The 144,179-nt window shown below is 40.4% G+C and overlaps 1 protein-coding gene across 1 annotated transcript; it reads right to left on the reverse strand.

Moving 5' to 3' along the window:
* Positions 1-41,110: 41,110 nt before the first annotated feature.
* Positions 41,111-99,118, reverse strand: LOC124789869 (mucin-5AC-like). The gene is made up of 5 exons (XM_047257381.1): positions 98,913-99,118; positions 94,895-95,581; positions 74,719-74,855; positions 48,858-48,973; positions 41,111-41,594 (listed from the first exon to the last, which is right to left on the reverse strand). Exons 1-5 carry the CDS (start codon positions 98,915-98,917, stop codon positions 41,508-41,510), a joined length of 1,032 nt encoding a protein of 343 aa, XP_047113337.1. The 5' UTR covers positions 98,918-99,118; the 3' UTR covers positions 41,111-41,507.
* Between the last annotated feature and the right edge of the window lie 45,061 nt (positions 99,119-144,179).

The raw sequence follows: 144,179 nt of genomic DNA on the forward strand, positions 1-144,179 counted from the left end.
TTAAGGATCAGTTGCCACTCCTTGCACCAAGTGCCTATTCGCTGCAGATCTTCCTGAATTTCTCTGCAATTTTCTAATGCTGCAAATTCTCTGTATACTACAGCATCATCCGCAAAAAGCCGCATGGAACTTCCGACACTATCTACTAGGTCATTTATATATATTGTGAAAAGCAATGGTCCCATAACACTCCCCAGTGGCACGCCATAGGTTACTTTAACATCTGTAGATGTGTCTCCATTGAGAACAACATGCTGTGTTCTGTTTGCTAGAAGCTCTTCAGTCTAGCCACACAGCTGGTATGATATTCCGTAGGCTCTTACTTTGTTTATCAGGCGACAGTGCGGAACTGTATCGAACACATTCCGGAAGTCGAGGAAAATGGCATCTACCTGGGAGCCTGTATATAATATTTTCTGGGTCTCATGAACAAATAAAGTGAGTTGGGTCTCACACGATCGCTGTTTCCGGAATCCATGTTGATTCCTACAGAGTAGATTCTGGGTTTCCAGAAATTACATGATACACGAGCAAAAAACATGTTCTAAAATTCTACAACAGATCAATGTCAGAGACTGTTTTCTGCATCTGCTCGAAAACCCTTCTTGAAAACTGGGACTACCTGTGCTCTTTTCCAATCATTTGGAACCTTCCGTTCCTCTAGAGACTTGCGGCACATGGCTGTTAGAAGGGGGGGGGGGGGGGGCAAGTTCTTTCGCGTACTCTGTGTGGAATTGAATTGGTATCCCATCAGGTCCAGTGGACTTTCCTCTGTTGAGTGATTTCAGTTGCTTTTCTATTCCTTGGACACTTATTTCAATGTCAGCCATTTTTTCGTTCATGTGAGGATTTAGAGGAGGAAATGCAGTGCGGTCTTCCTCTGTGAAACAGCTTTGGAAGAAGGTGTTTAGTATTTCAGCTTTACACATGTCATCCTCTGCCATCACCATCCCAGAGCGTCTGGATATGTTGTTTTGATCCACTCACTGATTTAACGTAAGACCAGAACTTCCTAGGATTTTCTGTCAAGTCGGTACATAGAATTTTACTTTCGAATTCACTGAATGGTTCACGCATAGCCCTCCTTATGCTAACTTTGACATCATTAGCTTCTGTTTGTCTGAGAGGTTTGGCTGCATTTAAATTTGCAGTGAAGCTCTCTTTGCTTTCGCAGTAGTTTCCCAACTTTGTTGTTGAACCACAGTAGGTTTTTCCCGTCCCTCACAGTTTTACTCAGCACATACCTGTCTAAAACACATTTTACGATTGCCTTGAACTTTTTCCATAAAGTCATGTCATGCCTCAGTAAGGAAACAAGCTTTCAAACATGTTTATCCTTTTCATCATAAGGACTGAGATTATCTGAGGGCAGGATTTAGTTAGAGAAGCAAGGCTTCCATTATTTACATAATAATGATAAATTGTTACACAACATAGGCAATTGCAGGTCCAGCTGTAGAGGAAACTGACTCTCTCACCCAACTAGTGATAGCCAGATTCCAGTTAAAAGTAGGGCATGTCATTTCCTTGCAATGCAAACACAGAGAATAATCGTGGAAAATGCCATTGCAGGCAGCTGTGATGTCTTACTGTGAATGTAATTAAATTTATTTAGGATGCGAATGAGTAGCAGCTCTGAAAGAAAAAATAGTGGAATGTGCCAACAATATTATAAGTTAAATTAAGTTGATGATCTGCAAATTGTGGACTGAGAGACACTGTGTAGAGCACAGGGGATTTGAATGTCTACAACACAGAAGAAGAAGCAAAGTGCACACGAATAAATGCCTCTTGGTGATATGGAAAAATGCATTACCAGCCAACAAGTTCTTCAATAACAAGAATAACTTTGAAAGTAGACTGGGGGAGAGCAGTGAGAATTTGGATCGAGAAGTGGGGCATGCCAGGGTAATCCGTGCAGTTGTGTGAGTCACTTTGCATGGTGGCTTAGTGGCTAAAACACCTGCCTAGTAAGCAGGAGACCCAGATTTGATTCTCGGCCTTAGTACAAATTTCAATTTGCTGCTTCACTCATTATACATGAAAGGATATTGCAGAGACATGGCTTAGCCACAGGCTGGGGAATGTTTCCGGAATGAAATTTGCACTTTTCAGTGGAGTGTGCACTGGTATGAAACTTCCTGGTGGATTAAAACTTTGTGCAAGACGGTGACTCAAACTCAGGCCAGAGTTTGTGTCTCAGTCCAGCACACAGTTTTAATCTGTGAGGATGTTTACAATAGCTTTCAAGCTCTTGATCTTTCTTTTTTTTTCTTTTAGTAAATGTACATGTAGGCACCCAAACAGACACCCCTCCAGCTTCAGCAAGATTCACTGAAGCGATGGCTCTGTTGGTGGGTTTCTGTGTTGTTGTATGTGTGAATATGTGTACATTTACTAAAGAAAGATCAAGAGCTCTAAAGCTAGTGTAAATACTGTTTTCCATCGCATTTTCTGTGTGCCATACATCAGTCAGCTATAAGTGAGTAGTTGCCTTTTCTTTATCTTGTATATTATTCCATCCAAGAACTTCCACTGTTGTGCTAAAATATATCAACCATACAATAATCATCAGGCACTCTATGATTTGGAAACCATTTGTGCTTGCTTGATATTTGGAATAGCATTGTGCATTGTTCGCTGCAACAGGCAGGAGATGTTCTTGTTGGTGCCACACATTTTAGCGATTTTCACCATGTAAACTCATGCTACAGTATTCTTCTTCAGCATGCCAGTGAATAATTGTGCACAGAATCAGCTAAGTGAAAGATCTGTGCCATGCATTTGTTTATTTATATATAAAAGCTGGTTTTGGGGTTTTGCTTTGTTTGAGACTGCCGGAATTTTCTTTTGTGTGAGACTGTGTTTACAGGAACCATGTGCTGATTTGAAATTTGAGATTCTTTTATTTTACTGACCGCATTGCTTCTGCCTAATCTTTCATTGATCATATCAAGACCCATTTGTATTGTGATATATTGTGAAATTTTGAACATTTGCAAGTGCAGCAATAAACTGTTACTGTTATCATCAATTGTAGGGTTGAATGTAATTGTTCCCTTTTAAGATTTTTGAGAACAGTAGGCCTATCCTTATTCAGAACAATCATTCTCTAATTTCGTTATACAATAATGTGAATTTTCGGATACTTATAAAAATATATTTTCTTAAGTTACCAGTATGAGTGTTTTGGATATGTAATTTATATCATAGCAGATCAGCGATTGTAGTTCATAGCTCTGCTAAGAATATATAGAAGTATCATTGCACATCAATGCAATAAATGTGAGTTTTTGAGAATTTTCGAAACACGAATTATATAGTGTTGAATGTAATAAAACATTTTTAAGTGCAGAGGATGATAAAATATTTACATTAAAAACTGGGAAAGGATACTTTGCCATGGGGACATTGTAAAATAAAAGAATTAAATCTAAACAAAAAATGTAAAAAAAATGATAATTGAGAATTATTATAAATTTTCTCATTTTTGTTATATTCTAGAACACATTTTTTACACTTATTAGAATATTTATCCTTAGATGTCCAATACTTATAAAAATAATTTAAATCTTTAATTTCTTGACAATTTGTACTATTTTAAATTTGTGTTTTCATCATCATTTTTTGTATGTTCATCTTTTTCATTGACAATACTGCATTCAAATCTTCATTACTTGGAATTCATTTTATATGTTCTCAATAATAAAATTTAGAAGTATTTTTTCCGTATACACAAAGAATATGATTTTTATTACATACATTTTGATGACAGAAGTTTAAACCAGGTCTGCACATTGTTCTATAGCCATCTTTTGTAAATTTCTGTGAAGTTAAATAATCAATTCATTTCTCAAATTTTAACTTCCATTTATATATAAAAAATTATTACAAAAAATAAAAAATGGGAAAATAAAAATTTATTAGACTTAAAAATGGAAAATACAAAAAATATGTTACTTTTTTTTTTTAGTTTAAATTTTTTTTAGATTGATTCGCTGTGTGAATTCCAGGTTCTGAACTCATTATTTTTATATTTTTCATTCCTTTATATTTTAATTTAATATTTTTTCTCCAAAATAATTAAAATCATATCTATTAATTAATTTATTATATTTGTTTGGTAAAAAATTTTAAACTCATTATTGAGTTCCAAACAAATTTTTCCATCATATCTAGTATTAAAATATTCACAGCTAGTAATATTATACAGCAAACTTAATTCAAACACATTAATTTTTTGAACAAATTAGTATTAATAGCATTGTTGAGTTTCTTAATAAATGATTTGATTTCAATAGTAAAAAACTTGTTTTATCCCTTTAATCTCAAATCTTAAAACTTTTTCCATGTGCAAGACGTTTTAATTTTTTTATAATTGATTAAAACTATTTAATTCTTTACAGTTTCTTTTCTAATAATGAGATTCAATTAAAGAATTTATTGAATAAAAAGTGGTACTTGATACTGTGGTATTGATAGCAAGGATGCCACGGCATAGCTGCCAGTTAAGTTGGCACCATGCCAGACAACGATGACAGCGCCCTCTAGCAGGTGCTGCCCATTTGATCAAGAGCAGACAGCCAGGACACTTAGCTTCAGCTTGAGACTGTACTCATTTGTACAAGTTATGTATTACTCTTGTTGCTAAAGTAAAGGTGATTTTAATTCACTCTGCAGTACCAAGAGATTTTCACCTTTTCCTGCTCCTACCCACGTGCCGCCTTCCAGGCAGAATACAAAAGATACATATTTGTGGTGGCTGATAGATTTACTTATTTTGTTTGGTTACTTTTGAGTTAAATTATGACATCTGGGATTACCGTTGAGCACCTGGCCAAAATACTTTCAGTGTTCGGGGCACATAAGGGTACTTTTTATCATCCATCCTTGCTGTTGGCACCTCAAATCCTGCTGCTGACACATCACATCTCGCTGTCGGCTGGTAGCGTTGTTGGATTTATGCTACATAAGGGTATGTTTATGCCACATCCTTGCTGTTGGCACCACACAGCTCACGGCTGACACATCACACCTCACTGTTAGCTGATAGTGTTGTTGCATTTACACTGCAGCCTGGGTGCTCACTGCCTCCAAGTAGTAATTACTTTGCAGCTGTTCAAATATTGAGCACAGTCCTGCTGCAGTGACCCTGAAGCGGCCAATCATGACTCAGATTTCAGGCATACAGCAATGGTCACCGCATGGAACACAAACCAGATCAATATCATCACCTTGTGAGGATCGTAGCAAGCAGGGGATGAGCAGCAATGGTGCAGTTTACACAGACTGGTAAGATGCTTTGGGTGCGATTCATCACTGCTGGACCATGCCAGTGAGCAACATTTTAGTGAGCAGTAATGCGCAAGCCCTTTTGTCCTGGGAATTCAGGAGGTTTTGTTTTAATAGTGTGATTTCTCACATGGTGACCACCCACTATTACAGCCCCTGAGTGCCCCCCAGCACTTCATACCATGAGCTGCCACCTGCAGTTCCACATTATCCTTTCTCAGGGTAGTAGAAAGTTCCATACTGAATGACTCGATTGACTGCACCAAAAATCTGTCCTATTAGCAGAAGCCACCGGCTTTGATTTATTATCAGGGAATGTGTTAGCTGCAAAGGGTTGTGATCTCTGTTCATGAATACTGTGTCTTACGTCACCAAAACGGATATTTTCTATACTTTTCACTCAATGAAAGACTAAGGTGTGTTAGTGAAGAGTGTATATTATCAATCTTCTGGATGCATACCTTCTAGAATGTTGTTTACTGACTACAGTTCAGTAACCCTAAGGCAGGGAGCTGGATAGGCTACTCTAACATCCTCAATGTACCAGACAAATGTCTCGCTACTATTCTGCACAATATAAAAACGTTGGCTGGCAACCTTATTCTAAATTCTACCTGACAAATTTTCCTGTAGCAAGTTTCTACAGAAGTTGGCAGATGACTTGCCCTTACCAGAGATGAGTAGTTCTTATTCACCACAGAGGCCAAGTTTAACACAAACAATTAAAAACCATCAAGTTCATGGAAATGCCACAATAAAGTTAGCAAAAATTTAAATTACAGTATCTATGAGAGTACAGAGACTTCCCATTTTTCTTTTATTTAAGTCCAAACAGACTCATTGCACTCTGTAACATTAGAAAATCTTGCCAGAGGCACTTACTGGGTCTAATAATAGTCTTGGCTACTTGGAAATCGATATTACAAAGACCACAATGTGGATACATTTTGATAATTAAACAGAAGTTTTAGGATAACGGAATAGGCAACTTCTACACAGGTTTTAATATAAGTAAGTGAGCATTAGTACATCAATGATCATATGGCCAATATGGCAGGCAGTGCAAAAGTATGTCATGCATCTCCTCGGAAAAATGTAAATATTGCCAGTAAAAAGAAATCGTGTCCAAATTGTAAGGACGAAATATCGGAACTACACGAACAAGTATCTAGTCTACAGTTTATTATTAGTACACTAAAAATGGAAGTTACTAAACTTCAAACACCAAAATGTAAACCACTGATAAAGAAAAGTGCGCTGAAAATTCTGCCAGAAACAACGCCCTTTCCTGACGAGTGGTCTCAAGTGATCAAGAATGAAGTTAAAAAAGTGTTGCAAGAAGAAAACAGTGTTATGAAGATTAAAATCGAGGATTCAGAAGCAGAAATACCTCATAATGAGCAAAATGCAGTGAAAAACTGTAACCATGTTTTGTGTGAAAACTCGTGACCTGTTGGGCATCAAACAACTGCTACAAAAAGGAAATAAAGTTCTTGTTTTAAGTGGCAGTCATGGCAGAAACTGTGGGAGTATACTACAAGACGAATTAGGCAAAAAATTCAGTTTGAAAATTATTATAAAACCTGGGATGCCAATTAAGGAAGCTGTGAAAAACACAGACAAATTAACTGGTAACTTCTCCATCAACGATACTTTAATCATTATTGGTGGCACAAATGACACTGATAAACCTCTGGAAGAATTGCAGAGGAACATGAAAGATTCTTTGGAATACATACTAAAACTCACGCAAAAAACAAATGTAATAATTCATTCAATACCGCTTAGACATGACGCACAAGGTCTAAATGTAAAAATTAAAGCTGCAAACCACATTATGTCAGAAAAAATCAACACTGTCACAGGTGAGTGTAGTAAGAGATTACCGGATCTGTGAATTTTGAAATCGAATGAACACCCGAAAAGAAATGAATGTACAACTCATGGTTTACATCTAAACAAACAAGGAAAGGTTTGGATTTGTAATAGGCTTGCTTCTTTCATACACATGGTGAAAACTGAAAAACCAAGTATCAGTACAGGAAAAGAGCATACGCAAACAGACAGTCAGACAGAAATTGCCAGTCTTGAATTGAAAGTGCCATCCATGAAAAAACAGACAGTTATGGACCATTTTATAATAAAAAATAAGCACAATGAAAGTCATAACAACACACTTACTAGGTCGAATTTCAAGCCATCAAATGCAGCAACAAGGCTGTCGTTAATGGACAGATGGGTGAAAATGGACAGAAAAAAGGTGAAAATTGGGAACATTTCGACAGAAGAAATGCAGGAACCCACAAACAGTGAACCAGCAAGCCACACAGCAAACACCATGAATATCATCCATCGAAAACATGAGGATTTTTTACCACTAAGTAAACTAGCTCAAGCAGCGAGGTAAGTGGTCAAGCAAGAAATGATTCCCTCCCTGTTCCTAATTTTAAATTACTCCATCAAAATGTTCATTCGCTCCCCTAATAAACTAAATGAAATAGAAATAATATTAAATGGTCTAGGCTAAATGATATCTCTGTACTATGCTTTACGGAACACTGGATCAAACAAGATATGTTAGAGCAAACATACCTATCTCAGTTCACACTTGCAAGCATGTTTTGTGGAAAATATCGAGTCATGGGGGTATCTGTATATATGTTAAAGAAAATATTGAATTCAATAGTGTAACTAAATACCATAAACTGTCCTGTGAAAAAGGTAAAGAACTCTCTATTGCTGGACTACCAAGGCAAAATACAGTTGTGTATGCAGGTCACCAGATGGAGACAAAAAAGTGTTTTACAGTCACATGGAGTAACTCTTGGAAGATATTCACTCTCCCATGAAAAATATAATTATATGTTGTGACTTTAATATTGATTTCTTGAAATCCAATAAATTCGAGGTGACATTATTAATTTACTATAATCGTTCAACATCAGTCCAACGGTAACTGAACCAACTCGAGAAACACCTACCTCTACATCTATTATTGGTTAGATCTTGATAAATACATACAAATATACCTATAAACACAAGTTTTAAACATGGGTTTTAGCTATCACTATGCTCAAATTCTTGCAATGAATGTTTCAGGACACCAAATTCCCAGTCAAATACAACACACTGTATGGAATTTCAGTATAAAAAATGTGGAATATTTTTGTTCTCTCCTAGAGGGTGAAAGTTGGAAAGATGTATATGACTGTAATGAGACCAATGAGAAATGTAAGTTTATGGCTACTTTCAAACATTTTTTTGAAATGGCTTTTCCCAAGAAAACAACTACGTTGACCTTTACTCAAAAAACAAACAGGTGGATTACAAAAGGGATAAGGATATCATGTCAAAATAAAAGGAGATAGTATGAGTACTCCAAGAATAATACCAGTCCTGACTTTACTGCATATTTCAAAAGATATAACAGAATACTAACATGAGTTATTTCAAAAGCTAAAAAACTAGAAAATGAAAAAATATTGTGTGATGCCAAGAATAAAACTAAAGCAATCTGGCAAATTTTAAGGAAAGAAATGGGTACCAGGCCAGTTAATCACAGTAATATAGAGCTGATTATTAATAAAAATAAACTAACTGTCCCAAACATGTTGCTAGTGCTTTCAACAATTATTTCTCAAATATAGCACAGTAGTTAATAAATACACACCATGACAAACAAACAACCAGTCACTCAGATCAAATAATTCATTCAAACACATTATTTCTGTATCCAGCAACACCAGAGGAACTGTCAAGAATCCTAAAAGAATTACCTAATAAATATTCAGTGGGTGTTGATGAGATACCAGATGCTATTATCAAAGCTAGTGCAACATTTATTGTGGAACCACTAACAGACATAGTAAATTCACCTTTTGAGAGCTATTTCCAAATAATCTAAAGACTGCCAAAGTAACATCTTTGTATACAAAGGATGCAAAAAGTAATATTGCTAATTACAGACCAGTTTCAGTTTTGTCAGGCTTCAGTAAAATTATGGAAAAAATGTTCCTTAGAAGATTAACAGTTTTCTTAAACAAAGAGAGGCTGATAAGTGACTCCCACCATGGGTTCAGAGTTGGAAAGTCAACTCAGTCAGCAATTTTTGCCTTCTTAAATGAAGTATTAAAAGCAGTGGATGATAAACGAGAAATCAGCAATTTTTTCTTTCTTAAATGAAGTATTAAAAGTAGTGGATGATAAATGACATGTATCTGGGATATTTCTGGATCTAAGTAAAGCCTTTGAGGTAATTGATCATGGCATTTTCTTGTGTAAATTAAGTAATTATCGAATTAGAGGCCAGTCTGAAAAGTGGATCCAGTCGTACCTCAGTAATCATCAGCAGATTACAGAAATAAAACACAAAGATAGTGAAACATAAAAAATTTCTAGTTTTTTCAGTGATCAGCAGAAAAACAAATATGGAGTCCCACAAGGGTCAGTTCTAGGACCTGTCCTATTTCAGCTGTATGTAAATGACTTGGCTAGTAAAATATATGATGGAACCACTGTACTGTTTGCAGATGACATTAATATTCTAATTAAATCACAGAATGAGAAAAATCTGCAGGAAGCTGCAGTATCAGTTATGCGTACCTTAATACACTGGTTCAAGACCAATAGGCTCATCATAAATTCTAAAAAAACTGTGGCAGTTACCTTTCATACCACACAAAAGCTCCATCCTGCAAACCCTGTTTTCACTATCGAAGGAAAAAATGTGTTGAAGGTCAGTCATACAAAAATTTTCGGTGTACATGTTCAGGCAGATCTGAAGTGGGAGGTACACCTAAACAATTTAAATAAGAGACTGAATTCACTAGCATATGCTGTTAGGATCCTCACTCAAAATACAAGCTGCTCATCAGTGCTGACAATGTATCATTGCAATATACAGTCGCTACTTATGTATGGGATAATTTTTTGGGGGAATTCCACAAATACTACAAAAACATTTAAAATACAGAAAAAAATTATCAGGGTGATAAAAAAGGTAAATGTAAGGATTTCTGTAGACCCTTTTTTTAAAAATCTGAAAATATTGCCACTGCCTTGCTTGTATATATAAGAAATACTAATTTTCACAAAAGGGAACATCTTAAAAAAGAAAATCCCTTCAAACACAACTATGAAATACACACATATGAAACTAGACAGAACATGAATCTACACAGGAACACAGTAAATACAAACTTATGTGAAAAAGGAGTGTATCATTCTGGATCTACATTATATAACCATATGCCTTCTTACCTAAAATGCATACCAACATTAAACACATCTATAATAAAGTTAAAACAGTTCTTGCTTGACCACTGCTTCTATTCTTTGTCTGAGTTTATGGAACATCATAATAAGTAAACCTCATTTACCAAATTTCACTAATTTTCAATTCATAATATAGTTTACAATGTTCTTATCACGTCACCTCACTTAATAACTGCTATTATCACATGTAGAAGCAATGTAGTACACCACCCTACATTGTTATGCATTTTTATTTTGTCAACAATGTAGTCAAAATGACTTCTGTATTGTCAACTAACTAGGTTTACCACTGTCCTATATCACATGCACAAACAATGTACAAAACTGATTCTTGGACCAATAAATAAAGTAATTATTCGCAAGACCAACCAAGGACAAATCCTTATAGTTAACAGACAATAGAAAGAAAATTTAAAGACACCTAAACATACAAATCACATGAACCAGTAGTGCAGGTAAACCAAAGTCTTTCTTGAACACGTATTCACAAACAGAACAAGATAAAATGGAAGTCTCCTTATAATTGAATAAATGTTTAACATGGGCATGTCCTTATTACTGGGATGCCAATCCGCAGTAAGGAGTTCGGCAAAAACCAACATCCAACAGTATTAGAGCAAAAACATAAAATGAAAAACAGTAGCAACAGTACATTGGTTTTCATAAACTTTGGTGGAGACTTTACCACACACAGGAAATAATATTCACCATTATTCCAGCATTTAAGAATGGCACATATGGCCGCATCTACCAACCAAGGCAGTAGGAAACAGGCCTAACTGAAGTCCAGCTGGCTTGCTACCACAAAGGCAAAGGGAAGTGGTGACTCTCCAGTTGGTGCAGGCATACCCTTCCAAATGTGGCAAGCAGACCTCCATGGCCAGCAAGATCAGGGTAAAACCCAGAGACATTGTCCCAACAAACAGAAATTTCACATGAGCTATGAACACACTTAAATGCCACTTGAGGCAAGTAAGGAAGCCACTACCAAGATGCCAAAGAAACTTCAACTAGGTAACAAAACCAAAAGTGTTCAACAAGCAAAGGTATCAATGTGAGCATGCACAAAGCTCAAACTATAGCATATGATGGAAAGGATAGTGCAGGTGGAGAAGAATCAGGTTAAATGTGGGACAGAACAAAGTGATTATAATCTGTGAACATGAAGCTTCTGTCAAAATATCACTGGAAAGAAAGACTGCATAAAAAGTAAAATCCTTCAGGTAGTCTGGTGACAATAAATGAAGACAGCTTCCAATAACAAGTAGACTACCTATGTGTAAAAGAACTCTCTTTTGTCAGGAGTGTAAAATTAACTGGAATGTCATTCATTCATTAATTGTACTCCATAATTTAAAGAAGTGGGTAATAATGTATATTTTAAAATTCTCATTGAACTAGCAATGTTTCTCAATATCTCACTTTATTTTACTTGTGAACTTGTTGACTACAATAAAGCACATAAAGTCATTCTGAACCCTAGACAAGGATGCAGAGGCTACATAAAAATCATTTCTTGTCTCATATTATGTTTATATAATCACAGTTCACTAGATAACTAGTTTTTACTGTCACTAACAAAAACCATTAAAGAGTAACTGTGTTCAGATGTGAATTTAAGAAATCCAAGATTTATAAGGACATCTTTGCAAGATGCACAATTTTATATTATGCAAAATATTCTTACTGTCCACTTCTGCTGAATAAATACTTTATGTATTTCAGTCATACTGCTCCAGAAGATAACTCAGCACAACAAGAAGTGAAAATATATAAAGGTATTCATGACCATTTTTAGTTCAGCTTGGACTACTACTAAGAGAAAAAAAACCTGAACTGTGCTTTTTTGATTAGTTCATCTATTTGCTGTCTGCAATTGATGTTGTTATTGAGTGGGACTTGAAGCAATTTTTTGTGCTACATTTCATTTGGTGTGTGACTATTAATCTAGTGGTGTTTTTTAGTTGTTTGAAATTGCATACTTTGTGTCCTTGCGACATTAAGGCAAACTGTTTGCTGTAAACCAGATGTATGCTTGTTTAACTATCATCCAAGATGTGTCTGTTAGAGTTGAGTTTAGACAGTCATACACAGAGAGCTTTTGAATTGTGCTTCAAAGCTTTTATAAGATTATTTATGTAGCTTACAAACATGAGTGAACCTGGTTCTCATCCTTGTGTATACTCATGTTTACCCATTCTGAAGTTAATTTTTATGTGTGTGACTGTCAGTGAGGCCCATCTGCTTTCTGATATGTAGGTAAGGGTCCACTAACACAAGAGAAATCTCATTAATGCCATAAGATTTTAGCTTGTTACAGGGAATTTACAATCACAGGCTTTGGCAAGCCAACAAAATAATCCAGCAGGATAATTTTTCTTGTCCGACTACCAGAACTTCATTTGTGAGGTCTAGCATGGGCTTATATGGAGAGAATCTTTTGCAATAGTTAAACTGAGAGGCTGTTAACAAGTTCTGCTTGGAAAAATGGTTCAGTATTCTATCTTAGGCAGCTTTGTCAAACACTTTTGGAATAACTGGAAGGAATGAGCTAATTGCAAACATTCCAAAAGAAACAGGCCAAAATGTGGTTGTGGAGAAAAATGCAAAGATTTAAAAGTACTTCACAAAACAGGTGACAAAAGAAAACTGAATATGAAATTTTTTTGTTGGAACAGATATTGCACAGAGACTGCCTGCAACAAAGAGTCATAGAAGGAAAGACAGCAGGGAAGCAAGGGCTGGTTAGTTAGTTACTTGTTCAATCATATTCACAATAAATGTTATGATGTGGAACATCTCGAAAGAGCAAACACAGAACTCAAACATATATATGGGAGAGGAAGAAAAAGGCTTGGATTGCTGGGATGACAAAAATTGGTGAAGTTACCAGCAAATTAAGAAAGGACAGAAAAACATACAGCACATTTAGTTAATATCTGTCGTAAAACAGATATACTGAAGAAAAAGTATAAACAGTGTGTCCAATGCGTTGGGCAACAACAATTTTGCGATGATCAAATGTGCTGATACTGTGCTTGTTGCCCATCCTGTGCTTGATTGTAATGAAAATGACCAGTACATAATCTGATGACATCTCATGGACACAATATGCTGAATTATTCCACTCAGCATGATAAAGAAACTTTCTCTCCAACACAATGTCTGCCTCTAATGCAACTGGACACAAGTACAAATGTTGTTGTTGTTGTGGTCTTCAGTCCTGAGACTGGTTTGATGCAGCTCTCCATGCTACTCTATCCTGTGCAAGCTTCTTCATCTCCCAATATGTACTGCAGCCTACATCCTTCTGAATCTGTTTAGTGTATTCATCTCTTGGTCTCCCTCTGGAATTTTTACCCTCCACGCTGCCCTCCAATACTAAGTTGGTGATCCCTTGATGCCTCAGAACATGTCCTACCAACCGATCCCTTCTTCTTGTCAAGTTGTGCCACAAACTCCTCTTCTCTCCAATCCTATTCAATACTTCCTCATTAGTTACATGATCAACCCATCTACTGGAAACCCATTCAAGTCAGATGAAAGAATGATGACATCAAGGTCAGTTGTTTAGCTGCAAAAATATAGCGATCAAACTGATTGAAGTTCTCATGGAATGCGCTGAGAAAACTGGACTACAAATTTCATTTGAGAAGACCAAGTTCATTTGCACTAAATTTGACATTCAGGAACTGAACACAAAATACGGGCAGATCAAATTAGTTCCACACTTCAGAGATCATAGAACCAACAGGGTTGAAAAAGGAAGCACAGAAAGTTTGGTTACAAAAGCTCAAACGAGCATATGGGAGAATGTGTGAAATCTACAACAAGAAATGTATGGCCATTCATACAAAGACCAAACATTATAATACAATGATTAAACCTGAAGTGCTGTATGTGAGCAAAACCTTGGTACTTAATAGAAAAGGTGATCTGGAGAGCATCTTGAAGGAGGAAAGAAAGGTCATGAGGAAAATGCTGGGACCAGATAAAACAGAAGAGGGGTATAGACTCAAATCGTGCAAAGCAACAGAAGAACTGTCCAACCTTGCTGCATATATCGGCAAACAAAGGCTGAAATTCTATGGACACATTCATAGACTCCCATCTTCAAGGCTAACCCACAAGATTTTGACATACACCGCAAAACTGAAGTACATTCCATGGACAGAAGAAGTCACATACGACTTGGAAAAGTCACAGATAGAAACATTGGACATACTAGACATGAAACTTTACTGTCAGAAGATTAATAGATGGGTAGTAAAGCCAGAGAATGAAGTCCCTAAAAGATCAGGGTTCAAGTGGTCAGAAGAAAGGAAGAAAGCACACAGCAAAAGAATGAAAGCTATATGGGCTATTAGAAAGGTGAATCATAAATGTAAGGCATGATCCAACAGGGTCCATACACACATAATAATAATAATAATAATAATAATAATAATGACACAACTAATTGAAATATCCATACCCAATACAACAAATATACAGAAGAAAACAGGAGAAAAAATTGAAAAATACATCCAACTGGCTGAGGAAGTCAAGGACATGTGGCATCAGGATAAAGTTGACATTATACCGATTATACTATCAACTACAGGAGTCATACCACACAATATCCACCAGTACATCAACGCAATACAGCTACATCCAAACTTATATATACAACTACAGAAATCTGTAATTATTTATACTTGTTCAGTTACCCAAAAGTTCCTAAATGCAATGTAACATATACCGTACAGTTAAAAGGAAGTCACACTTGATCAAGATCCGCATCACTTTCCATTTTTAACCAGACATAACATCTGAGAAAGAAAAGAAAAAATAATAATAATGTCCCATCATGGACTGGTGGCAAGTGGCTTATAAATTCATGAGTGTTACAAAGTCATTTCTGAAATTATTTCACATGATCTTCAGTGAACCATGTGAGAAGGGCAACAAGCAGATTCCATAGTCCTACATTTGCAGAAAGCATTTGACATGGTGTCCCACTGCAAGCTGTTAATGAAGGTACAAGGATGCTGAATAGTTTCTTAAGTAATAGAATCCAGTATCTAGTCCTCAGTGGTTCATCAGACACAAGGGTATTGTCAGAAGGAGTGTCCCAGGGAAGTGTGATAGTAAAGCTCTTATTATCTATATACTTAGATGATCTGACAGACTGGATGAGCAGCAACCCGTGGCCATTTTCAGATGTTGCTGTGATGTATCGGAAGGTATCATTATAGAGTGGTTTGTGAATCGTGGTTTATTTGTCTCATAACGTACGTAAACTAAATCACTTGATTCAGATACAGGAGACACGAAAAATTGTGGTAAAATTTCACCATAAACAAAGACATTTGATGTTAACAAATGCATCACAGTCAGAATACAGTTTTGTTATATACATAGAATAAAATCTAACACTTAATTACCCCTTGCTCAGATTATCATTTCATCCTCTATGAATTCTTCTATCGAATAGAAGCATTTCTCCCACAGAATATGCTGTAGCCTCATTTTTAAAGTTTCCAGCTTCATATTAAATGTGTTTTTGCCTGTTAACTTGTTATATATTGTCACTCCCATACTGTGGAGTCCATGCATATAATTTCAACTGGTGTGTGGGCAGCATAAAATTATTTTTATTTCTTGTCTTATATGTATGGTTAAAATGAGTCTCCTCAAATAATTTTTGTCTGTTGTGTAGGAAGATTATAATTTTATAAATGCATATGGAGGGAACAGTTAGGATTTGTAGTTTCTGAAATAATGGGTGGCAGGACTGTTTGTTGTGCAGTATACACGTATCGGATAATTTTTTTTGCAGTTTCAGTATTCGAGATACACTACTTGAACTTCCTCAGAAAATTATTCCACATCTAATAACAGATTCAAATTAACTAACATAAGCAATTTTCCATTTACTCAAGTCAGTGAAATTTGCTAGTTCTTGTATTGCATATGCAAAACTGCTTAGCTTATTTGATAGGAAGTCAATATGCGTATTCCAGCTAAAGTTCTTGTCCACATTTAGTCCCAAGAATTTTACCATGTCAAGTTCTTTCAAAGGTTGATTGTTATGTTATATTTTAAGTTACACACATTTTGAATGCTTGGTTTAGAAATGTACCATATGGGTTTTTGCGATGTTGAGTTTCAACCCATTAAATGGATCCAGTCTTCTAAGTTATCCAGTGTGCTTACAATGGAGCTCAGAATTTTTTCTACATAATCATCTTCAATTGAAACAGAAGTATCATCTGCAAACAGAATGGTGGGGAATGTATATTTATGGGTAAGTCATGTACATAGAATGGGCACAGGATTGGCCCCAAAATGGAACCATGAGGCACATATTTTTGATACTGTATTCCATGTAGAATAATAATTCACTGCATCTGAGGTGATAGTTACCATTTGTTTTCTGTTGTTTAAGTATGATGTTAGCCCATTTAGAGCACTGTCCTTAATTTCATACTTGTCAAATTCGTAGATAAGCAAGTCATGGTTCACAGACTCAAACAGTTTTGTGAGATCACTGAAGATACCTGCAACTTTATTGCTCTGATCCAATGATTTGCCTATCATTTCTAAAAGTTATTCACAGCATCCAGACTGGTTTTTTTCCTGGTTGAATGAAATTCAAATTGGTTTCTTACAATAATATCATGTTTTTGCAATAAAGTTTTTGATCTGGTTTGCAGCTACTTTCTCTAACACTTTTGACAGGACTGGAAGAATAGAAATAGGCCGACAGTTTCCCATATCTTACCTTGACTCTTTCTTGATCAGAGGTCTGACTTTGGCATACTTCAAAACATCAATCAGGAAAGCATCTCTTTTCGAAAGTTGGTTGACTATTTTAGTTAGAGGAAGTGCTATTATGCCATACACTGTTTTCACCAATTTAGTGGGTATCCCATCACAATTTTAATTTTTTAATGATGAGATAACATTTTCTACATCCTTTTCTGTGACTTTTTTAAAAATCCGTAAGATACTCAGATCACGTAACTAATGCTGAGGTACTGAATAGAATTGAGAAGAAGAGGAATTTGTGACACAACTTGATTAGAAGAAGGGATCAGTTGGTAGGACATGTTCTGAGACATCAAGAGATCACCAAGTTAGTATTGGAGGGCAGCGTGTAGGGTAAAAATCATAGAGGAAGACCAAGAGATGAATACACTAAGCAGATTCAGAAGGATGTAGGGTGCAGTAGTTACTTGGAGATGAAGAAGCTTGCACAGGATAGTGTAGCATGGAGAGCTGCATCAAACCAGACTGGACTGCAGACCATAACAACAAGATACTCAGCTTCTTGGTGGATTCCAAAGGGATTTACTTTACTCTGATACTCTGCTACATCAACATTTTATTTTGCCACATTTATGAAGATTTCATTTAAACACTCTGATATTTGAGCTGGGTTTACAATAAAGCTATCATCTACTTTAAACTAGATATTTCATTACTACTAACCCTAACATCTAACTCTGATTTCACAACAGATCACACTGCTCTTGTTTCATTTTTATGTTGTACAATGAATTTCTTGTTTGCCATTTGTTTGGCTGCCTTCACAGCTTTTTTAAATATAGCTTTACAATGACAAACATACCTAGCACAACATCTGTTTTTATTATATTTCAGTCCACTGTGGAGTTTCCTCTTCCTGGCACTAGAAATTTTTATACCCTGGGTTATACATTTAAGTTTATTGGTCATTTTGTTGCATGTGGTTCTAAGTGGAAAAGTTTCATTAAATATTTCAAGGACACTACTTAAAAATTTGTTAAACTTATTATGACTCAGCCATTCAACCTATCTTTACTTTTTTCCAAATGTAACTGATTTTTTTTAAATTGAAATTCCTTTTCATATGGCTTTTGTTACATGAAGTTTTCTTTCTTAATTTTTGGTAGTTTAATGAGTAGCGCACAGTGGTCAGAGATTCCTAAATCTATGCAAATTTATACACAACTACAAATACATGATTTGTTAGAATATTATCAACACAGGTAGCTCACTATGCATTTGCTCTAGCGGATTGCATGGAGTTTATTTTGAAGCCAAAATTTTTTTTTATTAAGTCAGTGAATTTGGACACGTCTTTGCTTTCAACTACCCGCCAGGTTAGCCGAGAGCACTAATGTGCTGTTTCCTGGATTTGGGTAGGCGCGCCGACCCCGGATCAAATCCACCCGGCAGATTAATGATGTGAGCCGGTGTGCCAGCCAGCCTGGATGTAGTTTTTAGGAAGTTTTCCACATCCCACTAGGTGAATACTGGGCTGGTCCCCACATCCCACCTCAGTTACATGACTCACAGACATTTGAAATACGTTCACACTATTCCATGGTTTACACTAGGCGCAAACAACTGGAGTACACTGATTCCTTCCCGGGAGTATAGGGTGGCAGCAGGAAGGGCATCCGGCCACCCCTTTAACTTAAACATCCCAAATGTGTTGTAACATGCTGACCCTGTGAAATCTGCAGGAAAAAGGCACAAGCAAAAGAAGAAAAGAAGATTGCTTTCAAATATGATATTAATATTGAAGTCAGCAGCTATGATTATCTTTTTTCCTTTTTTCTTTACTGAGTTTTTCAAGCAGGCAATGAGATGACTACAAGAGGATACAAGATGACTTAGACAAAATTTCTAGTTGATATGATGAATGGCAGCTTGCACTAAATGGAGAAAAATGTCAGTTAATACAAATGAGTACTAAGAACAAGCCCATAATGTTCAAATACAGCATTAGTAGTGTACTGCTTGACACAGACATGTCAATTAAATGTCAATGTGTAATGTTGCAAAATGATATGAAATGGAATGAGCACACAAGGGCGGTAGTAAGCAAGGTGTATGGTCAACTTCGGTTAACTGGAAGAATTTTAGCAAAGTGTAGTTCATCTGTAACAGAGACCACTTATACAACACTACTGCAAACAATTATTGAGAACTGCCTGAGTGTTTGGGATCCCCACCAGAACAGGTTAAAGGAAGACACTGAACCAGTTCAGAGGCAAGCTCCTAGATTTGTTACCAGGATGTTTGATCAACATGCAACTATTACAGAGATGCTTTGTGAACTCTACATCTACGTCTACATCTACATCTACATACATACTCCGCAATCCACCATACGGTGCATGGCGGAGGGTACCTCATACCACAACTAGCATCTTGTCTCCTTGTTCCACTCCCAAACAGAACGAGGGAAAAATGACTGCCTATATGCCTCTGTACGAGCCCTAATCTCTCTAATCTTATCTTTATGGTCTTTCCGTGAAATATAAGTTGGCGGCAGTAAAATTGTACTGCAGTCAGCCTCAAATGCTGGTTCTCTACATTTCCTCAGTAGTAATTCACGAAAAGAATGCCTCATTTCCTCTAGAGACTCCCACCCGAGTTCCTGAAACATTTCTGTAACACTCGCGTGATGATCTAACCTACCAGTAACAAATCTAGCAGCCCGCCTCTGAATTGCTTCTATGTCCTCCCTCAATCTGATCTGATAGGGATCCCAAAAGCTCAAGCAGTACTCAAGAATAGATCGTATTAGTGTTTTATAAGTGGTCTCCTTCACAGATGAGCCACATCTTCCCAAAATTCTACCAACGAGCCGAAGATGACTATCCGCCTTCCCCACAACTGCCATTACATGCTTGTCCCACTTCATATCGCTCTGCAATGTTATGCCCAAATATTTAATCGATTGACTGTGTCAAGCGCTACACTACTAATGGAGTATTCAAACATTACGGGATTGTTTTTCCTATTCATCCGCATTAATTTACATTTATCTATATTTAGAGTTAGCTGCCATTCTTTACACCAATCACAAATACTATCCAAGTCATCTCGTATCCTCCTACAGTCACTCAACGATGACACCTTCTCATACACCATAGCATCATCAACAAACAGCCGCACATTGCTATCCACCCTGTCCAAAAGATCATTTATTTAGATAGAAAACAACAGCAGACCCACCACACTTCCCTGGGGCACTCCAGATGATACCCTCACCTCCGATGAACACTCACCATCGAGGACAACATACTGGGTTCTATTACTTAAGAAGTCTTTGAGCAACTCACATATTTGGGAACCAATCCCATATACTCGTACCTTAGTTAGGAGTCTGCAATGGGGCACCGAGTCAAACGCTTTCCGGAAGTCAAGGAATATGGTATCTGTCTGATACCCTTCATCTATGGTTCGCAAGATATGATGTGAAAAAAGGGCGAGTTGCTTTTCACAGGAGCGATGCTTTCTAAAGCTGTGCTGATGCATGGACAGCAACTTCTCTGTCTCAAGGAACTTCATTATATTCGAACTGAGAATATGTTCAAGAATCCTGCAACAAACCGATGTTAAGGATATTGGTCTGTAATTTTGAGGTTCCATCCTTCTACCCTTCTTATATACAGGTGTCAACTGTGCTTTTCTCCAGTCACTCGGGACTTTACCTTGGGCAAGAGATTCACGATAAATGCAAGCTAAGTAAGGAGCCAATGCAGTAGAGTACTCCCTGTAAAACCAAATTGGAATCCCATCAGGACCTGGTGATTTATTTGTTTTCAACCCATTCAGTTGCTTCACAGCCCCAGGGATGTCTATCACTATGTCCTCCATACGGGAATCTGAATGAGATTCAAACGGCGGTATGTTTGTACGATCCTCCTGCACGAAAGATTTCTCAAATGCTACATTTAAAATTTCAGCTTTCGTTTTGCTGTCTTCCATTGCCAGGCCAGACTGATCAGCATCCCTGAATATGGAAGTAAATAGGAATATAAAAAAAGGGAGGAAGGTTTATCTGTTTAGCAAAAGTAATAGGAGGCAGATTTCAGACTACCTAACAGATCAAATCAAAAATTTCTGTTCCGACACTGACAATGTTGAGTGTTTATGGAAAAAGATCAAGGCAATCATAAAATGCGTTTTAAACAGGTACATGCCGAGTAAAACTGTGAGGGACGGGAAAAACCCACCGTGGTTCAACAACAAAGTTAGGAAACTACTGCGAAAGCAAAGAGAGCTTCACTGCAAGGTTAAATGCAGCCAAAACCTCTCAGACAAACAGAAGCTAAACGATGTCAAAGTTAGTGTAAGGAGGGCTATGTGTGAAGCGTTCAGTGAATTCGAAAGTAAAATTCTATGTACCGACTTGACAGAAAATCCTTGGAAGTTCTGGTCTTACGTTAAATCAATAAGTGGATCGAAACAGCATATCCAGACACTCCGGAATGATGATGGCATTGAAACAGAGGATGACACACGTAAAGCTGAAATACTAAACACCTCTTTCCAAAGCTGTTTCACAGAGGAAGACCGCACTGAAGTTCCTTCTCTAAATCCTCACACAAACGAAAAAATGGCAGACATCAAAATAAGTGTCCAAGGAATAGAAAAACAACTGAAATCACTCAACAGAGGAAAGTCCACTGGACCTGACGGGATACCAATTCAATTCTACACAGAGTACATGAAAGAACTTGCCCCCCCCCCCCCCCCCATCTAACAGCGGTGTACCGCAAGTCTCTAAAGAAACAGAAGTTTCCAAATGATTGGAAAAGAGCACAGGTAGTCCCAGTTTTCAAGAAGGGTTGTCGAGCAGATGCGCAAAACTATAGGGCTATGTCTCTGATATCGATCTGTTGTATAATTTTAGAACATGTTTATTGCTCACGTATCATGTCATTTCTGGAAACCCAGAATCTACTCTGTAAGAATCAACATGGATTCTAGAAACAGGAATCGTGTGAGACCCAACTCGCTTTATTTGTTCAAGACCCAGAAAATATTAGATACAGGCTTCCAGGTAGATGCCATTTTCCTCAACTTCCGGAAGGTGTTTGATACAGTTCTGCACTGTCTCCTGATAAACAAAGTAAGAGCCTACGGAATATCAGACCAGCTGTGTGGCTGGATTGAAGAGTTTTTAGCAAACAGAACATAGCACATTGTTCTCAATGGAGAGACATCTACAGATGTTAAAGTAACCTCTGGTGTACCACAGGGGAGCATTAGGGGACCATTGCTTTGCACAATATATATAAATGGCCTATCAGATAGTGTCGGAAGTTTCATGCGGCTTTTCGCTGATAATGCTGTAGTATACAGAGAAGTTGCAGCATTAGAAAATTGCAGCAAAATGCAGGAAGATCTGCAGCAGATAGGCACTTGGTGCAGGGAGTGGCAACTGATCCTTAACATAGACAAATGTAATGTATTGCGAATACATAGAAAGAAGGATCCTTTATTGTATGATTATATGATAGCGGAACAAACACTGGAAGCAATTACTTCTGTAAAATATCTGGGAACATGCATACGGAGCGATCTGAAGTGGAATGATAATATAAAATTAATTGTTGGTAAGGCGGTTGCCAGGTTGAGATTCATTGGGAGAGTTCTTAGAAAATATAGTCCATCGACAAAGGAGCTGGCTTACAAAACACTCGTTCAACTTATATTTGAGTATTGCTCAGCAGTGTTGGATCCGTACCAGGTCAGGTTGACAGAGGAGATGTATAGCAAACTCAAGTGGCAGACTTTTCAAGAGAGGCGCTCTGCATCGCGGTGTAGCTTGCTGTCCAGGTTTTGAAAGGATGCATTTCTGGATGAGGTATCGAATATATTGCTTCCCCCTACTTATACCTCCCAAGGAGATCATGAATGTAAAATTATAGAGATTCGAGTGCGCATGAGGCTTTCCGGCAGTCGTACTTCCCGTGAACCATACACGAGTGGAACAGGAAAGGGAGGTAATGACAGTGGCACGTAAAGTGCCCTCTGCCACACACATTTGGGTGGCTTGCGGAGTATAAATGTAGATGTAGATGTAGATCAGTGAGTGACTGGATGGAAGCCTTCGACCCGCTTACTGGTTTTACGTAAGACCAGAATTTCCTTGGGTTTTCAGCAAGATCTTTTGCTAAGGTATGATGGTGGTAGTGGTTGTATGCTTCACGCATTGCTCTTTTTACAGCAGTATGAATCTCTACTAACTTTTTCCTGTCCTCATTCTCCCAATCTTTCTTGTACCGCGAGTGCCACTGTCTTTGCTTCCTGAGCATTCTCCGTATTGCGCTGTTAAACTACAGTGGGTCTTTTCCATCCATAACCCACTTTTTCAGCACATACTTCTCCAATGCGTGGTTTATAATGTGTTTAAAATTTGTCTGTAATTTTTCCACATCCATTGTACCGGAAGTAAATGAAGTCGATTCATTTACTAAGTGGGATGCTAATAACTGCTTATCTGCTCTTTCTAGTACGAATACTCTCCTAGCCTTCTTGACCGACTTTTTAACTTTTGTAATCATAGTCGTAATGACAACATCATGATCACTAATCCCTGTCTCAACATTGACACCGTCAATGAGGTCTGGTCTGTTCGTGGCTACCAGATCTAAAATATTTCCATTATGAGTTGGCTATCAATTTAGCTGCTCAAGACAGTTTTCGGATAAAGTGTTCAGAAGTAATTCACACAACAGCTTGTCTGTACCACCTGTAAGGAATCCATGGACATCCCAGTCTATACTAGGTAGCTTGAAGTCGCCTCTGACTAATATAGCGTGATCCAGGTACTTCTGTGATACAGAGTGTAGACTCCCTTTGAATGATTCTAGAACTGTCACGGTGGAACCTGGTGGCCAGTAATAACACCCAACAACTAACTTTATTTCTCCTAGCCCTGTTAAACGTGTTCAGATAACTTCACAATCACACTCTGCTTCGACCTCAGTAGACACAATATTTTTGTCAACTGCAATGAAGATACCACCTCCTACGGTGTCTAATCTGTCTTTCCGATACACATTCCAACCCTCACTAAATATTTCAGAACTTCCTATCTCAGGGTTCAGCCAGGTCTCAGTCCTGAGAATAACTTGCATGCCACACGCTTCCTGGAGGGCAGTAAATTCAGGAACTTTATTCCGTACACTCTGAAAATTTACTGCTAATATCTTGATAGCTGAAGTGCCTTTACACTTAGCGCATCCTGATTTCCCTGCCTGCATGTCGACTAGTGAGAGTTCATCAGGACACCTCGCACTACTGCCTAGCCAAAAAGACCCCCATGTGCACGCCACAAGTACTCTGCTACCCGACTAGACGCTTCCTTTGTGTAGTGCACCCCTGACCTATCTAGGGGCATCCTGCAATTCCCCACTCAATAACGCAAGTCTAGAAATCTGCAGTCAAGACCGTCACAGAGTTGTCGAAGCCTCTGGTTGAGACCCTCCACTCAGCTCCAAACCAAAGGACCCCAATCCACTCTGGGAACGATGTTGCAAATAGAGAGCTCTGCTTGCACCCTGCGTGCGAGGCAGCGGTCTTCACCAAATCCGCCAGCTGCCTGTACGAACTGAGGATCGCTGCAGAACCCAAGCGACAGGCATCATTGGTGCCGACGTGAGCAACTACTTGCAGACGACTGCACCCCGTACGCTCGATAGCCACAGGCAAGGCCGCCTCCACATCTTGGATGAGGCCCCCTGGCAGACAAACCAAGTGCATGTTGGAATTCTTTCCAGCCCTGTACACTATTTCCTTAAGGGGCTCCATCACCTGCCTAATGTTGGAGCTCCCAATAGCCAGCAAGCCTTTGCCCTAGGGATGGGCTATGACCGCACTCGAGAAATGCGCGACGCGAAGGCAATTTCTCGAGAATGTCTCGGGTACGCTCGAGAAGTTGACAGTGCTGCGCTCTCTGAGAAATTGCGCAAACCTTCAGTACACAAAGCACTGAGCCACAGCGGTCGTACTCGTTGTACGTACGTGCACGGAAAACTTTGAAATTCTATGATTGATATCAACTGTACTACCGTTATTAATGTGTACTGAAGTATTAGTATATAAAACAAAGATAATAGAATTGTTGTTTAAAATAAAGCACAGAATTCGGATGAAACAGAAGCTTTATTCTTACAAAATAAATTACATTGTACATTCTGCATGTATGCATGCATGCTTAAACGTAAAAGAGAAGTGCTATAGCCTTTTATATACAGAAACTGTGTACATGCAAACAAAAGTTGTTCAGCAGAAGGCATTTTTACATCCCATTGCTGCACTGCCATCGATTTTTGTTTAGAAATATGATTTTATTAACCAATTGGGCATTTAGTCTGCTTCTTTGTTTGTTTATAAGTAGTGTCTATACTGATTTGAATAACAACTTTACTCAAATGAAATCTGAGACATACTAGTTACGAGCAGAGTGAGCAGCGAGCATGTTTGTCTAGTGGCGGCATTCAATTCATAAAACAACAGCGGCGTGGCGTATGTTGTCACAGACAACTGGTGTGCAGCAGCACATGCTGCTGAGCTGTTCTCGTGAGCTTCTTGAGAATTGCTTGAGAAGTAGAGGCTAGAGGAATTCTCGGTGCGCTCGAGTCGCCGCGCCTCACCATCCCATCACTGCTTTGCCCCCGTGTGCCAGCTCAGGCCCTGCTCAAGCAGCGGCCACCTGCCCACTGACAGGATGAACATGCGAGGCCAGCCTCCACATTGACCCTCCACCTCGAGCAACACGAATGCGTTGCAGTCCGCCACTCACCCTGAGGTGAGGGCGGCCCCAACACACCAGGTACACTAGAAGGTGCCTCAGTGGCTGAGTCAAGGGACGCAGCAAGCAACACCTGGGGTGTCTCAAGCGACGCGCCAGACCCTCCGCTGTCGCTGCACCTCGAGGCAGCAGCCTGAAGGCGGCTGACCATGGCCAACAGCACACTCAGCTGCTCGCAAACCGCGGCCAGTTCCTCCTGTGTCTGCACACAGCACGCACATACCCTGTCCACCCTACTGCTAATATCTGGCCATACAGAGTTGTGACCAATAAAACAGCAATATGTGACTGCACAGTTGCGTCCCAGCGCCAGATTGAGCTGTGATATATCAACAATTACTTACGAACCAAGCAACTCAAGTGGGAAGCCCTGGAGAGAAGACAACATTTTTTTTTGCAAAGCACCATTGATAAATTTTTGAGATCAGCTTTTGAAGCTGACTGCAGAACAGTACCACTGTCGCCAACAAACATTTTGTGCAAGGACCAAAAAGATAAGAGAAATTAGGGCTCATGTGGAGGCACACAGAAAGTTGTTTTTCCCTCACCTTATAGATGAGTGGAACAGGAAAGAAAATAACTAGTAGTGGCAGAAGATACCCTGTGCCAAATGCTGTATGGTGACTTCCAGTATGTGTATGTAGGTGTAGATTTGTCTGGAGTATACCCTTATATGGAAACAAGGACGAAAATTAGCACAAAGAGAAGAGAAGCTTTCGAAGTGTGTTGTTACAGAATAATCCTGCAGAAATGTAGGTATAACAGCCAACTTATGAAGAAACACATAACAGCATTGGGGATAAAGGGCTTTACAGCACAATATGACAAAAGAGAGAGACTTAGGTTCATAGGTCACATCCTTGGGCATCAACGAATTGACAGTTTAGTAAGTTAAGTGTAGGAGCCAAACTTTGTAGAGACAGAACAAGGCTTGAACACAGAAAGCAGGTTCAAGTGGAAGTAAGTTGCAGTGGTCAGCACATCTCAAACACACACACACAAGACCATATCGTTTGGCTTCTGAGGCCAGACTGCAAACAGCAGCAAATGAAGAGAGAGGCAACTGGGTGGTGGGGATAAGGAGGAGACTGGGGTGGGGAGCAGGAGGGAAAGCAGAGTAGGGGTGAGTAGCAGTAAAGTGCTGCTTATGGGAGCATACAGGGATGAGGTGGAGAGAGGGTAGGGCAGCTAGGTGCAGTCGGGTGGTTGGATGGAGGGCAAGGATTGAAATTGGAACAGGGAAAGGCCAAGATGGATGACATTGAAGCCAGCAGATTATGGGAATGTAGGATGTATTACAGGGAGCATTCCCACCTGTGCATTTCGGAAAAGATTGTTTTGGTGGGAAGGATCCAGATGGCACAGGCTGTGAAGCAATCACTGAAATCAAGAGCATCATGTTGGGCAGTGTGCTCAGCAATGGGGTGGTCCAGGTGTTCCTTAGCCACATTTTCCAGTGGCCATTCAAGTGGACAGACAGCTTGTTGGTTGTCACGCCCCTGCAGAATGCATCAAAGTGGTTGCAGCTTACTTGTAGATTAAGACTGATTTCACAGGGAGCCATGCCTTAGATGGAATAGCTGATGCTTGTGACTGGACTGGAGTAGGTGGTGGTGGTGGTAGTGGTGGTGAGAGGATGCATCTAGGACTATTACAAGGATATGAGCTATGAGGTAAGGGGTTAGAAGCAGAGGATGTGTAGGGATGGATGCGGATATTGTGTGTTCAGTGGCTGGCGGAATACCACCGTAGGAGGAGTGGGAAGGATAGTGGGTAGGATATTACTCATTACAGGGCACAACGAGAAGTAGTTGAAACACTGGCGGAGAATGTGATTCAGTTGCTCAAGTCCTGGATGTTACTGAGTCTATGACCAGAAGGTGGGACTTTGAGAGGTGGTGGGTGGCTGGAGACATAAGGCATGGGAGATCTGATTTCATATAAGGTTGGGATGGTAATTATGCTCTGTGAAGGCCTCAGTGAGACTCTCAATACGTTTCGAGGGGGACCGCTCATCACTGCAGATGCGCGATAGCCACAGGTGGCTACGCTGTACTGAAGGGACTTCTTGGTGTGGAATGGGTAGCAGCTGTCGAAGTGGAGGTATTGCTGCTGGTTGTTAGGTCTGATATGCACTGAGATACTGATGTACCCATCTCTGAGGTGGAAGTCAAGATCGAGGAAGGTGGCTTGTTGGGTTGAGTAGCACCAGGAGAAGTGAAGTGGGAGAAAGTGTTGAGGTTCTGGAGGAATGTGGATAGGGTGTCCTCACACTTGATTCAGATCTGGGTGTTTAGGAAGGATTCCTCTAGATGGCCCATATTATGTTGGCATAGGACAGTGCCATGCAGGTGTCCATAGCTGTACCCCAGATTTGTTTGTGGGTAATGCCTTCAAAGGAGAAATAATTGTGGGTGAGGATATCATTGGACAAAGTGACTAGGAAGAAGGTTGTAGGTTTGGAATCTGTCAGGGATCCAGAAAGGTAGTGTTCAATAGTAGTAAGGTCATGGTCATCAGGGATGTTAGTACAACAACAGTGACAAGCACTGCAAAATGTGGTACAGGAACAAGAACAGTGGAGAGTTGGTGAAGGAAGTGGTTGGTATCTTTTATATAGGAGTGTAGGTTGTGGGTAAGGCACTGGTCTATGAAAGCAGAGATTCTCTCAGTGGGGCCACAGTAACTGGCCACAATGGGGTGTCCTGGGTGGTTGGGTTTAAGGACTTTAGGAAGAATGTAGGAGGTAGGGAGTGGTAGTGGTGTTGAGATATATGGACTCCGGACCTAGCTGCCCTACTCTCTCTCCATCTTGTTCCTGTCCCTCCCACAAGCAACACTTTACCATCCTCCACCCCTACCCTGCTATCCCTCCTCCCTGCCCCAGCCTTTTCACTCCTGCCACTTAGCTGCCTCTCTTGTGCTGCACAGTCTGGCCTCAGCAGCCAGAAGAGACTGTGGTCGCACATGCTTAGAGAGAGAGAGAGAGAGAGAGAGAGAGAGAGAGAGAGAGAGAGACCCTATTTGTTGTGCCTATCTATGATATCTCTTTTCATAATATTGTTATGTTCCATCCTGGATTTTCCAGTGTTTGAAAATAATAATCTTTACAAATTTATATGTTCCTTCACCATATAGGAAACGGATTCAAATTCTTTATTTGCCATAAACCACATACAGTGGGGCAGGCTTTACAATGATGACATGATAGAATAACAATCACTATATTAATTAATGTTCATATTACATGTAAAAATTATTGATCTTTCATTAACCTGTTATACAGAATAACAATCATAGTCTTAAAATTCAATTTCCATGCTACAAGCATTCAAGAAGTCTCTTAAACTGTAGAATGGGTTGCCTGTTAACCAGTTAATCAACTTGCTTTTTAAATTACTGACACGTGTATTGAGTGCAGAATGTGGCAGTCCATTAAATAATTTCAAGTAGTTCACTTTGTGAGAGCTGCCTGTTTTTGTCAGCCTATGTCTATGAATGCCAATACTCTTTTTGTTCCTGGTGTCATGACGTGTATATTCTTTCTGGTTTTAAAATTCTCATGCTGTTTTTAGCATAGATCAATGATGCATGGATATAAATATTTATCACTGTCAGTATTATGATCTTAGTGAATAAACAACGGCAGTGTTCCCTTGGACCAACCTTGCACATTATTCGTAACACCTTTTTGTGAATCGGTAGTGCAACGCTAATATGACACGAGTTACCCAATAGCAACAGCCCCTAAGATATGAGAGATTTATTACTCACTAGATCAGCCAATTTACATATAAGAAGGATGGGTGAGGAAGGTTGGGAAAAAAGGGGTCGGGAGGGGGGTGGGGGGTTGGAATGGCAGGGAAGCATCTGTTACAAGGGCCAGGGTTTGTGCTCTTATATTTAAATGTATAGAATATTTTAATTTATCTTTGTATAGTTAAGATATTCCTTTGCTAAACAGAAGACCAGGGAAAGTTGATACCTCAAAAGCATTTCCTCTGAAAATACACAATTCATCAATGGAATGGCATATTGGAATATAAAGCACAGAATAATTAAGAAATTTTACAATGCAAATATGTGAGAGAGTGGGTACAGTCAAATGGACATGACGAAGATGCAATCAATAATATGTTTAAGAAAATATATCTAGCGTAGGAAGCTCATATAGCACATTTACAGGAAGTTGTAATCCATCAGAACAAAGCTTGGGTATTACAGAATATGGCAAGGTCAGAGCAGCACACACATAAAAATATCAGTCACAACAAGAAACAATCAATGAGGAGACACAAAGGACAGAGGAAAATACTAACACAAATACTGGGCACAAAGAAAGCAACATTTGAAAGAACAGCTTACACACAGACCAAAGACCTACCACATGAAAAAAGAAAAAGACATCTGATGTTTGCTAGAAGTATTTACATGATGATCAACAACAAACTGACTGGAAAAATCTGGGCTTACACTAAGATATGCGTAACTACCACATTGATCCGGATGAAAGAAATTACGAAATATTTGAAGGAATCAAGACTAACCATGGAAGTCATGATGAACAAAATCATATATAAAAGAAAATTATAAGAGAGTAACAGAAGATCATAAAAAAATTCCAAGAAACAGTAGAGGATCAAAACAGATAAACAGAGGGAGCCCAAAAGTCAGAACACAGAGAAGTTTTGGGAATGGAAAAAGACATGACACATACAAAAGGACCTCTTAATAATAAATGTAAAAAATAATTATTGTTATACACTAAAATGGCTGAAGCAATAAATTAGATATACATGGCAGGTTGACTGAGCTATCCTGATAAATGTTAAAATCTTTTTCCCCATAATTTGGGTCATAAGTAGGCAACACAAAAAACTTTAAAATCTTTTTCACACTAAAATGGAATGTAGAACAACAGAAAATATCTCTAGTCAGACTATAAACATATAATAAAATATGTTGCACAAATAATGGCACATCTAAACGTACACACACTATGGGGCTTTTTAGAAGAGAAAGCCACATCACTGATCAGTGTCATGCACAAAGCCTAATTTCTTCCACATAAAAAGCCATAAAAAGATTTCCAGTGGCTGAGCAATATTTGTTGCCTTTACTCGCCTTAGTTTATAATTCTTTATTTCCAGCCAGTGATTTTTCACTCACAAACAATCTTTATCATTGAATATTATTAAACTTTACAAGCCACAAAGCTGCTTCTCTGCAGAATGGATGACATTGAGCCAATTTACTCTCACCTCAAACATAATTTTCCAGTCACTATTGTCTTAATTTATGTCAAGGAAAAATGCATGTAGGCCCATAAATTTGGCCACTATTCTAGTATGCATGCTACCATTTGCTAGTACATTTTACTCCATTCCAGTATGCCACAGTATCCAAGAAAAAGTTCCTTTTCTTAGCTCTACAAATTGGTCCACAGAGTGCTATAGTATGTCTGTAAACTCAAGAGCGAGCAGCACTTTTGGTGGGGGAAGTGGCCTTTCCCGAAAGAACGCTGCCACAGGCTTACAGGGGCACCCAAAATCAGTTTCCCGTTACCTGTCTAGTGGTATAGACCGGCGTGTAGTGATACATCGTTTCTGTTCATGGGGTCTTAGTTGCCAGTGTCAATCAGTTAACCTTGTATACTCACTGATAAACTTCGGTATCCGGAAGTGATTGATGTTCACACTGCATTGCAAGAAAATGTGCAGAATACAAAGAAGAGGAGGTATTTGTGGAGTAACGAGCATTCGATCGTCTCTAATGTTATTATAGCGTGTGTTAAGAGGCGTCACAAAAAGAACTGTTGGCGCAATATCACCAGTCCCAATCAAAGGGCTGCAGTTTATGCAAACATCAGCCTCACCACAATAGGACGCATAAGGAAGTAAAAACAAAATTAAGCCGTGTGCTTTACTGGAATCGTCACGAAAGAAAACTAATAATTTTGGGAGGAAACCCATTGTTATAGACAGTTGCACAGTCGCGTAAAAACTTTGATGCTTATGAAACAGCAGCGTTTGAATGTATTCTGTCACTAAATATCTATTTCAGTTACTATTCATCTGGTTCTAATACATATTGCTTAAAACATGTGAGCAATAGCTATTCTAAACACTGCTGAAATTTCCTTCGAAATATGTAAATCGATATTGGACTTCTAAGTAAAAAGCTTGACATATGAGGTGCGTTCACATATTAATTTTTATTTTTGCTAATAACTTCATTTGTTAATCTACAGCTATGTTATCTTCAAAATATACCCCATTACATATTATACACTTATGCCAGAGCTTTATCCTATTTCTGAAACACTTTAGGAACTGTTTCCTCAGGATAGTTTATAGGTCTCTTAACTGTGCACTTTTAAACTCATCTGTGCTTGTAAAACCGTTGTCCTTTAGGACCTGCTTTGAAATGTTTATAACAGTTGTATGTCCTTGGTTTATTCATAACAGATACACCAAAAGCAACATTTAACATTCCGAAAAACTTCATACACTTTATTCAATTCTTATAACAAAATTTAATACAGATTTTCTAATCTGTTTTTATACAAAATAAATAATCGTTGGTGCTACCAAAACACATGTAACATTTTTGACAGCTGACAACAGAGTAAATACCCAACATGCATAACATTTTTCACATACTTTTCAGACATGTTTATGAAGACAGTGAGAAAAAAAGTAATGAAAATTTGACTAGTACAACACACAAAATTATAAATTTTTAGTTACTTTCTAAACACTCTTCGTGTTGCAAGAATTGTTAAGTTTCAATGCAGCCTTTCAAAGAAAACTATCTTTTAGTAGAATCACAAAGTAAGAACAAGTCTTAAATTCCACAGACTGATTGCGTTAAGTGGAGTTCTTTTTACGAATAACAATAGAGGAACATACATTCACATGAACAGGCATTCAGTTCTATGTTTGTAGTAGAATCTTGGAAATTGGGAATTTGTGGCAAGTTCCTATTGGACCAAACTGCTAAGGTCATCGGTCCCTAGGCTTACACACTACTTAATCTAAATTAAACTAACTTACACTAAGGACAACACACACACCCATGCCCGAGGGAGGACTCGAACCTCCGATGGGGGGAGCTGCGCACACCGTGGCAAGGCGCCACAGACCACGAGGCTACCCCGTGCGGCAGTAGAATCCTGACTTCTGCTCTTATGTTAATATTATTTACTCTATAATGTTGTGTTTTGTAAGAAGCTGTCGTCTTTGTATCCCTTTGGTCTTAACGCATTTGTCTAAAAATAAAAGCAGCAGCTGGGACGTATCTGTACACGGCGTCGCCACACGTTTAAAGTGCGCGCCACGGCAGGGCCGGCACTACGTTGTGAAACAGCCTGTAGAAGCGTCTTGTGACATAACTGGGTAGGCAGAGTGGGGACTCACTCGCTCGCTCTTCAGTATACCGACAGACTATAACAAAACTGATGTGGGTGAGGAACTCTGAACAAGAAAATTGAGGTTTTGTTACATGATGATCAGTTTAGCTTTCAGAAAGGTAAAGGCACAAGAGACACAGGTCTGATATGAGTGATATTGGAACATGAATTCAGAAACATCAACAAAATGCCATAGGATCTGTCAACCTAGAAAAAGTGTTTGACAATGTAAAATGGTGCACAATGTTTGAAATTATAAGGTAAATAAATGCAAGCTATAAGGAAAGATGGTAATATACAATATGTAACAGAACATGTAAGATAGTGTTGGAGCTTTTTTCCCTTACTGTTTGATATGTATGTTAAAAAGCAAGGATGGATATGATAGAAGAGCTCAAGATTGGGATTAAAATTCACCACGAAAGGGTATCAGTGATAAGATTTGCTGATGACACTGTTATCCCCAGTGAATATGAAGAATTACAGGTCCTATTGAATGGAATAAACAGTTTAATGAACACAGGATGTGAATTGAGTGTAAACCAAAGAAGGGCAGAATTGACGAGGAGTAGCAGAAATGAGATCAGGGGTAAACTTAACACCAAAATTGCTGATTATACAATAGAGGAAGTTAAGGACTTCTGCTGCCTCCGAAGCAAAATAACAGATGATTGACAAAGCAAGAGAACATTAACAGCAGACTAGCAAGAACAAAGAAGGCATTCTGGACCAAACAAAATCTCCTAATATCAAACATAAACTTAATTCAAGGATGAAATTTCTGAGAATGTACATCTGGAGCACAGAATTGTAAGGTAGTGATTCGTAGAGAAGATTAAGGGGGGAGGGTGGGGGGGTTGAGTGCCAAATTGTAAGTCACTCTAGATTGCGGTTTATTGGTAGAATCCTGAAGTGATGTAGTCCTTCAACAAAGGAAATAGCTTACAATACGTTAGTTCATCCAGTCTTAGAGTATTGTTGGTCTGTATGGGACCCTTACCACTTCGGTCTCATTAAAGAGATTGAGAAGGTCCAAAGAAGAGCGACAAGATTCATGACTGGTACATTTAGCCACCGCGAGGGCATTACAGATCTCATAGAAAGTTTGAAGTGGGACAAACTTGCAGATAGACGACGCATTAAACAGAAGGGGCTGCTCACTAAATTCCGAAATCCAATCTTCGCCGAGGATGTAGCACATATATTATAACCATCAACTTTCAAATCACGCAATTATCATCATTCAAAGATAAGGGAAATCAGAGCTCATACTGAGGCGTTCAGACAGTCGTTTTTCCCTCGCGTGATCCGCAAGTGGAACAGAGGGGGAAATATGACTTTGGCGCGAATTGTGCCCTCCGCCACACACTGCTTGGTGGCTAGCAGAGTATAGATGTAGATGTAGGAACATGTTCTCAAGCTGGCCTTGTGTTTCCCATTGCTTTTCCAAAGAAGTGAAGCTACTGGGAAACTTCCCCATGCACAGGAATGGGTTGAGTTTGGATACATTCAAGAGTAATATGATGCGGTCTAAGCATTCAAAAGATTTTACCCTCAGTGACAATGGCAACAAAAGTAAGCAGACATGTAATTTTTAAGTTTTTTCTAACCCTAGTAACTGTCACTGAACACTAAGAGGTAGATCACCAGCTTCAGCATATATGCTGGGTGAGGGCTTAGTTCTGTAAGCAATTCCAGACACCCCAATTCTCTCATGATGGACAGCATCAAATAATTTCCAATTCTTTTCTGTGCCATAGATGATGAACTTGGTGTCAAACTGGGTTTGAATAAATGCCTGGCAGACAGTTGAGTCACAGCAAGTTTCCCAGGCCATATCTGCTTAGGCTCTTGCAAATATTCAATGCTTCAACAGATTTTATTCAAAGATCTAGAACTGGTAGCTTGTTCAATTTGGTGTTAAAGAATATGTACTATTTTTAAAATCACATCTCGTTTTCATCAGATGGGTACAATAAAATGATTCCAAGGACAACTGAAATCAGGACAAGATAACTTACATATTCATTTTTCTGGCCTATTGATTGTCACATGTTGACAGGTAACCACAGACACACATTACAACTGGCAATACCATACACCATATCACTGAAGAACCGCAGTATGACAGCAACCACAGAGGGCGTGTAAACAGTTGTTTATTTACTGATGAAACATTCACGAGAATGGGGCTAAATTGCCATAACTATGTTACTTTTGTGGTTCTGACATAATGGTCAATGCCTGTGTCATGTTTGGCTATACTTTTTCTTACAGCAGATGCCACCATCTTCCTCATAAAATGTTACGTCTTCCATTAAAAATGTACCTCTGCCAGTCTAGTAACGTATGTCTGTGTAAATAAGTCACTACAGTTTGTCATGCACAAGCATTATTATCTCTGTATGCTGCTACAATCTACATTCACCTGAACTGCTTACCATATTCAAATGTTGGTTCCATCTTAAACTTTTACAGCACACTTTTCTTTCAATTATCAAATTAATTATTACCTTATATTTTCATTGTCATATCCCTCATTTTTCCATAGATTTCTATCTTCTCTAATCTGATCCAGCATTTCATCATCAGTTATCCAACGCAGCCATCTAATCCTCAGCATTCTTCTGCAACACATTGATCTGGATTGAGGGTGAGGACACCCTATCAGAACAACACCTTCTCCCCCCATTTGCTTCACCTGGTCCTACTCAATCCAACAAACAACCTTTCTAGATGTTAACCTCCACCTCAAAGATGGCTAAATCAGTACCTCTGCCCATATCAAACCTACTAACCATATGCAATACCTCCACTTCAACAGCTGCCACCCATTCCGTACCAAGAAGTCCCTTCCATACACCCCTGGTTGTCACATCTGCAGTGATGCACAGTCCCTCTCTAAATATACCGAGGGTCTCACTGAGGCCTTCACAGACTGTAATTATCCTCCCTACCTTGTACAAACTCCAATCTCCTGTGCCTTATCTTTCCAGTCTCCCACAACCTCCCAAAGTCTGTGTCCGGCCACAGAGGAACATTCCCCTTGTAACTCAGTACCACCCAGACTGGAGCAACTGAATTACATTCTCCAGCAGGATTTCAATTACCTCTTGTCTTGCCCTGAAATGAGAAATGTCCTGCCCACTATCCTTCCCACAGTTGTATTCTGCCGTCCACTGAACCTACACAATATGCTCGCCCATCCCTACATAACCCCCTGTTCTCAATCCCTTACCTCATGGCTCAAACACCTTTAATAGACCTAGATGCAAGACATGTCCCGTACATCCTCCCATCACCATCTGCTCCAGTGCGGTTACAAACGTCACTTATCCCATCACCTGTGAAACCAGTCGTGCAACCACTGTCACTGAGTTGCTGCTTTGCCTGACCGTGACCAGTGCTAGCAGCGTGCATCGATATATCCCCTCTAATAAATATCTTTGCTCTACTGCTATTACTTCCCAGTCGTCGTCTTTCGTAGGCAGTTTGGGTTGCGAGTTCGGATCTGCCAGTCAGTTGGAATGCGTCTGGAGCACAGTCCGGACATGCCAGTCTGGGAGTTGCAATGCGGCACTAGTGCAGTCGGGTTGGAGTAGCAGTGAGGTCTGCATCGACATGGCTCGCCCGACCATTGTCGCCATGCATCACTTGAGCTGGGCTGCGGTCTTGGTGGATCGTCGGTCAGGCATCCTACTGGACGATGCGTTTTGGCTCGCCGATCATTCATGAGTCGGTTGTGTGTGTGTGCGCATCAACTACCGATTTATCTTCGTGCATAATCATTCAGGACTTCGTGCTAGTGTTTGTCAAGTTGTGTGTGTAGTTGGCGTTATTTCCACCGACGATGATTTTAGATCTCGGCATTCTGAGGCAAGTCGGTCGGTTGCTGTGGACCAGGGAAGTTATCTCCACATGGTGCAGTCAGCTGGGTTCGCTGGCAGTCTCTGCGCAGTGTCGGAGTGTGTATGGAGCTGTCTGATCACTATGAGCTTTGTGGTTCACCAACCCAGGACGTCAATGTTGAGTAGTGGTTTTAACTACCCAAGCCACGTCCATTCATGTTGTGTGGTTCATTTCGGTGGTTTGCTGTTGGGGAAGTTTTCCTGCGAGCAACACTGAGTGTTTCTATTGCTGAAATTTAGCCATCATGCGGTGCAGTTAACTATATTGGTTGACTACAATTAGAGTGCACCAGCGGAGTTTTCTGCCTTGTGGCCGTTAGTGTCCCGGTTACCTGCCCTGGCCACTGATGTAATTTCAGGCAGCGTCCTTTGCTCACCTGTTATTGCTGTCCATCATGGTGTGTAGTTTCAACAGCTAATACATATGTGTGGATAATCACATTCGTAACCTTTTGTGTTTGAGTTCTCATGTACTGATTGGTGGCAAGCAAGTCATCGTGTCCGTCAGTCCGTGGCTGTCCCCTGGTTGGGTTCCGATGGATCAAGTGTAGTTGGGCCTCCCTGGAGGCTTCCGAGTGCTGATTTCTTTATTGTCCTCACCAGTGTTTAATTGTCTACTTATAATCTATCATATCCAATGATTTAAAATTTCTTGTTTTTTTCTGGACTTTATGTATTTTTGAAAATTAATTGTGGGCCTTAAGCTGCTTAAAACCTTATTCTTGAAATTACCCTTTAAGCCATAACATTCCGGCCTTTTGCCTTAAATGTTTATGATAATATATTTTAAAATTTTCAAATTTAATTGTGGCCCTCAGCTGCTTGTATTGCACCTTGCATATGTTTGTTCTATCTACTTTGCTTTTAGGCTTTCCAGCCTAGCCGTGATACCATATATATTTTAATTATTTTATTTGCTATTTTAACTGCATTTATATTTTGATGACTTAAGATTTCTTGTTTGGAGGCCCTCAGCCATGAAATAATTGCCTTTTTGAAACTCTTAGCTCTAAAGGTTCGGCTATGTGCCATTTTGGTTTAAAGGTGTTATTGAATTATAATAAATTACAATTTTGAGTGAACCTGACCGACACCTTATTTGGCCCTTTCCACAATCCTAATCAACTGTTCTGTCCTGTGGGTTTAGCGGATGTCTCACCCACATGGACCTCATAGCTTTAACACTTTCGCTGCGGCATCGGTGCAGGCGTGCAACGCTTCAGTGCGGCCCGGCAACGTGCGAGTGCGGGCCGGTAACACTCTGAAACGGCAGGCACCGCTCGGAGCCGACGCTCATAAGCACACCTGAGCTACACGCTGACGTCAAGACTTTGTAAGATCTGTAGGCTCATGTTCTATACCGACTTAATGATGACACCTTTACTTCAAATAAGCTTCGACTGTATTGTAGTCATGTTTTGAAGTCTGTTTGCTGTCTGACACCTATAGGGGTCACACAGGCGTCATTCAAATGTTTATTAGCCGCCATTACGAACAATATACGTTCGATAACTGACCACACAAAACAAAACTTTATACGCTATGATGCTTGCTTAGACTCTGCAACTAGACAGTGAGCGCGGATGCTTATAAGCGTCAGCCGCACTGGCTCGTGGCTTGTTGTGACGCTTATAGGCGTCAGTCGCAGCGAAAGTGTTAATGAACAATCCAACAGGCTCCTCATTGTCTCCCGTGTGACCAACATGTAAAAATTTTAAGTATTGGCCCACACCAATAACTTACTCATTTAACTTGCAAAACCAGCAAGAGAAAATTATTATTAAATATTCCATCATATGTATTGTAGGCCACAAACCTTTCATTGTCCCACAGTGTATTTAAGGTATCTAGTTGGACACGTCAATTCTAAAGTCAGAGGAAATAAAGAGCATACCATCCACTTACAACATGGTCATGGTTTACAAAAACACACTGGAGTTCAAATCAAATTAAGGACACCTTCATTATTGTAACCCACACTATTACCCATGCCAGGTGGTCCTCCCCTTTTACTCCATAGCATACATCACATGTGAGGCCAGGAGCACCATACACTTTGGTGGTTGCTCATCAGAAACTGCATACACTTTGGTGGTTGCTCATCAGAAACTGACAGCAGTGACTGAACTATTTTGCCACATCCATCATGAGCACGAACTAGATGCCACGACACCACACTGCTTGGAGAGCCAACAGGCAAGAAGCACAGAATCTCCAGCTGCAGCAGCCAATTGCATGGATTCAATGTAGTAATCTGAGCAGTGATAAAACCCATGGTCTGTAGTCTTCTGTATTCAGTTTACAGTTGGCAGTCCTCAGAGAGAGCAGACTACAGTTGGCAAATGCCACTGTGGGACAGTTATCTTAAACTGCCAGCACGACTGGAAACGTCACAGCCAAAGCACAGCAATGATGCTACAGGATTAGTCCCTTTCTTTAGAATCTATCAGCTATGCAACGTAAGTCCTTAGTCTGTACAGAACCATTGTGTAATCAGAGTTGTATGTTCAGGTATTTGAGTTACACGAAACACGTATTCTTGCACCTGGACCAATTTGTGTAGTGGTCACATAACTCCTCCATCGGCCCAGGCCACACTGAACTCAACCACATCCATGGTGTGGTCAATAATGTTAGTCACAACATTTACGTTGCAACATCCATTTACTTTCACATTTACTCTAATGACATTCAAACAAACAGAACATGTGGTAGTACTGTATGAAAATAATATCAGAGAATATGATGAAGTTTTCTGGAAACATGTCTGCACTGATGTCTGTACTGGCTCTGAGCACTATCGCACTTAACATCTGAGGTCATCAGTCCCCTAGAACTTAGAATTACTTAAATCTAACTAACCTAAGGACATCACACACGTCTATGCCTGAGACAGGTATCGAACCTGCGACCGTAGCGGTCGCGCGTTTCCAGACTCAAGTGCCTAGAACTGCTCGGCCACACCGGCCGGCGATGTCTGTAATGTAGACTGTTTATAACTGTCTCAAAGCTTATTCATCAAAACAAAGTCTGCTTCATTTTTTTGTCATTGGAGGCAATTTTAACTCATATCCTTGAGTCATACTTTTACATCATGTTCAGCATTTTATATACTGAACAGGACATCCCAATTCCCACATGCCTCTTCCCCTTCCCCCACACATGGGCTGAAAAAGAGTACACTTTTTCATGTAATGATATCAATGTTGGTGAGGTATTCAAAATTAACTTTTAATTAAAAGCCATGTTGGTGGGGGATGACAATAAATCAACAATTTTAATTTCGATTAAATAAATGAATAGTACCCGACATGTTTATCTTGGAATCATTCCTAATTTTTGAAAATCAGACAAGGCATAACAATTTTATAACTTCTCTTTAAACCTATAGAAGAAAAGTGTAGTATACTAATAATGTACCATGACGCATTTTACAGTTTTAACCTCTTGTAACAATTGTTTAACAGCTGCACATTTATCTTTAATAGTCTGCACAATAGAAATCAATAGAAATGAAACCACTTTAGTAATTTGATTTTATTGCCATCTTTTGCAGGTATCACAATTCAGTATAATACTGCAATGATCCAGACACTTATGCACACAAATACGTATAAACATGTAAATACAGAGAAGTATTCAAATTCGGCATTGGGGAAACCATTCAATTTTTGAAATACTTAGTATCACACTGATAAAGATTTTTTTTACACAGATTGCCTTTGGCTGTTATTTAACATCAACAGAATTAAATACATGCAGAGCATAAAGAATGGAAATAATAATTCTGGTTTGTTTTTTAATGCAGCATAACTCTACACATACCACGGCAGGAACACTTGTCATAACACAAGACGAGTAAACATGCTATTTCTTGTACTACTCCTACAAGAAATAACATTTACAAATAAATAAACTGGGCAGAGTAGGTCCTTAGGCCACTGTAACTCAAAAGTACACTTCCTAATGGATGAGGATATGAATGGTGTGGGCGGTAGTAGACCTGTGACCAGAGTTATTCCAACGAATCTTCTCACTGTGATAACTGCTGGAATGAATTGGACTTGTGTTGGAAATTGTGCTGTGAGCTGCTGTTATTGTTGGATTTCATCATCTTTACCTGTGAACATAATATTTAGTTATTCACTGTTTAAAAAAATGTTTCAAATCTTAATACAGACAATGAGGAGGAAACATAAATAGAAGAAAGGAAATATGAAAGTTCAGAACCACAATGTGCCACTGCATGTCCTTCAAGGGTACATGAAACAGATTATGGGAGACAGATCCAAACACACAACAGATATTTTTTTTAAAAACTAGTTGATCAGATGGAAGAATAACTACAGGAGGAGTCGTAATAATGGTAAAGTTCATAGGTTAGTAAACATTTTCCCCTGACACTGCTCAAACTGTTTAGTGATTTCATGTCTCATAATTGACTGCCTTTCAACTACCTCACAGGCCTATGATCCTCAGTATTAAGAAGCTCCTCTTATGCCATTCCACATCTATTCTTCAGCAACCCTACTAACCTTTGCAGTGTTTCCATTTTTTCAAGCAACTATGCCCTCATTAATTTGTTACTCAGATATGAATCATATGTTTATTTCTTCCTTACACATGGGCTAATCCAAATGAGGTGGTCCAATAAAAATTAAGTTGGTTGCTTGACCATTTTTAAATATTTTAATTTTTTATATGTGCGTACCCTATAATTGTGAAGTTCAAAACGATTTTTAAAAATTTTTTACCTTTCACCTTTACTGAATGGCGGCCATTTTTGTTTGTAAGCACAGGGCAATGTTTCAGTTTAGAGATGTTAGCAAAAACATGAATATCTTTGCGCTGGGTTAAGTTACAACATTGCAACTAACATGACTTAGAAAAATGTCCTCTACAACATTGTCTACTACACAAAATACCCTAAATTCAAAAATAACCAGTCAAACTGACATCCAAAGTTTGGTATCCAAATGTTCAAAAATCCACTTTTTAGGCCCAAAAATAACAAACAAGGAGTGATTTATGAGAGTATTGTTTTCCTATAGTTAGATATACACAACTAGCCTCATATAGGGCAAGAACACTTATAAATGATTCCTTAATTTTTATGAATTTTTGAAATTTGAAAATTTTCATTTTTGTTAAGTTTGGGGTTAGTTATCTCGGGAGGGGGGTGGGGGGGGCTGAATATAAAAATATGATTTCTGCACAGTTTGTACACCTATATGATAATGTACTGCAAAAATTTCAACATTGATATCTGACAGAACAAATTCACTGAAAGTTTCCTTACAACATTTTTCATTGGTATCCAAACTGTCACTAGTATATTTCTTGAATGATGGTCTTGGGCCAGCACGGTGGTAAAAATGCACAAAAACATCATTGTCTTCCAAACTTATTCTTTCAACCTCTGCAAGCCACCGCTGTCCATCATACACACATGCTGCTATGCCATTCAACGTTAAAGACAGAGATGTAATTTTATTGAATAAATGATCCTCATAAAATTCAGTTTCTGATGTTACATAGCATCAAACTAACTTTTCTGCAATGCCAAGGAATTTATGGAAATGCTTTGTTCCTTTTATTGCTAAACAGTTTTCAAATCTGGTTTGAAGTGTTGTTTTCATATGCATAACTAATTCTTCTTTCTTGATCAGAAAAGAGGTAGTGCCTTTAATATTATTCTTGCAAAAGACATACATGTCCTGTACTCTGAGAATGTGGTCTGTGGCTGGACTTTGTAGGCTGGTTTTACGTACTTCACATTTTGTTGTACCTCCTACTAAATCACATGCATTTTTAACAGGGCATGATGCAAAAAAGTGCCATTCAGCCTCCAACCCAAAGTCTACTTTGTGGTTGCACAGATCTGAAAAATTCTTTTTGTTCTTACACTGACTACCACCTTCCACTCGAAAAGTATAGCAGTTTCTCAACCTGGGGAAAAATTTTCGTTTATGTAATTTATTACATACTTTTGAAACACATGTACAGCCAAAGTGGTGTGCTACAAGTAGTCACTTAGAATGCAAACTGAAGAACTGCAAACTTCATCTTTCTCATTTTTAAAGTAGAGAATAAATGGATGCACTTTAGCCTGGTCATTGACCCAGTGGTACCCCTGTATTTCATCCTGAATCACAAATGTAAAATTTTCTGCAAAATCAGCTAGCACTATGCATTCAGTCTCATGAAGTTGTGCTTTTTTGTCCTTCAAAAACTTACTTTGGATTTTAGAAACATAGTGGTGACTTTTGAGTTTTTGTTATGTTATCAATTAAAGATTCCAAGTACTCTTCCTGAGATTTAACCACTGTTATCATTTCTGCCCTGTCAGTTGTGACCCACTGTTTGAAGGTAATACTGTCTGGCATTTCCTCATCATATTCGTGAAAATTCAATAAAGGTTTCTTTACCAGGGCATTTATTACACAAACTCATCATGCAGTCATAACTGTCAGTGTCACAGACCATTAAATCTAGTAACTCTTTGTAGTTAAGATCACCGAGTTCTGCATCCACATTCATCAGTTTGACATTTTGCTGATATAAACAAACACATACAGAGTGTGTCCCTGAGGATCCAGCAAAAATACACCACTTAGGGTAGAGGTCACAAAATTTTTACCTTCCAATTTTGCATTCAGGATGAGAATTTTTGAACACTACATAAAGTTCATTTAAATTTGACAGCACTAGTTGTTTCTGGTTTGTTAATTTAACTCAATTTATAACAACTCTTTTGCTATCTTTGCAACCTGGGCACATTCTACTGTTTTCATCATCTTCAAAAAACTGCTGGATCTTTTTAATTGCTTATTCACTTACACCTACTTCTTTCTTCTTTCCTAAAACTGGAAGAATGCCTTGGTCTTTCACTAATTTATGGGTTAGTTTAACCAAACGATGAGAAATATTGAATTCATGAACTATTTTTTCTCTTGATTGTGAGTCAGGGAGCAAACTTATTTAACTTTTTCCTCTTTAGATGTTACTGAACATTTAATTTTTAATTTCTCTATTAAGCTCAAATATTCAGTGTCTGATGATGCTGGTGGTAGGTTTTCTTCTTCTTTAGAAATAATGTTGGCAGCTGTATTATTAAAGCATGAAGTTTCTCCTAATTTTGTCTGAAATTTGTTGTACCTTATTTTCAATAGCTGCTATTCTTTTTCTGCTACTTAGATTAGATTTACTTTCATTCCAATTGATCCGTAGTGAGGAGGTCCTCCAGGATGTGGAATATGTCAGAAAAACAACAATACATGACAAATATTTACAACTAAAACAAATAAGCTAATGTACCATTCTACAGGTCCCAAGTGGAATGATCGTCATTTTTTAATGAACACTATGAGTCATTTTACAAATACTAGTGCACTGAATTTAAAATAAAAAAGTTTTTTATTTATTTATAAGGTAATAAACATGTAATACAACTACTATAATACTTATTTACAATGAACACATTGCTGCACAGAAATGGTGCAGAAGTTAGATTGTACTTACACACACACACACACACACACACACACACACACACACACTTACACTTACACTTACAATGAACACATTACTGCTTGGTTGTTAAGCTTTTTATGGCTGCTGGCAAGTTATTGAAAATGTGTGTTCCTGTATAATGCACACCTTTTTGTACAAGACCAAGTGACTTTAAATCCTTGTGAAGATTATTCTTATTTCTAGTATAGATGCCATGAATTGAGCTGTTGGTTTGAAAAAGTGATATATTTTTAATGACAAATTCCATTAAGAAATAAATATATTGGGAAGCAGTAGTTAGTATCCCTAGTTCCCTAAACAGGCTTCTGCAGGATGTCCTTGAGTTCACACCACATATAACTCTTACTGCAAGTTTTTGTGCCCAGAAAACTTTAGCTTGGCTTGATGAATTACCTCAAAAAATAATCCCATATGACATTATGGAATGAAAGTAAGGATATTATGCCAGCTTTTTCATTTTTATATCTCCTATGTCTGACACAATTCGCATTGCAAATAGAGATTTGTTAAGATGCTTCAGCAGTTCTGTGGTGTGCTCCTTCCAGGTGAATTTATTATCAAGCTGTAATTCCAAGAATTTAACACTGTCCACTTCTTCTATCTGCTTGTCATCGTATGTTAGGCATATACTCGTGGGACACCTCTTACAAGTTCTGAACTGCATGTAGTATGTTTTTTCAAAGTTTAGTGACAAAGAATTGGCTAGGAACCAGTGATCAATGTCCACAAATATTTTATTGGCTTATCTTTCTGAGACTACACTTGATTTGCTATTTATTGCAATGTTTGTATCATCGGCTAACAAAACAAACTTGGCATCTGGTAATGTTACTGATGAAAGGTCATTGATATACACAAGAAAAAGTAAGGGCCCAAAATGGAACCTTGTGGGACCCCACATGTAATTAGTTCCCAGTTGGATGATGCCTGATAGCTTGATACATGTCTCTTTCCTAATAACACCCTTTGTTTCCTGCCAGAGATATAAGATTTGAACCATTTTGCAGCATTTCCTGTTACACTATAATATTCAAGTTTACTTAAAAGGATATTGTGATTTACACAGTCAAATGCCTTTGACAGATCACAAAATGTACCAGTTGCCTGCAATTTTTTGTCTAATGAATTAAGCACATTTTCACTGTAAGTGTAGATAGCCTTCTCAATATCAGAACCTTTTAGAAATCTAAACTGTGACTTTGACAGTATGTTATTTGAGATAAGATGGTTATAAAGACAAACATTACTTTTTAGAAAATTTTTGAGAATGCTGGCAACAGTGAAATTGGACGGAAATTTGATGCTATTTCTTTATCTCCCTTCTTAAACAGTGGCTTAACTTCAGTATATTTCAGCCATTCAGGAAATATTCCACTGATAAACGACTGTTTAGACAGATAGCTTAATATGTTACTTAGAGCAGAATCACATTCTTTACTTAACTTTGTTGATATTTCATCATACCCACTAGATGTTTTTGATTTTAAAGATTTTATGATGGACATTATTTCTGTTGGGGTAGTGAGGGTCAAATTCATATTATGGAAGTTACTTGAAATGTCTTGTCTGAGGTATTCCATAGCAGCATCTACCGAACCTGACAACCCCATCTTTTCTGTAACAGTTATAAAATGTTTATTAAAAAGTTTTGCAACACTATGCACATCTGTCACCAATGTATCATTTACTCTTAATGCTATTTGTTCCTCTTCATGTCTGGTTCTACCGGTCTCCTCCTTCACTATATCCCATATTGTCTTTATTTTGTTATCTGATATGACTATCTTTTCCTTGTAATATATTTGCTTTGACATCCATATTACAGTCTTTAATATTTTGCAGTATTTCTTGTAATGTGCTATAGCATCAACATTGGAAATGTTTCGGATTGACAGATACAGTTTTCTTTTTGTTTTACAAGATACCCCTATTCCTTGAGTAATCCATGGCTTCTTTGTACACTTTGCTCTAACCTTGGTAAGTTTTGGGGGAAAGCAGTGTTCGAATAAGGTAAGCACTTTATTAGCAAAAATGTTATATTTTTCATTCATGCCATGAGCACTGTAAACATCAGTCCAGTGAATGTCTCTGAGGAGCATCCTAAAATAATCAATTTTTGGCTTACAAATTTTATTATTTTCGAAGCAATATGTCTAGCTTAGAACAAGCAAAACCCAATATGCTAACAGCTTCCTCATTAGGAATATATATGTCATTAACAAGGTTACACGAGTCTGGTTCTGGATGCACAACAAATATTTTTGAGTAACAATTTGGCCACAGGGAATTTCCAGAAATCACATTACATTTCACTTGGGAAGCTGTTTCACTCTCACATAACAAGGGCAAATGTTCAACTTTTATTTTCCTCCAACCTTTAGATATAGGCTTTTTATGAACTCTAAGCAGATCACAGCACTTTCTTCCAAAAATGTGGTTGTACTTCAGAATATATGTCTTCTCATGATACTCACACACTGATGTTACAGAAGAACTTACTCGAAATTTAAACAAAGTTTGTCTAACTCCATCAAAATCATTGACATTTTTCAAGTTTTTTGAAACCGTAAACTGTTTTTTGACACACTTCACTTGCTATCTGTCCAAAAGAGCACTGTTCATCCATGTTATTGGATTCCAGTTAATCTCTCAAAATTAATTACAAATTCCACACAGAACAAAGTACATAACACATTCTACACTCTCGAAGTATGTACATCCACTCTAACAGAGGTTTCAGAACAGACTGACTACAACAATGCCACACCCAGCAATAATGTACTTCTAAAATGCCACACCCAACAATAATGTACTTCTAAAATGCCACACCCAGCAATAATTTACTTCTTTGTTGACAATAAACCTAAACGTAATTGGGCATTTTTATTACCATAGAACAAAAGAGGAAGTGCCTATTGTTTAATAATGCATTATTAAAAATAAACTAAATGAATATTGGGTGATAGTGCTAACTAAATATATGTCACAATTAAATTTTTTACAATGAAACAATAAACTATTTAAATAGGCAACTGCCATAAGGTCAGTTGTAAAGTAATGTGAATTATTTCCTCATTTTCAAAAATTCATGTCTTTGTTCACAGTCAGATGTCAATGTCGAAATTTTCACATAACATTGCTATCATATAGGTGTACAAACTGTACAAAAATCATTTTTATATTCAGTCCCACCTGAGATAACCCCAAACTTTACAAAAAATGAAAATTTTCAATTTTCAAAAATTCATAAAAAAATTAATGAAACATTTGTAAGTGTTCTTGCTCTATATAAGGCTAGTAGTGTATGACATCTAACTACAGGAAAAAAAACACTCTCATAAATCACTCCTTGTTTGTTATTTTTGGGCCTAAAAAGTGGATTTTTGAACATTTGGATACCAAACTTTGGATGTCATTTTGACTGGTTATTTTTTAATTTAGGGTATTTTGTATAGTAGGCAATGTTGTACAGGACACTTTTCTAAAAACAATCATGTCAATTGCAATGTTGTAACCTAACCCAGTGCAGAAAATATTCAAATTTTCACTAATGTCTACAGACTGAAAAATAGTCACACGTCTACAAATAAAAATGGCCACCATCCAGTAAAGGTGCAAGATAAATTATTTTAAAAAACTGTTTTGAACTTCTCAAATATAGGACAATCACATACAAAAAAATTAAAATATTTTAAAAATGGTCAAGCAACCATCACTGGACCACTTCATATGGATTGACCCACATGTATCAACCCGTCTAAATTAATGTACCGATTCCAACCCTTACTGAGCATTATCAGAAACTTTTCAGTCACTGAAAACTACGAAATTTATCAGCAAACAAACTTACCCTTCCTCTTTTGAGCTCTTCATCATACGAATTTTCTGAGGACCTCTTAGGTTCCTTACCATGCTCTTCCTCCAGTTCAGTGCCCACATAGCTCCATCCACCACGACAACTAGTCACTGCAACAGAAAGAAACTATATGAATGATGTGGCAAGTTAAGACAAGAAGGGCACGGGGAGATATGTAGTGAAACCAACACTTAACGAAACACACCACAGCTTCAATTTGCTCTTTTCCAAAAAGTGAAGTGGGGGGGGGGGGGGGGGGTGAGGGGGGGGGGAGAATCTTTAGTAAAGTGCACTGTGCCAGGTTATTTTACATAATGAAAAAAAGTGGAAGAAATGTCGCATAAAAAAAAGGAACTATATGCTACTTAAGACCAATTTCCCACTTTTTCTGGTCTCCCAATGTGCCCTTTAGTGCCATGTCATTTTGAGAAATACATTATGCTGCATCTCTGTGCTTTCTAAATTAGGTACTGTCTAGAGTAACAAAGTTATTAAGCAGACTCCTTTGTACACACTGTCAAACAGTGTGGCATGTGCAATCCCTACGCGAACAGCAACTTCTCTTCAGTCTAAATCTTTCATTGCTCAAACTAGTCATTTAGTGAATTAAAAAAAAAAAGTTAAATTTGTAACTTTGGACTGGTTTTTCACTGAACTGATGTAGGAAGTCTAAGGATTTAAACAATATGGAATAGAAAATACTTATGTACACCAACATTGTATGTGGTCTCATGTGCAAAGCAACTTACTAAAGATGGTTGTAAGAGAGAAAAACTTTTAGCATCCCTTGTGGGGTGCTGAGCCAGCTGTCAATGTGCCGAATGTGAAACCACAATTGGAAAACATGTAGTGACTGGTTTGCACTGAACATATTTGTAATTTCTTTAAGGATGAAATAGCTGTTTAAAGATGTAAATTACCATATTTGTGAAAAGAAATGATGTCATTGTTCTGCCCCCCCCCCCACCCATTTTCTTGCAAACCTGAGGGTAGCTCTGATTAGACCAATTTTACAGTGTTACTCAGGGCATCAAGTATTAACTAAACTGGTCTTTATGGATAGATTTTAAACTGCTTGATCACATTTATTATCTGCTAAGCTAACAGCTCTTATAACTAATCACATGACTGTTTTCATGGCTAGTATAACATAATTTGAAACAATCTTGAAAGTATGTAATATCAATAATATGTTAAAACCACTGAAATCTGAAGTTACTGGAAATACTCAGCTTTGACTGACTCATGTACCACCCAGGCTAACCAAGAGCAAACCATATAAAACAAAAAAACTGTTCAGGTTTTTATGGCCAGTTGTTGAACATTTTGTCTGTTGGCTTTTGCCTTGGGATCTTCACCTGGCACTTATTAAATGACTTTAGAGACATTTCACCAGCACCAATGGCAAGAAATGTCAAAGATTCATTTCTCATTGGTGGTGGAGCACCAGAAAAATCATTACATAAATGTCAGTCAGAAACCTAGAGACAAGAGAGAACAGGCAACACACCAAGTTAAAACTAACTACATCAACTATTCAATGTGCAACTAAAATATAATTCATTTGCCAGGACGGCAGCTGACTCACAGAAGAAAAAGAATCAAACAGATGTAAATGATGTAATAGCGACAACTGCAACCAGGTATTACACTGGTGCCAGTGATGATACATAATCCGCATACGCTTCATTTTCATTACAATTTATACTACAGGACGTCACTAAAACCCAATTTTAACTGGTCACTGTACGTTCGAAAATTATTCCTTACATGGTGGTTTGCCAAGAGTACACTCACGGAATGACCCAGAATCATAATTCAAGGAAATTTAGGTAACACAGGTGTATTTAATTACAAAATTATCCACATCCATATCCTGTGCAGTAAATATATAATTAATAAACTTTTCACAGAATGCATCCTGTATGATGAGTGTGGACAGAGTGTGGACAGAGTGTGGACAGAGTGTGGACAGAGTGTGGACAGAGTGTGGAGAGAGGGTGGAGAGAGGGTGGAGAGAGGGTGGAGAGAGGGTGGAGAGAGGGTGGAGAGAGGGTGGAGAGAGGGTGGAGAGAGGGTGGAGAGAGGGTGGAGAGAGGGTGGAGAGAGGGTGGAGAGAGGGTGGAGAGAGGGTGGAGAGAGGGTGGAGAGAGGGTGGAGAGAGGGTGGAGAGAGGGTGGAGAGAGGGTGGAGAGAGGGTGAACATTAAAATCTCCACCCTAGTGCTTTTAGGGACAGAGGACAAAGGACATGTGCTAAAACTTAGATCAAATGATAAAACCCACCCTCACTAATAAAACATAAAACTAAAGCTGCTGCTGAGGCACTGTCACCCAATAACAAAGACAGGGTGCTGAGAACGTTAAACGGGGTGTATACGTGGACAAGGAAAAAAAATTCCTGGATTTCCCGGTTAAAAATACACTTTCTCCCAGGTGACAGTATATTTTCCCTTATCAATCCTTTGAATGGTTATGGTTTTATAAACGGGCGTACAATTTCCCGGCACTTCAGAAAATGAAACTCAGGGAAAAAGATAGGTTTTGGAAATATCTTTTATGTGCAGCAACATGTACACTGTGTATTTTCGTATTACGTAAGTATACATTGGAATTCCACCAAACACAGCATGTTACTTTCCGAATCATTGAAATCAAGATTTCGATGCGCTTTTGTAAGCTGTTTGTAGCTCATGTCACGTGATCTCGCCAGCCGACGAGAGCGGAAATTCAGAGCATAGGACACGCGATGTAGTCAGCCAACAGCAACATCACTGGTAAGTAGCACGAACACACAAACAGGGGAAATTTAATAGTTTAAATTAATATACATAGTGTTGCTACAAGAAAAGAAAAGCTTTCACATATGATATTGTTCTCAAGCTGCAAGAGAAGCTAAGCTTTAGCGTATACTGTTGATCTTTTGTGCGTTACACTGAGATATTTCACACAAATGTGCCAGTAAAATTTTTAATAATGACATAAATGTCGGATCTTCAGGGTTTGAAATTCTTCTAAATGGCTCGTCATCGAAGAGTTGATTTTTAAATGGGAGTCAAATGCTCTGTGACTTAATAAATTCATGCTACATTCTTGCACATAGTTCAACTTATGTAAAAGGATATTTACTCTGAAAGTAACGATTTTCAAACCACCATTCACAATATTTTCCCGTGATGTGTTGGAAATAGGTTCGTTTCAGCAGTTAACAGAGAGCGCAGATAACAGGTGACACCGCTCTTGGGTGGTTATCATGACGTAGGAAGCCCGTATGTACGTATGTGTAAAACATTGAAAGATCATACATTATGTCATAAAAGAAACAAGACATGAGAGGATACTGAAAGAGCATTGAAATTTCGTGAATCATATTAAAGTGTGCACATTTAAAGTGCATACTTAAAGGGCACATTCATATGTCCAGATTCCCAATGAAGTAGACCTTGACCTGATATTAAGCTTTTCAATGTGGTTTTCGGGATGTAAATTTTCTTTGAGCACCAGTACTGTATTACATCATGTTTGGTTCTTTATTATGGCATAATGCCATATGTGCTAGAAAATGGAAATGTGCACTAGAAATGCAGCGAACAGTTGAAACTAGCCAGTACTGTGGAATTCAACATTTTGTTTCAAATACATTGATTGCCTCTGCAGAAAAGGTTAACAAAAGTCAATTTTTTTTAGCAAACAGACAAAAATAACTTCATTGTTCTACAAGGCGATTAATGCTTGAATGTCAGAAAGGTGGAAATAAAATAAAATCTGAAACAAATGACGTATTTCAGTCTTCCGTAATTATGTGAATGTGTTTGTTTTCATTTGACATGAGAGTACATGAAGGGGAAACAGAAAAATCACTAAATGTAAACACGGGTCACGTGGAGACTACCCACTATAACTCAGACTGCTCTGTGCATCAGCCCCGGATCTATGACATTTGCGAACTGGGTCAATGCTAAAAGAAAATCGAATTTTCAAAATATGTTCATCTTGTAGCGCACATCTTTCTGAAAAGTCTAAAACATAAAACATATGTATTCGAGGAAATGAAAGACATATTATTTGATCTTAAGTATGCCAAAGTGCAGTGCCACGACTCTTCATAAAGCATTTTTCTACTACACGTCCAAACTATTTAATAGCTGATGGGATTATTTGTAATCAAGAGAACAAGAACTCTTCAGAAAATCTGAACTCTTTATTGCCTATTAGTTAATAACCTGGTGTTTTGTGTGACATAAAATTAAATATAGGATGTATAAAACCAATACTGACAAGAGTTAAGTAAGAAATTACACATTTCTTCAAACCTTAGCTACTAGCATTTTTATTTCTCTCTAATCTTGCTACAGCTTAACATGGCATGCTTTCCTTTCTGCGAAAGAATCTATTACCTCGTCAAAGTTCGTCAAATGTTTTGCTACATGAAAAATCGAAATGTCGTTATCTAATACTGAAAAAGCTGTTAATACAAACAATACCCAAGACTGGTATGGTTTCTCGATCTGATTACGTCTATTTTGTCACTGTCTGCTAGATAAAACAAAATAGGCCTTTCTAATATGGCAGCAATTTTGTAACACACCAAATAAACGAGATTGTTTTGGCACAAATGGCCATTTTTATAACATGGCAGAATATAATCCACGAAGTACAAATATCAAATGCCTATTAGGCCTACTAGAAGCAGAAAGCTTTATGTTAGGAAATAGTTTCACATTTCATTCATATGCATCAGCTTCTCAAGCACGAGATTGAATAGTAATATTACGAAATTATTATATAAATTTGGAATCTTCTTATTCTTCCATAATTTGTGTGATGTCCACGTTTCTTCTCCTTCCTCGTTCTAACAAACAATCTTGTCATCACCTAACAAACAATCTTGTCATCACCAATTCTGTTCGCTGATTAACTTCACTAACCACTAACCCTGCCAGAATCATAGGTTTAGTTATCCCGTGATTATTTTCCAGTTAGGCGTTATTACATGTTTGAACAACACTTTTTCCGCGTTACTTCCAGAATAGAACTTACGCAGCTGCTAGCCGGGGACTGTACTACTGGTCCTTACTAGTGTAGCGATCAGGCCAAAAATTTTCTGTCAAAATTTCATTTTCTTGGATGCACCGAGAAGATACTACATAATCTTTCTCACCTGTTATTCCTGTCAGTCGTTTATTTACATTCTGGTAGTCTGAATCTATGGATTTCGCTAGTAATTATAACAATGCTGATCATTCTCAAACCTAATCAAACACAATCAGACAGCAATTGGCATTCATCCGTTCGGCTTTACTCCCTCAGCTCGTATAGCACCGTCCCCTTTTGTCTGCAGAAAGTTTATTTCTAGATGCGATGAGGATTCTCCTGACAGAGACATCACGTACACTATGCATGGATTCGTAAGTCAACTTACGATTCATTCAGAAATCAACTTAAAATGTGTTCAAAAATATTCAAAAATTGATAGACAAATGTGCGCTGAATGCTAGGCGCTTCGTGAAACAAGTTTCTTTCCTCAAGAATATGAATTTGGCGCCTTCCTTTTCCTGGTAGATTGGAGGCAATTTGTTGTTATGAAGCACTGCATAGTCTCCCTAAAGCCTTTGACACATTTTCAATTGGCAGATGCTTGCGTGAGCACTGTGTGTTGTTGTATATGGCGCATTTACTTTGCAATTTAAATTATTTTCGTTTTTTTCTCTCGTTTATGTTGTATTGTTGAAGTATTATTCTGCAGTAGCGGGATACAGTAATATCCTTTGTTAGAGTATCGGTTCTTACCAGCCAAAATTACAAAAATCTAACTGAAAACTAAAACAACGAAAAATTCCTGGAATTCTAAAAGTATCCCAGGTTTTTCCCAGTTTTCTCCCAGATGAAAACATTCCCGGGTTTATCCCGGATCTCCCGGTTGTCCCGGATCATATACACCCTGTTAAAAGTGCGCCTCAGAGTGGCTAAAAGTGGGCAGTCCAGCAAGAGGTGGACAACCGTCACTTGTGAGCCACAGCGACACTGAGGTGGGTCCTCGCGACGGAGGAAGTAACCACGCATTAGCCACGTATGGCCAATGCGAGAGGACCGCATGGAAGACTTCCACACATTCGTAGTATCCTTAATGATACATAGTTTGTTGTGTGTACTGTTATGCCATTCAGTCTTCCAAAGCCGAAAATACCTGCGGCATAAGACAAAATGCAGGTCAGTTTCGGAGGTGCTCATCTCTAGAAGCGGCTTCCACGTAGCCAGTTTGGCCAGCCTGTCGGCAAGTTCGTTGCCAGGGATTCCGACACGTCCTGAGGTCCACATAAACACCACTGAATGACAGCACTGTTCCACGGCATAGATGGACTCCTGAATGGACGCTACCAAAGGATGGCAAGGGTAGCACTGGTCGATAGCTTGTAGGCTGCTCAAGGAGTCATTACACAAGAGAAATGACTTGCCAGGGCCCCGGTACATGTCGAGAATCGAAAGGAAGTGATAGCAGAGAGCCGCAGGGTTAACGGAGTCCTTAGGGCCGATGAAAGGTCCAGAAGAATCTGCGGCCTAGGTGTACACCAGGCAGGTGTACGTGAATGAAACTCAAGGAGAGGTGATAGCGGGAAGGACTCCAGTTCAGACAGAAGGGACAGGACACGAACCACAATCTTAAGTCCTGACCCGGGCTGTCGATGCGGGTGATGAACTGCTGTAGTTGGGAAAAGGAGACGGTAATTCGGATGCACAGGAGAACTACAAACACATGCAACGTAACTGGTGAGCAGCTGTGCATGCCTAACCTTCAATGTTGGGACTCCGGCTTCCACCAGGACACTGGTCACCGGACTATCTAAAAGCTCCCGCTGCTATGTGTATGCCACAGTGGTGCACTGGGTTGAGTAAACGCAATGCTGAGGGTGCCGCTGAATTGTATACCCGACTCCCATAGTCAAGGTGGGATTGAACAAGGCTCTGTAGAGCTGCAGCAGCATAGAGCGATCTGCACCCCAGTTGGTGTTGCTCAAGCAGCAGAGGGCATTGAGGTGCTGTCAGCACTTCTGCTTAACCTGACAAAGCTGAGGCAGCCAAGACAATCGGGCATCAAAAATCAGTCGTAAGAATCGATATGTCTCCATTACAGTGAGTGGACTGTCATTAAGGTAAAGTTCCGGGTCTGGATGAACGGTGCGAGACCGCCAGAAATGCATGACACACACGACTTCGCGGCTGAAAACTGGAAGCCGTGGGCTAGAGCCCACGACAGCACCTTGTGAATGGCTCCCTGTAGGCACCACTCAGCCTGGAGGAGCAGTACGAAATGCAGAAGTCATCCGCATACAGAGAAGGTGAGAGTGACTGCCCTACAGCTGCTGCTAGACCGTCAATAGCCACTAAAAATAGAGAGACACTCAGTACGGAGCCCTGTGGAATGCCATTTTCCTGAATATTGGGGGAACTACGGGAGGCACTGACTTGGACATGGAAAGTACGGAGCGACAGGAAGTTTTGGATAAAAATTAGGAGCAGGTCCTGAAGACCTCACTCATTTTTGTTTCGTTTTTTTGTTATGGTTTTAGGGTGCTAAACTGCTTGGTGCTATGGTCATAAGCGCCCATTCTGCAGCTTAGGGAAGGGTAAAAGAACCAAATGTGAAATCGGCAGCAATGGGAGCGAAACTCAAGGAGGAGGAAAACTAAAAACGGAAAGAAAACCTTAGAAAACTACTATTAAAGGGGGGGGGGGGGTTGTATCCCCCAAAAAGAAGCTTCAAATGACTGATGTCATCTCAAGGAGGTAATTGGCTGAGTGCATGTCATCTGCTGAGAGGGAAGATATATTGGGCAACAAATGTAAACCGGCACGTAGCGGATTAAAATAAGTAATAAATAATAGTTAAAATTACCTCCTTTCGACAACGAGGACAGGAGGAAGAGGTTTCACACCCTGAAATTTATTATCGGGAAGTGTAGACCAATTTGTGTGTCATAAAAGAATAACACGACAGCATAAAATGCTCACGACAGCGTAAAACACTCAACTGCATAAAACAGTCTGTAGATCAGCAAAGGGAACCATGCTAACAGTGGGCCGAGACTGCAGCCTTGGCCACTATAACACTGCCTCATTTCCGCAGACACCGACGTGCCCTAGGATCCAAAGGAATGCCACAGAGACTCGGAGCAAGTGGAGGCTGTCCTGAATCCAGTGGACCAGAGGGTGGATGGGATAAAGAACTTGGAGGTTGGTAAGAGAGCTGAGCGAATCCGAGCATATAATATACTGTAGTTGCTTATGGCGACGCATGTATAGGACAGCCTGGAGAACAGCATAAAGCTCTGCAGTAAAAACCAAACACTGGTTGGGAAGCCAAAATATATTAGGGATGTCACCAACAATATAGGCACTCCCAACACCAAATGTGGTCTTTGAGTCATCAGTGTAAATAAATGTGGCACCCTCCATTTGTGCGCATAGAGCAGCAAATGCCCGACAAACTAATGGTGGGCGGGGGCAGGGGGGGGGGGAGGGGGAAGGGGGGGGTGTACTATCCTTGGGAAGCTGACAAAGGGCATGGATGGAGAAATGGAGAAGGCAGGTACAGGGATGAAGCCAAGGTGGTGCCATACCACCATTTGTCAAGAAAGTTTTAGGAATGTGGAAGCAAAGAGAATGTAACAGTTGACGGAAGCAGACTCCGAGTGGTAATAGAGAGGAAGGGTGGCCTGCATACCCTAAATCCAAGGAGGTGTCGAAAAAAAGGGCATGGGTCAGATGGGCAGGCATAGAAGACAGATGACTAGCGTAAGGACTCAGGACAGCTCACTGATTGGACAGTGGAGGTTCAGCAGTCTCAGCGTAAAGGCCCTCCACAGGCTGGTATAAAAAGCTCCAGACGGTAAACGCAATACACGGTGGTGGACAGAGTCGAGATGCCGAAGAATAGACAGCCGTGCAGAGAAGTAAACTATGCTTCCATAGTCCAGTTTTGAGTGTACTAAGGCACGATATAGGCACAGGCAGACCACTCGGTCCTCTACCCAGGAGGTATCACTCAGAACACGGAGGGTGTTGAGGGATCGCATACCCACTCATAGAATGTGGCAAGGATATGATGTCGTCCAGTCGTGTCGTATGCTTTATGTAAGTCAAAACAGACAGCAAACAGATGCTGACGTCTGGAAAAGGCTATTTGGATGGCAGACTCGAGGGATACAAGATTATCAGTGATAGAGCAACCCCGGCAGAAGCCACCCTGACACGGAGCCAGTAGGCCACACGACTCCAGGAACCAACACAACTGCCAACACACCATATGTTCCCGCAGCTAACAAAGAAAGTTGGTGAGACTGATGGTCCAATAGCTATCCACGTAAAGCGGGTTTCGACCGGGTTCGAGCACTGGAATGATGGTGCTCTCCGCCATTGCAATGGAAAGACGCCACTGCACCAGATCCGGTTGAAGACGACGAGGAGATGTCGCTTGTAGTCAAAATGAGAGATGTTTAATCATCTGATTGTGGATCTGATCCAGCCCAGGAGCTGTGTAGGGGCAATGTGCAAGGGTGCTGAGGAGCTCCCACTCTGTAAATGGGGTGTTAAGGGTTCACTGTGGCGTGTAGTGAACGAGATGACTTCACTTTCCATCCGCCGTTTGAGGGTGCGAAAGGCTTGGGGGAGGAGGGGGGGGGGGGGGGGGGCTAGTTCTCCAATGCAGAGTCTCGAGCATAGTCAAAGTGCTCAGCAAAGTACTCGGCAATCGCATTTGTGTTGGTAGATAACACACCACTGATGTTAACGCCAGAGACACCTGTTGGGGTCTGGTGCCCAAAAAGACGTCTGATCTTCATAAAGACTTGAGAAGGTGACGTATGTCACCCAATGGTTGACACATACCTCTCCCAGCCGTCTCGTTTCTGTCGTTCTATAAGCTGGTGAATGCAGGCACAGAGCTTTGGGGTCGTATTTCTTAGCATTGAAGTTAGACCTCAATCACTTAAGAGACTGCTGGTGTTTGACCACCAGCAAGAGATGACGTTCTACACTTCATGGCATGTCATCCATCCTGACGCCACCCACTCCGACCAAGGGACCTCCCCACAGGCACCACCCGGCCGCAGCAAAAGAACCCTGGCCCCAGGGTGATGGGCATCTACTCCTTGGCATACGTGGGGAGTTAACAGCGCAGCATCAGCTGAGAGAGCCCTGTGTGGTCAGGGTGCTACAACCAACAGCGTACATGGCAGCCCCACCACAACAGACTGGCTACCGTGCTGGACATCACGTGCAAACAAGCTAAGAAGTACATTATCGTTGACAGCGCAGAAAGCAATACTGCACAGAGGATGGAGGAAAATGCACCCAGGAGGGTGACCTCGTCCAACAGCTGGAGTGAAAGGAAGTGCAGATCCACGTCGATGGAGGATGCGGGAGGTCTCAGCCAGAGGTGTACAAATTCCCCTTGCAGCCTGCTTGCCCCTAGCACCTCTGCAACCATTCATGCAAGTCAGCCTGCCACGATGTAAACACAAGAGTGCGCGTGTACTGAGGCATAGTGGGCAATGCGGGCGATACGGGCTCCCGCAAGCCCGGGCTACCTGGGTTCCCGCAAGCCTGCCAAGCTTCACGGGACCCGCTCAGCTTGCTGCGCCTGACAACAGGTTGCGCTGTCAAGCTACCGTGACTAGAGTAGCCAGGTAGTTAGCCTGCAGTTCATTTATCGCAACGGTGGAGGCAGCACAATGAATAGGTCGAACTTTAGTGAGATTGAAAAAAAATTGACAACTGGCGAATACATGCTGGTAACGAAACAGAGCACAAATGCCGCATGGGAAAAGTTTTCGTGTGTTTATGAGGCCGCTTCAAATAAATCGGTAGGTGTGTCTCAATGCAAACTATGTAAAAAGCTCTTTAAGTACTTATTCGGGAACCTCGAGTATGTTACGACCTGTGTGCATATTTGACAAGCAGTTCCCTCACTCCGTAAATATCTTGAAAGAGGACAAAGATTTAGTGGCCGAAAAGTGCGTCGAAATGTGTGCTAAGGACCTGAGACCATTTAGCAGTATAGAGGGAGGAGGATTTCTTAATTTAGGGCAGACACTGATCAACACAGGTAAAAAATATGGCTCAGTTGATATTAAAAATGTTATGCCTTCCCGAGTGACAGTAGCTAGGAAAGTTCAAACCTTAGCTGATAAAATGCGCAGCAAAATGCTCCCAGATATAGTGTATGCGATTCGTTCTGGTATATGTGTCAGTACAATTGATCTATGGACAGACAATTACAAAGGGGTACATTACATGTCCGTGACAATGCATTACATAAATTCAGACTGGCGTTTGAACAAATATGTACTAATGTGCTCTGCGTTTCCTGACTGCCCAAAAACTGGCTCGAATATTCGAAACGAGTTGGAAGATGGCTTAGAAACTATGGGTGTTTCTCGTGACGACATTGCCAAAATTACGTTTGTCACAGACCAGGGCAGTAACATTGTCAAAGCTCTTGAAGTATATCAGCGTCTTCCATGCATGGCTCATAGTATAAACACAGTCTTGAAACATGTTCTGAGCGAACAGTTTTTGAAAGAAAATGTTCCAAATATATTAGCCATTCTTAATACAGTGCGGGCTACGGTTTCGTACTTCAAGAGAAGAGGTCTCTGTGTGAGACTGAACTCACCTTTAAAGCAGTGGGTTTCAAATCGTTGGAATAGTTATTTTGACATGCTTGTATCAGTTCATTCTCAGATTGATTCAGTGAAGGCTGTTTTACATAATGAAGGTGCCTCTGATAAGATGCTGGGTTATGACCACCATATAACTGGCCAGCTTATAGAATTTCTTAAGCCGTTTAAAGAAGCCACAGTTGATCTAGAGAGTGACAAGGACCCAACCCTACATTTAGTTCTACCGTGGTTTTATGCCTTAAAAACTCACTGTACCGTACGGGATAACGATGAAGAGGTTTGTAATTTTATTCCATCTGAATATTATAGAACCACTTGTGAAATATGTATGTTGAGAAAATGTATTTTCAGGACATGAAACCTTTGAAACAAGCCGCTGATGCCTTCCTAGAGCAAAAAATGTGCGTTAGTATGTTGCATAAAATTGCAACGTTTATGGTGGCTAACTACCGCACATTAAGAAAGTTAACCGAGGATGAAAAAATTGAAGTTTACCAAGCAGCACGACAGATGTGTGCTGAAGGTAAGCTCCTAAGATAATGCATATATTCTTCATCTACATGTACATGGTTAGTCTGCAAGACACACGCAAGTGCTTAGTTGAGGGTTCATCGAACCACTTTCAACTTATTTGTCTCCTTTTCTCGAATTTCGCGCGGGATAGAACACCTACAGCTCTCCGTCTGAGCGCTGTTTTTTTGTATTTTATTCTGATGATCATTTCTTCCAATGTATATGGGACTCAACAATATCTCTTCGAATTCGGAGGTGTAAGTTGGTGATCGAAATTTCATATATAGATCGCGCCACATCAAAAAACGCCATTGTTGAAATGATTACCACCCCAACTCTTGTGTAATTTCCGTGACACTCTTTCCCCTGTTTTACGATAATACCAAACCAGCTGCCCTTATTTAGACTCTTTCGACATCTTCCGTCAATAGTAAGGCTCTCCAACTTCGTAGCAATGCTCCAAAAGAGTGTTTTGTCATTAAAATGCCTACAGCATTTTTTGTGTGTCCATTCCTATTTAAGTAGGTCGTAATTGTAATCAGAGGTATTAAGTAGAATCTACAGCCTTTAGATTTGACTGGTTGATCTTGTAAACCAAGTTTAACGGACTTAGTTTAGTACACGCAGGGATAACCTCGCTCTTGTCATTATTTATTGCCAAGTGCTAATTTTCACACCAAAAATATATACCTTATTTAAATCGTCCTGCAGTTAGTTTCGATCTTCTGGTGACTTTACAGGACGATAAATGATAGCATCATCTAAAACCTATTATAATTTCAACTATGTGTAGTACGATCTTCACATTATTCGGCAAATATTAATTGGAACCTGTACAGTTTCAGTACAAGTGCCCAATCACAGCAACCAAGAAACAAATCCAGGGCCATACAAAATGGCGAAATTTGAGGACTGGGCAGAAGAGCCTCCTCTCCTACATGATGAAGTCAGCAGATACTTGCAAGAACACTGTGTGGACGAGGGAGATATTCTACAGTGGTGGAAAAATAACTCCCAACGACTTCCTCGACTTGCGTGTGTGGCAAGAAAAATATTAAATATACCAGCCACTAGTGCGTCTAGTGAGAGAATTTTTAGTTGCGCTGGAAACTTAATTAGCGAAAAACGATCACGTCTTAATGCAGACAGACTTAACGATCTCGTCATAATTAATTCAAACACTAATCAGCAGACACATTGAAAATACAGTAGAACATTGAACGGGAAACTATGAGTTTGAGCGCAAATTTACTAATTAAGAGTGCAGATTTCTTTCTTGTGCTTTCTGGGCGTCAATTTCTGAGATAGAAATTTTGTAATGCATACAGTTCATTTTTATTTTAGACTAAACTTTTTGATTTCAATCCTTCCAAGTGACATTAATTATTGTTTGTAAACCATTTTCTGTTACTTGGGTTTGCAAAAGTAGCCAAATATTTTTAGGAGTATCTGGTTTGGCCTAAATAATACTTTCAGGGGAACTGAAGGAAAATTTGTAAAGATTTTATGTTGAAAAGTGTTCTGCAAAATAAAATATTCATTTGTGGAGTAAGGCAATACACATTATGAGTTTAAATTACAATTTATTTTGTTGAGTTCCACACACATTGCAAAATGTAATTTTATTCTTGTATTTCTATATTAAGGGGAATCCCACATGCAGAGTCAAGATGCTGAAGACCTAGACATTACAAATACTCCTAAAATGAAGAGCGTCTTTTTCCATGAATGTATTGTAGTAGGAATATAATGGAAACTGAGCCACTCTCCACAGCGTCTATATCTGCGTCATGAGGATTCAGACTCGTCGTTTAGGTCTGTGTTATGAGGGTCTAGAGTCGTCGTTTAGATTTGCATCATGCAAGTAAACACTCGTCGTCTTAGTCTGCATCATGATGGTCCGAAATATGGTCCCTCATGATGCAGACCTAGACTACAAGTGTGGACTCTCATGACGCAAACGTAGGAGCCGCGAAAAATGGCTCAGGGTCGCCATTGTATTCCCAGTACTATAGTTTTTAGACGAACTGGATACGAAACAAGTCCTTCGATTTTGTTAAAATGCATTTTGGCAATTTAGAATGATTTTTCCAACTTCGAATGAATTCACAGAACCAGTAAAATACATCCTGGAAACGTAGTTAAATATTTATATAATTGGTGTCATACTTGGCTGAAACATACTAAAGTTAAAGAATCTAGACTTACAAAATCTTAATTTGGTTCTCATTGCAGTACAGTGGTTAATAGGGGCGTATATAATTTATTCTTCTGGGGAGGTAACCAATCTTCTTTTTGGGGGGTGGAGGTTCACTTCTTTAGTACAAATATCCATCCGTTTCGGTGTTGAAAACTGCAGCACAGACTGCATTGCGTTGCCTGGGCATTTATTTATTCCATACTCTCGTAGTCCATCTTCCCTCCCGTATTTTCTCTCTATCCATTTAGTCCTCACCCACTATCTCTTTGATCACCTCCACCCCCTCCCCCCCACTCCCCATCCCTTGGCCGGCCGAAGTCGCCAAGCAGTTCTAGGCGCTACAGTCTGGAACCGCGCGACCGCTACGGTTGCAGGTTCGAATCCTGCCTCGGGCATGGATGTGTGTGATGTCCTTAGGTTAGTTAGGTTTAAGTAGTTCTAAGTTCTAGGGGACTGATGACCTCAGAAGTTAAGTCCCATATTGCTCAGGGCCATTTGAACCATTTTTGAACCCATCCCTTGGCCCATCTCCCCCCCCCCCCCCCACCCTCTATCCTTCTCATCGTCCTCTCTCTGTTGGATTCCGCCACCTCAGTTCATCTCCTCTTCACCTATCTATGAAAACTCATATATATCTGTCAACTTTTGTGGTGATCAGTGAATCAGTGTCAAAGTTTATTGCTAGGTAGCATTTATTGTAATACTTTTTGATATGCAGCATTGATAGTTTTGTTTTCTGGTGCGTAAACAAATGAAGTTGAAGGTGTCCCGACAGGGCAATATGCGACATACAAATAGCCATGTGAAAAACATGATTTTCAAGATTGATGCCACAAACATATAACAACTGCCCCTGCGATTTATCTATCGACATGGCAAATGTAAGCTGCACTGGACATTATAACCGTTTAAAATCGAATGGCATGTCGGTCGGAATCTTAGTGATATTGGAATCAAACTGTCCTCACCTTTGTACTTTCCTTTTAAAATTGTGGCTTCGATTACGTTGTTCTTTAACTTCTTCCCCGCAAGCCGGGTGCCATTACAAAGACGTTGCTGGCTTACCTTTCGCAACATGATTGCCGATCCGACTTAATTACAGATTGAGAGGCGGTAATCCGGGGAAATCCAGCGAATTTAAAAATTCCGTAGGATAGTTGACTACATCATCTTGGTTAATAACGGAATAAACCGACTTGTATGTCAGCAATTCGCCAGGTGTCATATTTTGAATCTGAAAATTCATTTCGTTAACATCAAGATTTTTTGCAGCCAATATAACACGTTCACTCAACCAAAAATGGTTTGCAACTGTTAAACGACATTTGCTGTGCGCGAATTGTCCAACACGATGACTGTGAATGTGTCAGACAGCTCTCAAATTTCAAAAAGATCATAGACATTTCTTTTAAACGAAATGTCTATACTCATAGACAAATACATATACATATACATACATATATACATATATATATATATATATATATACATATACATACATATATACATATATATATATACATATATATACATATATACATATATATACATACATATATACATATATATATATATACATATATACATATATACATATACACATATACACATACACATATACACATACATATATACATACACATATACACATACATATATACATATATATATATATATATATATATATATATAGACACACACACACACACATATACATGCACATGTAAATATTCAAAAACCTTCTCCATGGAAACATGCGTACATAGTGAACTTTCATGGTAACCCTCAAACGATGTCAAAATCTTTTGTAAGGTACTCCCTTCAATGTACTGTCCGAAATATTATGTAGACAGTGATGTTCCTCTTGATGGTCAAGTGTGCAAAATTTCTTCAAGATCGGAATAAAATTGTAGGTTGGTGTAGAAGTGTGTACGTAAAGTACCCTCCGCCATGCACCATTCAGAATTTTAAGCAGGCAGCGCCCTTCATCCTGCTTTGAATAGCAAGTGTGCCAAATTTCATCAAGATCGGAATAAATATGTACAATTTGTCGAGCTCCGTTATGTAAAGGAACCTCTGCCATGCACCATATGAAATTTTATGTAGACTGTGACCTTCTTCTTGGTTTCAAGGTATAGTGTGCAAAATTTCATCAAGATTGTATGCAATACAAACACACGGACACAATGAAAACGCACTTTCAGTTTTTGTCAAATTTTCCAATTTTTCGGTCGATTTTCGAAAAATTTTATTTCATAAAAACCTTGTCCTGAGAATTACGAACACAGCAAAAAAAATTTAGCCGAACTGGTCCAGGCGTTCTCGAGTTTTACGCTTATCAACACATTTGGCAATTGATTTTTATTTATATAGATAAGAAGCCCGAAATATACGCGTAAAGTAAGAATATACAAATAAAACCAATATTTTTTTACCTGAAATTAATACATAAATATATAATGTTGGGGTTTGTCTTTTGGTGCTCAGGTAAAATAAAAACTTTTGATTAACGTTCATAATACGACAATGACGCGCGCAGACTAAACGGCTGCGTAGCACAGCTCAGCAGTAATATGGGCAGGCAAGCAAGTTTCCTGCAGCCTGCCCGGGTTGGGTTCTGCTTGGCTTGGCTGGGAGTGAAGCAGCCTGCCCGTTCTGTTGACAACGAGCGGCGGCCTGCCCGCCTGGCCACCGGGCGAGCATGGGCGGGTTAAAAGCGGGACATGTACACCTCTAGTCTCAGCACATGATGGACAATATGTACCACGTAAGGCACCCTCCCCCAACTGGCTCGCTCTTCGGGAAAATTTTGAAAAATGGATGTCAAACCCTACAGGGGACCATCACATAAAGGCCGAAACATGTTAGATTACTTTAAGTCGCCTCTTACAACAGGCACGAATACGTCGTGCCTATTCTAACCTCCAGACCCGCAGAGGGGAATGCACCCTTCAGCTTTCAAAAAAAAAAATAAAATAAAATAAAATAAAATATCAAGAAGACTTTTGTTTTGTCCTACCAGTGTGTTGTAGTGAAAATAGAAATGAGCGTATGGCATCGTTGGCCAGGAGGCCCCTATACAGCGAAGTTCGGCTGCCAAGTGCAAGTCTTATTTCATTAGACACCACATTGGGCGACTTTTGACACCAGTAATGAGGACAACACAACACCCAGTCCCAGAGTGGAGAAAACCTACAACCCGGCCGTGACTAGAACCCTTGCTTGCATGGGAGGCGAGCATGTTACCACCCAGCTAAGCAGGCAGACTGTTGTTGTCAACAAAGTTGTGGCTCCAATACACCAATTCATTAATATTAATCATCATTACTACAGGAAAAGAAATTCCTTGACACCCACCACCCACCCAACACCACCTACTTCAGTGTTCCTTTACCAGCATTTCCCACATTTCACTTGCATCAATCTCAGGTGCCGAAATCAGGATGTCTTCATCACAACAAACAATAGCCTGGAATGTCCCATTTTCAGAAATATCAGTAATCCTGTTCCATTCTTCTTCTGGAACAATGTCGTCTTCAACAGCAACTGATGTATTGCAGCCAGCCTTCATGAAACAAATACTGTCTGATGTACCACAGAATTCCTGGTAGCAAGAAACATATGCATGCCATGTGGAATGTTGAGTCTCATCACTTTCTTCCTGTCCAAAAATGAAACTGACTTCTTCACAAATGTTGTTTGTCCAGGTCCAGATGCTGCAGATGACTTGCGCAGTTTGGAGAAAGGAACACAATACTTATAGCCCTTAGAAATCATGTTTCCTTGGTATGTACAGGCCATCAATCAATAATAAATAAGAATTTTCTGGAACTACCTTGGCATCCAAAAGCCTGAAAAATGGTGTTAAAGATTTCTGACATCAACCAAGCACTGCTGTTGAACTTAAGGGTTACAAAGTATCTTTACATGTTTATGAAACACCTGGGAACTTGAAATTTTCGTATTTTAAGTGAAGCCAACTTTTCACTTCCATCCCTATATACACACACTCTAGTTTTATCATCCATTCTTTCCTTTTTTACCTCCATGTCATTTTTCTCCCTTAAGTAAATATGATTTTGCAGCAAGTAATTACGAAAGCTGTCATTTGTGTAAATCAATAAAGGGTGCCACTTTCATGCATTGAAAATATCTCTGGGCTCATAACATCTTCTCTACAACTCACACCAAAGTGCCTGGCAGAGGATTCACTGAACCATTTTCACACTATTTCTCTACTGTGCCATTCTCAAACAGCATGGGGGAAAAATGAACACTGACATCTCTCCATGTGACCTATGATTTCTCTTATTTTATTACAACGATCACATGATCTCTTTCCTCTATGTAGGTGGACATCAACAGAATCTTTTCACATTTGGAGGAGATTGAAATTTCATGAAAAGATCTTGCTGCAGTGAGAAACTTAAGTTTAATGACAGCTGCCCCAACTCATGTATCATATCTGTGATGCTCTATCCTCTATTTTGGAATAGTACAAAATGAGCTGTAATCCTCTAAACTTTTTTTGATGTCCTCTATAGTCAGGTAAGGATCCCATAATGTGCAACAGTACTCCAGCAGTTGATGGTTAACTTTATACAGGCAGCCTCTTCAGTGGATTTGTTGCATCTTTTAAGTGTTCTACTAATAAAACACAGCCTATGTTTTGCCTTCCCCACAACATTATGTATGTGATCATTCCAATTTAAGTTATTCATAACAGTAACAGAGTGTATATGCAGACAAGGAAAAAAAAATCCCGGATTTCACCCGGATTTTGTCATTAAAAATACACTTTCTCCCGGGTGAAAACATACTTTTTCCCTGTTAACTGACAGTATATTTTCTTTCGGAACTGTATAACTTATCAGTCCTTTGAATGATTATGGTTTTATACATGGGCATAGAATTTCCCGGCGCTTTAAAAAACTAAACACAGGGGAAAAAACATGTTTTGGAAAGATCTTTGGTGTGCAGCAACATGCACGCTGCATATTTTCTCATTACGAAAGCATAAATTTGGTGGTAAGTGTGCCAAACTGCACAGCCTCGCGTCCTCACAGAGCATTCTTCTATATTACGTCACCATATTTCGCTCTGTGGAATTGAAAACGTGTATATTTTGTAATGGCTGCCATCAAACCATATTCAGGACAGTGGAAATTAAAATGTCCTGTGGTGCCTCTCCTGCTTACAGTTAGCGGGTTTGACATCCTGTCCCTCTTCAGAAAATTTGCACCCTATATTCCCTATCAGCTACCAACTTGCTGCTTTGTGTGACAAAATTAAATATAGGATACATAAACCCAGTAAAGACATGAGACAAGCAAGACAATACACATTTCTTCAATCCTTAGTGCCTGGAATTTTTTCTCTGTAATCTTGCTACAGCTCTAATGGTGTGATTTCCTTTCTGCAAAAGAATCTATCCCTCATCAAAGTTCGTCAAACAATTTGCTAACTGAAAAATCAAAATGTTGTAGTCTAATACTGAAAAAGCTGTTAATACAAATAATACCCAAGACTGGTGCGGTTTCTCAATCTGATTACGTCTATTTTGTCACTGTCTGCTAGATAAAACAAAATAGGCCTTTCTAATACTGCAACAATTGTAATACACACCAAACAAACGAGACTGTTTTGGCACAAACGGTCTTTTTCGTAACGACAGAATATAATTCACGGTGTACCAATATCAAATGCCTATTAGGCCTACTACAAGCAAAAAGCTTTAAGTTAGGAAATACACTACTGGCCATTAAAAGTGCTACACCAAGAAGAAATGCAGATGATAAACGGATATTCATTGGGCAAATATATTATACTAGAACTGACATCCGATTACATTTTCATGCAATTTGGGTGCATAGATCCTGAGAAATCAGTACCCAGAACAACCACCTCTGGCCGTAATAACGGCCTTGATACGCCTGAGCATTGAGTCAAACAGAGCTTGGATGGAGTGTACAGGTACAGCTGCCCATGCAGCTTCAACACAATACCACAGTTCATCAAGAGTAGTGACTGGCATATTGTGACGAGCCAGTTGCTCGCCCACCATTGACCAGACGTTTTCAATTGGTGAGAGATCTGGAGAATGTGCTGGCCAGGGCAGGAGTCGAACATTTTCTGTATCCAGAAAAGCCTGTACAGGACCTGCAACATGCAGTCGTGCATTATCCTGCTGAAATGTAGGGTTTCGCAGGGATCGAATGAAGGGTAGAGCCACGGGTCGTAACACATCTGAAATGTAACGTCCACTGTTCAAAGTGCCGTCAATGCGAACAAGAGGTGACCGAGATGTGTAAGCAATGGCACCCCACCCCATACCGCCGGGTGATACGCCAGTATGGCGATGACAAATACACACTTCCAATGTGCGTTCACCGTGATGTCGCCAAACACGGATGGAACCATCATGATGCTGCAAACAGAACCCAGATTCATCCGAAAAAGTGACTTTTGCCATTCGTGCATCCAGGTTCATTGTTGAGTACACCATCGCTGGCGTTCCTGTCTGTGATGCAGCGTCAAGGGTAACGCAGCCGTGGTCTCGGAGCTGATAGTCCATGCTGCTGCAAACGTCATCGAACTGTTTGTGCAGATGGTTGATGTCTTGCAAACGCCCCCATCTGTTGACTCCGGGATCGAGACGTGGCTGCATGATCCTTTACAGCCATGCAGATAAAATGCCCGTCATCTCGACTGCTAGTGATACAAGGCTGTTGGGATCCAGCACGGTGTTCCGTATTACCCTCCTGAACCCACCGATTCCATATTCTGCTAACAGTCATTGGATCTCGACCAACGCGAGCAGCAATGTTGCGATACAATAAACCACAATCGCGGCAGGCTACAATCCGACCTTCATCAAAGTCGGAAACATGATGGTACGCATTTCTCCTCCTTACACGAGGTATCACAAAAATGTTTCACCAGGAAATGCTGGTCAACTGCTGTTTCTATATGAGAAATCGCTTGGAAACTTTCCTCATGTCAGCATGTTGTAGGTGTCGCCACTGGCGCCACAACCTTGTGTGAGTGCTCTGAAAAACTAATCATTTGTATATCACAGCATCTTCTTCCTGTTGGTTAAATTTCGCGTCTGTAGCATGTCATTTTCGTGGTGTAGCAATTTTAATGGCCAGTAGTGTAGTTTCACATTTCATTCATACGCACCAGTTTCTCAAACATGAGATCGAAAAGTAGTAGTATGAAATTTTTGTACAAACTTGGAATTGTCATATTGTTCCATAATGTGTGTGACGTCTCCTTCCTCGTTCTAACAAACAGTCTTGTTATCATTAATTCTGTAACTATTCCTGCCAATGTCAAAGCGTATTTGCAGGTTAACTTCACTAACTCTTCCAGAATCACCGGTTTAGTTATCCTGCGATTATTCTCCACTTAGGCATTGTTACATGTTCGTACAACGCATTTTCCGCTTCTTCCAGAATAGAACTTAGAGTGGCTGCTAGCCGGGGCTGTACAACAGGCTTTTACTAGTATAGAGATCTGGCCAAAAATTTTCTGTCAAAATTTCATTTTCTTGGACACAACGAGAAGGTAATGCGTAATCTTTCATTTATTTCCACTCCTTTAGTCTGAATTGATGGGTTTCGCTAGTAATTATTACAATGCTCATCATTCAGAATCCCAATCAACTACATAACCAGGCAGTGGTTGGCATTCATCTGTTCTGCCTTACTCCGCTCAGCTCGTATAGCCCCTTTTGTCTGTAGGAAAGTCTGTTTCTACACGCGACGAAGATTCCCCTGACAGAGATATGTACACTATGCACGCATTCACAAATCAACTTACAATTCATTCAGAAATCAACTTAGAATGTGTTCAAAAACTGACAGGGATGTGTTTCAAAGTCATATGAATAATCAATAGACTAATGTGCGCTGGATGTTAGTCGCTTTGTGAAACTAGGTTTTTTCCTCAAGAATATGAATTTTAATTCAGCAGATTACTCCTATTTCTTTTATTGAGTATTGGTGTGACCTGTGCAATTTTCCAGTATTTAGGTATGGATCTTTCACAGAGGAAGTGACTGTATACAATTGCTAGATATGGAGCTGGAAAGTATCTAGCTGGCATACAGTCTGGCCAAGAATACATGCCTCTATTAAGAGATTTGACTTGCTTTACTACATTGAGGATATCTACTTCCAAGTTACTCATGTTGGCAGCAGTTCTTGATCAGAATTCTGGAATATTTATTTCTTCTCCTTTAGTAAAGGAATCTGGGGGGAAAAAAACTGTATTTAGTAACTCCGCTTTAGTGGCACTGTCATCAGCAACATTACCATTGCTGTCACACAGTGAAGGTATTGAATGTGTCTTGCAATTGGTGTACTTTATGTATGGCCAGAATCTCTCTGGATTTTCTGCCTGTTTTGGGACGAAGTTTCATTGTGGAAACTATCAAAAGCACCTCGCACTGAAATCTGCACTTAATTTCAAGCTTCCACAAAACTTCGTCAGTCTTGGGGATTTTGCATTCTTCTTTTTTTTTTTTTTGTTGCTTCTGTGACAATGTTTTGATCTGTTTTGTGTACTATAGGGTAATAATTCCATCTGTTATTAATTTATATGGCATAAATATTTCAATTGCTATCAATGTTATTTTTTTAAATTTAAGACACATCTGGTCCACGCTTCCATAATTATTTCATAAGGAATATAGACTTGCTCTTATGAAGATGCTGAAGATGTCAAGTTAATTTTAAGGTGATTTTTTAAACAGATATATTTCGCTTTTATTTTTGTTGACATTTGAATGTTACAGTATTCAGCTTCGCTACAACTAAATTGTGGTCACAAATCCTTGGATCCATCATGATGCTCCCTTGGGATTATTTATTGCTAAAAGGTCAAGTATGTTTTTGCAACTATTTACACTTCCTGTGAGCTCCTGAAGTATCTGCTCAAACAATTTTCGAAGTAAGCATTTATTACAATTTCAGACAATGTTTTACACCTATCATCAGTTTTGAACATGCATTTTCATCAACACATCGAAGGTAGACTGAAGTCACCACCAACTATAACTGTATCAGTGACCTACCTATTTTAGACGATACTAAAGTTTTCTTCGAACCTTTCAGCAACTATATAATTTGAGTCACGGTGGTTGATAAAAGAAACCAATTATCAATCTATTTCAACTGTCGAGTATAACCTTTGCCCATACTAACTCGCAGAACCTATCTACTTCAATTCCGCTACCAGATAAGCTACTGCTAATAGCAACAGACATGCTACAACCGACTGTATATAATCTATACTGTCTGAAAAACCACTAGAGTACTTTGCAAAACTTCAGCTGCCCTTTTCTCCTGCTTTAGCCAGCTTTCAGTTCCAACAATGATTTAAGCTTCAGTGCTTTCTATTAGCACTTGGTGGTCTTGTTCTTTCCCAACACAGCTACAACAGTTTACTACTGTAATACCTACAGTCCCTAGGTCTAACCTCATCCTGTGTTTGATTTGCACCCTTTGAGACTGAAGCTCTCTAACCTAAAAAGCTGCCCAGTCTACTCCACACAGCCCCCACCACAGACACCTCCTGTGTGTAATGGACCCCAGACCCATTAAGCGGAAACCGATACTAAACCAACCTTTCCAGCCTTTGCATCAAAGGTCTGGAGGAGGAGGAGGGAGGGGGGGAGGGGGGAGCAATCCTATAAATGATGCTACAGATGATGAGCTCTATTTTCATCTTGCAACTGAGACTGGCAATCCTCACCACTCCAGACAGCTGTCTGAAACCATAGAGAATTTCTTTTGATCCAAAGTGGCACACATCATTGGTAACAACATGAGACGCCACCTGCAGATGACCGCACCCTGTGCTCTTCGAAGCATCTGAGAGGACCCTTTTCACATTTGGGATGACTCTTCCCTGGTATGCACACAGAGAGCACACTGGACTTCTTCCTCTCTATTCCTAAGGGGCCCCATTACACATCTAACATTGAAGCTCCAAGAAACCAGTTACCCCACCTTCTGTGACTGTTCACATCTTTGAGGGTTCCTCTGAAACAGGATTAGCGAAAGCATCTGGCCCAGGATCTTTATCTGTCACAGATAGTGCCTGAAAGCTGTTTGTCAGACAAGCTGGAGAGGCCTTGCTATCAAACCCCCACCCCTCCTCAAAAGTTTTTGTTGCCTACCACAGCTCTGAACAACTTCCCGCTCAACTACAGTTGAGGGGCAAACCTTAGTGCATGCAGTAGCAGCGGAGGCCACAGTAATCGACCGATTGGCAGACCCTGTATCAGTTGTGGTAATGTTTGTTCTTCCAGATAGTATACACTTTCTATGGCCAGAGCCTAACTTTCTCAACTTACACTTTGAAATGACAGATTACGACTTCTTTACAATAATCAAATCAGCTATGCCATGCAATTAAATTTTCAACACCACACTTCAGGGTGATTTCACAAGCCATCTCTTTCAGTGTATTTCTGCTGATAGGAATGCCGATTTTTCTCATTCCTTGAAACCATTTTATGAGAATATTTGCCACATTATTGAATGTAGACATATGAATGTTGTTCCTCTTAAATCCACAGGAATCGCTGGCTTTGGCATTTAAGAACAGTTTCTTATTTTTGTGCATGCCACACACCTCGATGGTGCTAAATCTTATTTCTTTGACTTGTTGGAAAGTTTTATGTTACAATTATCATAGAAATCGCAGATGACAGTCAGCTTTCACTAAACTGTAATCTCTATATGCTGGCAGGCCATAACTTGACAAAAAGGAAGACCGATAACACTTCAATAAACAAACAATTACACTTTTCAGCTTCGTAGACTTTATGACTGACATCAGATCATGAGACCCAAGTCATTGTGCAGGGTGGAAATATATTTCAAATTCATTCAATATCTGCCGGATTGCTAGAAGAGAAGTCAAGTTATTAACTACGATCTAGCTACATGTCGCTTAACTGAATCCTTTAGCATTTATTGTCTCACACGACAAAAAATACGATCTGTGTGAAAGTGAAAGGAATCTGAAACTCACTAACTTGTTAGGTGCTGTGTAAAAACTGATTTTAATTTGCATAATGTTTCATGTTTATTCCTTAAAAGCAGACTATTACTTAAGGCGTTATTTGTTAAAAGTGAGGAGGAAAAACATTGGTCTTATAGGAGTTTCACCAGAAATGACAGAAATATTCATTAAAAGTGGGATTTCCTTAAAAGCAAGCCTGTTACTTCAGGGTTTTACTGTATTCCTGTTCAGTCTCTTGGCACCAAACCTCTATTAAAGATGTTGACACATATTCCAATTTCCTCATACTCCTCCCTGATTAAATCCCAATAGTTTGTATCAGGCTCCAGTATCTGTTTCTACTCATACTGCCTCTTGTGCTTATTCTAGCCCGTTTCATACTATTAAATACAATTTTATGCAAGTGACATGGAAAAAGAACTTACCTTGTGCTCCAGCATAGCCTTGGTGTCTGTCATCTCGATTGGCTATTTCCTTAGCAACTATGGATCTGACTTTGTCTCGCTGTAGTCTCAGGCTGTCATCATTGATGTTCTGGCTGCCGTTACACTGCCGATCTGACCTATATACAAATAATATGTTTAGAGTTTTCCTTCATGTTTGGCAAATGTCTCAACTTTCATGAGACACACACACACACACACACACACACACACACACACACACACACACACACACACACCACGATTTAATATCCCTTTCATTTTCTTCACAATATAAAATTCTGGCGAGTGTGTGTGTGTGTGTGTGTGTGTGTGTGTGTGTGTGTGTGTGTGTCGCCTCCACCAAATGTAATGATTGTACACACACACACACACACACACACACACACACACACACCACGATTTAATATCCCTTTCATTTTCTTCACAATATAAAATTCTGGCGTGTGTGTGTGTGTGTGTCGCCTCCACCAAATGTAATGATTGTCACCTTGTACTCTTTTCTACCTGAGCCAACCATTCATTTGGCCTGGATATCCAAGGTGTAGTTGCACAGCCATAAACTTGTCCTACATATGTAGGATTTAAGAAAATCCATTTAACACTTTTCGATAAATAAACTACTCACCAAGTGATGGCAGAAGGGTTATAATTATAACAACCTTTTATGTGCGTGTTCTGCTGCCACTTGGGTGAGGAGATTTTTTATCTATTCAAGTACCTTATATTGTCAAAAATTGATTGTTTTCACTGTCAACACTATTACTATAGTAGGATTTAAGCCATCCAGCAGCATGATTATTTGCATATTTCAGCAGGGAACATCCTGCTTTGCTGTCACACTGGGAAGCACTCTGGCTGAATAGATAAAATGAAACTTACAAGTAATAGAAAAGTTTTATATCTAAAAAATTATGAAACATGTAAAAACAGGCTGTATACAAATTTGGAGAGCACAGCTAAGACAAAATTACAAAGGTAGAAAAAAATTTTCACCACTCTAATAGAGGAGATTAGAATTGCTAATAAACTACTCAAGTAATCTTTATGAGTGACCTATTATACTTAAGTTTGATAGTACATTTTCCAAAATTACTTAATCATCACTTCCAGGCAGTTTGTCATTAATTGCTCCAACAATTATGAAGAACATATTTGTAACTTTTTGTGACCTGTCTTTCAGAAGATCTAAAGGTCTCAGAAGTTTGTTTTGTTTTAGGGTGCAAAAAAAAAAAAAAACACAACCAGTGTCATACACACCCAAGTCATAACTATAGAACACAAAGAGGTGTTAAATGACTATACGTCAGTCCCAATTGACAGAAGAGAAGATAGTTAAAAACAGGCACGCGGAAAAAGGGCTAAAAAAAGACATGATACAGAAACAGAGGTCCAAAACTAAAAATTAAATGGCCTCCGCCATATTGTTTCAGCAGATGAAAAGTAAAACACGGTCGACACCCCTCGCGTCATTTGCTAAAACAACTGATAAATCAGATGGCAAACCCAAGCTGGAACGTGAAAGGTTAAAAAAAGGGCAGTCCATCAGAAAGTGGCAGACAGTTAAAATTTGGGTGCAATATGTACAAAGTGGTGGGGTAGTGTCCCTTAGCAAATGACTATGGCTAAAAAGGCAGTGCCCAATATGCAGCCGAGTTAAAATAATCTCCTGCCAGCTGAGACGAGGTTGGTTGGTTAGTTGGTTTAAAAGCAGGCGAAGGGACCAAACTATGAGGTCATCGGCCCCTTTTTCCTAATAAAACAACACCGCAAGTGTGAGAATAAGATGGACGAAACACATAGCACAAAACGGAAAGAGAGGAAAAGCCACAAGAACAAAGGGAAGGCAACGAACACTAAAAGGAACAAAAGAGGACAAGAAAACAGAGATGCTAGAAACAGAAGAGAGTAAAACATGAAAGCAGATTGCAGTAGCTGGCCAACCACGAGAATAAAAACAGAAAGCCAGCCAGCCTGCAACACATTAAAACCTCCACCCTAAAAGCACTAGGATGGAGGACACAGAGGGACAGAGGACGAGCGCTAAAACCTACATTGAAGTATAAAACCCACTCTCACTGATAAAACAAAACTAAAGCCGCTGTGGAGACATTGTCGCCCGACACCAAAGGCAAGGTGCTGGGAAAGTCTAACAAGAAGTGGATGACGTCATTTGGGAGCCACAGCGAGACTGAGGTGGGTCCTCGCAACGGAGTAGGTAACCATGTGTTAGCCACGTATGGCCAATGCAGAGCCGCCAGAGGACAACCGATTCCCTGCGAGAGGCCTGCATGGAAGACTTCCACACATTCAAAGTCTCCTTAATGACACGCAGTTTGTTCTGCATGCTGTTATGCCATTCCGTCTCCCAAAGCTGGAAAACCCTGCCATGTAAGACACAACACAGCTCAGCTTCGGAGATGCCTATCTCCAGAAGCGGTTTCCGCATCGCTTGTTTGGCCAACCTCTTGGCAAGTTTGTTGCCGGGAATTCCGACGTGTCCTGGGGTCCACACAAACACCACGGAATGGCAGGACTGTTCCAGGGCATAGATGGACTCCTGAATGGACGCTACCAGAGGGTGGCAAGGGTAGCACTGGTCGACAGCTTATAGGCTGCTCAATGAGTCAGTACACAGGAGAAATGACTCGCCAGGGCATGAGCAGATGTACTCAAGAGCACGAGATATGGCCGCCAGCTCTGCAGTGAAAACACTGCAGCCAATTGGCAAGGAGTGCTGCTCAATATGTCCTCCACGAACATATGCGAAGCCCACGTGACCATCAGCCACTGAGCAATCAGTGTAAACCGCTTCAGAGCCCCGGAACACATCAAGAATCAAGAGGAAGTGACAGCAGAGAGGGGCGGGGTTAACGGGATCCTTAGGGCCATGCAAAAGGTCCAGACAAAGCTGTGGCTGAGGCATACACCATGGAGGCACCCGTGAATGGACCGCAAGTAGAGGTGGTAAAGGGAAGGACTCCAGTTTGGAGAGAAGGAACCTCACGTGAATCACAACCGTTAGCCCCAATCTGGGCCGCCGATGCTGGAAATGGACTGTCGTGGACGGGAAAAGGAGACGGTAATTCAGATGCTCAGGGGAACTAGCAATGTGTGCTGCGTAACTGGCGAGCAGTTGTGTATGTCTGATCTGCAGTGGAGGGACACCAGCCTCCATCAGCACGCTGGTCACCGGACTCGTCCTACAAGATCCTGTCGCCAATTGAACCCCACAGTGGTGCAGAGGGTGAAGTAAATGCAATGCTGAAGGTGCTTCTGAACCATAAACCACACTCCCATAGTCAATTTGGGTTTGGATAAGGGCTCTGTAGAGCTGCAGCAGCATACAGGGATCTGCACCCCAATTGGTGTTGCTCATGCAACGGAGGGCATTGACTAGCTACCAGCACTTCTGCTTACACTGATGAAGATGAGGGAGCCAAGTCAATCAAGCATTGAAAACCAGTCCTAGGAATTGGTATGTCTCCACTCTAGTGAGTGGATCTACATTAGGGTAAAGTGTGGGTTACAGATGAACGGTACAACGCCGACAGAACCGCATGACACATGACTTTGCGGCTGAAAACTGGAAGCCGTGGTCTAGAGCCTATGACTGTGCCTTGTGGATGTCTACCCGGAGGCGCCGTTCAGCAACAACAGTACTGGAGCAGCAGTACAAAATGCAGAAGTCGTCTGCATACAGAGAAGCTGAAAAGGAAGGCCTGACAGCTGCTGTTAGACCATTAATGGCCACTAAAAATAGACACTCAATACTGAGCCCTGTGGTAATACATTCTCCTGGATATGGATGGAACTATGGGAGTCACCAGCTTGGACATGGAAAGTACAGAGTGACAGGAAGTTTTGGATAAAAATCGGAATTTGTCCCCGGAGACCCCACTCATACAATGTGGCAAGGATATGATGTCTCCAAGTCATATCGTATACTCTACGTAAGTCAAAAAAGACGGCAATCAGGTGTTGCCATCTGGAAAAGGCTCTGTGTGGATGGCAGACTCTATGGGCACAAGATTATCAGTGGTAGAGCGACCCTGGCGGAAGCCAGTAACCCACGTGACTCCAGAACCCAACCCAACTGCCGACATACTATACATTAAAGCAGCTTACAAAGAATGTTGGTGAGGCTGATGGGCCGATAGCTGTCCACATCAAACAGGTTTTTACCGGGTTTGAGCACTAGAATGATGGTGTTCTCCTACCACTGCGATGGAAAGACGGCATTACACTGGAGCCGGTTGAAGATGACGAGAAGACGTCACTTGTAGACAGATGAGAGATGTGTAATCATCTGGCTGTGGATGCGATCAGGCTCAGGAGCTGTGTCGGGGCAATGTGCAAGGGCACTAAGGAGCTCCCACTCTGTAAATGGGGCATTGTAGGATTCACTGCAGCGTGTAGTGAATGAGAGGGCGTTCCCTTCCAGCTACCGTTTGAGTGTGTGAAAGGCTGGGAGTAATTCTCTGACACAGAGGCTCGGGCAAAGTGCCCGGCCGGCAAAGTGCTCGGCAATCGCGTCTGAGTCAGTACATAACTTGCTATTTATGGTAACACCGGGGACAGCTGTCGGGGTCTGGTACCCGAAAAGACGTTTGATCTTTGCCCAGGCTTGGGAAGGTGACGTGGCATCCAATGGCGGAGACTTATCTCTCCCAAAACTCCTTCTGTTGTTTGATAAGGTAGCAAACACGGGCACGGAGCTGTTTAAAGGCTATGAGGTGCTCCAGGGAAGGGTGCTGCTTATGCCACTGTGGAGCTCGCCGACACTCATTAATTGCTTCAGTGACATCCAGCGACCACCAAGGCACTGTCTTACACCTTGGGTAGCCTAAAGAGCGAGGGATCACGTTTTCTGCTGCAGAAACAATTGTGTTAGTCACCTGCTCAACCATCACATCGATGTTACCGTGTGGGGGAGATTCAGCGGTGACAGCAGAACTGAAAGTTCCCCATTCCTCCTCGTTCAAAGCCCATTTGGGCAGGCATCCATGTGCCTGATGCTGGGGCAGTGACAGGAAGATGGGGAAGTGGTCACTACCACACAGGTCATCATGTGCTCTCCAGTGGGTAGATGGGATAAGTCCTGGGACGCAAATTGATAAATCAATGGCCAAGTAACTACCATGAGCCACACTGAAATGTGTGGCTACCTCAGTATTTAAGAGGCAGAGGTTGAATTGTGACAGTAAAGTTTCGACATCTCTGCTTCGGCCAGTAAACATTATACCACCCCACAAGGGGGTTATGGGCATAAAAATCTCCCAGAAGTAGGAAAGGTTTAGGGAGTTAATCAGTGCAGCTAATACATTCAGAGGTACTGCACCATCTGGAGGAAGATATACATCGCAGACAGTTATTTCCTGCGTCGTCTTTATTCTGACCGCCACAGCTTCAAGAGGGGTTTGAAGGGGCACACGTTCACTACAGGCCGAGTTTAGGACATAAACGCAAACTCCACCAGACACTCGATTATAGTCACTACAGTTCCTGTAATATCCCTTATAGCTCCAGAGGGCATGGGTCCACATTGCTGGGAACCAGGTCTGCTGGAGGGCAATGCAGATAGCAGGTGTAAAGCTTAACAGTTGCCGTAGCTCAGCCAGGCGGTGGAAAAAAACGCCGCAATTCAACTGGAGGATGACATCGTAAGACTGGGAAGGCATGGAACACTCAATGTAGCAGTTTACACCTCAGAGTCACCTTCTGCCACCGATTTATTGCCTCAGCAGTCTATATCCATTGTGTCTGAGGGTCTGGCGAGATGTAGGTCCTCAACAGACACCAAAATCTCCACCCCATCCTCAGCCACAGAGCCTGTAGGTAGCGGAGGTGTGGGGGCCACTGCAATTTCCTTGGTCTTTGGGGTTTTCTTTCTGGATATCTGTCACTGCTCCTTGGGTTTCCCTGGCTGGGAGAACTTCACTGGCTCAGTCTCCAGGACTGAGGATGAGCGTGAAGCCCTACGACCAGCTGCTTTTGGGCTCTTCAGCCACTGGCGGGTGTAGTCTTTCCCACTAGAAGAAACCTGAGAAGGAAGTGACCAAAGGGACCCCTTCCTAGCGAGAGAAGCCAAAGACGACTTACGCTTCTCCAGCTTGGAAGTGGGGACGGACGTCCCCCATGGTTGGGGGGTGTTGCTCCCAAAGTAGGTGGCGCAGGAGCAACAGGGAGGGAAATCCCCCCCACCATCAAGGGTGCAGGTGTTGTCTTGCGGCTCTGAGAGGTGACCTGGGGTTGGCAGAGCTGATGGTGTCAGAACTGTTGTGGTGGTGGTGTAAGATGTCATATGCACAGGATGCAGGCATTCAAATTTTCTCTTAGCCTCAGTGTAGGTCAGTCAGTCCAGGGTCTTGTACTCCATGATTTTTCTTTCTTTCTGGAGACTCCTGCAGTCAGACGAGCAAGGCAAATAGGGCTCTCCGCAGTTGACACAGATGGGAGGCGGAGCACATGGAGTATTGGGATGTGATGGGCATCCGAAATCTCAGCATGTGATGCTATGGCCGAACTTCCAGCACTTAAAGCACCACATCAGGGGAGGGATATAGGGCTTTACATCACACAGTAGACCACCACCTTGACCTTCTCGAGCAATGTATCACCCTCAAAGGCCAAGATGAAGGCACCGGTGGCAACCTGATTATCCTTCGGACCCCAGTGGACATGCCGGACAAAATGTATACCTCGCCTGTCTAAATTGATTCGCAGCTCATCATCAGACTGCAAATGGAGGTATCTGTGAAATATGATACCCTGGACCATATTTAAGCTCTTATGGGGTGTGATGGTTACAGAAACGTCCCCCAGCTTGTCACAGGTGAGTAAATCCTGTGACTGGGCAGAGGATACTGTTTTGATCATGACTGACCCAGATCTCATTTTGGACAAGCCCTCCACCTCCCCAAACTTGCCCTCTAAATGCTCAACAAAAAACAGAGGCTTCATCTTCATGAAAGACTCCCCATCAGCTCTCCAATATACAAGGTACTGGGGCTAATAAGATCCGCTGCCATCCTTAGCTTGACGTCCCTACCTTGGTGTGGCCATGGAGGGGAACGATTTGGGGTCATACTTCTGTGCATTGAATTGAGCTCATGATCGCTTAGAGACTGCTGATGTTTCACCACCAGCAAGAGATGGACTATGCTTCATCACGTGTCATCTGCCCTGATGCCATCCACTCCGACCAGGTGCCGACCCCACGGGCGCCACCCAGCCGCAGCAAAGTCCTCCTGGCAGGATGGCCACTGCCGGGAGTCCCGATGCCCCAGGGGGATGAGCATCTACCCCTTGGCATACGTGGGGAGTTAATGGCAGAGGCATCAGCAGAGCGATCCCTGTGTGGTCAGGGGGCAACAACCAACAGGGTACATGGCGGCCCCACCACAACGGACTGGCTAGCATGGTGCATATCAGGTGCAAAGAAGTCCATGGTCATTGTCAACGCAGAAATCTACACTGCATAGTGCATAACGCAAGCAGAAAGCTGTCCTCGCCCAAGAGAGGGAGAATGCGCAGGACTGCAATGTGACGACGAGAAAGTGGGCTAAAGATCTCAATGCACGATGGACACGATGCACCTTGTAAGGCGCCCTTCCCCAATTGGCTCGCTCTTCGAGAAAATTTTGAAGAATGGAGGTCAAACCCTACAGGGACCATCACATAAAGGCCGAAATGTGTGAAACTCCTTTTAGTCACCTCGTACAACAGGCAGGAATACCTCAGGCCTATTCTAACTCCCAGACCCACAGGGGGTGAGACGAGGTCATCCAAGATGCTGGGAGAGGCTTAAGCCGAAGCTTATTCCCGTGAAGGGAGGACCATTGGTGATGTCAAAGGGACACCACCTCCTGCAAACAACAATGAAGAGATCATTGGAGGGAATATAGGGACTCGCAAGCTGAGGTAAAAGGACTGCAGCCTTTGGAGCAGCCTCATTTCCTGAAAGACTGACATGACCAAGAAACCACAGAAATATGACACTGGCTCCAGCAAGAGTGAGCAAGTGACAGTTTTCCTGTACCCACTGTCCTAAGGGAAGGGCAGTGTACAGCCCACATAGACTTTGAAGGGCACTGAATGAGTAAGCAGAGGACACAACTGAAAAGGCTGTGGTGCTGGATGTACTCTGGGGCCTAATAGTGGGTGAAGAGCTCGGCTGTAAATACTGAGGAGTGTGCTGGAAGCTGATATCAAAAGACAAGGGTGCCAATGAAGAAGGCACACCCGAACCCACAGTCAGTCCGAAAGCCATCAGTTTATACAAAAGTGCTATCATGAAGTTCCATGTGAAGGTCGTGAAACTGAAGGCAATAGACCAAAGCTGGAGTAGTGTCCTTAGGAAGCGAATGAAGGCAAAGGTTAACATTGGCCGCTTCACGAAGCCAAGATGGTGAAGGGTTCACACCCACTGGGAAAGTTGCAGGTAGTGTGAAATTAGGCCACTGTAAGAACTGCTGAAAGTGGCCTCCAGGAGGGAACAGAGAAGAGGGACAAGACCCACTCTCACCATCAAAGGAATCAAAGAAGGAGGTATAGGAGGGGTGGTCACGCATGGCAGACAAATGGCATGCATACCTGCTGAGGAGAAAGTTCAGCATACAGACTCTCAGCCAGGCTAGTGTAAAAGGCACCCGTGGCCAAATGGATGCCACGATGGTGGGTAGTGTTGAGACTGTGTAAGAGGGATGGGCTTGCAGATGCATAAACAAAGCACCCATAGTCTAGTTTCGAACGGACAAGGGACCAGTACAAACGGAGGAGGGTGGTTCGATTGGCACCCCAGGAAGTACTATTGAGGACACGTACGACATTGAGGGACTGCGTACAGCGGGCTGCCAGTAAAGATACATGTGAGGACCAAGAGTGTTTCCTATCGAGCATGAGCCCCAGGAATTTCGTAGTTTCAACAAATGGAAAGGCAACAGGCCCAAGATGGAAAGATGGTGGGAGAAATCATTTGCGCTGCCAGAAATTCAGAGTCGGTTTTGTCAGTGGAAAAGCAAAAGCAACTGTCGATGCTTCAGAAGTAAAGATGATCAAGACAGCACTGACGCCGCTACTCAGTGAGACATGTCTGTGGAGAACTGCAATAGATGGCAAAATCGTCAACAACAAGGGAGCCGGTGCCCAGCAGGAGACAGACCATTATAGGGTTAACCCTAGAAACACCAAGGTGTTTTAGGTAACACGGAGCACCAATCAAGGGCAAATTTTGCCCATGTTACAATAAGTTGTAAATCTTGTAATTTGTTGTAACATGTATTTATTTTATATAATTCTGTTTCCACTGAGATATTAGTTTAACAGAAAATAGTGACAACATAATTGAAAGCTTACTTTTTTAACTCTCATAGGGTGAATATAACAACCAAGATTTGACCAATCTTGGTCAATGAAAGTTTGTGTAAACAAGGTAAGAAGGTTTGTAATTGAATACAAAAGCTGTCTAAAGTTTCTATGCACTCTTTGATCTATTATCTAAATAATACAGCTCTGTCATTGAGAGAAAGTTTCAAAAACAGAAATGAAAACACTTGCTAAAATACATGTCACTGTACATTGAAAACTCTCGGAAAACACTTTTCACTCCGAGAGAATAATTTCACTTACAGATGACATTTACCTCCTGCAAACAAAATGGTTGATTCTGAATCAGTCTTACACAGATGGCACCCACAGCTTCCACATGTTAATTTGGTTTTTGTGATGTTGTCTTTTGCTCTCTGGTTACTTGCATTCTTCAAGCATAAGTAGCACCTTGCTTTCCTAGTTGGTTCTTCATTTGCAGCAATTTTGTTTACCTCTAGGTTCTTTCCTAGGATCTCTCCCATCATGCAAATAATAGGCAACTGGAGTCCTTTCAAATCCATGGCTCACTCTTCTACGTACTATTTCAAAAGTTCATGGCCTAATTCTTGAAGATACAGTTTTCTGGCATTTGGTTTCCCTTCATTCCATTTAGGCGCATTCATCTTGAACAGTGTGTATGAGTTAACTGCAGCTATATCAAGTAGGCTGTAGAACATTGACAGTGGCCATCTTCTCGTACCCCTTTTTGTAGAGTATGTCCTAATCATTTGATCTACAGCATCCACTCCTCCCATAGTGGAATTATAGCACAGGTTTATGAGTGTTTTCTTTTTTGGTGTGTCAACTTCCACTCCTGCATTACGATGATGTGTAGACAACATCAACAGGTTTTTCTTTAGTTTTTCCTTCGTGATGCAAGAGAGAATTGTTACTGGCGGCTTCTTAGAAGATGTGTCTGAATGCAAATTTGGAGGAATACAGCTCTCTGCCTGTCATTGTCTTAAGTTCCTGTGGTACATGTTTTCTGTTTGATTTGAGTGTCCCAACCAATGTAACTTTGTAGTCTTGATAGAGAATGTCCGCCAACTCCACAGAAGTGTAGAAGAGGTCAGTTGTGACATTGTAGCCTGTGTTCTTTATTGGTTCCACCAGTCTCTTCACAATCTCAAGAGGACCTCGTTCACTGGCAGGTCTACTGCCTTTTCCAGCATACACTTCCATTTTTATTATGTATCGTTCAGTTGCACTACAAAGCATTCTGACTAATATTCCATATTTTCCAGTTTTGTCTTTGAGGGAAACTTTGAAAGGAGACCTCTGAAAAGACACAATATTTCATCAATTGTATTGTCAGATCCACTTCTGAAGTAACGCAGGAATATTCCATTCAATACTTCAAATACTTCATGCAGCGGCGCAAATTTGTCGTGTACATGTCTTTCTGACCTGGTGCCTTTATCAACAAACCAAAGAATTTTCAATAGCTGATATGCTTTTGTCTTACCCATAGCTCCTCTATAAATCGCTCTTCCCAATAAATTTGACCATAAATCAGACAAATTGATATTGGTGTCCTGGTGAACTCCCATTAGAATTAAAATTCCAATCAATGCATATACTTCAGAATCACTAACGGGAGATACGTTTTCTCTTTCAGCTTCTTCATTTGTATGGTCGAAGTATTTTCCGTACTAATTCAGGAATGAAATTTTTTTTTAAATGATTCACATATGCTTCTTACTTTCCCAGCACTGGTTATTCCTTGACGTTCATGGACTATGCTACCAAAATCCCTTTTACTATGTCTCCGAGCTTCTTCAAGATACACTCTGCCAGAACTTTTAACATATTTATTTGGAGCGTTACCTGCATGGTTTGTTTCTTCTTCATTGTCCTCCGCTTCTTCACTGGAATCCTTTTCTACTTCTGTATGATCTGACTCAAAATCACTTAAATCTGATAATTCGTCATCGAGTAACAGTTCTGCAAGAACTTCTGCGTCGTTCAAGCCTCTATAACTCATCTTACAAAATCTACAATAAAGGCGTCGCTCTACTGTGGCAAACTGCTAATAGTAATAATGGCAAGTCTAAAATCAACAACGCAAGTGAAACTAAACAATTAGACGCTCAACAAACCACTGTAAAACTCATGTTCAAGGTTGCCACCTGAATAAAAGAAAGAAAAACATACAGGAAAATTTTGCCCATGCTTGGAGGTTTTAAGGAAGATAAGAATTATGGTCGCGTGGAATACTAACCCCGGGCAAAATGTGCCCTTGGGCGTAAAATTACTATTTTGTACTTGCAATTATAAAAATTTAACCATAGAAATGTACAGCATAGTGTATTATAAGCTAACAGACAAATAGAAAAAGATCCAAAAACATAGAAGGATATTTGCCATGATATTTAAATTTTTGACCATGCTTCGTGTTTCTAGGGTTAATGGCGATAGCAAAGAGGATGATGCTCAGCACAGAACCCTGAGGCACACCATTTTCCTGGATAAAGGTGTCTGACAAGGCAGAACCTACACACAACTTGAAAACTAGGTCTTGTAAAAATGCCTGACGAAAACAGGGCAGGCATCCAAAGAAGGCCCATGTATAAATAATACGAAGGATACCAGTTCTCCAGCAGGTGTTGTAGCCCTTCTCCAAATCAAAAAACACAGCCACAGACTGGAATTTCCGCAGGAAACCATTCATGACATGGGTGGACAAAGTAACAAGATGGTCAACTGCAGAACGCTGCACTCTAAATCTACACTGTGCATACATTAGTAAATGGCAAGACTCGAGCCACCACACCAGCCGGGCATGAATCATACGTTCCATCACCTTGCAAACGCAACTGGTAAGAGAGATGAGGCAGTAGCTAGAAGGAAGGTTTTTTTGCTCTTACCAGGCTTAGGTATGGGTATGATGGGGGCTTCATGCCAGCGTCCAGGAAATGTGCCCTCTGCCCAGATGCGGTTGTACATGTTAAGCAGAAAGTGCTTGCTGACAAGAGAAAGGTACTGCAACATCTGAATGTGGATGGCGTCTGGCCCTTGGGTGGAGGATTGGGATGAACTGAGACCATGATATAGCTCCCTCACAGTAAAGGTGGCATTGTAGCACTCACGATTCGGAGAACAGAACGGTATTGCCCGAGCCGCCTCTGCTCATTTCTGATGGAGGAAGGCAGGGTGATAGTGGGAAAAGCTCGAAACTTCCACAAAATGGCAGCCCAAGGTGTTAGAGATAACAACAGGGTCCATGATGACATTGTCAGCTACTGTCAGGCCAGAAATTGGGGAATGGATCTTGGTTCCAGAGAGCCGTCGGAGGTTGGCCCACATGAAAAATGAAGCTGTGGAACTAGTGAAAGAAAACCAGCTAGTTCTTTTGCTATCCTGAAGAACGCGACAACACTGCACAGATCTGTTTATAATAAATGCAGTTTGCCTGCGCAGGGTGGCGGTTAAAAACACACAGAGCATGTGTCCACGCATGCCCAATAAGTTGAAGGAAGTCTGCCCTGGTGACAGCAAATGATTGTGGGACATATATGGTACAGAGGGAAAATATCAGGTGGGGAAGGAAAAGGCAAACTGCAACAGCTTGAAGATTGGTAGTCAGGGAGATGGATGACTAAGAATGTCATCCCGCATGAGCAGCGTGATGCCCCCATGTGATGGAATGCCGACCTCAGAGAGAAGATCAAAACGAATTGGCAAGAAATGAGAAAGCTCAAAGCAGTCGTGAGGGTGCAATTTTGTTTCCTGAAGGCAGAGTACAAGGGGAGTTGCGATGCTAAAAGCATCCATAAATCCTCTTTGTGGGACTGCAGGCCGCAAACGTTCCTTTGGAGGAGAGTCTTGATGATGAAGAGAAGTAGAGGTGTCACCTTGGTAGCTGCCAAGTGACAGATGGGGAAGAGGGGCTACTACAGGACACAGAAGCAGGAGGATCCTGATCCATGGGGTCCACAGAAGCATCAGCTTGCATGTGCGGTCGGTCTGTGGAGTCCAGCGCTGAAAAACGGTTGTTGGTGTGCACCGGCAACACGGAGGCTGGTCAGGCTAAGGTACCACGTGGTGACACCATCTAAGAGATCGAGGTGGTGAAGGACAAGACCTTTTGCCTTTGGTGAGCTTCTTCGAGCCTTTCCAGTTTGATGAAGACTCTGGTGTTGTTTGGCTGGAGGGATGGAGGAAGTCTTCACGGGAGTACTACTCCTGTCCTTTCCGGGCCTACCGGTTGCGTAGCTGTTGGCTTCGCCCCTTGAAGCAAGTGTTTGATGACCTGTTGCACAGCTGGATGGCGATGCTACCTTGACACTGGGTGATTTCACAACCTCAGAGCTGAATCAGAGGTCGCATGTCTGCGTGGCCATGTCCTTCATGGAGTGAGGGGTAACAGAAACAGAACTATAGGTTCCAGATGGGAGAATGCAAAGCCAGTAACCTGTGAGCGACTGGATAAGGCACCAATTCCTTTACCCGGATTCTTGGACAGTTCACTCATCAAGATACACTGGACAATCCCAAGAGGAGGTGGCATGGCTGCCACTGCAGTTGATACAGCGGGGAGAAGACGGTGGACAATCGCTCTCGTGCACACCCCTACCACAGGTGACATGTGGCTGGGTGTCAACAAGACATTCGAGTGTGGTTGAAATGATGACACTGGTAGCAGAGCATCGGGTTCAGAATGTATGATCAGACGGTGATAATTTCATAGCCTGCTTTGAGCTTGGACGGAAACACCACTCTATCAAAGGTGAGAAAGAGTGCGGGTGGGCACTAAGAAGGAATCTACCTTTTTCATTACACGATGGACGGTGATGACACCCTGATAAGAGAGGTAAGAGTGGATTTCAGCCTCTGTTAGACCATCGAGCAGCCTGGTGCAAATTACATCATGTGAAGAATTCAAAGTTCTATGGGTCTCAACAAGAACAGGGTAACTGTGGAGAAGCAATGCGGCCAACAAGTTGTTGTGCTTGAGAATCAGAAGTGGTCTCAAAAAGCAAAAAGCCATTCCATAAAGAAGAGCAGAATTTCACAGGGCCAGCAATTGCATCTACACCTTTCTGAATACTAAACGGATTTACTGTGGCGAAGGAGCAATCGTGTTCAGTACGTGAGACCACAAGGAACCGTGGTGCAATGGATAGGGTCTTTGAATCATTAGCCTCATTAAGTTTACGTTTTGTAGATGTTGAGTGGGAAGATGAGTGACTCATTATGAGGAAATCCCCCATGATTGACAGCGTCTCCAATGGCACACTCCTTCCAACTGGGGCCCCTTCCACAAGGAAGCACACCCGCCTTAGGCGATTGTTCACACCTAAGGTCACACCTCCCGAACACCTGCCAGAGGGACCAATCCGCAATTTGGGAAGGTTACAGCTCTGACAATCACCCCTCCCTGGGTCTGACCTGTACCAGGGGGTACGTGTGAACCCTACCATTCAACCTGGGGCTGAAAATTATGCATTACCCAGTCACCTGTTACGTGTGTCGCGTGGGCCGGCCTTCAGGAGCGCACAGGGAGGAAGAAGAAGAAGAAGAAGAAGAAGAAGAAAGAAAAAAAAAGAGGAGCCTCAAACATCGAAGTGGAGGAATGAGAGGAGAAGGAAAACAAAGAAAGGATAATGAAGCAAAAACAAAGGTGAGACTGTTTGCTAGTCAGTGACAGAATGCAGAACATTCCCAATAATACCACAGACATGTTCCCCAATGGAGGGGGGAAAAGAATAGCGAGATGCTAGACGTGCAGCATGGAATGGAAAAAATGCTGCAAAGGCATGTGCAATAAATTCAGGATGGTGTTTAAAACTAATCTATTTGGTATGTGTGACTGGCTTACAAATTATTTGACACCAGACACTAAATTATTGCATTCCTTAAAGTAGAATTTTGAGGAGTACATAAAATTTTAACTTCCACTCCATAAATATGACTTTCTCTGAAAATGTAAAAAAATTCATTAAGATAAACAGTAATGACAACGACAATGCATGCCCTCTCTTCTCCCTTTCCCTACTATTTCCTATCAGTTACAACTGCAGTCAAAGAATAGAAGCAAACAAAAAAGTTAAACATAAGAATAAAATATTAACCATTATTAAATGAAATATAAATACAGGGTGCATCAAAAAAACGTATAAACACTTTGAACTGTCATAGACAATTTATTTCCCATTCTACAAGGTTAAATATCTGCGAGAAAGTAATGTTATGTTTCTTCAACAGGTGGCAGCAGTGGCAAGGAAGTAACTGCAACATGGCAGCCGTGTGTTTGAGCTTTGAAGCGTGGAAGCAGATAATTAAGTGGTACTGGAAGTTTGAGAATGTAGCTGCGGGTCGAAGACAGTGGAGAAGTGAGTATGGTACAGAACCACCTTCAAGTTTAACAATTGCACTTCTACGAGAAATTCGAATTCATGGAACAGTGTGTGATGTGCATAAAGATCGATCAGGGCGACCTCGTACAGCTACAAGTGATGATTCCACAACTGTGGTCTTTGAATAGTTTCAGCATTCGCCTAAAAAATCTTCAAGGCAAGCGGCATGTGAGAGTAATGTAAGTGCTAATAGTGTGCTATGCATTCTGAAGAAAGGCAAGTTTCGTGTGTACATTCCAAGGCTGGTGCAACAGCTAAGTGACGACAATTCAGATCGAAGGTTAGAATTTGGTGAATGGGTTCAGGAGATGGTGAGACGTGAACCGGGATTTATGGGTAGCATAAGTTGGTCGGATGAAGCCCAATTCAAACTCAATGGAACTGTCAATAGGCACAATTGTGTGTACTGGGCTGAAGATAATCCTCACATTACAGCTGAAAAGGCTGTGAATTTGCCTGGTGTAAATGTGTGGTGTGGTTTGTCTGCAAGGGGACTCATTGGGCCTTTCTGCTTTGAAGGTACTGTTACTGGAGAAACATACCTAACAATGCCTGCTGACTCCATATTCCCTGCCATTTGTGCATTATACGGTAATGATGAGTTTTATTTCCAACAAGATGGCGCCCCACCGCACTATTATAGGGATGTACGAGCATACCTGGATCACAATGTGCCAGGCCAGTGGATAGGACGCAGGGGACCAATTGAGTTTCCTGCACGCTCTCCAGACCTCACGCCGCTGGATTTCTTCTTATGGGGCACAGTAAAAGATGAGGTGTACAACTGTAAACAACATAACCTGGACACACTTTAGAATGAGATCCAGGCAGTGTGCGCAGAAATCTCACTGGACACTTTGGTACGATGTACGGAATCTGTGGTGACGGACTCAAATGTATTGATGCTGAAGGCCACCAGTTTGAACATTAATCACATTTGCAAAGTACATTTATTTTTCCAATTGGACTTTAAGCTTTCCATTTCCAGAAATTTAACATTGCAGAATGGGAAATAAATTTTCTATTATGCTTCAAAGTGTGTATACATTTTTTTTACGTACCCTGTATAATGACACTTCATACATCCACCAAGCTTAAATGCAGAGGAATGTCCCAGCATCTCGGAAAGATAACACATTCATATTCCAACAAAGCCTTTTGAGAAATTTTAACAAATATGTGAATGGCAGAGTCTGTATATAAAATACACTGGCGATCCCAAGCACATCTTTATTTTCTCTACCTAAGATATTTACTCAAAACAAACTTAGCACTCCATCAAAATTTGCTGCCTTTTTTATCATTGTGACAATCTTGTAGACAGTAGCTACCCCATGTGAGTACAAAGGCACAGCTGAATACGCAGCCCTAAAAAAAGGGGGGGGGAGGGGGAGGGGGAGGGGGAGGGAGAGAGAGAGAGAGAGAGAGAGAGAGAGAGAGAGAGAGAGAGAGAGAGAGAGAGAGAGATGAACTAAAATTAATTTGTCTCGCAGTCTAACAAAGCTCAGTCTCTCACACATCCAGCAACTTCTCTTCACTACTGTTCTCCAGAACAGTAATGGTGAACCAGAAGTGTTGATACAATGAATCACGGCACATTTTTCACAAACATATGATGAGTGCGCGCTGCATCAGATATTCTATAGCTGTGGATCCAGTGCAAAGCAAAATCAGGTCCATTTTAAACTTTGCTTTTGGAATGTGAAGAGGCTGTCATGGACCAACTTCTCAGCTGCGTACATATACCGTATTGTCTGGGGTAGATGAACTACAATGCATGGCCATACCTCATTTGCTTCAGAGTAACAAGGATTGTAGGTAGAAGATCAATATGACTTTTCGAAAATGGAGTCAGATTATTGACATGTTTTGTATTGCATGATGGACAACCAAAACTACACTCCTGACACTTTCCCCTTCGTCTCCCCTCATCCTCACAACAGGTGACTTCCTGTCAATCTGAGGTCTGAATGACTTGCTCCTCCTTTCTAATCTCCTTCAACCTAGGATTCTTTCCTTCCACAGAGAGGAACTATATGTTCTAAAGGCTAGGTATAGGTACTCTTTCACCTCCTTAAGGGGACCACACCCTGCCTATCTAACCCACGTTAATTTAGGCAAGTATCTGACCCATTTCTGAAAAAAACTATTTGATGCAGGACCTTAATATTTTTACTGTATGTTACACGATGCTAATAGAGTCAACTGTACTAAAATCTACTTTATCCATTTTATAGTTTTTAAGAATACTTTTTTAAATTTATTAACAAAAAATATTGAGTTTTTCTGCAGAAAATTTTTTTGTGTGAACTTCCTAATGGTGGAATATTAATGAATGTCGTACCAGAGGTGGTTTTTCATGTTATGCAGAGTATCTGAAAATTTCATTCATTTATCTGTGATAGTTACTGATATAATGGGGCATATGTACTGAAAATTTTAGTTTGCGGGAAATTAACTTTAAAGAAAAAACATTCGAAATTTGTTACTTACAGTTGATTAAAACTGTCTTGCTGCATATGATGCCCCTTCTTTGACCTCTAGCAAGTCTTCCAGCTTCTTTTTCACCTTCCTGGCTGTTTGTCTTGCTTTCTTAGCCATATTAGATGCAGACCTGTCTGCATCGGCTATCCTCGTTTTATTGCAATGTTACAGCCCAGTGACCATATTTTCACCATGATTAATTCCCAGCTTTTTCTGTACCCAAAACTTTCCAATATTACCACAACTAAATGTAATAACAGCATCATGAACTCCTAGTTTTATTGTATGCATGCCTACAAATACAGTTTTAGGAAGGCAGTTCCAAATTATGCTGTTGAAACATTCATTTGGGTTCTGTGTCTGCCCATGCAGACATTTCCTTAGATGGTCAGGATGAGCCGAGTCTCTGAAAATAGGTTAACTGCTGTAATAACAGCAATAGGAAAAAAAGAATGCTGGTGAGAATAAAATTCTCCAATTACCTGAGACCTATTGTATTGGCAAAACGAATTTTCTCCTGATGGACACAATCCATGACATGGCTTGTCATAGGTGGAGGACTTACGGAAGAATATGGCCCAAACACCTCTCTTCATTGCCTCCAGATTTTCTTCTAATTGCCTGCCCATAGTATACCTGCAAGTTCTCTTTCTCAGTTTTTGTTAACCGACCCTGTCCGATCAACAATTTTCCATCTTCTAATTTTTTTCCTCTCAGATCAACATTTAGTTTTCTCAGCCTTGTTCCTAAATGTTTTTGAACAACTGCAATATCCGAACATCCATCATTTTCTTCAACTGCTTCCCGAGCAGCCACTTTCATGCGTTCCTCACTGAACTTACAAACAGCTTTCTCTAATATTGCAGTCAGTTTTTCAAATTTATTTGGTGGTTGATGTAAGTTCATCACTGAACAAGATGTTCTCCCTGCAGCTATGCCGTTGCCAATGGATCATAAGGCATAAACTACTCTAGTATTGGTTTCACAAGGGCCACTTGCATCTGGTTTTGAAGAACTCATAAATAATCACAGCTGAGCATTTAGTGCAAATTAAATAAGCAATTGCTAGGCCTTTTCTCCCACTGGCACACTCACAAATTTTCACACTCTGTGACTCACCACACTGTCTACTTTGTACAAATTTATAAATTACATCTGATAATATTCTCAAATTTATAATAACGTTACTGCACCCCCTGCCACCTACAGTAAATTCATTGTAACTCTCTTGAAATGGTGAGAGCTGCTTTGTTGATGAACTTGTTGAAGAATTACAATTAGAAACATCATTGCCAGACGACGTAAACTCTTATACAGAAAGCTTTCTAAACTTGTTCCCTCTAAATTGTCATTTCTTGAAAATGCCTTTATATTTTGTCATCTTCAGTAAACACAACAACATACATGTAAACAAGCACTGCAAATGTAAGTATAACAACTAGTCTCAATCACACTCCCTAACTGCGTGCTTGAAAACTTATTGTTTACAAACAGCAGAAATAAAAGAATACCGACCGTTGCATTCCAAGGATAGCCAGCACACTTGCCTAAACTGCAATGTAGGGGACAAAGATCTAAAATACATGCAGAAAAGTTGGTGGCAAAAGTGGGCATGGCACATAAACACACATGGTAGGAAAATGCTCTTAAAATGTTTGAAAAAAGATTTTTTCACCAAAATCCTTTTCAGAGTACTTAAATAAAACCTTAATCTATTGAAATATGATGAAAACCGAAAAACGATTTTTTTTCAACCTGAACCATGGTGTGGTCCTCTTAAAGTAAGCACTGACCAATCATTCTGTCTCCTAACAATTTGCAGTTTCCTCAGTTGATTTTTCTTTTGATACAATACCAATCCAAAAATAGAACTGCACTCCAATAACTTCCATAATTCAATATTACCAATGGAAAATCATGGAAGATACAGTATTCAAAGTACTTACTGAGAAGGCACAGATACAGGCCACTGGGACTGCTGCGGTGGCCCTGGAGTCAAGTCCTTGGCAGAGGCTGTGGCTGCAGCTGCTATGGGAGCAGATGTGGCAGGGGATGGAGGGGGCTTTGTGCAGTTGCCCCAGTCAGTCGTACGAGTGGTGACCTGCTCCACCACTCGCCAACTTGGGCGTGGGATGTGGAAACTGCGACTGGAAGCAGGCATGGGGGCGGAACTTGCAGTTGTGGCAGTTGGTGGAGGGGGCTTTGTGCAGTTGCCCCAGTCAGCCGTACGAGTGGTGACCTGTTCCATCACTCGCCAACTTGCGCGTGGGATGTGTACACTGTGACTGGAAGCAGGCATGGGGGCAGAATTTGCAGTTGTGGAAGGGGGTGGAGGGGGCTTTGTGCAGTTGCCCCAGTCAGTCGTACGAGTGGTGACCTGCTCCATCACTTGCCAACTTGCGCGTGGGATGTGGAAACTGCGTCTGGAAGCAGGCATGGGGGCGGAACTTGCAGTTGTGATGGTGTGCTGGGGTAGTGTCTGGCTGTTGGAGCTGGGGACCAAACAGTCATCACCGGGACCACTGGAGCTGGAGTCTCTGGCGGCTCCCTCTCCCTCTGGCTCAGAACCTGTACCAGTGGAGTCACCGGTATTGTAGGGAACCGAGCTCTTTGCCAGTGGTGAGGAATGTAACCTGTACAAAAAGGATACCATGCATGTTTATTTTCAATAAAGTATCACCATCTATCATTGACTAAGCAGTTATGTTTGGTATATGTCTATGAACGCACTGAACAGATGTGGCTATCACTCTAGTATCAGCAAGTGCCCAAATTAGTGGAACAATGTTCTACAAGACATAATGAATGCCTTGCCAGAAGTTTCCACCATAAATGCTGAGAAACAGCAATTCTCACCACTACACGTGTCTCCTCCAAATTATCAGTACAGGAAAAGACTTTCACACTGGCTTATCAGATGGCTGCTACAGCCTCATTGGCTGATTTCCCCAGATGTGGCAGTCATTGGTAACAGGGAGGCTGAAGTGCTTGGCGAAATATGATCACATTCATGTTTAGAGTCACAGTATATGTACACTCTAAAAAGATGGGCCACTGTGTTTCAGAAGGCTGTGTATTCCCTACTAATTATTTCTTCTGCATGCTACAATTTCTCACATTTAAAAACAAAACAAGGGGCATAAATTGTAATGCTTAATTCAAATGCAGAATACATAAAATGAAATCAAGGAAAAAAGACATAGTGTTTGTGTTTCAGAGGCTTTCACGATAATAACTTGCATATGCATATCACTCAACCTAAATATAACCATGACAAACATTAAATAACTATTAAAAAGAAAAATCAAATCGACTGCAGCATCAACAATATACACTAGAAAGGAAAGCTGAAACTAGTAATGTTGGAAGCATACACTCTATAAGTTATGTTTCTCTTGACAAAACTCTGTTGCAAAATGACAGTGATATCTATTTACAAGGTAATTTCCACATTCACTAAAAACCACATACAAGTAATGAATACTTGTAAACAAATGGAATAAGACATGTTACCAATTGAGTGATTATTTCTGAATACATATCCTTCTTTCAAGGATGATGGAGCTGGACAAGATAAATAATTTATCGCAATAGGGGCCTCCGTTTTTGTGAGTTTCAGAGGGCTCTTAACAGGGGACAGTTTACTTTAACAGGGGCTGCTGGCTTTTAGTTATTTAACAGGCCATTAGTCTGTGAAGCTGCCTTACCACTTGTAGGAAAGATTGCAGGGCTTACGAGCTGTTGTAAGTTGGACTTGTAGCCAGCAAAACGAAAGGGGCACTTTATATATATTTTGCCTACACAGATGCAAACAACTGAAGCAAGATAATCTAAAAAATGTATATTTAATAAATCCAAGAGCATGTTTATTAAATCTGAAATTAACGGATCAAATAATAATTTTAAAAAAAATATTTGGAAGGTGGTCAAAAGGGAGACAGAAAAAATGACAGAAGAAACACAGTATCGAAATGTCATAATGGAAGCATAGTAGATGAATGTGATATAGTTGCCAATATCTTCAACACCCATTTTTTGACAGTAGCAGATCAAATTGGTTTAAAGTGTCTACAGTTGAAGCCATGAGTCTTCTACAAAAAGCAGTGTAGTTGCATGTACCCTGTGTTACAACCAAAGAGATTGAGTAGGTAGTAAAGCACATGAAAAATAATAATTCTGCTGGTGTGGATAATATATCTGTCAAAGTGCTGGAACACTGATACAAATTTTTTCTTGAAGTTCTCTATCACTTATTTAATGAGCCCATAAATCATGGTCCTGTCCCTAATAGACTCAAATATGCAATTGTGGAACCACTGTCCAAAAAAAGGTGATAAAGCTCATGTTCCTGCTACTGGCCAATGTCACTGTCAAGGAGTGTCTCCAAAATCTTAGAGAAGCTAACAGTCAAAAGAATCATGAATCATCTTAATAGAAATAAAATCCTCAATAAAAATCAGTTTAGATTCCAAAAGGGTACTTCAACTGAACATGCCATTTTCTCATTTGTCAACCAGCTCCTTGAATCCATAAACAATTAAATGTCACTAGCTTAAATCTTCTGTGCTCTAAAGCATTCGACTGTGCTATCGCAAAATCTACATACGAAGGCTGAATCTTCCACTATGGATTAAATGGTAAAGTAAGGATTTGGCTCGAGTCATATCTAGATAACAGAAGGGAGAAGGTAGTATTGAACAATTGTGCAGTGGCACCTGCCTGCTCTGACTGGAGTGCAGTACAATGTGGAGTGTCACAGGCATCTGTGCCTGGTCCCTTACTTTTCTTCATCTTTATCAATGATCTGCCATGCTATATGACACAAAAAGCACGCTTCACCCCATTTGCTGATGACAACAATTATGATTGACTAATCACCCAATTGCAGTCTAGAGATTACTGCAACCACTGTATTCAAAGAAGCTCTAGACTAGTTTACTTCAAACAGTCTGTCACAGACTATTAACAAGACTCCATTCATTCACCTTCAAACAGTAAATAAAAACACGAAAATATTGAAATGAAGTGTGATGACAAATAAATATTGAGAGCTGAATCTTCCAAATTCCTCAGATTACACATAAACGACGATCTAAAATGGTCTGTTAACATCAATGACCTATGTAAAAGACTGAATTCAGCAATATGTGCCATTCACTCAATTTCATCTGTTTCTGGCTTACAAACAATTAAAGCTGCATACCTAGGATATTTCCATTCACTAGTGACTTATGTGGCACGATATTATGGGGTAACCAATCACGAGCAAATAACGTCTTTATTGCTCAGAAAAGAGTCACGAGATTTATGGCTCTAGGGCACCCCAAGTGCTCTTGCAGAAACTTATTCAAACAGCTCAGGATTCTCACTATGCCATCTCAGTGCATTTGTCCACTAAAGTGCTTTGTGAACAATAATCATACAATTTACAAATCAGTCATGAGACAAGAAGTAAAAGTGATCTTCGCAAAAATATAAAAAATCTCAGCACGGTACAGAAATTATTAGGCCTACATTATTTAAGTATACAACATACTTCCATTTCATGTTAAATCAGTCATTGGGGATAAGCCTATATTCAAGAAACTGATGAAACAGTATCTTTTCAATAGTTCTTTGTGTTCTTTACAGTGTGTAACAATTAGTGCACTGTGTTTAATTTTGATCATTCCTATAAGAACTGACTATACAGCACTAGCATATGAATTTATGACAGAATGTTTTTTATATGTATTAGAACGCAAGACTTATAATTTGTCTGTGTAATCATTATCACTACTATAATGTATGGTGGTGTTTGAACACTTGAACCTCATGTATCTGTTTATATATGATTTAGTTTCTAAGCCTCGTGACCATTTGGATACGGTTACTACTGTAACAATCTGACGCGTTTTACATCCTAACGATACACTCGCAGCACTGCTCTATGGAACACGAAATTAAATAAATAAACTTCCTTACACCATTTTAGCTTTTGTCGTTTCGTATTGGCAAAGCGTAATTCAACCAGTTTGCGTAGTTTATGACACAGTATAATGGAAATTATACAGTCATTAAACTACTGATCAAGACAATGTCAATAGTTAAACGTTCAGCACTTATCCCTCGAGGAAGTTGCTACAGGGTACAGATTACTTTTCCCACGTTACCAAGACTAGCGACAACAGACCAGCGAAACACGGGAAGTTACTTTAGTTCACAGTAGTTACCATATCCAGTTGAAGCAAGGAGGATAAAATTTACTTCCTTGAGTTGAAGGTATTGTGAGTATTATCTTTGTAGGCGAAATTTTTTGCGGGCAGAAAAATCTGTCATCTGTGTTTGTTGTTCATTTCGTCAAGATTCTAAATCTAAATGCCACACTGAACTATAGTAGTAACTCAGAAATAACATTCAGGCTGTTCTGACTTCTAAGAGACCGAACGCAATATTGTTGGAGAGGAAATAGGAAACGTAGTATACGAGGGTCATTCCAAAAGAAATGCATACTATTTTTGTACAAAAACAGTTTTCATTCTGCATGTGTGAAAGTTTTACAGTGACTAGATACATCCTTCCCGCTTGTTTTCAAACTTAGTTCAACCTGTTCCCGTGAGCGCCGCCAGGTTCGTTTGAGCAGTTCCCAGAAAGCGCGACAACAGGCTGTACTGCGCATGCGCAGCTACGCTGACGTAGGCAGCCCGTGCTTGGTGCTTGCTCTGCTCATATGCTTTTCGTCGAATTTCTGGTGGAATTTCGTGCGTGGTAGGGCATCACGTGACCATGTGCAGCCCTGCGGCATATTGTTGAGAGGACATACTGAGTTGTACTTAGAGCAATTGTTTTATCATATCCCACACTGATAAAGGATGCAAATACGGAAGCGATTCTTGGCAAAATATCATTTCAAAATTAGACTCCAAGCTCGAAGTACCATAAAATTTTGCTAAGGGGTGACTTTGACTGATATTTTTAAAATTTTTTTTTATTCGTCCTGTGCAATGTTGTTATGTAGCATTTCCAACAGGTTTGCATCTACATTGCACTGCAAAAAGCTAGTAGGACGGAATACAAATATCTTGCAATAAATAAATAAATAAATTTTTTGTGTAGCTTACACCGGAATAAAGGACAATAAATTTCATGACTATTTCTGTGAAAAAATTAACATGGTTATCTGAGAGGCAAACAAAACTGTACAACTGACAGTTTATATTCTACTCTAGGAAGAAATATGAAGCCATGTGGGGAGTTAATAAGATAAAACACGGTATGCGGCCAGTCTAAAATTTAGCATAGAACGGCATTCTATAAATTTAAGACGTATACACAAATTAAGAAATAACTTCAGGCCTAGAGGAAGTTCTAGACAAGTGCCTTGTGATCGAAAACCAGTTTCACAGAAGGCAGATTTGTAAAATTCTGCTACAGCTGTCATTATATTTGAAACAAAATATTTAGTTCAAAACTACTGACCAAATTTGCCTACTTAGTCAGCTTTATTTATTTATTTATTTTGATCCAACATCAACTGATTACAAAAAAAGGTTTTTTTGTTCCAGTCTTCTGGATAAGTCAGAGCCTTACTTACTAGAGTTTCATATTAGTGACTGGCACTTTTATGTACACAACTTTTTCTAAATTTAGTTGAGAGAACAGAGTTAAAAAAATTGTTATTGCTTACATTAAGGAATCTACAGTTTATGACACAGTATTCATATCTGACATTCAAATACTTACAGTTTGTGACACAGTCTAAGATTGAGATTACATATATTTTTAGATAGATGGTCTTCCATCGTACGAGTGTACTAAATCTAGAAACTCATCTATTGAATATTCAGGATTGTTTAGGAGCCATAATTTTAATTTCGTTTTCAGTTTTGTAATGGGCAATTTGGAGATATTAGGATGGAAGCAATTCAGTAATTTTATACCTGCATAGTGAGGACTTTTCTCATAAAGCTTGTTCTATGAGAGATGATGTGGGGTCTCTCTCCACCTCTAGTGTTGTGATCGTGCATTTCTTTATTAAGTGTTTTGTTACTGTTTACTGCCATAATGATTATCTTCAGCACATACAGCTTATGAACAGTTAGTATTTTAAATTCTTTAAACAAATTTCTGCAAGACTCCCTGGCACATTTCTTTCCCATAATTCTAAGTGCCTTCTTTTGTAAGATAAGCACACTTTTCATATTATCTTTACTGCTGGATCGCCATACCTCTATCCCACAGCTTAGATGGGATTCAAATAGTGCAAAATATATTTGCCTCAGAGTGGTGATGTTACAAAAAGGTGTCAGTTTTCTTAGGACATATATGGTAGTACATAGCTTTTTGCTAATATCATTCACATGATCAGACCAGTTTAACTCCGCATCAAGTGTCAGGCCAAGAAATTTGGTCGAGTCACCCATTAAGATTTGGTTTTCATGAGTTTTTTGCCTCCCAAGATCAAATTCAATATAGACAGATTTATTTGTGTTTAATTTTAGTTTATTTTCACTAAAATACTGCAGAATTAAGCCTGCTGCAGTATTGGATTCCACTTCGAGCTGTGAATAGCTTGGATTGCAGCATATTACCGTGGTATCATCTGCATATAAGATAGCTGTTGCATGGTTTGTTATGGACTGAATATCATTAACATAAATAATAAAAAGAAGTGGTCCTAATATTGACCCCTGTGGAACACCAAAATTTATGTCAGTGGTGTTTGATTTGTATGCTCCCTCTGTGGTGGTAACAGACACAAACTGCTTCCTATTTGTCAAGTAGGGCCTCGTCAGATTATGGGCTGTGCCTCGAATGCCATAGTTCCACAGTTTGTCCAGCAATATGGTCGTGTCAAAACAGTCAAATACTTTTTGTAAGTCCAGAAAGATGCCACATACATGTTCTTTATTATCTATTGCTTGAGTGACACCTTCGATTAAGTTGGATGCTGCTGTAATGGTGGACGACCCGTTGACAAACCCATACTGCCCCTTAGAAATCACTTTTTTGCATACCAGGAAGTTCCAGATTCTTATGTATATTACTTTCTCAAAGATTTAGGATATTATTGGAAGAACAGAAATGGGACGAAAGTTTTCTACTAGATTCCTGTTTCCTTTTTTAAAAATAGGCACAACTCGAGCAATTTTCAACTCATCTGGAAATAGACCGTCTTCCATATGAGAGTTGATAACTGTTGATGAAGGTGATGCAATTTTATGTATATATTTCTTAAGAGTGTCCAGACTAAGACCATCATATCCTGCTGCATGGGAATAATTTAAGCTACTCACTATTTTAATTATTTCTTCTTTACTTGTTGGCATCAAAAATATACTTCCTGACACGGGTGTTCCTCTGAATTTGTATTTATGATTTTTAAGCTGATTGTTTATGCTGGAGCAAACAGAAGCAAAGTAATTGTTAAATAGATCTGCTATCTTATTCTGATCAGTTTCTATTGTGCCGTTTATCAGTAAGTGATTTTCAGTTGTGTGTTTCTCAGATTTGCCTGTTTCTGTATTTACTAGTGACCATGATGTTTTGGAGATATTATTTGAGCTCTGAATGACACTTTCAAAATGTTTCTGTTTTTCCGAAATTAGGAGGTCTACATAGTATTTCTGATACTTTTTGAACTCTTCTTTTAATTTTTTATTGCTCAAGTCATTTAACATATCATACTCATACCATCTTAGTTTTTCTCTAGCCTCAGTGACTGAACTTGATATCCAGTTTCAGGTTACAGCATGTGACTGAATTCTCTTTTTTATTAATGGGCAGGCTTGGTTAAGAATGTAGAATAGTTCACTTGAGAATTTGCCATAACTATGAAGTGTCGTTAGAACAATGTTCCAATCCACATTCCTTAGCATATTATTCAAATGAGTTATATTTTGGTCTGTATTCATCCTAATATATATGTAGCAACTGTGTGTAGGAACCTTTTTTATGTGCACACTTGGTTCTACTGCATGGTGGTCTGACAAAGCACTTATAATAACAGAAGATATAAGATCATAAAGACGAATACCAGTGATTATGTTACCTATTGCAGACTGGCATGTTTCAGTCTCCCTGGTTGCAGTGTTTATCAGGTATCTTATATTATATTCAGGCAGAGTATTCTTGAATAGTCTAGTGTGTAACTTACCTGCTAATATATTTATGTTGAAATCTCCTATAATTACTAACTTGTTCAGGTGTGATATAAAAACATTCTCTATCATGTCACAAAACTTTGTTAAGAAAACTTCGAAGTTTCCACCTGGCAGACTGTATAAACGTATAACATAAATTTCATCATTTGGTATCTTTATATGTGCTGCACATAATTCAATTGTTCCTTCTAATGAATATTTACTTACATTTACAGAATTAAAATCAAATGTGCTCTTTACATACATTGATACACTCCAACCTCTGATAGTAGATCTGCAAAACCTATTAGCTAGTACCATGTTTAGAGGTTTAAAAAGTTCTAATTTGGCATCAGATAGCCAGTGTTCACTAATACCAAGCACATCAGCCATAGTTTCATATACAAACACGTCTAATTGTTCACATTTCTTGCTCAAGACCTGTAAATTCTGGTGGATTATTTTAAAGTTGTAAATACCTTGTTGTAGATTTGTCTGCTTTACCGACTTAAATAAGGTCATATTTCTGTTTCTCTTGTGGGCTTCCTCCTCTTTCTGGTTTCCACTAAAAAATCATTTAAATGGGATGGAGGCACTGGCTTCTGTCTGCTGTCTGAAGTTTTTTTAGTTGACAGTACTGGTTCTGCTAATGTTGGAGTTGATTCTGCTGCTGCTGTGGATGGTTCTGTTGCTTTTGGTGTTGGTTTTCCTGCTGGTATTGTTGTTGTTGTTGCTGTGATTGTTTCTGATGCTTTTAGCATTTTTTGTGGAAATACTTCTGCTGGTGCTTGCTTTAAAACTGTTGGAGCTAATGGTAATGACATGCTGTCACGATGTTTGTTCAGTCTCTCTAACATTTCACTGATTTTCCCACACAAAAGTTTCTTGCCCTTTTTGTTCAGATGCATCCCATGTTTCGTGAAGCAGTCTCTCTGAAGAAAATCTGTACAAAGAAAGTTTGTATTTGGATACATTTTGCATATTTGCTGAAATTGTGAGTTGGCTTCCCTAATTTCAGCGTTTACACACGAAGTGGGGATAAGGTCATGTCTACAAGGAATGCTAGTGACAATCACGCTCTGCTTCTTAGTACCGTCCAGAAATTTCCTTAAGATGTGCACAGCATTCAGTAACTCATTCCTGTACATGTCATTGGAACGTCCAATTAATAAAATATAACGATTTGTGCTTTTTTGTTGTCTTTTATTACGTCCTTTATAATTTCCTTCATTGGAGGGCCTGGTTTTACGCAACTGTGGGCTTTTAAGGCATGATGATTATTGTGAATTTCCGCAAGACCGCGTCCATGACTATCAGAGTAAATATTTAGGCCTACCTCATTTTCTGTGCTGTTGGCAGAGTACGGTGTTTTTGGCGTAAATACTGTTCCAGCGGGTTCAGTAAGAAGCTGAATCATGTTTTCTAATAATTTAATGTACTTTCTAGCTGCTTTTAAGTCTTTGAATACTTCATTTTTCACATTTAGTTCGAGTTCAGAGTTACACATCTCTGTGGCAGCTTCTCGACCGTTACACGGATGATTACAGTCACACGAAAATATATTATTGCGATTTACTTTCGCGAAGCAGCTTGAATGTCAATGTTTACGTAAGTTCGTACGTATATAGCATTAAGAGATCTTACAGTGTCATAAAAGGAACAGGACATCAGAGACTACTCCAGCAGCATGGGAATTTCATAAACCATACTAAAATGCTTCATTCCGCTGTAATTGCACATTTCTATGTCCAGATGCACTGACCAGTACCTGATATTCAGCTTTTCATGTGGTTTTCGTGATACTAATTTTCTTGGAGGTCCAGTACTGTATTCTCATGTTTGGTTCTTTATTATGGTATAATGTCATTCGTCCCAGAAAATGAAAATTTGCACTTTGAATTGAACGAGGTTGAAAGTAGCCAACAGTGCGGAATGAAACACTTCGTTTCAAATAAACTAACTGCCTCAGCGGAAAAAAATTAATTGAAGCAAATTTCTCTATAAAACAGACAGAATTAGTTTCATTAAGACATTAATGGTTGATTGCTAATAACGTGGAAATAATATAAAATCAGAAAATTGAAACTACGAACTTATTTTGGTCTTTCATGGTAATGAGAATGTATATTAATTCACTTGATGGCTCTCGGCCACAGAAATCTGTTTTGATTTCATTTGACGTGAGAGCTGTAAACGAAGACACGAAACATATACACGGATCACGTGGGGAAAGACCCCCCACTATAACTCAGTTTGCTCTGCGCATGCACGAATCTGGCAGCTTGGGCGCGCCAGAAAAATTTTGCCGGGTAGCTTTGGCTAATTGCTGCTACTCATACAGCAAACAGCCACGCTTCAAGTAGCCAGAAGGGTTGTGATATCCAGACAGCGTGATTCTCGTACCAACCTCATGAAATTCTCGTATTTTAGTAAAAATTCTCTTACGTTTTGAAAATTTTTTATTCGTAGTATATATATATATATATATGCTTTACAAAACCTTATTTACAAATGAATAAAACTATGAACAAGAATTTGTAATTACGAAACGAATTCGATGTCTACATCTTCTTCTTCCTGTTTCGTTTTATAAAGAGTGTCCGACGTCATTTTCTCGTATATTTCGTGTGTTGGCTCAAAAGTTACACATGTTCCGTTGTTTCCTGGTCGTTCCTTAATGAGTTCAGAGGCAAGAAGTGCTCCGTTCAGTGTACTGGTTTGGAGTCTGTTCCTAATTTTGGTTTTCATGAGGTTTACCTGAAGTTGAACATGAAACTTCAATAACCTGACAAGTATGAAATCATATTATGAACTAGTTATTAGCTTCATTGCTTTACATACCTTAGAAAAAACTCTTTCGCAGTCTGCATCTGAATGAGGTAAACTCAAAATTGAGAGAGCGATAACGCTCAGTTCCTTAAATTCTTCAGATTCGTTATTTAATATATTCCACATTTTATCCAGTGATTGTTCCTTTTGTAGTGAGGCTGGGAGACAAGCCAAAACCAGAGGGAGATGCCTCCACTGGTTATCTGTAGTACGTGGCAACAGTTCCATTAAAGGCATGAGTGAAGGTGTTGTATCTCGGAAACTTTGTGACAGGGCATTTGTAGGTTTGAGTGCTGCTAGTTTGGACAGTACTTTATCTTCCATATCATACCGTAATTTGATCTGGCACGAAGCTGTCTGTAATATTTGAGAATTAATAGCTCTCATTAGGTATGCCACACATAAACACACAAATGTATAGAAAACAATAAAACACAAATTATAAATGATTTCAGGCAAACGAGGTGTACTCACCACAAGAAAGTTCCCGCATCGATGATAAAAATCCTTGATAAGATGTGGATGATTCTTTATCTCTGGTGTACCAACGTTCTTCAGAATTTTCACTCCCAAATACAGTTGTGAATCTTCCAGATGATGAGCTGCATTTTTTGGGTCAACATCACTGAGATTTTTTCCCATGACATAAGTGCGTTTCATGAAATACAGAAGTATTTCTGTATAGAGAGCTCTAATCTTATCATGAAGGTCAACAATTACTACTGCTCTAGACTGGAAATACTCGTTGATAGTAGTAAATTTTGGTAAAATCCACTCTAAGAACATACACTCCTGGAAATGGAAAAAAGAACACATTGACACCGGTGTGTCAGACCCGCCATACTTGCTCCGGACACTGCGAGAGGGCTGTACAAGCAATGATCACACGCACGGTACAGCGGACACACCAGGAACCGCGGTGTTGGCCGTCGAATGGCGCTAGCTGCGCAGCATTTGTGCACCGCCGCCGTCAGTGTCAGCCAGTTTGCCGTGGCATACGGAGCTCCATCGCAGTCTTTAACACTGGTAGCATGCCGCGACAGCGGGACGTGAACCGTATGTGCAGTTGACAGACTCTGAGCGAGGGCGTATAGTGGGCATGCGGGAGGCCGGGTGGACGTACCGCCGAATTGCTCAACACGTGGGGCGTGAGGTCTCCACAGTACATCGATGTTGTCGCCAGTGGTCGGCGGAAGGTGCACGTGCCCGTCGACCTGGGACCGGACCGCAGCGACGCACGGATGCACGCCAAGACCGTAGGATCCTACGCAGTGCCGTAGGGGACCGCACCGCCACTTCCCAGCAAATTAGGGACACTGTTGCTCCTGGGGTATCGGCGAGGACCATTCGCAACCGTCTCCATGAAGCTGGGCTACGGTCCCGCACACCGTTAGGCCGTCTTCCGCTCACGCCCCAACATCGTGCAGCCCGCCTCCAGTGGTGTCGCGACAGGCGTGAATGGAGGGACGAATGGAGACGTGTCGTCTTCAGCGATGAGAGTCGCTTCTGCCTTGGTGCCAATGATGGTCGTATGCGTGTTTGGCGCCGTGCAGGTGAGCGCCACAATCAGGACTGCATCATGGTGTGGGGAGCGATCTCCTACACTGGCCGTACACCACTGGTGATCGTCGAGGGGACACTGAATAGTGCACGGTACATCCAAACCGTCATCGAACCCATCGTTCTTCCATTCCTAGACCGGCAAGGGAACTTGCTGTTCCAACAGGACAATGCACGTCTGCAAGTATCCCGTGCCACCCAACGTGCTCTAGAAGGTGTAAGTCAACTACCCTGGCCAGCAAGATCTCCGGATCTGTCCCCCATTGAGCATGTTTGGGACTGGATGAAGCGTCATCTCACGCGGTCTGCACGTCCAGCACGAACGCTGGTCCAACTGAGGCACCAGGTGGAATTGGCATGGCAAGCCGTTCCACAGGACTACATCCAGCATCTCTACGATCGTCTCCATGGGAGAATAGCAGCCTGCATTGCTGCGAAAGGTGGATATACACTGTACTAGTGCCGACATTGTGCATGCTCTGTTGCCTGTGTCTATGTGCCTGTGGTTCTGTCAGTGTGATCATGTGATGTATCTGACCCCAGGAATGTGTCAATAAAGTTTCCCATTCCTGGGACAATGAATTCACGGTGTTCTTATTTCAATTTCCAGGAGTGTATAATACATTTTTGCAAAGGAGTCATGTAAACAGTTAAAAACTTTTTCAGCACTTAGAACTCGCTCAGAAAGCCATTTTTGGTTAAAAAACAGCATTAGAGCATCCCAGTGTTCCAGCACTGTCCTAACAACCGCGATCATTGACAGCCAACATGTCTGTGAAGGATCTAGTAATTTGTGTGGTTCCAAGTTTAAAAAACCTGGAATAAAACAATGTTTAGCCTATTTCCACGCGATCGGACGTAAAATAAAGTCTGTAATATATAAGATGCTACAATACCTGAAATTCCTTGCGCTCTGCCTGCCTCTTCCCACTGAGTTTGAAAAAACCATAAATATTCCTCACGAGGTCCTCACAAGCTCTTGGAAGGTTCTTGCACGCCTCGCTTGGACGTATATGCACCGAATGACAAACACACTTCATTACAAAAATTCCCGGGCAGCTATCTTGGAATCTGCTTGCTACAGAATTACGAGTTCCCATCATAGTATTGCAACAATCTGCTCCTAAGCCAATAATATTGGCAAATGGAATGTTATGCTGTTGAAACGTTTTTACTACACCATTGTAGAGATTTTCTGCAGTAGAAGCCTTCTCAACATTTAAGTCTCCATCTTCATAAACTTTATATAGCTCCCAAAACTTACTTTCAATACAACCTGTAAAAGGAGAAGTGATACAAAGTGGTAACTTAACAGGAAAATTTATTTTAGAATTAATGTGGTTTTTATTTCAAAACTAGCTCTTATTATTACTCACCTGAATCTTTGCCATAAAAGCGGATCGCCACGCAGGAATTTTTCAGAGTTCAGATATCGGTGGACTCGTCCGTCATTATGCTAAATTTGGCGTGTTATAGTTTTTTCGCCAACACTTCTTTGTGTGACGTCCCAATAACATTAGAAACAATGGCACATGCTTTGTGCCGTTTAAGAGTCATTGCCCTTGCAATATCCAAGTCTGGAAAAATATCTTCTCTGCCTCGTGATGACTGGGTGTTGCGTGATGTCCTTAGGTTAGTTAGGTTTAAGTAGTTCTAAGTTCTAGGGGACTGATGACCATAGATGTTAAGTCCCATAGTGCTCAGAGCCATTTTGGAAAAATATCTTTTAACAAACCGGATAAATGGTCAGCAGCTAAAAATGCCACATTATGTTCTGCTAAGAATGCTGATAATTTGATTTCAGCTTTAGCAACCTTCCTCTTAACTGGTTGTGCGTTTGTGACAAATTGAGCAACTGAAGGCTGTCGCACAGTAGCAGACTGCACCATTTTTAGGTGCTTCTTACTTCTGGAATGGTTTTTAATATTCTGGATTTCGGAAACCATGCTGGTATTGCAATATCTGCATCGCGCCCTGAGCGGATCACTATCGCGCACCAGCCAATTACGTAAACATGTCATATGTAGCCACTCATCACGAAATTTTTGTTGTCGATGGACAGGCCGTTCTGTCTTTGAGATGTCACCTCTTTTAGACTTTTTTTTCTCCGGCGTGCACGAAAGTTTCGTGCTTGTGTTTTCATATTCACTGTCACTTCCCATTTCTCCACTCACAGTAACACACGGTAAACCGAAACACTTACAAATAGAAACTGCACAGTAAATGAATTCAGCTAAACGTACTCGTAATGACTATACGCGAAATCCGCATTGTTAAGAGTATCGTTCGTTGAAGACGAAACAATACCGTCTGATGAAATGTCTTTCGTTTGTACTTAACACGCTACGGTCGCAGGTTCGAATCCTGCCTCGGGCATGGATGTTTGTGACGTCCTTAGGTTAGTTAGGTTTAACTAGTTCTAAGTTCTAGGGGACTAATGACCTCAGCAGTTGAGTCCCATAGTGCTCAGAGCCATTTTTTTGTACTTAACAATTCCACAGTATTGTAGGATAATTAGGTCTACTGTTAATTGCTTTCCAATAATATTCGATTAAAGTTCCATTAGTACTTTGAGATTCGTTGGCCGCTCTATTTCTGAAACTTAACAATTCGAACTGAGGGAAATATGTCATACAAAGCAAAGTGATCCGTTATTGTTAGCTTATTTACTTTATTTTCCAGGGCCAGGCTTTGAACTAAGCCTCATTCTCGACTTTAATGGTTTTGTCATGTCGGTAGTTTGGCGCTCTCTCTCCTGCCTGAAATTTGTTGACTGACAGATACTGCATGGATTCGTAACAATTTCTAATCATCTTAAAAATATAACAGATGAATTGATTATTTTCCAAACAAATGTGTATAATGTATATTTGGTTAAAAATATGGACCAGCCTCCATAGCCACACGACTTGGTGTGGTGTCACGAACCATGAGCCCACAACTACTAAGGTTCGAGTTCCCCCGTGGGCATGTATGTTTCTGTGATGTCTGTAGACTAAGTTAGGATAGGATAGGTAGAGTAAGTCGTCTGTAACGAGTCCAGTTATCGGTCAGATTAAACGCTAAAAGAAAAAGAAAGAAAGAAAAAAATTAGGCAAAATTCTCGTATATTCGTGTACGATATTCACTTTTGCCTCGTACATCGTACAAATGACAAAATTCTCGTATGCGTACGAGAATTCTCGTACATATCACAACCCTGAGCGGGAGGAAGGCACTGCTCATACACGAATTCAGCTCTGCGCATGCGCACGAGCCCGTTGGCAACTGCTCATACGAACCTGTCTTGAAGATGGCTGCTACTGCTACACTTGACATTCGTGAGAAGTAACGTGCTATCATAGAATTCCTGTGCTGTGAAAACGAGACAGTGGGAAACGTCCACAAGAGGTTGAAAAAGGTGTATGGAGATGCTGCTGTCGATCACCGTACAGTTAGTCGGTGGACAAGCGGGTTACGTCATGAAAGCGGGCACGGCAATATTGAGGATTGTGCTCGCAGCGGCAGGCCTCGTACTGCACACACTCCAGACAATGTGCAGACTGCAGAGTGTTAACGAATTGTTGACTGCTGACAGACGCAATACAGTGAACGAATTGTCACGCTACATTGGGATAGGGGAAGGAAGTATTTGGAGAATACTCAAAGTGTTGGTGTTAAAAAAGGTTTGTGCCAGGTGGGTTCCCAGGATGCTGACAATGGCTCACAAAGAAATAAGAAAAACGGAATGCAGCGAACTTTTGTAACAGTACGAGAATGGTGTAGATGAATTTCTTGGAAGAACTGTGACAGGTGATGAAACATGGCTTCATCATTTTCCACCAGAGACGAAGAGGCAATCAATGGATTGGCATCATGCAAATTCATCCAAGGAAAAAAAAAAAGAAAAAGAAAAAGAAATTCGAAACCAAATCTTCTGCTGGAAAAGTTATGGCTATGGTGTTTTTCGATTCCGAAGGACTCTTGCTTGTGGACATCATGCCAAGTGGAACCACCATAAATTCTGATGCATATGTGACAACACTGAAGAAACTTCAAGCTTGAATGAGTCATGTTCGACCACATCGGCAAAAACAGGATGTTTTGCTGTTGCACGACAATGCACGGCCACATGTCAGTCAAAAAACCATGGAACCAGTCACAAAACTCGGATGGACAACACTGAAACACCCGCCTTACAGTCCTTACCTGTCTCCATGTGACTATCATCTCTTTGGGAAACTGAAAGACACTCTTCGTGGAACGAGGTTTGAAGATGATGACATTGTGCACGCTGCCAAACAGTGGCTCCAAGAGATTGGTCCAGAATTTTACCGTGCTGGTATACAGGCGCTGGTTCCAAGATGGCGTAAGGCGGTTGAGAAAGATGGAGATAATAATAATAATAATAATAATATTTATTCAACATCGAATAATCAAATACAATCCATAGAAAAAATACAGTTCCGTACAGATTATTCTTCTGAATACGTCAGTTTATAAATTACAAACTAAAGATTTGTTTGTATTAATAAATTTTGCATTTTGATACATTTTACATTTGGTATCACAATATTATAAATGTTGTTATCAACATTATATTAGTTGTAGGTTACTTAAAACTATGAGCTTGACATACTTATGAAGCACTTTTCATACAGATATAATACTCGTCTAGGGAATAAAGAGGGGTTTCAATTAGAATTCTTTTAGCTGATATTTTAATTTGTTAGTAGAAAGGGTTGTGAGGCTTTTTGGTAGGGCATTGGCTAGCTTCAGCCCAGCATGAAGTGCATTTTTTTCATATAAAGCTGTTCTGTGGCTTTTTACATGGTATCTAAACTTTTACCTTGTATCGTACTGGTGCAGGTCACAGTTGAAATTTGGATTTATTGTTTTCACAGGCAATATAACTTTCAATATGTATGCACCTATAATGATAAGCACACCTAATTTTGGGAACAGATTCGACATGATTCTCGAGGTTTGGCACCATAAATAGTTCTGATAACTTATTTCTGTAGTATTAATAATGTGCTTAGATTGGCTTGAGTTGTTGCACCCCATATACAGCATAGTTCAAATTTGATGAGAATAGGGCATGATAAGCAGTTTTAGTACCCACATGTCCTTATGATATTTGGTTATCATATTTATAGGAAACACATTCATCGACAGCTTACATGCTAAGGAATCGATATGCATGTCCCATTTGAGGCTTGAGGATTGTAATTCCCAAGAACTTTGTCCATTTTTCCTTTTTTACAATGTCATTTCCTATGGATAATTTCATGTCAAATTCTATTTGTTTCCTTGGGTTAAATTCCATCATTGCAGTTTTTGAAGCACTTACATTTAGATGGCTATCATTAAAATACTTGACTATTTCATTAGTTACACTGTTGCACAGCAACTCCAGACTCTCATAGTCTTTGTGTTAACACACTATTGGTGTGTCATCTGCATACAATATTTTTGTACAGTTAGGAGAACAATACTGCATATCATTAACATAAATCAAGAAAAGAAGGGGTCCCAAGACAGAACCTTGAGTTACTCCATATTTGATATCAGTAATTTTAGATTTGTAAGACCCACTGTTTGTTTTAAACAAGACAAATTGTTTTCTATTGCTCATATACGACTTTATTAGCTCATAGCCAGTTCCTCTGATGCCCAGGTTCCACAGCTTGTCAAGTAATGTGGTGATCAAGGAACACTCCAGTTACATACTCCTTGTTCTCTATGGCCGTTATTATTTTGTCTATTAATTGTGCTGCTGCTATTCAAGTTGACTTGTTTTTCATAAAGTCATTCTGATTTTCAAATATTAAATTGTGTTGACTCAGGAATGTCATTAGTCTAGTATAAATAACTTTCTCAACTATCTTAGGAAATACAGGTAAGATTGAGATGGGGCGGTAGTTTTCAATTTTAGATTTATCACCTTTCTTGTAAATTGTGGTTACTTGTGCTATCTTTAGACTATCTGGGAAACAACCTGATGCAATTACATCGTTTACTGCTGTGGCCATGGCATCAGATATGTTGTCTACGCATCTTTTCAGTGTACTGATAGACAATCCATTATGGGGGTCGAGATGTTACGTATGGTAATATCGAACCCAACATTAAGTATTCACTCGTTTATAAAGAATTAACTTTATTTTGATCGTGTTGGTACAAAGACATCCACTCGAATACGAGTTCGGAATACACACTGAGATCAACACTTTTGAAAGAAGTTCGTCCTCAAAGACGAGGCAGTCGACTCTTGCAGTCGATAACCACTACAGAGCCCCTGCCAGTAGTGCGGAGCACAGTAAGGATGATGAGAGGCGTGTGTACACCGGGCCGGCTGATGGCGCAGGTGCGCGTGACCGATCGTGTCGTGGCAGGCGCTAGTGCGAAGTGCGATCGGACCGTTTCTCGATGTCTCGGTAGGCACGACCAGCGGAGGGAAGGAGGCGCAGAAGGCGTCCACAGGTTGACCATGCCATGCTGCTGATGGCACAGTGAAAACAGAAGGCGGCAGCGTGTCGGTGGGGAGAACATCGTCGTGCCGAGGCCCTGCGGCATACCGGGGTTTTGATCCGATCAAAGGTGTGGAATGCATCGAAGATGTGATGTGATGTATTGCCGAAATATTTGCCGGCGAGTGCCGCAGTAAGTACAACGTGTCCGGTAACAGTTTGTTATTGGCCATATGACATAAAGGAACAGGCATGCTGTGGCTTAACAGGTTGCATAAGAGATGCCGGATGAGCAACAATCACGGTAATGATGGAGTTACAGAGGCACCTGATGTTGCAGCAGGGGAGAAAACAGCAAGCTGCACATTACTGACCTCAGCGGCGGATGACTTCGGTGTAGACGGAAGCATCACCTCAGAGTCCATGGACGGTGAGTGTGTTACAGCGGTAGATGGCAGGATGGTACAAGCGGAGTGGTCGGAGCAGGAAGGCAATGAGATGCAATGTGAACCTGAAGAAGTCGAATCGGCGGATGAACTACTGGTCCACGGCGGAGAGGCGACGCAGTTCGATGGAACTGGAGCTGCGTGTGTGCTGTCGCTGTCGGTACTGCGGTCGAGTCATAACGCTGTAAGCTGCTCTCTCAAAACTGCAGCACAGTTGTGTGTCGGAGCGGAAAGGTGCTCACTCGTCAAAGCAGAAACGGCAGATGTGTTGGTCGTACATTGCGGAGGTAGTGAAGAGGGCGGCAAAGCAAGCGCCACTGGAATGTGAATGGTTATGCCGTGGTACAGAAACGATGTGTCTGGGACTACCAAGGAAAGGTGGCAGCGGCGTGAATAAGTTGCTTGTATCACACCAGTAACGTGCAATTTCCACTTGAGGCGGCTTGATGATGACAGTTGTGACATCTGGGACATAGATCTATGTAGCGTGATCGTCAGGGTATTAGTTGTAGCTGGTACTAACGGCAAAGGATTGTCAGCAGTCAGAGGTGGAACAATGACAGGATCATCTCATTGCATGTCGTGCTTGGTTGGTGTCAGCTGCAGCATCTGTAACAGATCTTGTACCAACAAGTTGTATGTCGCAATTTGCTCACTTAGCTGTTGCAATTGTTCAGGCGAAAATGTATGTCGTGAAGCAGTCTGCTGTGTATCACTGAGTACGATGGGGTCGAAATCAGAATCTGTCTCTATCAAAGGGTAACCTGGCATACAAGACGTGGTCGGTGGCACAGTATTGACTTAACAGTTTGAGTAGAAGAGATCGTGTGTGCGATCGCGAATATGAAACTCAGTATTCAGCGGCGGCGGAGTAAGAACACGTTCACTGCTGTATGAAGCATTGATATGGCTGAAATCGTCTTCTGGGGTGGGTGCACAAGTTGCGGGCGCGATCGAGTAGTGAACAGCCGGGCAGTAAGCGTGCATAGTGTGGGCGAGTTGTTGACAAGATGCGGGTGCTGTAGCCGTGGCGGGATCATACGTCACACAGCTGTTTGTTTTGACCGAGTCGAGGTCAGTGAGCCAGCACGCGGCGGCCGTGACGTCGCTGTCAGTAGCGGTAGAGCAGAGTCGGTGCAGCTCGGGTGCTGCATAGAGGGAAGCGTGGCACGTCCAGTCTTGCGCTGAGCAACAGCCAGCATTGTCGTCGGAGTAATTGGTGCATTGTCGTTGATTGGTAGGATGTCCTTGATGAAATTGTTCCTGTGATGTTGGTGACAGGTGCTGAATTAAAGCGGCTTCCTCTCTGGTGTACTTGTCACTCAAATTGTCACAGATAATGTCCGTAATTATATAATGATAGTCCTTTAGGTGCCTGAAGAGTATGAGGTATTTTTCACTTTCGTCGGTGATGCCATAAGAGGAGAAATGTTGGTAGTTGAATGCTGCAAATGAGGGACAAGCGCGAAGAAGTGGCAGAAAAGTTGGTGCGAACATTCGAACTCTGGAAGACGGGCTGTGAGGAAACCGGGTCGAACAAATTTGCACGCAGTGCAGAAGATGTGGTAGCCATGATGGGCGTTTGTGAATTCGACCAAGCATGCGATTTAGCCGTAGTTCGGAATTCGTGCGAACTGGGATTTGCAACGTAGTCCCCGTTTGTTGCAGTCCATTGTTTGGCATGATTGTCCGTTGTCGAAGCACTGCACTGACTAATGTAACTGTAATAATTATCACAGAAAAGCAAATCAAATTTGTCCAAATTAATCAGCAAAGGAGCACTACACTGTCCGGAAGTGAAATTACCGATGCGTTGAGCTAGTTTCGACGGCCGACGTGTGCACCTCGGTTGCATTGTCGGTGTGTGAGAAGGTGACAAAAGTTGCCAAAAAGCACAATTCACCCAAGAGTTGGGAATTTACACACTAATTACACTTCCTGTACACTGCATCCAGATGCGGCGCGATGCAAAGTTGATGGACGTAGAAATCCGACAAAGGGTTGCTGCATTGTTTGTCCTTGGTGATGTTCCAGTACACATTTCTGGCTTCGTAAGCAGCGTTCGTGAGTGTCGGGGTCACCAATATGGGGATCAAGATGTTACATATGGTAATATCTAACCTAATATTAAGTATTCGCTCGTTTATAAGGAATTAACTTTATTTTGATCATGTTGGTACAAACACATCCACTCAAATACGAGTTCGGAACACACACTGATGTCAACAGTTTTCAAAGAAGTTCATTCTCAAAGATGAGGCCGTCGACTCTTGCAGTCAATAACCACCACACCATCATAGCCTGCTGATTTTGTATTTTTTAATGACATTACTATGTTTTTGACTTCCTTGCTATTGGTTGGGGCCAAGTATATGCTTTGTTTGATTTAAATGCCCTTATATCTATGCTGAAGATTCTTAAAATGGTCATTGACAGATTTTCCAACAGAAGAAAAGAACTCATTTGCAATCTGACATTGACATTTCATGATATGCCCTTTATGGTTTATGGTAAATTCACTTGTTGATCTGTCCTTACAATCCCTAAAGCTATTTATTACTTTCCAAACAGCTTAACCAGTGTTATTAGAGTTTCTTAACATTGTGGTTACATATTTACTTTTAGTTTCTAGCAGAAGATCTTTATAGTAATCCTGATAGTTCTTAAATTCTACCTTTAATCTATTATTATTGTTATTATTTATCATTGCATATTGGAAAAGTCTAAGTTTTCCCTTGCTGTTTTTAGTTCATGATTTATCCAGTTATTTTTTTGTATCATTTTGTAGTCATTTACTGTAAAGGTCATTTCTGGGCATGAGACATTGAAGCAATAATAAAAATCTGATGAAAAATCACTGAAAGTAATGCTGTTTTTTTCTCCCCATTGTAAGCTTTTCAGCAAACTGTTGAAATCTTTAACATTGTCGTCATTGGTGATTCTTTTTGTCACATATTGTTTCTCTTTTCTATTGACATGAAGATTTTCAGCTTCTATCAATACCTGTATTGCGTGGTGGTCAGAAATGGCAAGCTTCAGAACTGATGCACTGCATGTAAAGTGGGACATGTTAGTTATAATGTTGTCAATGCATGATTTTACACTATTGAGCTCTCTAGTGGCCTCGTTTATCAGAAATGTTAAATTAAATTGAGCTAGTATTAGCATTAGTTTTTTTTAGATACACAGTCATTGGACAGCAAGTCAATGTTTATATCTCCAGTTAGTATTATGTTAGCCCAGCCATTTTTATTGCAGTGTTTACTGTCAATGTCAACAAGCAGGTCATTAAGAACATCAAAGAAACTATCTAGGCTACCAGATGGAGGTCTGTATAGACCTATAATAATTAATTTCTCTTTCCCCCACTTATAATTAATTACTGCTAGTTCTATTACACCCTCAATGCTGAAAGCACTTACATCTATTACACTATAATTACTACCACTGGCTGCAAAGATAGCTACCCCACCATCACGTTTCTCTTTTCTACTGAAGGCAGAGCATGGAGAGTGGCTTACATACACTAATTAGCTCATCTGTGTGCCAGTGTTCACTTATAACTAAAACATCAGGGTTATCAATTGCTGCAATTGCATCCAACTCGTGCTTATTGCCAGGACTTTGAAAGTTCTGCTGAATTAATTTGAAAGTGAGTTTGGATTGTTGAACACTTGATGGACGTGTCACCCTACCAGACTGGTTGTTTATAAGAGTACAAGGGTTCCGCTGTATGGTATTAGGGCCAAGTTTCTCCTGCTGGACCATACAGGGAGATTTAGAGCTACCAGGCTGTCCAGCAGGGTTTACAAGTTTCCCTGGCTTGTCAGCTGTAGCTCTTTGTGTGGCAAGTCCTGTTTGAGTGAGTTGTGCCATTCCATAGCAATGCACTTATTTACACTGCTTTGTGTGATGTTTCGTTTGATTTCATCAATAATTAATTTACTCACAATCTTTTTACCTCTCTCGTTCATGTGCATACATGAGTTGTGTGCAAGTTTCTATCTAGGTTACTGACGTTTACTAAAGACACATTGTGAAATTTATTACATATTGTTTTAAGCCTAACATTTGTTTTATGCACTTCCAAGTTCACAATAGACTGGTCCATTAGATCATGTCTCTGTGCAATGTTAACGACAATTACTTTAGTGCCAGTCAACTTATCGAGTGTTTCTTTCATGTGCCTGATAGCGTCATTTGCTTCATTTTTAACCACACCATTTGTACCACCAATGATAATGACATAAGATTTACTGAGAATGATTCACTATCTTGCACACACGGCTTCACTACAGCAGAAAGAGGTGCACCACGTTGAATGTGAGCCACTGCTGTGAAGTTGTCTTGGATATTCACAATTTTTTGAGCTAGTTCGTGACCATGACTGTCTCCATATATAAGAATCCGGCCCTTCTTGTACTTCTCGCTTCTTCTACTGCCAGTTTGGAGCAGTTTCTAGCATACACTTTCGTGGATTACACTGTCATTTCTTTCATGGATTTCACTGTCATTACATTGAACATTTTGTTTATGTTCACTCACTAGGTTAGCATTTTACATGAGTTTGAGACTTGGCATTTTTTGAAATTATCACTGGCAATTTTTTACAGTTTGAACAGTTGTTTTTAGTTTGCACGGGTTTCAATGCTGCAACTTCCGCTATCGGTATTTCATCAAGAATCTGATACTTGTTTTGCGTTATGATAGTCGGAAAGCATTCCTTGATTTTTGATTTTGGCCTACTATCGTTCAACAGGCACTGCCAATCAATTTCGTTCACCTTTTTGTGTAGTAATGTAACCTCAGCTTTTGAACACTGAATTTCAGTTATTGAATCTTCCACTAATTCTGAGAATTGGCACTTACAGTCACATCTTTTTGCGTTTGTAATTTTGCCTGAGTTTTTAAGGCAGCACTGAATACAGTTCCAGCTTGTCATAAATTCGTTGTTTTCTTTCACTGATGAGTCAATTTTTGCACATTGAACATGAAATGAATTGTTGCATGCGGAGAAATGAAAATATTGTTCCTAAGGAAGGATGTATCTACACACTGTAAAACTTTCAAACATGTAGAATAAAAGACAGATTTAAAAAAAAAAATAGCGTGCATTTCTTTTGGAGTGACCCTCGTACATTCACATTCTGGGTGGCAAGTGAGTTGATTGGTATGATGATTGTAACTAGAATATTTTCCCGTAGAATATAAATGTATATTATTTATATCTAAAAACAAAGATGATGTGACTTACCAAACAAAAGTGCTGGCACGTCGATAGACACACAAACAAACACAAACATACACACAAAATTCAAGCTTTCGCAGCAAACTGTTGCCTCATCAGGAAAGAGGGAAGGAGAGGGAAAGACGAAAGGATGTGGGTTTTAAGGGAGAGGGTAAGGGGTCATTCCAATCCCGGGAGCAGAAAGAGTTACCTTAGGGGGAAAAAAGTACGGGTATACACTCGCACACACACACATATCCATCCACACATATACAGACACAAGCAGACTATTTAATACTGTGGCATATGTATTCAAGCTGCAAGTGCAATGTGCTACTGACGAATGTTATAAACTGCAGATATTGTTTTTTAGCTGTGTGCATATGACAGGGTACACAGCTGTAATTACTGTTGGAAGGCAGCTTCAAAGTTAACTATAATTTAAACATTTAAAGTTGTTAGGTAATGGAGTTCTGGAATTTTCAGCCACTGAAGTATTCAGCGATGAAACTTGCCAAAAGCAAAAGGAGACATGCAGCAGAACTAAAGATACTATGGTAAATTTGCAAAACAAGATGCTGAGATAAAATATAAGGGTTTATATGATTGCCCCGGCTGACATTAAGAAAATTCGTAAATCAAACCGGTGTCTACTAAATTCACTTATTAACCATAAGTACCAATAGGGAGTTAGTGCTTTGGGGTGTAAGTAAAAGACTTGCAGTATCACAATGGACGAGTTTGTGTTGTGTAAAAAAATATGCTGTAGGACAGATGGAATAAAAGTATGCTGCCAGTCCTGCTTGTGAGCCAGTACAGTGAGAAAGATTTCAGAGTGCAAAGCCAGCAGTACTGACCTCTCTCTCTCTCTCTCTCTCTCTCTCTCTCTCTCTCTCTCTCTCTCTCTGACCAAATGTTCCAACAATAATTAAGCTTCAGTATCGATAATTTAGTCCTGTTTTCTTGGGATCTGGCAATCCTTGTCTCAACCGCTATTTACTACCTGTGGCTAACAAACAGTTATTCCCTCATGATCAAGTGGCTGTGGTGGTGGTGGTGGTGGTGGTGGTGGTGTTTCTGTTTTGGGTCACACTTTAGGCAGTGCTTGTACCTCAACTGCTACAGACCACAGAAGTAGTCTCTTTTGAAGCAAGGCTACATTCCAAGAGATGGTATGACCAAAGAATCTGGTCTCTGTTACTCATTCTAGAATGTTATTACTGTGCTCTATCTTAATAACTTTGCCAATAGTGTTCCTCTTACAACTATTTACTGACTCCAGACTAATGTAAGTTTATGTGCATAGGCTCAGCTGCAGATGATGCAGCTCATTGAGGTTCTGTTATGTGTGGCACAGTCTCTGCCCAGTACCAACATTTACTTTAGAAGTGTTAGCCTAGTTATGGATGAGTAGGAGGTGAATGTACCAGATCAAGGGAAAGATGCAATTAAGGTGCATTCATATGATGCTTTTTTGTATTCAGCTTTGCGCATCTGTGTAAATTTGCAACAGCAGAATTAAGCATGGACATTTGCACATGTGTATTTTCCTGGAAATGGAGCCTATCTGTAAAGTGCATTGCTACCCATTGTCAGTGGAATTTTTGTGCTTTTTAGCACACAAGTAGGGAAGATCCATATATGTTTGATTGGGTAGTGTATTGAGATTATGCTGCGAAGCGAATTATGCACAATAATATCTATTGGCTCCAAAGGATGCATGCTTAAGTTTATAGATGATTACAAACAAAGAAGAAAGTCTTATGGAGTGTCCTTCCTCAAGATTATTGGAATTGAAATTTGAGTTCTAGTGCCCTGGGTGTTAAGTATTATATAAAAGGCATCTGATCATATTTTTGTATAAAATAAGGTACGATAAGTTTAGAAGTAGAAAATCTGAGAAGAACAAGCTGAAAATTTATGAAAAGTGTAGCCCTATTGAAAACTGTGGATGAATATTCATGCTATGGCAACTTAAAGCACAACAACAAGCGTGCCTGGCATTTGAACAAAAGAAGTGATGGGGTATGTTTAGCTTCTCAAAAACCTACTAAAACTGAAATGAAGTACATTGATGATTCAAAAAAATATAAATCTGAAAAATACAACCTGTGTTCTTGTTGATTCTGATGTCTGCATAATTCCCAAATTTGTTGAGTGCAAAGATGTTAATCTACTTATCTTTCATTATTAAAGTTGTATGAACAAATAAAATAAAAATTATTCATTGAAAGTTAGTTAACCTTCACACAATGACCAAGAACCTCCCTTCAATATTTCTCCGTGTCACGTGTAATCACTGGACTGCTTTTTCTGAAATGACGAATAAATAGTTCAAACTGGTATATGTTGCCATTTACTAGCTTTATTGCTGCAGTTTCTCAAGGAGAAAATCTAAAATATAGCTGTGACCTTTGAAATTTTCAGACAAAATGTTATCACTTCGAATCTCTTGTACCCATGTTATTTAGATAGTGCTTTTTTTTGTTTGTCTGTCACCTTTTCATAGCAATAAACACAACAGAAGCTACCAAGCAAAGAAGGGAATTCGTACCAGACTGCTTGCACAATGTGGCAACATGTGGATACAAGAATACCCATGTGTACATGTGTTCTTTCCACAAAGTTTTGTGCCTGCCCTTTTCTGTGCATCTCCAATTGTGCATGATGAAAGAGACGTGTGTGGACACACCTTTACACCCATCTGCTTTGACCCATGACAACTGTGATGTGTGTGATGTCATGGTCAAGCTTGTTCTGTTTGTGTTTGTAGATGGTGTGAAAGGGCTGGATGTTTGTTAGTGAGTTGTTTTGATATGAGTTGACTGTTTCAGTTTGTTGTTGGAAGAATTTGTGCTGGTTTGCTGGTGAGTCACATTGACTTTCCATATTGTGGCTGGTGGATACATTTTTATGTTTGGAACTGTTAGTGCCATGTGTTTCTTATGGTCAGAGATTTAATAGTATTTTTCTTTTTACACACACAACATTCAAGCTTTCGCAACCCAAGGTTGCTTCATCGGGAAAGAGGGAAGGAGAGGGAAAGACGAAAGGATGTGGGTTTTAAGGGAGAGGATAAGGAGTCATCACAATCCCGGGAGCGGAAAGACTTACCTTAGGGGGGAAAAAGGACAGGTATACACTCGCACACACACACACATATATGTTCTTACAGCGGACAATTGCAAGGGTGAACCACCCACTGCCGGCAGCTCCAGTAGTGACATCGAGTGAAAAATTAACTCGACATCCACCAAAAAAAGATAGGTCCATTAAGAATTACCGATTGTGCTGTGCCTTTTCTTCCAAGTTTGTTTTCAAGGCTAAGTATGTGTTTATACACTGCCATGCGGTGGCGACGATGACGATACACATGTCGATGAGGCATAGTGCTTCAATGCTGTTGCAGACAGAGCTCACAGAAGAATGGTTCTGCTGCCATGCACTGCCTGCTTATATAGGGAATGAGTGTCCTTGGTTATGTAATGCGCTGATAAGGGACTTAGACTCTGCAGGCACCAGCCAGCGGGAGTTGTACATGGGTTGGGGGGGGGGGGGGGGCGTGTTAAGCATTTTTGTGATTTTTGTTTGGTATTGTTTATATTGTATGGCTTTGTTTACAGTTGTTTGTGTATATTGAAATTGGTGGTGATAAAAGTTTTCATGAATTTTAGGATATTCATTGTTAGTGTTTGGTAATTGTGTTGGATTGTGACTGGTGGGAACTGTGGCTATTGATTTACCATCATCGGTTAGGGTACATTTGTGATATTAGTCGTGTGAGCATGGTTTGGTTTCTTGTACGGTCGACTTCGCTTTTAATAGAGTAAATGAAAGTGTGGATAAATGGATTTGAAAATTTGAGTGTTTTGGATTTTGGTACTGTGGGCGTGGGATTTTCATGCCATATAGGTCAAGTGAAATTTGTGGTATTGGGTTCCTGACTTGTGTGAGAGTTCATTGCATCTAGGGCTTTGTTTGAGCTATGTGGGTGAAGTGAAATTTCCAACACCATGTTCTAGAGCTGTATGTTGTTCCTGATATTGATGGCTTTGTTTGAGATACATAGGTCAAGTGAAAAATGTGGTATGGGTTTTTGAGTTGTGTTTGGGTTACTGGTATTATAGTCTTCATATGAGATATATAGATTATGCAAAATTTACAGCATCAATAGTTTCCATTTTTACAATTAGTTTGCCTGCACCCAAAACTTCCTTCTTTATTCAGTTGTGCTGTTAGTTTCATTCTGTCACTGGAGTTAACTACTTCACATGTTATTTATGTTTGTTCACAGGGGTAATTAGTGCTGTCGTGTTCACTGTACTGTAAGTACTAGGAATAGAAATGTACACCACCTTGACGATATCAGTGGTCAAAATAGGTGAGTGGAGGCACAACTTTTCATTATGCAAATCTACCTTTTATAATAGTTTGAACAGTACACTCTTTGTGTAGACTGATTTTGTTCTTCTGATATAGTTAGTGTATGATATGATCAGTTGAAAATAATGCAATTTTCCAAGGATCATACGTCTACTTCTATCAGAATGGTGTAGATTACTGTGGTTTTAAACTCTCTCCCTGTCTTCTTTCTGTTTATGGATACATACTAGCAGTTTACAGGTTACCAACCAGCTCATTGGCTAGAAAGTAGTAATAATGGACATACTGGTCTCTGTAACTGCTCATATTACTGTTAAGGAATACTTAAGCTACTTTTCTATAGCACAAGCAATCATTTTAGCCTTCTGTGCTACAAGGCTTTCTATCTTCAGACCAGGAGTTGTCCAGAAGAAGCAATGTCAGTTCAAATTTAAAATTGTGTAAAGGTTTCCAGAAATTACTACAGCCTGTCGCCTTTAACATTCCCTAAGCCGATGTACTACTTTGTAACATCCTTTCTGCGGAATGACAAAACCTAACTTATAATGTACTGGACCCCTTGGACTGTCTGGTATGGTAAGTGGTTGATTTACAGTGGTGCGTGGGAGGTCATCTTAGTGACTTACCTGCACGATGGCAGCGTAGTCAGCCTCCAAACTTCCTCATCCTGTAATCTTACCTGCAGTTCAGCTGCTCATACATTATTCAGCACCCTGTGGATTCTGAACTTCGTAAATACATAGTACTAAGGGTTTGGAGAGGAATTCTGGTGCTACTAAATAATGCAATGCACCTCTGATAAAAGCAATTATATTAGCCTCAAAATCCTCTGACACAATTTATTACAAACAAGTTGCAAAATCGTAGTTTGCACACCAGAATACAGCTAGATAGCAGTCAGATGGATATGCCCCTCTAAGTGTGTTTAAGACCACTGTTGGATACTGATTGCATTTTGTTGTCTCAATCAGGCTAATCCCAATTATGATCATATTAATATTAATCACTCAGCTGCCACGCGGGTCTTTTAGTGCACACTGCCAGGATCTTGTACTACTGGATGCCATGGAACTCAGTCTTTACTTACACTTGACACCCCACATAAAAATAAGCATGATCATAACCAATTGGCCATAATAATCATTATCAGAAAACATAAACAGAATTTGCAACACCAGGAGCAAGCACAGCAGCTGACTTACCGTGTTCGATGACTGTCATGTTGTTGCATGCACTAAGTTTTGCTCAGCTAACTATTGGTGTCACATATTAAGAGAAACGTTCCTTCATTATTTTTGCCTCCATTGTTTGTGGGAAGTGTGCCTTTTTCAGAAACAATATACATACACATGTTATCTCTGTAATGCTCTAAATTATGCATTTAGGATTAGCCAATTTCAATCTTTCACTCCTTTGTTTCCCAATAGGTATACCTTCAGTCTGCCTTTTCGATGATTAAGCTTAATACTACTGATTCTCATTTCTCCTCCCAACACACCAACTTTCATCCCACGTAATACTGTTGTCACTTAAATACTAGACACCAATAACTTTCTTATAAGATACTACACAGACAGTAACTTTGCACTATGGCTACTATTATTCCACCACTCCATTGTCTGCCTCCATAGTGCAGCGGTAGCGTTACCACCTACCACACAAGGGGGCCCAGGTTTGATTCCTGGCAGGGGACTGCGTGTTGTGTATCCATCATCATCATCATCATCATCATCATCATCCTCATCATCCTCACAATCATTGACATGCAAGTCGCCTAAATGGTGTCAACTAAAAAAACTTGCAATACTCAAACAATAGAATATCCAGGATGGAATGTAACAATACCAGAGAAGGAAAGTTGCTTCTCACCAAATAGCGTAGATGCTGAGTCGTGATATGCAAAACAAAAAGATTCACACAATTATAGCTTACGGCCATTAAGGCCTTTGTCAGCAGTAGACACACACTCATGCACACACACACTCATGTAAACGCAACTTGCACACATGTCTGCAGTCTTAGAGAACTGAAACCACACTATGAGCGGTAGCACCAGTGCATGATTGGAGTGGCGACTGGGTGTGGGTAAGGAGGAGGCTGGGGCGGGGAGGGGGAGGGATAGTATGGTGTGAGTGGCAGACAGTGTTGCAGTTTAGATGGAGGGCAGGAGAGAAAGTGGGGGGGGGGGGGGGCTAAGTAGCAGAAAGGAGAGAAATAAAAGGAAATTAAAAGACTGGGTGTGGCGGTGAAACGACGGCTGTGTAGTGCTGGAATGGGAACAGGGAGGGAGCTAGATGGGTGAGGACAGTGACTAATGAAGGTTGAGGCTAGGAGGGTTATGGGAACATAGGATGTATTGCAGTGAATGTTCCCACCTGCAAAATTCAGAAAAGGTGGTGTTGGTAGGAAGGATCCATATGGCACAGGCTGTGAAGCAGTCATTGAGATGAGGGATGTCATGTTTGGCAACATGTTCAGCAACAGGGTGGTCCAATTGTTTTTTGCCCACAATTTGTCGGTGGCCATTCTTGCGGACAGACAGTTTGTTGGTTGTCATGCCTACATAGAATGCAGCACAGTGGTTGCAGCTTAGCTTGTAAATCACATGACTGGTTTCACAGGTAGCCCTGCCTTTGATGGGGTAGGTGATGTTAGTGACCGGACTGGAGTAGGTGGTGGTAGGAGGCTGTATGGGACAGGTCTTGCATCTAGGTCTATTACAGGGGTATGAGCCGTGAGGTAAGGGATTGGGAGCAGGAGTTGTGTAAGGATGGACGAGTATATTGTGTAGGTTCGGTGGACAGTGGAATACCACGGTAGGAGGGGTGGGAAGGATAGTGGACAGGACATTTCTCATTTCAGGGCATGATGAGAGGTAATTGAAACCCTGGCGGAGAATGCAAGTCAGTTGCTCCAGTCCCAGATGGTTCTGAGTTACAAGGGGAATGCTCCTCTGTGGCTGGACTGTGGGACTTTGGGAGGTGGTGGAAGAATGGAAAGATAAGGCACGGGAGATTTGTTTTTGTACAAGGATGGGAGGATAATTACGGTCAGTGAAGGCTTCAGTGAGACCCTTGGTATATTTTGAGAGGGACTGCTCATCACTGCAGATGTGACGACCACGGGTGGCTAGGCTGTACGGAGGGGTCTTCTTGGTATGGAATGGGTGGTAGCTGTCGAAGTGGAGGTATTGCTGGTGATTAGTAGGTTTGATATGGACAGAGGTACTGATGTTGCCATCTCTGAGGTGGAGATCAACATCTAGGAAGGTGGATTGTTGGGTTTAGTAAGACCAGGTGAAGCAAATGTGGGAGGAGTTGTTGAAGTTCTGGAGGAATGTGAATAAGGTGTCCTCACTTGCAATATGGTGGCCGAACCTGGAAGGGGATATTCTGGCCAATAAATGCCATACAATCACTTCACCACTCCAGTTTCTAATTACTGTATTTGGTTGCCTGTCACACCAACTGTGAACTTACAGACCTACTTATTTGAAGTCTCGGCATCTTTCATGCCACCTCTTACTCCTTTTCTGTTTGCATAATTTTTTTTTTTTTTTTTTTTTTTTTTTTTTTTTTACGTTATCGTATATAATACCCGTTTATTCACAACCTTCACACTGGCATATTACTTTTGTATGTCTATCAGAACCACACTTTCTGCTAATCTCTTGTGCTCTTAAATTTTTGAATCACTTTAATATACCTAATATATGTAGAAGACTATGCTAATGTATATTTAGCACTCATGGCTGCTCAGTCCATTCCACACAGCTTACAGGACTCTCCTTTCACATCTTACAACTGTGTCATAGTGTCTTGCTCCTCCTCCTACTACTACAGAAAAACTTAAACGTAATGCTTCCATAATAGTTGGTGCTTTCTATGGACTCTGATCGTTATTCCTCATCTTTTCTCTCTACTTTCAATTCATCTCACATTCCAACAGTGTCTTGCATATAGTACTAGACTTCATCTTCCTTCCTTCTAAAATAAGTTAAACCCATTCTTTAACTTTAAATACCCTTTTACCACATGTAATTCTGTTACTTTGTGTTTCCACAACTACTTCTCTCCACTCGGACTACTGTCCTCCCTCGTTTTACAGCCCTGTGAAGAATTTTTGATAGACAAATGATTAGTAGAAGAGACTGAAGCACAGAAAGGAAGAATTGCTTCAGACTGCTGAGGTGCACACAGGTGCAGACTGTGAAGTCTCTCCAAGACTGAGAGACTCCCTATGCTTAATTATCACTCTCTCCACTCACATACTTCTTCAATTCTGTTACATTCCTTAGTCCAAAAACTCATTCGAAACCAGGACAGATGAGTCAATAGGCATTAATATGTGGTAAACTCTCCACTAAAAGTGGGCCATGATACACTAGCAGAAGTTTCTTTATCTCTTGGGACACCTTTTTTGATTGCTCTTTGGTCTTAACTAATACCAAATCCCCTGGTTTAAACACAGTTGCCCGAGCCCTAGCATCATGTCTTTCCTTTCTTTCAGGTGCCCATCGATTCATTCTTTCTCTGTCCAACTTTCCTATTTCATCTTTAGTTAGAATTCTGCTCACCGGAAAAACTACTTCACCCCAGTAACATTTGTTGGTTTTATGCCCAAACATTAATTCACATGGACAAAACCTGTTGCTTCATGCCATATATTACTGATTATCTCTTCAAAATTTAAAGTTTGCCCAAGTTCTGTTTCTCCTGTGACAATAAGTCCTACATAACTGGTTCAACTCCTTCATGACCTGCTCACTGGGATTCCTTTGAGGGAAATATGGCAAAATTCTGACATGTCTCAGTCCATGTCACTCCAACATTTCTGTAAACTTGTGGGCTGTAAACTGAGGACCATTGTCTGACAGTAAAGCATCTGGCTTCCCCACCTGCACAAAATAATCTTTCTCCAGTTTTTCGGTCAATATCCTGGCATTCACCCTCCTGATTGGGTACAACTTTATGTGTTTTGCAAACACATCTAACACTACAAAAATGTAGGTACAACCACCCCTGGATATTGGAAGAGGTCCAAACAAGTCCACGGCAACCAATTCTTGAGGTCCTTCTGTTTGCACATTCTGTCACAAACCTTGAATGGGAACCATAACTGCTCTCACCTTTTGACATTGATCACAAGCTTGGACTCATCTCTGCACCCTTTGCCACACGCTCTCAAATATTACCACTTCCAGTAACTTCGCAATGCACTTTTGTGCCCCATAATGTCCACAACCTTTGCACACTAGGTCTATTAATTCATCTACATATTGCTGCGGAAAACAGTTTCCCCTCCTCCTGATCCTCTCTCCTCCTCCTAAACAACAACCCCTAATGAGTTTTAGGAAATATTTTCACATTGCAATGTTGCTTCGATCCTAAAATTTGCTTAACATATCTTAAATGTTTGTCGTCCTGATCTTACATACTCACCTAATTACGGCGCCATGCTTCGATCCTCTCATCATCAACACCCTCAAACCATCCAAGTTTCTCTTTTTCTCAAGCTCTGTTCCCCCTACTGGCATTCTGGATAATTGATCTGCAATAATGTTATCCCGTCCTTTAACGTATCCAATTTCCATATAAAACTGCTGTAGATACATAGTCCAATGTCCCAGTCTAGTATTACGCAATCGACATCTCTTCATGAAGCTTAATGACCAATGGTCAGTAAGCACTACTGTGTGATGACCCTACAAATAACCCTCAAACTTCTGAAACCCGTACAATATAACCAGGGCCTCCTGTTCTGCAACACAGCAGTTCCTTTCAGCTGACATAAGCTTTCTGCTAGTGAATGCAATGGTCTGATCGCGGGGTTCTCCCTCCTGAAATATTTCTACCCCAATACCACAGCCACAAGCATCAGAAGACATGTAGAAAGGTCAACCAAAATCTGGATGATCCAGAATTTTGCTACTTAATAGTTGCTTCTTCAGTTCCTGAAAGGCCTCCTTACATTCCTATGACCACTTCCAGGGCACGTTCTTTTTCAATAACTGATTCAATGCTGGGTTATTAAATGCTCACGATGAAACGAAACGCTTATAGAACCCAAACAGGCCATGCATAGCATTCAAATCTTCCTTATTCTTTGGCCGAGGAAAATCCTCAATGGCCCTAAGTTTTCCCCTCTCTGGTTGTATTCCTGTAGGATCAGTGATATGCCCCAGTAATTTATCTTTTCCTTCAGCCAATCTGTCTTACTAAACTTGAGTTTCATATCCCCTCTCTGCTTGGTCACCAGTCTCTGTGGCTGTTAATATATTGTCAACATACACAGTAACAGCTCAGGTCCCAACATCTGGTACATCGCTCTTACGAAGACACACACACAGAAATGTTAAGACTAAATAGCAAGATGCAAAATTGATAACAGATTCCTTTATGCAGGAACACTGTATATTTCCTAGATTATTGTGCTAACCTTATATTCCAATATCCACATCTCACATCCATGGATGAAAAAAATTTTACTCCATGGAACTTCTGGAAAAGTTTGTCTATTGATATTTGCCTATTGGTTTCTTGTTTGACAATTGCATTCAATCTCTTCATATCCAAGACAAGTTGCACACTTCTATCCTTCTTGGGTACTACAAACAACGAACTGATATGTTCACTACTTGCTCTTTCAATTCCCCCCCCCCCCCCCCCCCATGACAACATATGGTATATCTTTTCTTGTACTGCTTTTATTTGGGCAAATGGTATTACATAAGTCTTGGGGGCATAGACCTCATGTGGCTTAATAGTTGAACTGTACTCGAAATTCTGTACTTCACCTGATGCATCAGGAAAGACTCCACAAATCCGTTTTAAAATTTCACTCAGTTCCCCTTTCTGTGGTTCAGACAAACTCCAACTCTGATACCCTCTCTTGTATTTTCTCTTGAATTGTCTCCACCACATCCTTACCCCAACTCAAAAAAATACTCCTCCTCACTGCACTGGCATCACTACTTCCTGTCGAATAGCCTTTGACAACTTTCCAGTATCACCAAATACTTTCACTGGGGACACTGGCCACACTGCCATATCTTCTTTTGCTTGCAAACTCGCAAAGTACTCTTCTGAAATTCCAGAAATTTCCACTGCTGTCCACTAATATGTGACTTACCACTCCTGCAACCTGCACCTCGACAATAGGCTCACTATCTGTGACCATGGGAAAGGCTTCCTCCTCTGCTAACAAACTGTCAATTATCTCTCTTTGGCAAAATTCTGGAACAACTCTTAACATTTATGGATTGGAATTCACCTACTTGCTAACCTGAAGAACCTTCAAACAAGCTTTTGTGAAGCGACAGTTCGCATATACGCTCAGCTTCTGCCCATTCAGTGCGAGATTCAAGGATCTCAACTTCTCCATCATTTAACCTTAAGGGTTGTCCATGTTGCTTATCTCCATCAATCATGAACTCAGAAACAACGTCACTCTTCATTGCTGGCACCTTCCTCTACTGGTTCCACTATTGCAATATTAACATTACTATCCATACTGCAGATTCCAGATTTACTCTTGGATGCCATAGTTCCCCCACTCTTTGACTAAATGAGATGTTACTATTTTTATTGCCCTCAGGTCTCTTCAAACAATGGAGCTTTTCCATAAGTTCGCCCACCTCCTGCACGTAACGCGGCATTTTCCTTATCTCCGGCATGCTCATAGCACTGCAGCTTGCCTGTCAGCTGTTCACATTCCCTATGCGCGGGACCCCCTACTACCATTCTTCCCACGCTCTCTCTTTCTATATGCACTGCACATGCATCCGCTGTCACCCTTGTCTTGCCAGCACCAGCTGACTCTCCTCCCTCCAGTGCATCTTTGCGGACGTCAAGGGCATCTCTTACGGCCTCCTTGCACTTTCCCTTTCACTTTCTCCCCCCTCTGTCTCGGACATTATCACTTGTGTATGGGCCCTTCACGTGAGCTGCCTGCAGTTGGCCCATTACTGAGACACTATTTAGTTTAAACTCTCTCCTCTCCCTTCCCTATGCCTGTCTTTTGCATTCTGGGCACGAACATCTCTTATAACATCACATAAAAGGATGCTGCAGCTGGTTACTGTCATGCAAAACGTGCAAATGTAAATGCTCGAGTCTAAGAAACTCACATATTTTTCGTAGCTGTCCCATGGTGCTGCTGCCAGTTCTTTCCTAACATAAAAAGGCAACATCCGCTCTATCCCAGCAGCAAACAACTCAACCGCCATACCTCCATCTACATGCTTTATGTGGCGCCACCACCAATCGCAAAACTATTTCATTGTGCCACACTCTGCTTGGTACTTTCTGCCTCCTCAAAAATCCACTAACAACTGTTGCTGAATTTCACCAGACCAATATTCCTCTAAAAACCTTTTCTTAAAAGCTGTTAAATCTTTGCAATCCATAGCCACCTCATTAGCCCACTGAAAGGCATTGCCCCATATGTGCCCCACTACATACAAAATTCGCTCTTGTTCCGTCCAGTACTCTGGCATTACCCCTTCAAATTCCTTAAGGAATATTTGAGGATTAAGGGTTCCATGTGGCTCAAAGGTATTAAACTTACAACACTGAATAAACACTGCTTCTGCTGAATTGCTCAAAGAACCCTGGTTTGCCCTTGTGGCCAGTTTAGCAATTGCTTGCTCATTTTGTAATATTCTAGCATCCATCTGCTGATTATGGACCTCTTGATGTTTCCCAAACGAGTCACACATTGCTCAACTGGCAGCCAACGCCTGAATCATGTCCTTAACATGCAACTTAAAACTAGTATCTTGTTCATATCTTATCTTACCACTTGTATTGTCCACTTCAGTATTTATTTTCATTTCAAAATCCCTCTGCTTAACTTCCAATTCAGTTGTGAATTTGTGATATGCAGTAGGGTGCTCAATCAAATGCTTTGGTTACTTTATCTAAACCCTCCTTGTGCTCTTTAGCACCTTCCTTCTTCCCTTCATCCAGCTCAGTATCCACTTTATATACTACTTGTTGTAGTTTAATGTGTACTTGCTGCTGCAATTGCAACTTACACTGGGTGAACTGCTCAGTGATGTCGTTCTTCACCTCCTCACACAAATTCAACACTTCCAATGCAATACTTGTTCATTACCTTGCTTAATATCTTTACTGATTTCGACCCGAAATTGCATCAAGGTTGCAAGAAGTGACAGCAAGAAGACATTTTTCTCTTCCCCTGGTACTGCCAAAGTCATCTTGTCTACTACTGATTCTGACCTGCCTTGAGTATCCTCAACCCCCTTCAGAGGTTGAATCACTCAAGTTTAGTGGCACCTCTTTTATCTGTTTGGTCTCTACCTTGCTATCAACCACAAATAAAATTCTCATTCAATGCATATCTGGGCAAAACACCTCTGTACTGTCTAATTCCCTCGTTATTGTACCCATTTTAACAACCTCCTCAGTATCACCCTTGTCTTTCGCTGCTATGCTACTTTTATCCTGCAAAGCCATTCTCTTTTCTAAACTTAAAACGGTTTCTTAGTTTTTGCGACCTATCCGACATACTGCCTCTTTGCTGCGTGCCCCACGTTGTTCTGCTAGCACCATCCTCTTTGTGCGGTGCTTCTGCACCAGCTCCACTCTTTCGTCTGCCGTTCACTGGTTTGCTGCTTCCACCACACACTGGTGCCATTTCTCTTTGTGCAGTGCTTCTGCATCGGCTCCCTCCTTGCATCGTCTGCTGTCCGCTGGTGGTGGTCTGCTTCCACTGTGCACTGACGCCATTCCTCTTTGTGCAGCCATTCGTCACACCCATCAAAGCTGACCCGACTCACACTCGCCCGATCCAAGGCCACTATGCAGCCCTTTTCGACTGATACTATGCATGCAAGCCAAACCACTGTGCTGCTCTACTGTTGCAATTACTTACAATGCACTATTCCTATGATAATGCTTACACTTTTGCATAAATTACTTCATACTACTCCATGATACATCTCCATTTTCCCATTTTCCTGGCCAATCACACCATTTTGTAACTTTCCCTGTTGCTTTCTGCGCAAACACACTTTTGATTTTCACTCTTCTGCAAATTTACTTTGGCTCTCTGATCTAATTTGAAGTTTTTACAAACAAACTACTGTTTTACCCTTTATCAATCTCTGGTCGGACCACTCCATCTTCTCCATCACCAAGGGGTGCCTGCCTGTGGATGCTGTGTCATAATTCTAAGCTATCCCTGGCTTTCCTGTGTCCTTCTGCCTTCACGTTCTTGCAAGTCACTGTGCAGGCCTACCACCCTCAACTCAGCTTTTATCGTAACTCTTTGGCACACTACCTCCACTCTGGCCGTCTGTCTTTCTGCCATCCCGCTGCATTCTAATCCATGCTCACTTAATTAAAAAGGCTTAACACTATTGATTATCTGAAGCATGGTCATTCGTGCACAGCACATTGGCACATTTCAGCCTTTTGTTTTATTCTTCAGTTTTTATTTAGCATGGCCAGTTTTCAGTTATTGCAAGTGATTTATCATTAGATGGTAGATATAAAAAAATATTGCATATTTGCAACATTGTGGGGGCCATGTAGCTACGGCAAGATGTGAGAATGAAGCATGTACACACTGAATGTGGTGAGAATTATGTACAGTTCATTTCTGGCCACAGCTGCACAATTTCAACAATCCTGCTAACATGAAATAGATGTGTACCATTTGGTGAAAGCAATTCAAAACTGGTCATGGTAAATATTAAGTTCCCGATGAGAGAGCCTCCAGCTACCTAAAGTAACTGAAGTGGCTGCAGCTTTGTTTCTGATTCAGTGGAACACATTTAACTATCATAAACAGAACTAGTGTTAATCAATATTGTGATAACTGATTTGTTAATATAGTGCATGGCGTAGCCTATGTTTGCTTGTCTTTTGTTAATGTGTACCTTGGTTTGTTCCATAGTTGTGTAGGTTAATTTTCTTGATGGGATGTACAGAATATGATGAGTGAGTGGCAGAAATCACCATTCTTTTGAAATTATGATGGTTTATTTATGTCAAGCCTCATTAGTAAGTGTAAGTATTGTGAAGGTGCTGTTAGGATGTTTAATGTCTTAAAGATGCACCTACAAAATGAATGTTACTAAACACTAGCATCACTAACAATTTGAATGGAAGACCTGATCAGATTAGCTGATATATACTTCACAGTTTGACAACTTACTGTATCCTCAAATGCAAGAGTTTTTACTCTTAGGTACTTCATTGGAGATAGATTTGCATCTCACTGATGATGGGGTGATGTACACTATGTACAAAATTCACATTACTAATCAATACCTATTTAATTCTTTCTTAATTTGACATGTAGTGACATTATTCTGCTTGTTTGTTTTTACCATCGCTACTAGGTTTGATCAGAAAATATTGAATAAGTCATTCAATGTAACTTTATTTTCAGGAACACATCACAGATCCAGTACCATACCAGAACCACTACAAGATTGCACAACTGAATGTTCCCTGCCACTACCCATTATACATGGTGAGTCACTAGCTATTACCACCTAGAATAACTCTAAAAGTATGATAGCTGAAAAGTTTGTGAGACATGTTGCATGGGACAACGGGGGCCATAATATGACATTGGTTTTTTGTTGCTAGGTGGGGTTGCATCAAAGATATGAAGGTCAACTTTGTTTTTTTGAATGGGATGCTATATTTTGGTACTTATTTTCTGATAGCAGCTATAGAGATGAATCAAGTGATGTGTAACAGTAAGGTCATTGAAGGTCAAAGAAGGCCAAAAGGGTGGCATTAACGTCCATTTACAGAAGGTGTTTGAAGTGATGACCATGGTATCAGTGCACTGCTGCAATCTTCTTACCATGGATTGAGTGGTGTTCCTTATCACTTAATTCTCTCTCGTATATCGTGCAAATAGTAAATATTCACCAAATATGGTGTATCCATCTGTGTGCCATTGACATTTAAACACCATTCAACAGTTTCACAATACAACACTAATAGGAATGGTAAGAGTAGTATCATCAAATCAAGGGAATGTGAATGATTTATCCTTCTCATTGATGGAGAATGCCAGGGAAATTCAGTGAGAGCTAGAGACTTATACGCTGAAAGATATCCTCAACATACTCACCCTACACGTCATACATTTAAATACGTGTATGATAAATTGAGAACAACTGGATCTTTAACGCATCAGAAACATATCTGGAAAATGAAAGTTATTAACGAGGAAACGGAAATTGGTACTGTTGCCTCTGTGGTTTTGTTAGTTTGCATCAGATTGCAAGGGAAAGCCAGAGTTTTGTTGTTTGTGTTCTCCATTGCCGTAAATATCATCCTTCCCATGCCAGTCTCCACAAAGAATTAACTGGTACGGATTGTATGCATCACATTGAATTCTGCTGATGGGCTCAGTTTCAGATTCAGAGGGATGACACATTTATTAATTTGATTTTATTAACTGACAATGCTATATTCACGAACCATGGAAATGTTAATTTGTATAACATGCATCATTGGGCAACTGAAAATCCAAGTTGGCTGCGGCAAGTTGCACACCAAAAATCGTGGTCGGTGAATGTATGGTGTAAGATTCTGGAGGACAAAATTATAGGCCCCTATTTCATCGAAGGAAATCATAATGGTAGGAAGTACACCATGTTCCTGCAAGAAACATTAGGCCTGTTATTGGAAGAAATACCTTTAGGAACAAGGAACAGACTGTGGTATCAACACGATGGATGTCTGGCACATTTTTTGCTGATGCCTAGAAATCAGTTTCAGAGACAATTCCCAAATCGTTGGATTGGACACAGAGGAGATGTGTCGTGGCCAGCTCGTTCACCACAGTTGACACCTCTGGATTTTTTCTTGTGGAGATTCGTAAAAGACATTTTTTACAAAGACATTCCAACTATACCTGAAGATATGCGAGAGAGAACTGTCAGAGCATGTGCTTCAACAAGTGCCTATGTGATAAGGAACACCACTCAATCCACTGTGCATTGATACCAATGGTCATCACTTCAAACACCTTCTGTAAATGGATGTTCATGCCACCTTTGTGGGCTTCGTTGTTCTTTAAAGACCTTACTATTACACATCATTGGATTTGTCTCAATAGCCACTATCATAAAATAAATACCAAACTATAGCATCCCATTAAAAAAAAAAGTTTACCTTCATATCTCTGAAGTGACCCCACCAAGCAACTATTATTATTTATTGTATGGCAATACAGACACATAAGAAAGAAACAGACAAATCTCTAATATAACAAATGTTAATAATTGCAAACAAATATTACTAATGTAACAAAGTTTAAGGATTACAAACAAACATCAAGTCTATTAATATAATCTATCAACTCTGGAGTTGCGAGCAGGAAGTCGTCAGGGCTCCCATTATAGGCTCTTCTGGAACACTCTTCAACAATGTGGCTGATGATCTGATTTTCTCTGCTGTCACACTGAGGGGAAGGTATTTTACCCCATTTATACAGGAAGTAAGCACATCTGCCATGACGAGTTCGAATCCTATTTAGAGTGGACCACGTTTTGTGTGGTAGGTCAAAACCAGGTGGCTTTTGTGTGATGCAAGGCATGTTATGATTTTGCTATGCATTCCATTTTTCAGACCATGTGTTTGTGCTACTGTAACCTTCTTGTACACAGGTCCTTGCTGTTCCTGTTGGCAGTTTCCTAAATCGAAGCCTATTAGTGTTTGCAGCCTCAATGTCTTGGTGGATTGGCAGGCTTCGATTTCCCATGATGTTTTTGTATTCACGTACAAGGTCGTCAGTACGCCGCAGGTGTAACAGTGGGATGTGGCTTAATATTGGGAGCCACTGCATTGGAGTGGGTTTAATTAATCCAGAAATCATCCTTAGAGTGTTATGCAACTGGACATCCACCTTTTTTAAATGTGGGCTGTTTAGCCAAATTGGAGCACAGTATTCGGCAGCCGAGAATATAATTGTTAAAGCAGAGGTGCGGAGACTGGAGGCCGTTGCTCCCCAGGTAGTACCACAGAGCTTTTGAATGATGTTGTTTCTTGTCTTTAATTTTTTGGCAGTCATTGTTAGGTGCTCTTTAAAAGATAGTGTTCTGTCCAACATTATGCCCAAGTACTTTGGAATTTTATTGTGCCTGAGAATGGTGTTTTCAAATAGAAAGTTGAGTTCCTTTCCAGTGAGTTTATTGTTGAGATGGAAGCAACTAACCTCTATTTTGGAAGCATTTGGTTGAAGTCTCCATTTACGGAAATATTCACCCATTGTCTTCAGGTCTTTCGTTAGGATGTCCTCAGACGCTCCAGTTATGATACATCTTGTAGCAAGGGTCCATTCATCAGCATACCCGAACTTTCTTGATTGTGTTTCCGGCAGGTCTGCAATATGGAGGCTAAACAGCAGTGGTGTGAGCACTGATCCTTGTGGTAAGCCATTCTTTAGTTTTTTGATGGAGCTGCAGTCAGTACCCATACTTATTTGGAACACCCTATCATTGAGCATGTTGTCTATTAAGCGTGCTATAGATTTGCAAGGAATTACTCAGATAATTTTGTACACGATGCCTTCTCTCCACACGGTGTCGTAAGCTGCTGAGAGGTCAATAAAGGCCACTGATGTTTGCAATTTTCTCTGGAATCCCGCATCAATGTAAGTAGTGAGTGACAACACCTGGTCAGTACAACTTCTTCCTGGCTGAAAGCCTGCCTGTTCAACTGGGATACCCTCAACAATTCTGTGTTAATTCTGTTATATGTAAGCCTCTCTAGTAATTTGTAAATTACAGACAGCAGGGCAATTGGTCTGTAGCGTTTTGGGTTGTCAGCTGGCTTCCCAGGCTTTAGAACAGCTATTACCTTAGAGCATTTGAGTTCCTGTGGGATATTGCCAGTTTGCATGATGTTTGTGAAAAATTGAGCCAGCCATACTTTTGTATACTTGCCACAGTGTTATTATGAATGCAGGGTGAACATTGTTGAAAGCTGATGCCTTTGTTGGTTTGACATCTTTCAAAGCTTTTTCTATGTCTTTGCTAAAGAAAGGTCGAGAGTGTTCAGTTTCTGTGGCTTCATTTTTTAAGATTTTGAGTTCTCACTTCACTTGGATTGTATGTGTTTTATCCTTTGGCGTCCTAGATGTGTTAATTAGATGTGCAGCTATGGCATTTGGTCTTACAGCTGCTTTTTGTCATTATACTGGTGGGCTGTTCCCTAGTTTTCTCAGCAGTGACCATGCTTGCTTGGTAGATGTTTGGAAATTGAGGCTTTCTACCGTTTCTGTCCACTTTTGTCTTCTGGCAGCATCCAGGGATGTATTCTTTGTGGTGCACTCTTGGTATGTGCTTCTTGGCTGTGCTTATCATGGCACCAACAAATCTTTGGTAATTTTTGCTAGTAGGTGGTATCCATCCCAAACATTTTCCAGATCTGTGGAAAACCCAGTTCAATTAGCTTTTTTTAAAATTCCATCGTGGGTGAGGAATAGAGGTAATTAGGGGAATTTAAGTTCCTACCTCTATTATTGATGAAATGTATGGTGAGATAAAAGAAATTATTCAGGTAGTGAAGGGAGACGAAAATTTAATAGTCATGGGAGACTGGAATTTGAGAGTAGGAAAAGGGAGAAAAGGAAACATAGTAGGTGAATATGGATTGGGGGTAAGAAATGAAAGAGGAAGCCCTCTGGTAGAATTTTGCACAGAGCATAACTTAATCATAGCTAACACTTGGTTCAAGAATCATAAAAGAAGGTTGTATACATGGAAGAATCCTGGAGATGCTAGACAGTATCAGATAGATTATATAATGGTAAGACAGAGATTTAGGACCAGGTTTTAAATTGTAAGACATTTCCAGTGGCAGATGTGGACTCTGACCACAATCTATTGGTTATGAACTGTAGATTAAAACTGAAGAAACTGCAAAAAGGTGGGAATTTAAGGAGATGGGACCTGGATAAACTGAAAGAACCAGAGGTTGTACAGAGTTTCAGGGAGAGCATAAGGGAACAATTACAGGAATGGGGGAAAGAAATACAGTAGAAGAAGAATGGGTAGTTTTGAGAGCTGAAATAGTGAAAGCAGCAGAGGATGAAGTAGGTAAAAAGACGAGGGCTAGTAGAAATCCTTGGGTTTAGGAGAGAGTGGAAATCTCACGTACAAACATTTGACACAAGTGACACCCAATCACCTGAGCATGTTTGAATTCTGTGAGTTCCGAATAGTGCCTCTCTCTGCTCTCTCACGATGTCTAATGACTACTGAGGTTGTTGATCTGGAATACCTGACAGGACAATGCACCAAATATGAAAAACTTGTGTTTTTGTGGGCATCCAGATACTTCTAATCACATAGTGTATCTTACAATTCACAGTAAGTGCACACACACACACACACACACACACACACACACACACACACACAAATTACTTTCTTTGGGTGCGGGTGCGAGTGGGGAACAGAGATTGTGAAACTTCTATAAAATTGGACAATACAATTTTATTTTTTGCAATAATGAAATTTATTTTTCTGCAGTTTTTTTTAACATGTCATACTAAAAAAAAACACATTCATTACAACAGTAAGTCCAACATACGAGATACAAGTTTACCCACATCAATAAATATTTTGTGACCATGAGGGTTTTTTTTCCACAGTGGTATATTAATGGATATATCAATTTGGCACAGATGAAAAATAAAAAGTAATGATCTTGGTCTATTGTTAGTATCCATTCCAAAATACAGGGTGAATCACTAACTATGCCATAAAGAATAGCTCCAAAAGTATGACAGGAGCTGAAAAGTTTGTTGGACAAAAGTTGCATGGGACAACAGGGACCATAATATGACGTTGGTTTTTAGTTGCTAGGTGGGGTGTAAATCTAGTTCGCGTCCGTAGTAAAACACTACACATGCACCCTGGGTAACGCTAAATGAACTAGCACAAACTGGTAGTCAGATAATCTGAGGATCTCCTGGCTATAAGACACTTTCAGAAAGAGTTATGTCACCAGACAGACCAAACGGCCCTTCTCAAGTCCCTCTGACTAGGAAACTCGGACCTGTGGTTCAAATTTGTCACATAAACATAGAAGGCATAAGCTATGTATGCTAAGTACCAGTTTCTATCAAAACTATTAAAAAATGACAAAATTGACTTGGGTTGCTATACAGGAGACCTATTGTGATACAGTGCAACAATTAAATAAAAGGGGCAAAATACCAGGCTATGAGGTGTTGAGAGCGACCTATCATAGGTCTTATGGAGTAGCCACATATGTCAAACAAGATACTGAAAACACTTTCCTAATTTCTACATCCACCAATGAAGACATTCATAATGTTGTCACAAAACTCGGAAGCATTACCATCTCCAATATTTATAAGCCACCTGCTACACCTCGGCCAGCCCATGTTCTTCAAACTCAACCTCTTCCTGCTGTATACGTTTGGGATTTCAATAGTCATCATGAACAGTGGAAGTATAAAGACAATGATGCAAATGGAGAACCATTAGCAAAATGGGCAGAAGACGAATACTTATACCTTGTATTTGATGCTAAGGATCAATTTACGCTTAGATCAGCTGCCTGGAGACAGGAATACAACCCTGTGTTTCGTCTCGTCCAACAACAGAGACCAACCTCTCATGGCCTCGCGTGGAGTTCTGCCCGACTTTCCGCACAGTCAACACCGTACAATCATAATAGAGGTTGTTGTTGTTGTTGTTGTTGTTGTGGTCTTCAGTCCTGAGACTGGTTTGATGCAGCTCTCCATGCTACTCTATCCTCTGCGAGCTTCTCCATCTCCCAGTACCTACTGCAACCTACATCCTTCTGATTCTGCTTAGTGTATTCATCTCTTGGTCTCTCTCTACCCTCCACACTGCCCCCCCCCCCCCCCCACCAATACAAAATTGGTGAACCCTTGATGCCTCAAAATATGCCCTACCAACTGGTAACTTCTTCTTGTCATGTTGTGCCACAAACTCCTCCCCAATTCTATTCAATACCTCCTCATTAGTTATGTGATCTACCCATCTAACATTCAGCATTCTTCTATACCACCACATTTTGAAAGCTTCTATTCTCTTCTTGCCCAAACTATTTACCGACAATGTTTCATTTCCATACATGGCTACACTCCATACAAATACTTTCAGAAACGACTTCCTGACACTTAAATCAATACTCAATGTTAACAAATTTCTCTTCTCCAGAAACGATTTCCTAGCCATTGCCAGTCTACATTTTATATCCTCTCTACTTCGACCATCATCAGTTATTTTGCTCCCCAAATAGCAAAACTCCTTTACTACTTTAAGTGTCTCATTTCCTAATCTAATTCCCGCAGCATCACCCGACTTAATTCGACTACATTCCATTATCCTCGTTTTGCTTTTGTTGATGTTCATGTTATACCGTCCTTTCAAGACACTGTCCATTCCATTCAACTGCTCTTCCAAGTCCTTTGCTGTCTCTGACAGAATTACAATGTCATTGGCGAACCTCAAAGTTTTTATTTCTTCTCCATGGATTTTAATACCTACTCTGAATTTTTCATTTGTTTCCTTTACTGCTTGCTCAATATACAGATTGAATAACATTGGGGAGAGGCTACAACCCTGTCTCACTCCCTTCCCAACCATTGCTTCCCTTTTGTGCCCCTCGACTCTTATAACAGCCATCTGGTTTCTGTACCAATTGTAAATAGCCTTTCGCTCCCTATATTTTACCCCTGCCACCTTTAAAATTTGAAAGAGAGTATTCCAGTCAAAATTGTCAAAAGCTTTCTCTAAGTCTACAAATGCTAGAAATGTAGGTTTGCCTTTCCTTAATCTTTCTTCTAAGATAAGTCATAAGGTCAGTATTGCCTCACATGTTCCAATATTTCTACGGAATCCAAACTGATCTTCCCCGAGGTTGGCTTCTACCAGTTTTTCCATTTGTTTGTACAGAATTTGTGTTAGTATCTTGCAGCTGTGACTTATTAAACTGATAGTTCAGTAATTTTCACATCTGTCAACACCTGCCTTCTTTGGGACTGGACTTATTATATTCTTCTCAAAGTCTGACGGTATTTTGCCTGTTTCATACATCTTGGTCACCAGATGGTAGAGTTTTGTCAGGACTGGCTCTCCCAAGGCCGTCAGTAGTTCTAATGGAATGTTGTGTACTCCTGGGGCCTTGTTTCATTTCAGGTCTTTCAGTGCTCTGTCAAACTCTTCACACAGTATCGTATCTCCCATTTCATCTTCATCTACATCCTCTTCTATTTCCATAACATTGTCCTCAAGTACATCACCCTTGTATAGACCCTCTATATACTCCTTCCACCTTTCTGCTTTCCCTTCTTTGCTTAGAACTCGATTTCCATCTGAGCTCTTGATATTCATACAAGTGGTCCTCTTTTCTCCAAAGGTCTCTTTAATTTTCCTGTACGCAGTACCTATCTTACCCCTAGTGAGATAAGCCTCTACATCCTTACATATGTCCTCTAGCCATCCCTGCTTAGCCATTTTGCACTTCCTGTTGGTCTCATTTTTGAGACGTTTGTGTTTCTTTTTGCCTGCTTCATTCACTGCATTTTTATATTTTCCCCTTTCATCAATTAAATTCGGAACTCACAGAATTCAAACATGCTCAGGTGATTGGGTGTCACTTGTGTCAAATGTTTGTACGTGAGATTTCCACTCTCTCCTAAACATCCCTAGATCCACTGTTTCTGATGTGATAGTGAGGTGGAAACATAAAGAGACACATATAGCACAAAAGGGTAGAGGGCAACCTCGTCTGTTGACTGACAGAGACTACAGACAGTTGAAGAGGGCCGTAATGTGTAATAGGCAGACATCTATCCAGACCACCACACAGGAATTCCAAACTACATAAGGATCCACTGCAAGTACTACGACAGGTAGGTGGAAGATGAGAAAACTTGGATTTCATGGTCAAGCAGTTGTTCATAAGCCACACATCACACCGGTAAATGCCAAATGACACCTCGCTTGGTGTAAGGAGCATAAACATTGGACTATTAAATAGTGGAAAAACATTGTGTGAAGTGATGAATCACAGTACACAATGTGGTGATCCGATGGCAGGGTGTGGGTATGGCGATTGCCTGGTGAAAACCATCTGCCAGTGTGTGTAGTGCCAACAGTAAAATTCAGAGGTGGTGGTGTTATGGTATGATAGTGTTTTTCATGGAGGGGG

This window comes from Schistocerca piceifrons, chromosome 3 (assembly GCF_021461385.2).
Source record: "Schistocerca piceifrons isolate TAMUIC-IGC-003096 chromosome 3, iqSchPice1.1, whole genome shotgun sequence".
Classification (NCBI taxonomy): domain Eukaryota; kingdom Metazoa; phylum Arthropoda; class Insecta; order Orthoptera; family Acrididae; genus Schistocerca; species Schistocerca piceifrons.

Coding starts and splice junctions, on each gene's coding strand:
- LOC124789869 (XM_047257381.1), bottom strand. Junction 74,856..94,894: donor CCTGTATCTGTGCCTTCTCA/GTAAGTACTTTG, acceptor ATTTGTATATAG/GTCAGATCGGCAGTGTAACG. Junction 48,974..74,718: donor AGGCTATGCTGGAGCACAAG/GTAAGTTCTTTT, acceptor TTTCTGTTGCAG/TGACTAGTTGTCGTGGTGGA.